The sequence below is a fragment of the Cynocephalus volans genome, chromosome 5 (genome assembly GCF_027409185.1).
Source record: "Cynocephalus volans isolate mCynVol1 chromosome 5, mCynVol1.pri, whole genome shotgun sequence".
In the NCBI taxonomy this organism is placed as follows: Eukaryota; Metazoa; Chordata; class Mammalia; order Dermoptera; family Cynocephalidae; genus Cynocephalus; species Cynocephalus volans.
Window position 1 is genome coordinate 64,066,159 of NC_084464.1, and position 144,179 is coordinate 64,210,337.

General features: G+C 39.2%; 1 protein-coding gene across 1 annotated transcript; it reads left to right on the plus strand.

Annotated features, from left to right (window-relative positions):
* Positions 1 to 1,116: 1,116 nt before the first annotated feature.
* On the plus strand, positions 1,117 to 118,630 carry LRRC1 (leucine rich repeat containing 1). The gene is made up of 14 exons (XM_063097933.1): positions 1,117 to 1,275; positions 45,479 to 45,596; positions 73,558 to 73,636; positions 77,396 to 77,485; positions 88,986 to 89,042; positions 89,327 to 89,390; positions 89,785 to 89,859; positions 92,273 to 92,417; positions 94,568 to 94,686; positions 96,152 to 96,235; positions 105,856 to 105,971; positions 115,239 to 115,411; positions 116,385 to 116,521; positions 118,175 to 118,630. Exons 1-14 carry the CDS (start codon positions 1,117 to 1,119, stop codon positions 118,331 to 118,333), a joined length of 1,575 nt encoding a protein of 524 aa, XP_062954003.1. The 3' UTR covers positions 118,334 to 118,630.
* The last annotated feature ends 25,549 nt before the right edge of the window (positions 118,631 to 144,179 follow it).

The following is a 144,179-nucleotide window of genomic DNA, read 5'->3' on the forward strand; positions in this document are numbered from 1 at the left end:
CCTCCTGGGTCCTCCCCAGCTACTCCTTCTTGGGCTGCAATCTGCCCTTTTTAATAGACGGAGTGTTGTTGCCCTCCCTTCCCTCACTCCTCTCTCCGCACCAGCCTGGGCTAGTCCCCAGGGGCCAACATCTGGCCGTGCTGGAACCGGCTCCGAAACTCACCTTTGCCAGCTCGTTTCCGCAAAACATCTGTGAGAGTCTCGGACTCTCAGATTCCTATGCTTTTGGTGGTACGGGGAGGGGATGTCCTATTACTATGTATATGAACAATGGTTACTGAAGATGTGCTCCCAGGTTATAAAGCCTGCAGGCGGTGCCCAGGGATCAGAGGGCGCTGCAGGGGCCGGGGGCGACCTGCTCACATTTCTGGGATTGCTGCGAGCACAGAGCACACAAATGGCCAATGAAGCAGCAGCGAAGGCGGTGGAGACTCCTCAAAACCGCACCAAATCTGGTCGCTCGCGGCGCCCACGGCGCACAAGGTACGCTTCGGGGCGGTCCTGCCTGACCCCGGAAGAGAAAGTTGTTTTGGGGAAGGGGAGCAAGGAGTGGAAAACGAGTTAAGTAAAACTAAAAATCAAAGTTTGTTCTGCTCCCCTCAGGCCGCTTCTCCCCTGCCTCATCTTTGTCTTAAACCCCTTCAGAGTTTGCCTTCTTCAGTGGGCCCGACGCTCACTCGTCCCAGCCAGAGTTGGGGGACAGTGAGCAGCCATCCCCCAGGTTTCTCGACCCTCTCCCTATCCAGGTCGCCAGGAAAACCCGGAGCGGAGAATCCCCCGAGCCGGGAAACGCCCCCGGCGCGCGCTCACTGGCGCGCATGCTCAGTGCGTGCGGCGGCAGCGAGTAGGAAGCTCTGCGGAGCAGCGACGACGGCGGCGGCGACTGGAGGGTGGGAGGGGACACACCGGCTAGCGGGCGGGGGCGCTGGGACGCGGCAGAGGCTCCCGCCCGAGGTTCCTCTGGACGTTTCGGACCGCGAAGCCCGGCGCGAGGAGCCGAGCGAGATCGGAGCCAACAACGAGCGCGGGGCGGGCAGCTGGCGGAGCGGAGCCGCCAGGCACAGTGGGCTCGGAGCCCGGGTCTCCGAGGCTCGGGACCCGGCTCCTGCGGCGGCGATGTTCCACTGCATCCCCCTGTGGCGGTGCAACCGTCATGTGGAGATCATCGACAAGCGCCACTGCTCGCTGGTCTACGTTCCCGAGGAGATCTACCGCTATGCCCGTAGCCTGGAGGAGCTTCTGCTGGACGCCAATCAGCTCCGCGAGCTGCCTGAGGTAAGTGTCCGGCCTCACCTGCGCCCTGGCCCTCGCCCACTCCTCTCTCTCCCTGCCCCTTCCTGCTTGTCCCCTCTTCTACCTCCAGACCGCTGCCAGCCGGCAGATCCGGCAGGAACCACCTCTTCCTGCGTTCACCTGCTGCTTTCTCCCCTTGCCTCTCTCTACCCCCGTCCCTTTCCAAGAAAAGTTTATTTTATTTTATATAAAGCGACTTGATGTTTTTCAGGTAGTCACTAGAGCTTGTACGATTGGAGAAACGTTCTGAGCTAATAAGTAGCTTAGGTTCATGTTTAGGTATTAACACTTGGCACTTGTGCCCGGGCAGGTGAGGAGCCAGGTGGCTCGGGCCGTTCCCAGCTGGAGGCTACTGAGCGCCACATCCCGCCCCCGGGGCCGTTCCTTTCGCCCAGCGTTCCTCGACCACTAGCTGAGGCGTGTCTCCCCGTTGGCCAAGGCAGGTCCCGGAAGACTTTGGGACCTGGGTAGTGTGCAAGTGACCGCACTATCTCGGCATCTTGGGAGGAATGTGCTCCTGGCCTTATCGCAGGTGGGCTGTGCTGGGAAAAGCCGTAGCGTGGCTGGCCTGCCGTGGCCCTGGGGGCGGCCGCGAGGTGGGGAGCAGGGCGAAGCGGGTCGTGGGGAGCCGGGGCGGGTTCCCAGATGCCCGCCACTCGGACCCTTCCTGCGTGGACCTGTTGCTTGGTAGGAGCCGCGATGGACGTCAGCAGAGGCTCTGCCGCGAGCCAGACTTGCAAGCCGCCTTTCCTCGAGCGGCCACATTCAGCCTGCTGACTTGTGTCCTTGCAGGGATGCGTTACCTCTTCAGAGTTGTTTACGTAAATTAATCACGCCGATGCTGCGGCCGAACTTGTCAAGCGACGTATGCTGATTGTGCTTTAATGGAGGGTCGGGGGACTGCGAACTTCTAACCTTCGAGCTTGCCTTGGGAACTTAGTTGGAGTAACCCTTAAAGGTATCCCAAACCCAGGTGTGTGCAGGAAGTCAGTGTGTAATAATCCAAAGGTGTGCAGGAAGTAGGGAGACTGCTGGGAATCAGGGAGAGGACTTGAAGGCCTGAGCGTCGGAGCTCAAATATTTTGTGCTTATCCTTTATTTAATGCAAGCCAAGTCATTATCACAGAAACACTATTCAAATGTTCTGGCTTGTTAGAATGACTTGATAAATTCTCTAGCGCTGACAGAGTGTTTTAAAAATCAGAACTGTGGTTTTCTCAACATTTCAAGTGTTGTTATTATTCTTGGATTAACTTTCCTTGGTTCTTGTGGAATTGATTGGATGGTTTGCTCTGTGTAATCACAGAGATTATCCTCACTAGGATCTTTGCAAAGCCCCCCAAGCTTTATTTAGCTTAGAGGCAGAAAAGCTGTACAGTTCCCTCGGCATTTATTATTTTTAAGACATTTTCAAACATGGTTTTGTTTGGCCTTTAGCTTCCTTAAATTTGATTTAACAGTTGTAAGCTCACTCACTGCTGTAAATTGTATCATTTTAGGCATCGATATCACCAGAAATATAGAATATGCAATTTTATACTTTTCAAGGGCTTCGGAATGAAGTTATTAAAGATTGGGTGAGAAAAGTTATTCAACTAGAAATGTTTCAGTGCTGTTTGTGGTATTTGTTTGTTTTCTTTTGTAGAACTGGAAGGTTTCCTTTGACTAGATTGGCTTTTCACTCCCTTCTGCAGAGTTTGTGGGTTTTCCTGAAATGTTGGGGAATTCAGCTTGGCCTGGGATATTATGGGTTTTAGAAGTATCAGGTATTTCTACTGATTCTAAATGGGAACTTCTCAGAAACTCAAAATGCAGTCTGATGGTACTGTGTAAATACAGTAAATAAACAAACTTTTCAAAGGCTAGAGGTAATCTTGCTTGTGGGTAATTATTGCTCTCACAGCTCTTAAATTATTATTAAAGTTTTTAGGTTGTGTAAAATCTGTTTTTCCCTCATGATACCTGAGTGTGTACATGACACACCCAGACACAACCATCTTGAAATCACAGATGTCTGTTCCATTCACTGTCTTTCCATGGGCTATGTGTTATTTCATCTCTGAGATCTGTGTAACTCATCATGGCTATCCCTGTCCCCTTCCCCTATCTCCTTACCATATTACCTGCTGACAAACCTCAAAGGTCCTTATTGTGGTGGCCATACCACCTGTATATTCTCTCTTTTATAATTTGTTTAAAACACAGCCAAAGGAGAAGGCTGTAGCCCTTACTCCAATAGCAAAAATACATTCTCTCTCTAGGCTTCAGATGATGACAAACACATTCTCTCCACTGAAAGGCTTGCAACCTCTGATTTGCTCTAACATCCTTATCTTCCAAATTGAGACTCAGAATTGAAGTGATCTTCTCAGGGCTATCCAGCTGGATAGATGCAGTTGCTGGTCACCCCTTTTCATTCGGGGTCAGCCACTACACAAATCTACAGCCGCTTTGGACACCTAACAGGAGCTTGTGCTATTCCATTTCTCACATCCATCCAACCCTCAGTTATTTAGTCCCTCCTATTTTACTCATGTCATTAAAACTTGGCCTCAGTTAAACATTTATTGAGCCTCCATTATTTGCAAGTTAATGGGAATATGGAGATTAAAGGTGGAATGATTCCTCTGAGCTGTTCCCAGCTTTGTGAGGAGGCAGATGACCTTAATACAGATGTGGTGAGTGCGAGGTGGAAAGGGCACCACGGTTAATCAAACTCCTCATCAGCTGTGGACTCGATGGTTACCTAATCCTCTAACCTTTTGCTGAACCTGTACCCCCATCCTCAGTGGAACTTCACCCTTGTGATGGCCTCTTAATGATGCACTATTCTGCAGAGAAGTCTTCCAAACCCTCGTCTTTAACTTGGCCCCAGTTGGGTGATAGGCTTACTATCCCTTTCCCTTCACCAACTCCTCCCCCAACTCCCTATCCCGCTCTTTGCAGATCTTTTTGGGATATGATATCTGTACTAACAGAGACAACCTCACTTTAACTTTCTTGAAGTGCCTGCTTGTTTTTGCTCAGTCCTGTGAGTGCAGAGCCTGACCTTTATGGCACCCAGCAGGTCTTGCTCAATAAACAGTTATTTGTTTAATGAATGTTACAAGAATGAGTCTTTTAAAAATCTTCCTCTTCTGCCTTTTTGTTTTCCCTTAAGCATATCACACTGCTGTGTCTATCCTTCTCTATTATAGTGAGAATATTCAAGTTGGAAGCAGCTTCAGAAATAAAGATCATCCATGTGGTGAAGATATTTTGTCTTGCCTGCCCTGCAATATCCTTGGCTTCTCCTCTGCACTTCCTCAGTATTTCAGATACCATTGGCTATGTGTGTTTTACTGTGATCTCTCTAGCACCAGTACAGGGCTTAGTGTAGTAGGCAGCAAATATTTTGAATGAATGTGCTCAGCCTTCACAGCTTAAAGAATTGAGTTTCATCTTGTCTCCCCTCTTAGAGTTCAGTTGATCTTTCATTGATTGCCAGATGACATTATCTCAAATACCTGCCCCCTCCTATCATTCTTGTTTATATCTGGCTTTAATTTTTTCCCAGCTCTTAGAGCACTTATAACCACCTAACTCCAGACTGTATACTTGCTTACTTATTCTTTGTTTGTCTCCTCAACTAGAGCATAAGCTTCATGAGGGTGGGGATGTTCATGGCTGAGCCTAGGATGTATCTTGTAAATAGTGGGCACTCAGATATTTGTTATATGAATGAGTCCTCCCATGTGTTGTTGTGAATAGGCTGACCCTGTTTTTTAATCATCATTACCCACTTCCCATGGTCTGACTTTTGTGTACCAAACTGTTGAAACCAGTGATGACACAAAGTCTTCAGTGGCCTTGCCTTGCTAGTCTTTGTTGTCCATCTCTTTTATGCTGGACACCTTTGACCGCCTTAACTTTCAGATATTTTTTATGCACTGTAAACATATTTTCTGTGAATATGACTTCAAGTTCAACATCTCCAGCTGTGATCTGTTAAGGGGATATCCAGCCCCACTTGGAACAAATCCCTTTTGCCTTAACCCAACCATGTTTCAATTTAGACCTTGTCTTTCGAACTGGCTTCCTTCCCAGCAGTTCATTTCTGAGGGGTGAGACAGACACTCTTTTTGTCTCAGAGGTCCATGGAGTCACCTTTGATCCTTCCTTCTCCCCTTCTTCCATCTCGTCATTAAGTCCTGTCATTTTTTCCTTCAAAATGCCATCTTGCCTCTGTCTCACACTCCCACCTCATTGGTTTTCCCTCGATTCCTGTTGTCTGTTGCTGGTTGTCTTCTGTTGAGGCTCTTTAGGGCTTGTCTTGAAGAGACAGAGAGCAGACGTGCTGGATTCTGATATTCAAGATGCTGCTCCATCACTTGGATACTCTCTTCAAGCCTCAGTTTCCCTGGGTGTTAGAGTAGTACCCATCTTATAGGGTTATTCTGGGGATTAAAGAGTTAATGTGTGTAAAGCACTTAGAAGTGTCAACACAGAGTTAGATCTGAGATATTTAAGACCTTTCTGGATATTGTGGCAATACCTTTTATTTATAAAACAATGCTTCTTAAACTGAAGTTTGAAGACATTTTCCTGGGAGTTTGTAAGTTATTTTTTTAATGTTCTTTTAAATAATAATTAAAAAACCCCCCACAGATTCTGTAATATTTAGATGACCTTATAAGTGAGTTGTGCCATAAGATTTTATTGCCTATGTTGGACTGAGCACTTCTTTAACTGTCTCTAGCTAATGGGAGAAGAATGGATGTGGACTTATTACAGAAATGATGTGCTAGGGTCAGATAATGGCTGGTAGTTAGTTGTATGAACAAAGGTTTCATGTCAGCTTGTTAGAGAAAAGCGAGAGGTACCTGAAGGGGTTACAGAGCCCACGGTGGTGTAGGCTTGCAGAATGCAAGGAACTTGTGCCTTGTTTATATTGTGTTAAATACATTGTGAGCAGCCATTCAGTGTCTGCAAAATTGCATCATTGTTATTTGTGATGTTAAATTAATGTAGAGTTTTCTTTTATTGATTTTTATCAGATTTTTAAATTGTTTTATAAGATCTAAAGCATAGGGAAGTAAACTAGGTAGTTTTATGCTTGGACATACTTAAATAACCTTATAATAATTTAACTCAATGCTTAGGTGAAAGGCGGTCCAAGGGAGTATTTTCCCTGTATAGTGCTGATTCACGCATTTCTCAAGGTAGGGAAACAGTTCTCATTCCTCAGATATCCTGTTGTTATTACACAGTTTAACACTTAATTGTTTTACTTGTTTTCTGTGTTGGTCCAATCCCCCCTTCACCCTCCTCCCACCTCTCCCCACGCACAATATACCCGTCCTCACTCCCTACAGTTAGAGGTGAGAAAACTGAGACCTAGAGAGGTTGTAATTTGCTATGGGTTAGTGGACATTAGAGTCTCTTTGACTCTAAGAAACATCGAGTATCTGTGACATATTAATAATTATAATAGCCACCATTTATTGAGATTTTACTGAGCTTCAGACATTGTATTAAGTGTTCTGTATAAATCACTTCTCTTAAACTGAATAACAACCCACTTTAGCCATTGTAATTTTGGTTTTGCAAATGCAGAAACAGACTTATTTAACAAAGTTTCTTAAGAGGCTTGTTTAAGAGACTTAAACAGATTAACAGGTCCAGATTAGTTCTGGCATGAGCATTTGACTCGCGCCGCATGTGTGCATTTGCCACTGTGTTATACCGGCCACCTGGGAGCGAGGAGGCCTGGCCAGTGAGGGTCTTGGGAGGGAGCCTTTGCAGAATGCTGTGACAGCTCTGGGGAGTCTTACACTCTCCAGGGAGGTGAGGGAAAGCTTTAGAGGTAGCAATTTCAAACTAGACTGGAAGGAGAGAAAAAGCATCTCATTGTTGCCTAAATCAGCCATTTCTAGGTGGGGAGATTGAAGGGCCTTTGAGTGGTAGTGGCCTGGGGCCGGGTCATAAAGGGGCCTTGTTGGTTTTGCCAAGGAGATGAATTCTGTCCTGTAGGCAGAGGATGCTGGTGGAAGGTGTCTAAGCAGAGGTGCAGTACAGCTAGATATTTGTTTTAGAAGGTAATTCTGGGGCAGAGGAGAGGATCGAATTGGCGAGACTAGTCAGGAGCCCGATGCAGTGGTCTGGGCCAGAGGGAATGGTAGAGTACCTGTGGGATGAGTGGAGAGATGGCTTCATCAAAGGTTTTAACACTGAGAGCTTCCCGTCCAGTGCTCTTCCTACTATACCACCTTCTGTGTTGTGCTGACCCATCTGAGACACTTCATACTTGTGGGACACCAAGTACAAAGCGTTTTGCTCTTTTCTGTGGACGTATTTTGCATGACTGTGAGGTGTTCCTGTGTTCTACTTGTTAATTGCTCACTAAAACATGCCAAGTTTTGTATGTAGGCATTGTCTTGGGAGAAAGATGGACAGCCAGATGCGTTATGGTTGGGAAGAGCTTGTCGGTTTTTAGTTTTGTTCAGATAAATGTGATCAAGTTTATAAAAATGCAACCTTGGTGACACTGGTAACCATGTGGGTTCTATTTTTCTGAGTACCATGACTGTATACTCACCTGTGTACCATACCACAAACTTTAGTTTCATCATCCTCTGCTAATGCTTTAAAAGACTAATACTTAGAGAATTTGGTGTGTTCTTTTCGGTGAGGACCCAGTGAGTGCTGCAGGCTTCTCACTGTACTCAAAGAAGTCTAGGGAGAGTTAGCCTATCTTAGGACACTACCTAGAACACAGGGCTAGAAACGTTTTGTCTTCTACTTCATAAGATAGTTATGAGGGGTAATGAGATCATGGGCCAGATCCTGGTGAATGCATAGAAGAAACTTCTGGATATCCATTAACTTTCTCTTGGGTGTTATTTAGTGGACAGGAATGGTAATTTGCTATTGCTTTTGGTATTTTGGAAGATATAACTGTGTGTGTGTGTGTGTGTGTGTGTGTGTGTGTGTGTGTGTGTGTGTGTAGTGTAAAATACTTCAGATTCCTAGAAATAAGATGTAATATTTAAATTCCACCCTCTTCATTATTTTGAAGAGTTTCCTTATCTATATTATAACTTCTAGATTCCAGGGAATTTAGCTCAGTTGAAAGTAATTTGGTTCTTACTATGTTTGTTTCTAAGAACACCAAGGAATGGATTTGTCATGTGGTGGGCAGGAGGAGGTGCTACACCTAATTACAGTGTGTCCTTAACTGATTCCTTGATTGTGTGGCCAAATGGGGAGGACTGTGTCTATCCTGACCACTGTTCCACCTTTCTTTCCACAGTCCACACCCACTTCTTGGGAAAAGAAAAGTAGGGGCTGTCTGTTGGCTTGTGGTGAGAACTAGGGGCCTGAGACAGATGAACAGTTGTAAGGGCCAGAGAGAGGCTTCCAGACCTCTCAGGGTGTGATGTGGGTTCTGACTGCTTGACTTGATTTGGAAGATGCTAAATAAATACCTCTGAGGCCCATGCTATTAGTGCAAATGGCCTGACCTTGGGCCATGGTGTTGCCTTGCTTATATCTGATAGCAGGAGTAATATGTGTTGGATGCTCAAAAGAATTCAAAGAACAAAAAAGAAAAAAGACATTTCCCTTGATTCCCTCAAAGTTATATCAGTCATTAACAATTTTATTTTATTTTTTAAAAAATTATTTTTAATTGAAAATAATTGTATGTATTTATGGGGTATAGTGTGATTTTTTGATACATATATACATTGTGGAATGATCAAATCAGGCTAATTAACATATTCATACCTCACATACTTACCATTTCTTTGTGGTGAGAACATTTAAAATCCACTCTTTTTTAAGAATGTATTCTTACAGATTTTTTTTCTTTTTATTCATTGCCGTATATTTACTATTGGTAATACAAAAAGAGGACTCCTATCTAGATTGCCTTGCTGCTTTCTCTTTTTACTTAACACTGTATCTTGGACATCTTCCATATAGGTTTGTATAGATGTATTATAGCACTGATGCTAGTGCTGTAGTATTCTGTTGTGTTGGATATACCACTATCATGTATTTAACTATTCTCCTATTGCCGGATATTTAAATTGCTTCTAATTCTCGCAATAATGAGCTATGCTGGATTAAATATTCTTGTTTGTATTACTTTGTACACCTGTGCAAATGTTTCTTTAAGTTAAATTTCAAGAAACATAATTGCTGGATGAAAGGGTATTGCCCTTTAATAATTTTAGTAGATATTGCTAGATGGTTAAAGATTTTTTTTTTCTAATCAGAATTAGATGGAGGCTTAGAGATTGTAGAAATCTATTCAATTTGTAGCTAAGGAAACAACGTCTAGAGAGGTAAAGTGATGTGTCAAAGGAGGATGAAGATATGGGCTGCACATCCCTTGAGTCCATGTTCTGTGATCTGTGTGTGGGCTGAAAAAATAGGCCTACAGGTAGGCTCTGTCATCTCTGCTCTCTTTATTCTTGACTGCAGTTTTTTCTCATATGCCTGGAATACCCCTCAGGTAGGCTTTAGTCAAAGATTTGTGTCAGGTTTTTGGAAGACTAACATCTAATTCTTGCCTTCAAGTAATCTGCAGTCTTCAGCTGTAGAGAGAAATTTAGCATCCTGGAAGTTCTCATGTAGCTAAGTGCCACATGGATGTGCAAACCAAGAGTTGCTGTGGGCCCTTGAAGGAGGCTCATTGCATTTGAGGTATTGAAAAGCAGGATGTTTGGGGACACAAAGCTTGGGCATTAACTTGGTGTGATGACTACAGAGTCAGCCCCTCCTTCTGTCCTTTTACTGAAGGTCTGAATCTCTTACTTGAGGAGAAAGTATGTGTGGTTGTTAGGAGATTGTCCTCTTAGTTGTGACACCTTGGTAAGTAACTTAGCCTTCACTGTCTCAATTTGCTCATTTGTAAAAAAAAAAAAAAAAAAAAAAATGTAATAAATAGTTCCTATCTCATGAAGTTGTGTGAAGATTAAATATGTTAATATGAATACAGTGCTGAGAACAGTGTCTGGCAGATAGAAAGTGCCCAATACAATTTGATCATTAATGTTATCAATATTGACTGTTTCATGGCAGAGGGCCAAAAAAGTGCCCAATACAATTCGATCATTGTTGTTATCAGTATTGACTATTTTGTGGCAGAGGCGCAAACTCCTTCATTCCTGCTTCCTTCAAGTCCTTTCTCAGTACTTGGTCCAAGTGATCTTTCAGAGACATGAATGTGCTGAGTGATCGCCTGCTGCAGTAGCTTCCCCACACCTGCAGGATACTGTCTGGCAACACTCTTGTTCTCTGCCTACCTTTTCCACCTCATTTCCCTTCTCTTTCCAACTTGAACCTTGTATTTCAGCAACAGTTAGCTGCCCGTAGATCTTGTTTTTGTGATTCCGTCTCTAGTGATGTACTCTTCCCCGCTTCTTTGCCTGGCTCACTGCTCCTCATCCCGTTGGACAGAGCTCAGGAGATAGCATTCCTCTGGGGAAGCTGGGAGTCCCGTCCCTTTGCTGTGGTCTCTGGGGACACCTCCAACATTACTCTTGCCTCTTTGTAGTTATCTTTGTCCCCCTCCAAAGCGAGTTCCTTAAAGCTATACACCTTTCCTTCTTTGTGTTTCTGCTGCCTAATAGGATGTTTGGCCCAGAGCAGACATTGCACACATATTTGAATAGCATTCTTGGGGGCACTTTTCAGCCCTTTTTGGGGAGTGGATTTAGAAATGGGTTTGGACCAGACCTATATGTTAGAGCTTGAAGATTAAACAAACAAACAAAAAAAGCTGGGCTGTCTGCAGTCCTTGTATGTATAACAGATCACATACTCTCTTGAGCTTCAGTTTCCTTATCTGAGAGATGAAGGAAGGGTATGAGTGATGTCCAAGGCCTCTTTGAGTTCTGACCTTCTCGGATGCTGGTTTTATGACTTACTGCCCCAGCGTGAACCTTAGGAGAGTGGAGCCACATTTGTGCACATGCTCCACAAGGTTGCTTAGAGAGGTTGAGTAGAACCACAAGTCTAGGCTTAATCACTATAATCAAGGATTTGATAATAAGGAGAAGCTGTTCCAAACACTTACCCTCTTGTGGTCAGTTGTTGATTCCCAGAACCAATTAAGGGAAAAAGATCAGCAGATTTCTTTGAGAAAACTCTCTCTCTCTCTCTCTCTCTCTCTCATTCACTCTTCCTCTCTCCCTCTGTCTCCCTCCCACTCACTCCCTCTCATCTCTCTGTCTGTCTTTTTCACTTTGAACACTGAATTTTTTCCTCCTATGTCAGTTGTATTTTTCCAGCTTTTCGAAGTGAGGTGAAATGGGCAATTTAGCCGGGAACGTTTGTGTTCTTATTAAATGAACTCAAGCAATTCAGAGACTGTTCTTTGAAACTTCCCTTTGGGTTGACTTGAGTACCTGAGAGACTGTGTTTTGGGAAACTGAGTTTAGGGACTGACCATTAAGAATGTCTAGGGGTCAGTGTCAGACTGAGGTGTCTTTGCAAGGAGTATGTTAGGATCAAAGGCTACAGTTCTCTACTCCCCTGCTGAATAGCTGGCTTCTTTGATAGGATGTTGGTGTCAGACTGAAGAGGCAGCACAATTCAGTAATGCGGACAGGAACAGGTTTCTGCTGGATCCTGGCAGGTCTTCCCTCCTCCTTCCCTCATTCATTCCACACATTATTGAGTGCTGGCTGTGCTTCAGGCATTATTCTATTTAGAAAGGCAGATATGATCTCTGTCCTTATGGAGCTTCCATTCTAGGTAAGAGAAATAGACAGTAAACTGTAAGCAAATGAGAATTTCAGATAGTGATAAAGGAAATAAAGGAAACAAAGTAGGGAAATGCTGTGGCAGAAGTTTCTATTTAAGCCTGAGAAGGACTTTCCAAGGAGGTGATATTTGCACCAATGGGACTGAGGCAGCCATGTGAACATGGCAGAGGTTCCTGCAAAGGCTTGGGATGAGTTGGGCAAGTTTGTGGGCAGAAAGAAGGCCAGTGTGGCTAGAGTACTTGGCATAATGAGGGAGGGCAGTAGGAAATCGAGGTGAAGGCATTGTCAGGGCTTGAAGACCCTGGTAAGGAGTTTGGATGGTTTTTTGTTTGTTGAAGTATGGCAGATCATAAAACCATAAGATACCTGATTTATGTTAGAGAGTTCACTCTGTTTGCTAGTTAGAGATTAGACTGTAGGGAAGAAGAGAAGCACCAGGGAGACTGGGAGAAGAGGCTTTTGCTGAAAGGTCCCAGAGAAGGATGGTGACTCGGACTAGGGTGATAGCAGTAAGTAGTGAGATATACAGGGGCACTTCAACGAGTTCATGGAAAATGGAATTAAAAGATAATATGAATCTTTCCATGAACTTTTTGAAGTACCCTCATATCTTGGGGGTAAAAATCTGCAGGTTGCAGATTTTATCAACTAAGGGGGGGTGGGTTTGGCAGAACCATTTACTGATTTAGGGAGGACTGGAAAAGGGAATATAGTAGTATAGGAACTGTTAAGTACTTGAGTTGGGTTGTGGTGGAAGTTTTTATGAGACTTAGAATTTAGAAGAGGCCTGAGTAATGAGAATTATAATAAAGATAGCGAAGATTTTTTGAGCAACATAAACCACTGTTCTAACACTTTCTGTTCTAACCACTTTCCATGTTTAACTGATTAAATCCTCACAACAACCAGAGCCTCATTCTACATAAACAGCTTTATTTTACAGATGAGGCCACTGGGGCACAGAGACGTTAAATGACTTTCCAAGGCCACACAGCTACTAAGTAGTAGGGCTGGGATTTGAGCTGATGCATTCTGGCTCTAGAGCCAGCCCTACTAACCACCTGGGCATTCCTTCCTTCAGGTCAAACATGGGCAGATGGTGTTGTCTGCACCAAAGAGCCAAGAGTTAATTTGTTCTGTGAAGGGAAACAGAGATGCCCATGATCCCTGGATTATTTTTGCATCATTAAGGAAAAAAGCACTGAACTGAAATATCATTTTAAGAATCAGGCCACCAGATATTAATGTTCTCATTCAAGCACCATCTTTGAAAGATTAGTGGAACCGTTCTTTGGTGCTGGATTTCTTACTTTCAGGAAGGTAACTTACAGTTGAATCCTTACACATTCTTAGAATAAAAGCACATATGTTTGGGAAAGTGATAGGAATCTTTAGAATATCACGAACACTGGTTTTATCATAGCAGTACCCCCATTATAATTGTACTCATAATTATTCAGTAATTATACTGTTTATCCCTGTTCTCATAGTGTGATATCTAGTGATTAGCTTGAAGCAGTTTTTAGTCTTGACTGTAAAGGTCAGTATTATAAAGAGATTCTAATGTACTTTCTGGAGCTATCCACATTTCAGTACCGCTATACAAATGGATGTTAATAAGATTAGGTTAATAGAAAATACACATTTTACAATAGACCTCCATTTTCTAATAGCATGTTACAGTTAGTTATTCGCATACCTTTATTTATTTATTTTTATTATTATTTTTTTGTTGAGGGGGGCTGGCCAATACCGCATACCTTGGTTTTTGATAATTTCATTCTAAAATGGCAAGCAGAGGGAGGGGGAGATGCTGTGCTCCACATCACTCTGTAAGTGATGCACTGAAGTTACATAGGGGCTGGGAGTGAAGCTAATTAGACCCCTAATCTTCAACCTTACCCCATCCCCACCCTCCTTAGTAGCCTACTGTTTAAAAAGAAAATGTGTGTAAAGATGTTTTTGTAAGGTAAATATAGTAGAGGATATTTACTTGTGATATGTACATTATATAGTGTTTAAAAAATTATATATTCTAAAATGTTTTATTTTAATTTTCAGGTTTAGGGCCAAGGTAAATCAGGTCCAAGAGAAGTGTTAAGTAACTTCTGTGGTTTCAGTTCACTGGTAGTTTTCCCTTGTTAGAGAGTTCAGTCCGGAGAAACAGGAGTTTATTTGGAGTATTCTGGCCTGCAAATAGCAAAATCTCAACCTAAAATGCCGTCAGTGAAAGAAGCATATTGTTATCTCACATATCAGGAAGCCTAATGGTAGATGTTTTAGGGTTGGTTCAGCAGATCGGTAGTGCTGGGCACTGGTGGGACTTCTCAGTGACTTGTTAGGCCCTTTCTCTCTTGCTACAGCTGCTCTTGCTTGGTGGCATCCCAAGCAGAAAGGAAAAGCATAGATAGAATCACAGGGCCATAGGGCCAGCCCTAGTGACAAGAGAGCCTGAGAATGACTGTGTCTGGCTTTCCCCGCCCCCCTTCCTCTGTAGTGGCAGGCAGGTAGGCAAGGAATAGGAACAAGGGAGTGGGTGTGGGGTGGCCCTCTGCAGTGTCTTCTGCAAGAGGCAAGGAAGACAGACAGACCTGAGAGCCTGCTTGGTTCTTGCAGACACCTTTCTTTCCCATCAGCGAGTAGTAGATAGTTATGTCTCTCGTTTAACCCTATGTCTTCTGCCAAAAACATAGGGACCATCTGCTCAGGAAAAATCTTTAGCAGGGATGAATTCTGTTTCAAAGTATTCTTTAAGGAAAAAAAAAAAAAGCTTGTACATGCAGACATTTTCCCTCGACTTTATTTTCACTGTGTGTGAGAGAAATTTTGTAAAAGGATGAAAACATAACTAAATAGGTTATTATAAAAATTAAAGTGCCCAATACACTTATTTTCTAACTTGTTAAATTTCTTTGACTCAGTAGTCTTAGTTTTGGAGGCCTCTTTGCCTTTGTTGGTGCTGTCTGCCCTGCTTGGGATACTCTTCTCCAATGCAGATGCCACCTCCTCTGTGAAGCCCTCCCCAGGTGTGCAGTCTGTCCACATCTCTGTGCTCCCCCAGGCACCTGAGGCTCACTTCTCTCATGATGTTTATCGGGGTCAGACTTAGCTGTACATCTGTTTGTCTCCTATTAGTTTGTCATCAGGGACTTAATTTATGTGTCTCTTCCCAGGCATTGGGAAATTCAGTACCTTAATCACAAGAAATGCTCAAAAAAAGTCTGTTGCATTAAAAAAATATATTGTGTTTTGTGAACTAGTTTAGATACATAAGCCTTCAGATATTTCCTCCTTCTCATTATGCTAACCACTCCCTCTCAGTGCCTTGGTGTGGCTAGTTATGCTAAGGGGCTGGTGATGCCATCTCCGTCTGAGTCTGAGTTGGGGTCCATCTCTGGGAAGAACTCTGTGTGGCCGCAGCCCAGCCCCAGCTCAGTGTGTTCATATCTGTTTGCTGTCCACCTGAGAGGGAGGAATGGTGGGAGCTTAGTAGGTCCCGCCGGCAGAGGGTCAACAGTAGCATAGAAAGATAACACAGCATTAGTCATATTGACAGAAGGATAGTTCCTCTCCCTGTTGCCTGTTAGTAGAGGCATTAATGAGGAGTAAAATGGCCAAAAGGTAGGAAGTGTCTTTGAAGCCCAGGGCGCGAGCTCCCCCACACTGGATAATCTACTCCTGCTCTGGGAAGAGTTGAATGAAACCTGTTACAATTTTTAAAATACCCATAGCAGTTCTTTATTAACTGCCTGCAGTATTCCAAATGCACAATCAAGCACTTAAATAGATTTTGTTTGGTCCTCATGTCAGCCATATGTGGGAGGGTTTTTTTAAAGTCATATTTTACAGATGGAAAAAATGAGGCTGAGCACTTGCCTAACGACACTTAATGGGAAAAGACTGGGCTGGGGTTAAGTACAGGTCTTTTTTATGCTATGTACTAATTTGGTGGACCCAGCCAGTGGGGCCTTGAAATCTTTACACATTGCTGGCCACAGTGTGCCTTGAACAATTAGGCATTGGGGGTGCAAAACAGAGTGCACAGTCCCTGCCTTGAGTTGTCGGAGTTTAGTGATGGCATCAGACACCTGAGCAGATTGATCGTGGTGAGGCTTAGATTGTGGAGCTAGCAACAACGTCTTCCTGGAGGTAGCAGCAGCCTGTGCCCAGGCAGGGGGCAAAGAGAGCAAAGTGTTGTTGGGGGCATGGGGTTTAAGGAGAGGGAGTCAAGAGATGAGGCGGGAGCCCCATCATGGGCGTCCTTGAAAGCCAGGTAATGGAGCGTGGCTTTTATTTTCTAGGTGAAATGTCTTATCAGGTGTTTTTAGAGAGCTCAGCCTGACAGTAGCTTGTGGATGGATTTGAGGGAACCAAGACTGGAGGCAAGGGTAGTGTTTAGAAGGCATACAGGGACAGAATTTTGTGACTGACTTGATTTCAAATGGGGAATCTGATGGTTGGGGGAGCCAGGGATAATAGTTGGATTTTCAGTTTGAATGACTAGGTACTACCCTAAGAATTTGAGGAAGGAGGGGAAGGATGATCAAGCCTGGTGGCTTTAGTTTCCGCCATTCAGGATGAGATAGAGTAGTCTACTAGGCAAGGAAGGTGGAGGTTGAGCGCAGGGTGCTTCTGGGGTGGTGAAGGTGGAGGATAAAGAACTGGAGAGGGAGCTAATGGGGCATTGCTGGGGTTGGCATGAAGTTTTGGTGGTGCCAGGCTTCATTTTTTTTTATTTTATTTTTTCTCTAGATTGCTCAACTATACAGGCATAGGATAGAGAAGGGTGGATTGTTGGTGCCAGTTCCACCTACAGAATAGGGGGTGGCAGGATAAGAGGGTATGAGGCCATTGAAGATTCTGATGCAAAGGTATTTGGGATGCTCTTTAGGCTGGACAGAGAAAAGAGGGAGTTCGAGCCAGAGGTGCATGGTCGGAGAGAAAATGGAATAGCTGACATAGTGGGAGTGAGGCCATGGGAGAGGTCATGGCCAGATGAGGGATACTAGGGTTGAAGATACATGATAGGAAGCAGCTCTGGGTGAGGCCAGTATTCCAGGGTGTGACTCAGGACTGGATGGTGAGGAGCAGTGGGGTGTGGTCGTCACTGGCCTCAAGAAAGCTCAGGAGTTGCTGTGCTTGCTTGTTGGGTGGATCAGCTCTATCAGGAGTCACAGAATCAAATACCTGTGGCAGGGCCAAGTGGGCATACTATAGGATGGGAAGGTCTAGCTGTAGACAAAACTGTGGCAAAACAAAGAGTGCATGCCCCATGTACAGGTGGGAACGTGTGCCTGCGGTTACTACCTCCTTTGGTGCTTCCCCGTGCTGCCCCCCCCACCCTTGGAAATCAATTTTTATATGAAGTCTCCTGATTTTTCAGTGTTCAACAATTAAAAATTTATAATCATTCAGCAGTTTGAAAAATGCACCGCAGGCTATATGAGTCAAGTGTATAGTTGGGTTTGGCTGTGTGGGCTGCCTGTGGACACCGTCTGATCTGCAGACACCTTGACAGTTCCTAGGAGGAGGAGAGGGGAGGTGATGGTGACTCAGATCCCAGAGTCTTGGAGCTCCTTACCTTCTTGGTCATCCCATCTGGCTTGGAGCCTTTAAAGATAAAGGACTAATAAGTAGCTAATTAGTTTTCCAGTGGGAGCAAATAGGTAGTGATAGTAATCTGAAGCTTGTGGCTCAAGGGAAACTGCATGTTGCGATGAAACACTTGCCAGCTCCTGAATCCCTTGCATCCCTACTCCTTTCCCATACAGAGTGCCCCTCTTTGGCTCTCACAGTTTTTTTTTTTTTTTTGATTTGTACTTCCTCTTTCACTTATTCACAGCATTTTCTTTCCTATGCTTTTTTCTCTTCTCTTCTTTCTTCATTTACTTATCTATCTCTGATTCATTTTCTTACATGGTTCAGCTCAAGTTAGCTGGCTAAAGTTACATGTAGGTCAAGTACTTTTTGTATTGATTTAGTAAAATTTTATATTCTATTTTCTTAATTTTTAAACTCAGTGAATTAACTATGTGAATTGTGATTACTTAGTAGTGAAACTTGTTATTTTTAATGAGCAGATAAAATGGTACACATCCAAATGCATGTTTTATCCTTCATATTAATCACTTTGCAGGTTTTACTCTAATTTCAAAACACCTTTGAACCCCACATCGCCTACATGTATTTTTACTCTTTATAGGTGTTTGCAAATCTTTGTCCCTTTGCAGGTACATTTGATGTTTGGGATAGACTAAGAGCTAAGTATGAAGAATAAGGGTTTGGGTCAAACTGGTAAATATTGTAATTTTGTGTAAGTATGAGATGTGACTATGAAGTACTGACGAGTGTCTGTTGTTCTGCTCAGCAGTGAGTCCACAAGGTTGTTGCAAGCAAGGAGGTGCACAGTTATTTGAACAGTGCAGCCTGGTTGGAGCAGGTGCCATTTATTCCTTACATTTTCAGCATGGCTTTAAAAAGTTTGCTTCCCGACATGTTATATTTATTAAGGGGTTAACAGCTAAATTTTTCCATTTCCAAAGACATTTAGTAGTCTTTTGGAGATAAATGTGCAATTTCTATTAGCCTTTGAAATTCTAAAATAAACTTTGAAACCTGCATTACTTTCATTCTGGGCCTGTTGAGCTCTGGAAGCTCTAGATGAGAAGCCAGTGGGCTACGGGTCCCCTAAGTGATGATTTTAAAGAAAGATGTGCATATGGCTGCATGGCAGCATGATTGTTGACCAACACATGCATATAAATCAGGCTCATTGCCAGACCTTTTGTATATCTGTTAAATAAAGAACCAGGCTGCCTTTCTCTGGCTGGTCACTGGTGGGGGCACCAGAGTGGCTTGACTTAGTTTTTCTCAGAAGCTCGTGGAGAGTTCTTTTAAAAAATATGGATTCTGGAGTCCAGTGATTCTGATCCATTACATTGGGGGTGGGGGTGGTGGGCGCGATCAGAAATCTGTGCTTTTAGCAAGTACCCCAGGAGACTGATGCTAATTGTCCTGAAGCCACGCTATGGGAAACAGTGGTGTAGTGGGATTTGGGGTTGAATGGACTTAGGTTCATGTCCTACCTCCACACCCTAATGGTTATACGATCTTGCAAAGTTACTTACCATTTCTGAGTTTTCTCATCCTTTAAGGGAGAATGATGATTCCATCAAGGGCATTGTGAGGAGTGCAGTGAATATACATAAAGCACTCAGCTCTATTTGACACATGTTATTATGTTAGTTACCTGTGATTGGAAGTAAGGGGTCCCCATCCCTATTCTGAATTTTTGACATATTTGTTGGAGGGAGTATGAAGGTCATTCAAAAAGTTCACGGAAAGATTCGTATTATCTTTCAATTCTATTTTTCCACAAACTTTTTTTTTTTTTTATTGAAACGTAATTGAATGTACCTATCTGTGGAGTACAGCTTTGAGTATCAGTACCTGTGTGCAATATGTGATGCTTAAATGAGGATAATTTGTATTTTTAACATTATACAATGCAGTCATTTTTTGTGGCTCATTACCAGTTTCTTGCTAACACCCCATCCACTTCCCCCTTTCCTACCTCTGGTAACCTCAGTTCTGTTCTCTTTGAAAGTTCAATGTATTATTGTGATTGTTGTATCTTTCTTGCTGCTTGCTTGCTTTTTTATTTTTATTTATTTTTTAACTCTCACTTATGAGTGAGAACATGTGGTATTTCTCTTTCTGTGCCTGGCTTATTTTACTTAACATAATTTTCTCTGAGTTCATCCATGTTGCTGTGAATGGCAGGATTTTATTCTTTTTTTATGGCAGAGTAGTATTCCATTGAGTATATATACCACATTTTCCTTACCCAGTTGTTGATGGACATTTAGGTTTGTTCCATCTCTTGGCTATTGTAAATAGAGCTGCGATAAACATGGGAGTGCTGGTATCCCTTCAACATGATGATTTCCATGCCTTTGGGTATATACCCAGCAGTGGGATTGCTGAATCATATGGCAGTTCTATCTGTAGTTGTTTGTTGAACCTCCATACTGTTTTCCATAATGGCTGCACTAATTTAAAGTCCCACCAACAGTGTGGGAGGATTCCCCTTTCTCAGCATCCTTGCCAGCATTTGTTATTCTCTTGTTTTTTGATAATAGTCAGTCTAACTGGGGTAAGATGATATCTCAGTGTGATTTTGATTTGCATTTCCCTGATGCTGAGTGATTTTGAGCATTTCTTCATATGTTTTTTTGGCCCTTCTATATCTTTGAGAAATGCCTGTTCAGCTCCTTTGTCCATTTTTCAGTCAGGTTACTTTTTTTTTTTTTTTTTTTTTTTTTTACTGTTAAATTGTTTGAGTTCCTTGTATATTCTGAATGTTAATCTCTTCTTGGATGCATAGTTTGAGGATATTTTCTCCCATTCTATAGGTTGTCTTTTTGCTTTGCTTCTTTCGTTTGTTCTTTTATTTTTTGTCTTTTTGCTCTGTTGTTTCTTTTGAAGATTTTTAGTTTGATGTAATCTCATTTGTTTATTTTTCTTTTGTTGCTTGTACTTTTGAGGTCACATTCATAAAGTCTTTGCCCAGTCCTACATCCTGAGGTGTTTTCCTTATGTTTTCTTTTAGGACTTTTATAGTTTCAGGTCTTATATTTAAGTCTTTAATTCATTTTGAGTTGATATTGGCATATGTTGAGAGGTATGGGTTGAGTTTCATTCTTCCACATATGGATGTCCAGCTTTCCCAGCACCATTTATTGAAGAGGGAATCTTTTCCCCAATGTATGTTCTTGGTGCCTTTTTTGAATATCAGTTGGCTGTAAGTATGTGGGCTGATTTCTGGGTTCTGTATTCTGTTCCATTTGTCTGTGTGTCTGTTTCTATGCCAGTTCCATGCTGTTTTGCTTACTGTAGCTTTGCAGTATAATTTGAAGTCAGGTAGTGTAATGCCTCTGGCTTTATTATTATTATTATTTTTGCTCAGGATTACTTTGGCTATTTGGGGTCTTTTGTTCTATATGTATGTTAGGTTTGTTTTTTCGATTTCCATGAACAATGTCATTAGTGTTTTGATGGGGAACACATAGAATCTGTAGATCGCTTGGGGTAGTATGGAAATTTTCACAATGTTCATTCTTCCAATCCATGAACATGGAATGTCTTTACATCTTTTTGTGTCCTCTTTAATTTCTTCCAGCAGTGATTTGTAGTTCTTTTTGTAGAGTTCTTTCACCTTCTTGGTTAAATTTATTCCTAGGTATTTTATTTTTTTTTTGGTAACTATTGTAAGTGGGCTTGCTTTCTTGATTTCTTTTTCTGCTGGTTTGTTGTTGGAGTATAAAAACACTACAAACTTCTGAAGTACCCTCATTCATAACATCTCCAAGGGTAAGGATCACCTTTTACACTTTTTTTTGGTATGTTCCACATTTTCTAGTACTATGTGGGGCACTTGGATGATGGGATCCCTTTTGTTCAATTTAACACAGGTGTTTAAAATGGCATGGCATGTAGTTCCCAGTCAGAGTCTACTAGGGGCCCCTTAATGGGCCACTACTTGAGATTTGCCTTTCTCTTATTCTCTTTTCTATTCTACCTTAGGGCCTCTTCCTCCACAAGTTACTTGCATGTGCACATGCACACACTCATGCTAGCACACATACAGACATGCGCACACGTACACACATGTGCACACAGCTGAGCTTGTCCCAAGGAGCAGGTGCTGAGGCCTAGCTCAGGTCCAATCCTCTCCTCCTAGGTTATTGAAATGTGGTGACAATTGTTTATAATCTTGGCCTGCCAATGCCCAGGGACTCTCCAAACCGTAAGATTTGGCCTTTGCTTGTTGTGCCTGTGGGGAAATTAAGGCACCCGTTTTCAGTGGACAAACTTAGGTAAGTTCTCCTTTCTCCTGTTTCAGATAGTCATCCCTGTGAAATTTTTCATCTTGGCCAATATGATCTTAATCTTCCTGGAAGACAGGCCAGTTTTTAAAAAATGTCTTATTTTTATTTGTTTTTAATGCTAGCACTGAGAAATAATTCTTTGGTTTTGGCCCATGGTGCTTTCAAAACAAAATGCTTCCTGTATCCAGGATATAAGCAGGTTTAACTAGGACCCAAACACGTTGCTGCTTTTGGTTTTCATCTACCCTTTATAACTTTTGAAGTGGAATAACTCTGCATTCTTTTCTTGCTAATCATTTAACATTTTAATTGAAAGTTTTGCTTTTATAACGTGAGCTCTTTTGGCAAATGCATGAAGGTGTGTCTAATGTAATTCCAGTTTCAGAAGCAGTTTTTAAGCAAAAGAGGCTTTACTCTCCAATGCCTTTGATGCTTGGCTGTTTACAAGTATTAGATATTTTTAGCATATAGATTATGGTGGGCATGATATCAAAGAGCACATTTTTTCCTTGTTTGGTATGTTTCCTCATTCTTGGCTTGGTAATTATATTTAGGATAATTTAGTCTTGGATTACAAACTAGATGTCGGATCTGTGTTCTTTATTTACTGTACAATAATAATTCTGTGTTTATTACCTGACAGAATACATAGGTATATTTAGGATTGGAATCTATCCCTTTGGTACCTCTCCCAACAGCCTCTTGAATCTTGTACGAAAGAAACATGTGGGGAAAGAGAAATCACTGAGATGGAAATGCTAAGTGCCTGGTGACCATAGAAATCAGTAAAAAGGCTTTCTGTGTCCATTTTAAGTTACGAAAATATAAATAGAGCTAAATTTCTAGTTATTGCCTTTGAATATAACTTTATTACAATTAGAATATAAAATGGTATATTAAAGTTCCTTATTCAAGATTTTAAGTATTTTCTAGGATACTTTGTAAACTAAGTATTTCTTTGAAAGTGACCCCATGAGGAACAGAGGGAAGGAGAAAGACATGGATAACACCTCTTTTTTCCTGTTCTTTCTTATTCCTCTACTACTTCTTGTGAACGCTTTCATATATCTGAAACAAACAATCTGAAATAGTCTGAGCTTCCTCTCAAAATCTAGCTCTCTTTCCCTTTAAAAACATTTCAACACATTAGCTTCATTTAAGACAAATGGGATAGCCAGAATTCTAATTAGTGTTTCAATTTATGAGCTAAACAAATTCATTTGGGTTGATATTTTTGAAGGTTCCCACCAATAATGGAAATGATATTGATTCCCTTTTTAAAAACCTTGACAAATACAGAAATGTTTAAAGAGGCAGAAGAAAAAATTACCCATAATCTCCACCTAAGATTCCAGACTCTAATTTCAGTGGGAGGGACTGATTGTCTAATGTCTCACCTGCATACTAACTAGCCAGCTTCTTGAAGCCCAGGGGACATCCTTCACCTGGAGCATCAAGCTGCCATCTGGCATTGTGCATGTCTTCTGGCCCACAAGTCTTTTTCTCTACTGGACTCTGAGCTCCTTGAGAGAAGGGACTGCATTGATGTTTATTTTTATATTTTTAAATTTTATTTATTTAGTTTTATTATACACTAACAAATTATAGTTGTATATATTTGTGGGTTACAAAGTAATGTTATGATTTTTGAATACTGTGTGGAATGATTAAATCAAACTAATTAACATCACCTCAAATATTTAACATTTTTTTTGTGATGAGAACATTTGAAATTTACTGTCCTGGTGATAATGGAATGTCTGGTGCTCAATTGTTAGTTCTGTTCACCATGCTGTGCATTTGATCTAAGAAAATATCCAACTTATTCCTCCATCTGACTGAAGCTTTGTACCATGTTGACTGTTATCTCCCCATTCTTCCCACCTCTCCAGCTTCTGGTAACCACCATTCTACTCCGTTTATGAGTTCAGTTGTTTTAGGTTCCACATATAAGTGAGAACGTGTGGTATTTATCTTTCTGTATTTGACTTATTTCACTGAGCATAATGTTCTTCAGTTTCATCCATGTTCTTGCAGATTGCCTTAATTTTGTATCCCCAGAATCTAGTATAATGTAGATACTCAAAAAATGATGATTAAGTTTAAGCTATATTCTATTTAAGTTCATATCATTTAATTGCATAAAGCCAATGTTGTATGGACTGAATGATCAGTACTTTTTTTTTTTTTGAGATGTCTACAAATATTTTATAGAGCGTTTTTATGTTGAATGTGTTATGTGTACTTGCAGACATGGTAAAACGTGAATACAGCACAAAAGGTCTCTGTACAGTGGAAAATGGGTGTCCCATCCATCTTCCAGGCCTGAGCTTCCCTTCTAAGAAGAAAGCCACTCTTTTATTACTTTGTATCTTTCTAGAGATAGTCAGTTTGTATACAAACATTAATAAAAATTATCTTTTTAAAAATATCTGCCTTTGGGATGTAGGGCAATGGCAGACATGTGAGTGATATGGCCCTTTGGAAGTCATTCTAGCAGTATCTACTAAAATTGAAAATCTAGTCCAGTAATTCCAGTTGTGTCATTCTGTTTTAAAAATAGAAAAACTAGTGTATCAGGATATGTACTGAAGTATTTTTATCAGTGCATTTTTGTGGTGGCAAGGAAGAAAAAAGAAAAGAAAAAAAAATAAAGTGAATGCCTGTCAGTGAAATTGTTGAATAAATTGTGATGCATACATACCATGGTTATGGTGCAGTCCTTACTAAGATGAGGTGGAACTTCATTAATTAGTTTCAGGGAGAAACTTTCTTGATGTATTTTTATGTAAGAAAAGAAAGATGCAGATAAATTATCCTATTTTTTACAAAACAGTGATAAACTCTGTATGTGTCTGTGTGTCTGTACATTTACGTATGATGTTATGAGCATGGAGAAAGATATGGGAGGGAGGAGTTAAGTAAAAAATGCATTCTAAATTAAAATTTTTAAAAGTGCGCTTGAATTTTTCCTAGAATAAGCATCAAGGTCATTGAAGTGATTTGCCAAATCTACTTCCTTTCACTTCTAGGAAATGGCAATGGGTACCTAAATCCTCATTTAGTCTTATTTCGTAAATGCTTTTATCTTTTAGGCTATGAGTCATCCAAAGCAGAGCATAGGAACTCATGTAGATGCTTTGGTACAACAAGTGTATCTTAGGTTTCAAGTTGTCAAGGGGTACCGACCCTTGTAGTAGCTAAGAGTGCAGGATCATGGAGGACTTGGCAGGTAACTGCACTGCAGGCTGAGAGACTGGGGAGGTGGGAACAGGGACCCATGTGGAGGATGATCAGCGCCTGGATTAAAGCTCTGTAGGATCCTCAACAAGGAATAAAAGAACTGTGGAAGAGAGAGAGGAAATGAAGGGTCAGATAGTAACTGGAGTGTCTTGCCAGAAAGGTGAGTTAAGTGGCAGAGTGATACGATGGTGAACGTTAAAAATCGAAAGGCATTTTGGAGAAATGATGTTGGGTTAACATCTCAACACAGCCCTTTTTTGCCCATCACATTTATCTTATTTCCCTTCCTTGGATTTATACTTCTGGCAGGTAGAACTAGGAAAAAGGAGGAGTAGATGTCACTCAAAGGGGCTTGAAAAGTGCTTGAAGAAGACATGTTCCTACCTCTCTTCACAGAAGTGCCTAAACATTTACTAAGTGAATAGTAAACTCCGGGGGAAACATCTCAATTGCCATTAACAGAATCCTAGATTATTTAGTATTGGATTGAAGAGATACTTTGTCTGCTTGGACCTCTGTAAAGGAGTAGGAAACCTCTACTCTGTGGCCTAAAGAAATATAAAGCCTAATGGGAAGGAAGAGGGTGTACTGGGGGCTCTATGTGTATTTGAAGGAATGTATGTCACCATCCTGTTTGCAGTTGAACCCACCCTAACCCCCTTCTATGTAAGCTTATCTTTAGTTAAAGACTTTTCTGGATCATTTATCTTGCCTGGTATTCTCCTGTAGAGATGTTATGTTTCACTGAAGTCCTTCTTAAAATGTGCTACTCTAAATTTGATTTATCAGTCAGGACAGAGGACCATCACCTCATTTGTCCTGGGTACAATACGTTTATGAATGCAGTCTTAGTGCATATAAAATGCTTATATAACTATTGGATTTGTACTGAGTTTATAGTTTAGTTAGTATGAATAGTTTGGGTATATAACTCTTGGGATCCACGTTGAGCTTATAGTTAAATCTATCCCCCAGTCTGTTCATGCATGGCACCTGTGAGCCAGGTCTCCACTCTTCTGTACTGAATTTTAATTTTTTGGATCTAAATGCAAGGCTTCACATATCTTGGGGCTAAATTTAATCTCATTAGATTAGCCCATTAGTTTTACCACAGCTGCCTTTAAAGACATCTTTTTCCACCTGATTTTTATACAACTTACTGGCTAGTTTCAGGAACTCTGAAAGTGAAATAAATGCCGTCATCAAGCAGAAAGATAGTAGGAGTAGGAGACTGAATTTAGACTTCTGTTCTGCTCTTTGCTAGTTGTATGACATTCAGCAAATTACTTAACCTCTTTGAGCTTCCATCCCAATACTATGTCCTAGGTATGAAATGGAAAAATCTCACAAGCTTGATTCATAAAGGTAAGATGAGTCAGTGTGTGTAAACACCTAGTACTATGCTTTGCACATGGTAGACACACTGCTGATCAATATCACCATCTTAAATTCATCAGTTAAAATATTGAACAGTGTGAAACGCCATGTCACACCCCCACTGTGCTTCCAACGAGCAGATAATGAGCCTACTGATGAGCACCCTTTGAATTGATTTTGATTGTTAACCAATTTTGAATCCCCCTTCCCCTTTTTATCCTTCAGTCCATGTTTCTCCATTTTGTCCAGGATTCCGTTAAGAGGTGTTATCACATACCTTAGTGAATTCCAGATGTTCTTTTTAAAGACACAGGAAATTTTGTGATGTAATATTATATGAAAAAGTAAGACACTGAAGTATATATGTAATCAAATCAAAATTTGGTAATATTTTCTAAAAAGTGAAGTAGATGTGACCAGGGGAGAAAAGAACAAGGTGACATATTAGAATGTCAACACTTATTACAGGGGTACTATGGGGTACCAGTCCTTTGTATGCCACAGTGCCAACTGCATAGAGGGAGTCTTCTTAAGGACCTGTTAACTTACTTGTTCTTTCTTCAGGTACCAGAACTTGTTATTATTTCAGAAACCCCTATGAATCTGTGATCTGTACCAAGCATTCTCTGAACAATTGAAAGCAAATTTAATTTTTTTCCTTTATTTTATGCCTATTGTAATATGCAGAGTTCACTGTTTAGCTTTCACTTCAGAAAAGCATTTGTGTTAGTGCTGAAAATCATTTGAATGCCCTGTGGGTCCCAGGAGTAACTTGCCTTGCTAGTGTCTGTTTTTTCTCTAAGGATAGAGCTGCGTTAAGACTTTTCTGGGCCCTGGCATAGGCATTTTGCCTTTACAGGCCCCTTCCTCCATTAAAAAAATGTATATATTGAAAGTTATATTTTATGACTGCACTAGACAAATATAATCCAGTTTGGGTTCATTATTATATATTCATTGTTATTACTCATATGTTCATTTTTTTCTTGATTTTATGAGAAGTTAAAACATTTTTGAGGATCCTTGAAAGTATCATGGGCCCTTGGCATTGTGCTTCTTACGCCTAGTGGCTAAGTCACCTGGCCCAGGGACTTAATAGTACCTGTCACCGAGAGTCCACTCTGCACGTTGAGGTGCATGTGATTTGTGCTTCTCTCTACTTTGTATTTTCATTTGCTCAGAATATTGGATGGTCACGATTATTATCTGAGAAGCAATCATTTGCTTTTCTCTTCTTAATACATTCTCCCTCTGCTCCTTCCCAGGTGATTGTTCCGTGGTAGCCTTTCTCAGATTCTTGGAACTCCTGCACTATTAAAGATAGCTGTAAGGGGATGTTTTTTCAGTAACTGCTTTGGACCATGTTATTGATGCTACATTGCAAGGCTGACTTTGGAAAGAGATGATGGTTAATACTTTGCTTTATAATGCTAGTAATGCTAGCGTTGTTGTTGTTGTTGTTGTTGTTGTTGTTGTTGTTGTTGTTCTTCTTCTTCTTCTTCTTCTTCTTCTTCTTCCTCCTCCTCCTCCTCCTCCTCCTCCTTCCTCCTTCCTCCTTCCTCCTTCCTCCTTCTTCCTTCTTCCTTCTTCCTTCTTCTTCTTTACTGTTATGAGATGGCTGTGTTCTTTTGCTCTTTGAATGGGCCACTCAAAAGTATTTAGGTTTTTGTCAGTGATGATTTTGAAATAAAACTTGTTAAAGAAAATATAATTACTGCGCTTGTCATGTATTGAGAGACCGTTTCTTTTTGTTCTTATCCCAGCTATGTTTTTCTAGGTCCTGTAAGAACAGCTCATCCACTGTTAAAGTGTCAGGTGGCTAATAAGGAGTACAAATCCTTGACAAGAAGAACATAGCAATCGAGAGAGGAAAATTGCAGAGGAGTTGGTGAGGATATAGCAATAGCAAAGGCTCATATGCCAGAGAGAGGACAAGGAACGTGGTTTAAATTTGCCTCTTTAGTGTTTAAACAGATGGGTACCTCTAAAGTAAAGGCCCACATGAAGCCAGAGAAAGTACATTTTAATGAAGCACAGCCTTGGCATGGAGGCGGTCAGGGAGAAATAAGATGAGGTTATTCCATCAGTGTTGCTGTAGCTTAACCCAGGAAGGCAGCTTTAGTACTTTGAGAGCCAGGAAAGTTGTTGGCATTTCCATCATCTTCTTAAGTAAGTGACTTGGAGCAGTGAAAGCATGTCTTCTGAAGGTTGCTGGGGAGGGCAAGTTTCCAGGGCTCATGGAACTTTGGGGCAATAGTCCAGGTCCCACTGCACGCATGGACAGTGAAGTGCTTGGTTCACATTTTGACTGTGGCTCACTCAGGATTACCAGACAAATGGCCACTTCATCTGTCACTGGCCAAGTACTGAAATCTCCTTGACTATAACAAAATTCCCTCTTACTCAATTTTTTCCATTCTGGATCCTGGTGGAATATGCTTCTTCATAATTTGGGGGAAAGAAGGGCCACACAAAGAATCCCTTCTGTGTGATTGCTTGCAGACATGCAACCCATGCACTATGGTAGATGGAAGGCTGAGCCCAGTTAAGGTGTGAGCCTTCATGTATGTCCTTCCTTTTAGAGTAAATGTTGCCCTGGGATGCTGTCATTCTGGCTCTTCTGGCTTAGCCATCACATATACACAAAATAGCTTGGGTGCTCGGACACATCTCCTAAATTTAAACGTTAAAGGTTTTCCAAATTCTCCACTTCCCCTGATCCTTGCTGTGACTCCACAGTTTAAGCTTTGGCTAGCCTGCTTCTGGTCTGAGGCATCACAGCCCTTCATTTGGACATGACATTCCCGCTCATAGTGCTGTTCTCATCTATGAGACTTATTTTTTAAATTTTAAAATGAAATAAGCTTGTATTAACGTGGAAAATATTGATAGGAATCAATTAAAATTCTGTATTTAAAAGTTCTTTGTAACTTATGAGGGGAGGATATTTATTCTTTCATAAAGAACTTAATATATTGTAGTATGTATCCCTGTGAAAAAGACATATTGATGATAATTGTCTTGCAAAATCTTTCTTTTCTTCTTCCTTCCAATACTCACAAAAAACAGAATTATGTTTTTGTTACCTGGCTTGGCCACTGCTTCCTTTATTTTTCTTCTAATTTACTGTCTTAGTCCATTTTGTGCTGCTGCAGCAAAATACCATAGACTGGGTGATATATAATGAAAAGAAATTTATTTCTTACAGTTCTGGAGGCTGAAAAGTCCAAGGTTGAGGAGCCTGCGTCTGGAGAGAGCCTTCTTGCTGCATCATCCCATGGTGGGAAGTGGAAGGACAAGAGAGCTCAGAGAGCAAGAGGGGGCCACTCACTTTTATAACAAGTTCACTCTTTTGATAACTGACCCACTTTCATGATAATGGCCTTAATCCATTCATGAGGGCAGAGACCTCATGACCTAATCACCTCTTATTAGATCCCACCTCCCAATGCTGTTGCACTGGGGATTGAGTTTTCAACACATGAACTTTGAGGGACACATTCAAATTATAGCACCAGGGTATGTGACATTATGTATGTATTAGTCCATTTCTGTTGCTTATAATAGAATACCTGAAACTGGATGATTTATAAAGAAATGAAATTTATTTCTTAGAGTTTTGGAACCTGGAAAGTCCAAAGTTCAGGGAATTCATCTGTTGAGGGCCTTTTTCTTGGCGATTTTTGTCCACATCAATGCAGGGTGTCACATGGCAAGAATGGGCTAAACAAGAGAGTGCTAAGAGTCTCCCTCACTTTTATAAAGCCATCATAACCACACCCACGACCACTTATGAAACTATCAATGGATTAATCCATTCTCAAGGGTACAGTCCCCACAATCTTAATACCTTTTAAAGCCTCCACCTTTCAGTTACCATGGTAGGATTTCCCACCCACTTAACACTGTTATAATGTATATTAAGTTTCCAGTACATGAGCTTCTGGGGGAAATATTTGATGCATAATACTGTCCTAACCTGAATTTGGATGCTGTCTTGTCACCCCAGATAAACTGTAGATTGCTTTGATACTTCCTGCAAATACTGTACTTGGTGCTAGTTAACTATAGGCCAAAGTGCATTTCTCATGCTGTTATGTAAGAACCATGGTAAATTTTGAGTGGGAGGAGGAGAATGTGCATGGAAATTGACTTTGCACAATCCTAGGGACAAGACAGCACTTTCTAGATCAACCATCCATCTGATTCTTCAGTTCTTTTCCTAAAACCATACTAAGTGGCCACCTGACCAGAGAATTCACTGTATCCCCAGAAGACCTGTCACATTTTAGCTCAGTATATAAGGGAACATTTTTCTTCCTTTAGTGTCCCCACTATTGGGCAGTATAAAGCAAACCTAATGCTTTTACTATATGACAGGTATTCAGATATTCATAGGCTATTTGATGTTCCCTACAAATCTTTTCTAGCCCCCTTTTGGTTCTTCATGGGACATGAACAAATCTCATCAATAGCCTTGCTGTTTTGGTTACTGTGTACTGCGTGTCTTCCTGTGTCCTGTGTGCTACTCATTGTTGCCTATAAACCATACATAGGGAAAGAGCATTAATTTTTTTTTTTTTTTGAAATTTGGTTTATGTGGTTCTTAGGTACCAAATCTTGACTATATAATGGGGGAGTAATGCACTTTGGAAGTTGAGTTTTGTGAGTCTGTGTAGAGGAAGAAATATTTAAAAAGTGACCAGGTTCTAAATTTTGTCTGCCTTAGTTTAAAAATGTAATCGAATAGGAGTCTGCTAATTTGGGCAGCTAGTCAGTCCTCTTAGGCCGAGGGACTTGGATGCCATGTTAGCCTCTCCCGGTTGCCCCAGTAATTTTTAAAATCTCGCAGATTTGGTTCTCTCTCTTCTGACACAAAAGCTGCTCCCTTCCACCATTTCCTGACTAGAGGTTGTGGGAGTGGGGATTGAATTGCTTACAAAGCCATAGATGTGCTCTAAATATCCTGAGTTGGAACTTAGATTGCATTTTCTAATAACTATTTTAATAAAAAACAGTCAAAATAATGTCACATTACTGGACAACTGGATATCAAGTATCTATTGAGCAGCAGAATGGTGGTAGGTGTTCTGAGGGACACGTGGTGTGTATGATATGGTTTATTACCACAAGGGGCTTATTAATCTAGTGAAAGAGGAGAGAGAAAACGCTTTGGAGAGGCAGCTTTAATTTTGCCCAGGAAATTGGGTATGAACTTCAGAGAGGTTGTGGCATTTGAGGATGCTGATAACAGGAGAAAGGTTGCTGGGAATGATAAGGTGTAATGGACAGGAATGATTCCTTGAGGCTGAACGTGGGGCGAAAGGATCTGTGAGTGTGGGAGCTGAAGTTAGAAAGGCTGGCGGGGCAGAAGTTAGGAGGGTATTGGACTCACAACCAGAGAGGCTTGTTTAAGGTGTGGCTCTGATGCTTTATAAGCCATGTTGTCTTTCTAAAGTAATATTTAGAAATTACAGGTAATGTAGAATTACAAATTCAATTTGTAATAACTGATTGCTCACTGGAAAGTTGTTAGTGGCATGAGATATGAGCAAGCACTTTATAAGCTCTCAAAACCTATGAAAATGTTGATGATGTTATTAGAATGTGCCAGGATAGGAGAGCCCTGAATACGAAGCTGAGGAGTTTATACTTTGTTCTGTAACTAGTGGACCACCACTGGAAAGCTTTGAGAAGACGTGTTTATACTGCATTAGGGGTCAAGTAGACTTGTATAAGCTTCCTTGAAGACTTAATCACAATATGTAATGTTCCTATGCATGCGGAAATACATTCTGAGGTTCTAACTCTGACCTACAAATGAATGGAATAGAACCCGTTTGAGAGTTGGAGACTCTTAGTTCAAAGGCCAAGAAAAAGAAATGTGGGTAATTTGTCTTACCTGCTTTCCTTCCTTTTCATAATTAGAATCACAGGCTATTGGTGCTGGAAGGGAGCCCAGAGGTCTAGTTGAGTCCGTTTGCCATGTTCAGTGCTCAAGGCTTTGCTGCTAATTATTTGCAGGGCCAGGACTAGGGCAGAGGAGTCCTGTCATGGCACCCATCTGGTTCTGAGCCAGGCAGGCTGTCACCTGAGGGGCCAGGCTAACCAGAACCGTCCCTGTCTTATAATTTTCACAGCCCTTCTCCTGGGCAGGCTCCCAGGCCACCCCTCACACCCTATGTCTCTTCTGTGCCCAGTTTAGGTCCACTTTCATTCAGTCTCGACTGACTTTGCACTCTCTAGGTTATTGAGTCTTCCCTGGAATCCTTCTGTTCCTTTTGTGTATGTTTTAGTTCAATTTTTGCTTTGTTTTGTTTTTGATGATTTGGTTAGTATGAAAATCCTTTTTTTTTTTTTGAGTTCACTTGCTGTTTGAATGGTAGCTTGATTGGGTTACTGGGCTTGTTAACTAGTCTTGAGACCCTTTAAACATTTGGTCCCAGAAGTCTGATGATTTCTGTGTATAATGTCTTTTTGTTTGTGGTCCTTTTTCTCCTTTTGAAAATGAAAGAAGTCTTAAAATGTATTGGCATGATTCTTTTTTATCCCTTAGCCACATTCCTAACAGTATACTCCAAGGACAGCGAGATGTTATAATTGGATCTAAGTTTCTTACACTTGAGAAGTTTTAGTAACTTGTATATACAGGAGGGTGTGGTATGTGGTGTTATAATAGCAATAATTATAGTAACATTTATTAAGCATTTCTCATATGACACACATTCTTTTGAATACTTTGCCTGTATTCACTCATATCGTTGCTCTGCAATTCTGTGAGGGATAGGTACTATTATCATCCTATTTTTTTTATAAAAAAACTAAGGCACAGAGAGTTTAAGTAACTTGTATGAAGTCACACAGTCATCCAGTAAATTGGAGAATTGGGGTTACAGTCTTCACACTCCTCTATGCATCTTCTTTGCCCTGCTGTTTATAGTAGGCAGGCAGGTAGTGAGTCCTGGTGCTGACATACCTTTGTAATCTAGGCCGTGCGTGCAACCTCTCTCTGCTTCAGTTTCCTCATTTGTGAGATCACAGTAACTGCCTGGCCCAGGGTTGGTTTAGGGTTAAATGAGATTATATATGCAGAGCCACTAGCCTAGTGCTTGGTACAATAGAGGCATTTCTCATTGTTTTAGTTTGCTTTTTGTAAAAAGTAGCATTGTAAAGTTTTTGAAATTAGACTTTCAAAGTCTAGTAATAAGCATTTCAATTTTAAATTGTTTAACCCCTGTGTATGAGATGTTCTTCCTTAAAAGAAGTCTTTGATGAGTCATGGGCCTGTGGCAGATGCTTTCTGGAGAGAAAAGGGGTCAGTGGTACCAGGACAGGGTCAGTTCCCAACTGATGCTGATGGTATGATATAGTGAGCCACATGGGTGATCTTGTCTCCTTTTACTGTACACATCTGGGTAAAAAGTCAGACTTTTGGCTAAGAGTAGGAGGCTGAGGAAATGGTAGCAGAGAGGCCATTGGGACCACTGAGCTACCTCAGAAAATTGCCCTGAGAATTTATGGAGAATGGATCATGTCATTTCATTTGTATGCATGGGAGCTGGTGCTTGTTCCCCGGAAGTCCAGGAGCTGAAGAAATGCTGTTGTCACTCATACTTTATTTTAGGATTATGTGTGGGAGTATCCTGTAGAATTCCTGTTCTCTTTTTCTTGAATATTCTTTTGGTCACACATCACAAAGAGAGATTTCCAGCTCTGAGAACTCTTGAGGTCAGGTACTGAATAAGGTACTTACTATGAAGTGTTTGTACAGAGGAACCAGCTGGTTAGCAAGTACAAGAACACTGGCAGAACCAATTTAAAGAGCTTAGTCACAGTGCAAGAGCTGTGTCCTTAGATGCTGTGGTAGTGGGGTGGCTCATTGTGTGGCCTACCGGCCACATCCAGCATTTCTGCCATTCTTATATTAAACAAATGCTAGGAATGTTAGTTTTTCCTCTTACCAGGTTGCTGGTAAACAGTAAACATAAAACTTAAAGAATATTGAAAAGAGCAGCTTTTAGTGAAGTGGCTCTGAGAGAGTTTTGCCTTATTATCTCCTCACAAAGAAAACAGACTTGTTAGACTTTAGCATTTAATCAGATGTAACTGCAGAACAGGGAGTTGAGCAGAATCTATTGGATACTGATGATTTCTCTTGTTCCTTAAACAGTAGGGCAATTCAAAAAGTTTTCAGTTAGGCCTTGTGTTTGTGGTTCTCCATCTGGATTAATATTAGAATTTAATATTTAGGTCAGTTTGGTAGCTAAAATGTGATCAGCATGAAATCTGTTTTGTTTTTGCCTAACTGAGTTGCTAGGGAATATACTCTCAGTTTTTTCCATCTTGCTTTTTTACTTAACTGTTTTGGTCAATCAGTAGGAAACTGTGAATTTTGTATGTGTGATACGTTTAAATATAAGAGAGGATTTATTTTGAAGATTCAAGGCTGCCTCTTTCGGGAGCTATAAGCACTTTGGAATGCAAGCCTGTCTGGGTGGAGAGAAATCCTTATACTTAAATTACACAATTTAAATATTAAATTGTGATAATAGAAATACCACAATACATGTTGTAGCTCATGTGTATTTAGAATATGTTAGAAAGTATTTTGGAGCAAGTTAGGCCATTCTCTACTATTAAATATTTCTAAATGCCTGAAATCTGGCTAGGACCTAACAATCTGAACTCATAGCACTGTACAATTAATTCAGTTGATGTGACTTGTTAGTAAATGCAGAAACCAAGTTGCATATTTAAATTGTTTGGTATTTTGTGGGACTTCAGTATGTAGGCATCTGATGCTCAGATTATTTGTTTTTTAAAGTTTGCTATATATTCTATTGCTTGATGATACCCTCCCTCTTTTGGAAAAGTACTTTGGCAATTCCTTGAAACAAATTTTCCAAAATTAATATAGCAACATCAGGGCTTAATCCGTTTTGCAGTTTAAGAGACAAATTCTTGGCTGCAATATGTTGTATTAACTGGTTAGTCAGGTCCCTCCCCACCCCTTCAAGATCTCTTGATAATGGTTTAGAACAGTTTGATCGTCTTCAGCATTATTGAGAATAAGAGACAAAGTTCTTTTCTTTCCCATTTACTTATAATTTGTATGCACTAAAAGTGCCAATAAATGTTGCCTTGGAAGATGGTGGGCCATTACTGAGTGATCATAATGTGTTAACTCTGATTAATTTTTTTAAGTACTGTGTCAGTGACCTAGTCCTCCCTTTCTTACTTGCTATCCAGAATGGTCAGACTCTGGCTGGGGACCTATTAGTTAATGAAAAACAACTAAGAGTTGGTCCTGGGGTATTCTATTCATGCAAAGTAAGGACTCATTTGATTTTTTCTTTGCTGAGTCTGTTAGTTCGGAAGACACTCACAGTGCTGATCCAAATGCTGGTGTTTTTAATGAGAAAATTCAGAAAGAATCTTCCTAACTCAATTTCTCCAAATAATTCATTCTTATGTGGTGCTTCATAGGAATCTTTGATCCTCTTGGTGTGGTGTGACTGACCACAAAACAGCCTAATTAGCCTAATTGACCTTTTTTTTCCTCTCCCTGATGAAACATAACAAGAGACATTTATTATGCTTTCATAGCAGTTTGTACCTCATTTATTACGATTTTCATTTTTTACTGTGTATTTTAATTACTGGTCCACCTGTCTTGTGTCAGCTCCTGAATGTCCCTAAGGATTGAGGACTATTTCTTATTTGAACATCTTCTCCTCCACTTCTCATAAATATGTAGTGCTTTTTATTGCTATTAGCTTGGAAACCCTGAATACTCTTCACATAGAACTCTTCACATTGAATCCATGACACGTGCCCACTAGACAAAATTTTATCCCATTTGAGTCATGTAATGCTTTCCCGAGAACAATTTGGGGCATTTATATCTTTGTTAAGGATCATTAATGGTGACAGCTTGATAATGTGTGAAAGCACCTTGAAAACATTAAAATGTACCAGCAAATTGAAGATAAAATTTCAATTTGGAGGCCAGAATACAGAAAAATTAGAGAAATATTTTGAGCAAAGTAAGTGTAAGAATCTTTATTATAAGTGCTCAAGTACACACATGCTAACACTCAGCAGGAAACTAATTTATTTCTCCGAAATTTGGTTTACCATTGATATTTTATGGCCATGTAAGGAAAGGAGTCAGCACCCTTTTCTAGGTTGCCTATGCCACTGAAACATGAACCTATTAAAAATTGTATTTTAGCTAGCTGGCTGGTTAGTTCAGTTGGTTAGAACACAGCCTTATAACACTGAGGTCATGAGTTCTGATCTCTGTTCCAGCCAGCTGCAAAAAAACAAACAAACAAACAAACAAAAAAACCAAAAAACCAAACCAAACCAAACCAAACAAGAAAAATTGTATTTTAGAGCAGCAATAGCTTTTTCTTGTGATCTTTTTCATTTATTTGTCTTCTGGGCAAATGAATGGGCAGGGGAAAATATCTTTCTGTTTCAGGTTATAGAGAAAGTGTTTAGTTTCTTTGAGAGACTAAATCCTTCATCTCATTTCATGTTTATTATCTATTACCTGGCCCCATCATACATGGATGTAAGCCTTCTAATTTGTGAATCAGTATTTCAAATTCTTAAGTGATTTTCTTTTGAATTCCATTCTGTGTCTCTGAAAATTGTTCAACATTATCAAAAAATCCTAACTCCCAGTAGTCAGTGTCATCTTTTTCCAGTTTTACCAGGTCTACCCTGCTGCTCAGTGACACAGCCTCCTTTGCCTCCAAAATCTAGACCCAGCCTTTTTTCTTTATATGTCCTTTTGCTATATCTTATTATAAACTTGTATCAAATTCTGCCTTCTGTGTTTCCTGTCTCAGCCTTCCCTTGCCCAGGGCTTTATCTGTGTGTTGTTACACCTTTACGCCCCAATCTTCTAGAAGTTGATTCATTTGCTTATCTGTTTATGTTTCTTGACTTTCACATTTACTCTCTGCCTGCCTTGGACTGGCAGCAATGCCTCTTATGTGTTCTCACATGCGGGTTTCATTAGCATGCTCTTTTCTTGCCCTCGCATCATGATGGAATACAGCATTAGCATAATTTTAGTCATTATTCCTTTCCTTGCTTAAAATTTTCCCCCAGATGACTTTGTTTTACTTAGCTAATTGCAATATATTTTCAGAAATGTTTTTTGTTTGCCAGAGGATTTGTACTCTGTGATCCTCCAACATGATTCTGTTTTGGAATTTTTCTTAAAGAATGTTATTAACTGTTGTTTAGTGTCAGGGAAACCTCTAAATGTTATTGGACCTCAGTTTCCTTATCTGTTAACTGGAGATAAAAGAACTTTACCTCACTGATCGTTATAGGGATTCAATTAAGTAAAGTATTTGTGTATTCCTAGCTTTGTTTTTTGTTGCTAAAAGAGGTTCCTTCTTCACTGATGTCTACCAGTTCTGTGCATTTTTTGACATCTTTATTGAGAGATAATTCATACACCATACAATTTACCCATTTAAAACACACAGTTCAGTGGTTTTTAATACAGTCACAGTTGTGCAGCTATTACCACAATCAATTTTCGAACATTTTCATCACCCCACAAGAAACTCCATACCCATTAGCAGTCATTTTCTATTTCCTAGGCAACCTCTAATCTACTTTCTGTAATTTTATGTATTTTAACTCTGTGCTTAATACTATATTGTGTGCTAGCAGGATTTTCATTTTTCTTATGGTACATTGAAGGTATTTTAAAACTCTATCCTATAATTTTTAGAACTAAAAAGAGCCCTTTGATCATTTAATGCTTATTTTTTACACAAGGAAACAGTGGATCAGAGAAGTAAGTGATTCATTCACCTAGGGACATTCCTATTTCACACCTTTTTAATGAAAACACACCGAAAATAAGTGTCTTATTAACTTATTTAATCAATAGTCTTTATTTTTGAGTGCTTGCCAAAACCCTTTCAAATTCAAATTCTGGATGTGAGATATTATTTAAATTCTCTGCTTTGACCAAACTGGTTCTTTCACTGTTCTATGAATATTTCTTGGGCTTTTGCCCTTGTCTGTAACCTTTTCATGTATAAAAACTTTTATTTTAGCCAAGACTTTCAGTATATTATTTTCTCTTTTAATTTCCTTTAGAAAAAGTCATTATTTTGTGATCAACCATAGAATTCGTAGGATTATCTACCGAGTTTTTATGTGTTCTTCAGTGGCATATCTGAGGCTTCTACATCATGTTCTGGTAGATTGTTTAATCAACCAAGTTTTTCCCACCCCATGCCTCTTTTTAACGTGATTTCTGCCATTCCTTCCATGCACAAATGGAAACTATTTCCCTACTGCCCTGAATATGGGCTGACTTTGTGACTTGCTTTGACCAATAGAATGTAGCAGAAATGACATGGTACAAATTTCAAGGCCTATGCCCCAAGCTTGCATCCTTCTGCCTTTACCCTTTTTGAATGCTGCTCTGAGATCTTTACGTAGTAAAGGGAGGAGGATAGAGGCCTTGTGTAGAACAGAGGAACTCCAGCTGACTGTTGGCAGTAACTGTAGACCTAAGAGTGGGGCCAGCATGGATCTTCCAGCCTTTTTGATACTCTAGCAGAATGTAATTATGTGAGTGAGTCCAGGTGAAAGCAGCAGAAGTACTGCTAGCCAACTCACAGAAATGTGAGAAATTAAAAAAAATTCATGTTGTTTTGAGCCACTAAATTTGGGCCGGTTTGTTTTGCAGCAAAGGCTAACTGATAGAAGTAGGATCATTACTGTAGCAACTTTGAGAGGATTAAAAGAATGTAATCCATGTAAAGTCCTTAGCTCACTGCCAAGCACAGAGAATTTCCCAATAGAGGTTAACTGCTGTATTGTTACTATTACTGATGTCATTGCTGTTTTGATTATAATGGCCACTTTACTTCTCCTTTTCTTCTTCCTTCTCTAGATATAATGCTATTGCTTTTTATGGTCATTAACTCTGATGAATTAAAGAATTTGATGTTCTTGGTACTGCTTGGTATTTTCTCTATTGATTAGTAAGTAGTTTAAAATTTAAAAAAAATTAAAAACACATACGTAGAAAAGTGCTTAAAGTGTAAATATACAGTTTATAGCAAATTATAAAGTGAGCACTTGTAACTACCACTCAGGTTAAGAAATTGAACATTGCCAGGACTCCAAAAGCCCTTTGCATGCTCTTCCTGATTATAATCCTTCCCTTACACCTTAGAGGTAGCCACTTACCTGATTTTATAGTAATCACTTCTTTGCTTTTCCTTATAGGTTTTACCATCTCTTTATGTATCTGTAAACAAAATAGGTGATTTTTTTCAACATTATATAAACGGAATAATATAATGTATTCTTTTCTGTATAGTGCATTCTTTTCTGTTTAGCTTCATTTGCTGAACATTCCCTCTAAGATTCATCCATATTGTGACTAACAGTAAGTTTTCATTTTCATTGCTGTGTAGAACTTCATTGTGAGTATATACTTCTGTCAGATGTACTGTTGATGAGTGTTTGGGTTATTTACAGTTTTGCGCTCTTACAAATGATTTTATCAAACACATTCTTATATATGTATTCTGGAAAAATATATGTGAGTTTTTTTTTTTTTTTAATGGTATATACCTTGGAGTAGAATTTCTGGGTAATAAAGTCACAGTCACTTTTTGTAAGTCTCACAGAAAAGAGCAGTACCAGATGATACAAATTATCCACACTGTATTAAGTGTTACTCTTATCTTAAGATTAGAATAATTGGTTAACCATATTTTTGTGGGTTGACCAAAAAGGCAGTCTAGGTGGATGGGGACCCAGGTAGTAGGGGTATAATGAGAGTTGTGTAGGGTGTAAAGGGATCAAGATTTGGGTCAAGAGTTAGAATGCCTCCAGAAGGGGAATCTGTGAGTAAATTTGGTGTCGTTATAGTTTGGAGTCACACAGTTTTTCAGTTTGTAACATTCTTTACTCTGTTGTCTCCCACATGCATCTGTAACAATGGTTTATGTTTTCTCTACATTAGGGAATAGAAGTTTGGGTAACTAGGGGACAATTGACTGATCCTTGGTCATATAGTAACAGCAAAGGACACAGCTCTTTTACGACTAAGATTTCTTTTGTCCCTTTTCTAAAAAGCAGACACTCTACCAAAAGAGAAGGAAAAAAAAATCTTGTCAGAAATGTAGAAAGGGAAAAAGAAACATTTTGTATAGCCAAATTAAAGACTGTGTATCGACTAAAAACTATGGTGGCTGTAAGAAGACTGGTGTAGCATAACAACCCAAGGCAATTTGGGCTTCTTTTGCATATAATTGTACAGAATGTGCTCTAAGTGGGTCAGGGAGCTATAATCAAACATGATAGAGCTGAAGAATGGTGTCTGTGTGTTCCATCACATGATTGCTCTGTGCTGAGGCACCCTGCCAAGACAGCTACAGGATTGCTCTTCATGTGCCCTGGCTGATCTCAACAGCAAGGTGGGAGGGTTTATCTTATTGAGTTCTGTTCCCCAACTATCTGAGGAAGTTGAAGATTTAAGGATTTAATATCATTTTGGTGTCATTGTGTCCATCTTATAAGAAAGCAGTTAAAGTATTTGGATACCATCCTAAGATCACATCAGGATAATGAAAGAAGGATTGAGGAATTACTGGTTTCATTTTGGTATCATGTCAGATAGGGTTGTTGTAACATGTGGTGTGTTCTTCCCAAGTTGAATAAAGTAGTATTTGTGACAGGCTCTAGATGAGGTTGCTTTTAACATGTGGAAAAGAACTTTAAATTTGCTTGCTGTTATGACTTCTATTGGTTGTGGGGATTTGCAGGCTATCATTTCCACAGACATAAAGCTAATTTATTATTCACTGTAGATCTAAGTACCTTATTGACTTGGTTTCTTGTATTATTTCTGAATGGCTCCTGAATGTATGGAATTGGTGATGGTTTTTGTACTTTTGCTATTATGCGTTTCCCGGAAAACAAAGTGAGCTCTTCATGCTTGAGTAAACACATTGATGTATTATGAAACTGTCAGACTCTGAATAATTGGCATAAGCTCAATTATTCAAATATGTGACTCTTTTGAATGGCTTTTGTGTTAGCTAATGCGTTAGTACAAGTAGCATGAGGAAATTTCAATACCTTTCCTTAAGATATTAAATCTCAACTGTATGATTAAAGAAACCCAAAGGATTAGTCCTTTTGTTGATCACTTCATTATCATATATAGCTAATTGGTAGCATTCATTTGCTGAGATTCCTAGTTCATTTTACTTTAAAATATCTGTCTTTTTCATTAAATTTTTTTTAAAAGTGGTTCATGCATTATCTTTGTCACCTAACATAACGTTTTTTCCCCTCCATATTCCCTTTCTTTCAGTCCACCTGTACACATGCTTTTTTTTTACATAGTATACCTGCAATTTTGTTTTCTTTTTAAATTGTATTTTCATTGTAAATCTTTTTCAAGTTCTGTGGTCTTTATAGTAATCATTTTTATTATTTCCATAATACCGAATTATTTAATAACATGCTAATCATTCTCTTATTTGAAATGTATGTTTTCTAGTTTTTTGTTCTTATTGATAATAATGCAGAGATATGTTTATGCATTATAGTTTACTTTTCTTATTTTCAATTACATTCCAAGGATAGATGCCCAGAAGGATGTCAGTGAATTTGAAAACTTTTAATTTTTTCCCAATTCTTTACAAAAGGCAGTGCCTTCTCTTATGATTAAAAATATATAATCACTTTAACCAAAAAAAAAAAAAAAAAGCAAAAACAAAACAAAACAAAACAAAAAAAGGAGCCTATTAAATGTTAGCTTTCTACAAAATTAACATTTGGAGCATCCTGTAATCTTAGTAGAGATGTTTTCCTTTGTAAACTCAATTTCTGTTTTTAGCAAACTAATATATGCAAGTAACTTTAAAAAAAATCCAATAAGCTGTATACTGTGACAATGAAGAGCAACAGTCTCCTCCTGCCTTCTCCTTCCCTACTCCAGATTATAACTTTTGAGAACCCCCAGCTCTTGGCTGTTTCCACCAGTGTTTGCCTCCATATTGCTAAATGGCTTGCTTTTGCAGCTTGATTTTTTTTTTTTCAACTTTAAAGTTATCTATTCATTTTCTTTTTTGGAGGATGAGGCTTTAGCACTAACAGTTTCTTTCCCATCCTCTCAATATAGACATAAAATACATTTTGTTTTTACCAATATAGATATTATAATATTATGACTGTAAGTGTACATAATCAAATCTTATATTTATACTATGATTATATCTTCTTAAACTTTATATTTTTCCTGGAATTAATAAGTTCCTCCCTTTTTTGCTTGTTTTATTTTTCTCTTTTTCAGTTTCTAATTCATCTCCAAACATTTTGACAGAGTTGTAAATCTCCTCTAGATACTTCCAAACACATCAGACAATCCTCAGATGTGTTTTTTTTATTTACTGATTTCAAAACTTCATGTTTTGCTTCGGTTTGAGCAGGTTGCTCTCATGGCCTATGGCTCAGTTGACATCTTAGAATTCCCTTCATGATTTCATCCTGGGAATTTTCTTTGTCTTTCTCTGTTTTGTTGATTGTTTCCTGCATCTCAGATCCTTTCTTTTAAATTTACTTCCACATTTTGATGGATTCCTGAGAAGAGTGCAAGGAAGATAAATTTTTTCATACCGTCCATGTCTGAAAATGTCTTTATTCTGTCATCATACTTGATTGGTAGTTTGGCTGGGTATGTAATTTTAGGTTGAGAGTAATGAGTGCTTGGAATTTGGAAGGTCTTGCTTCATTGCCTTTTACTTTCAAGGTTGCTGTTGAGTCCAATGCCATTCTGTGGCCCAGTTCTTTGTTATGACCTTTTTTCTTTATTTCTTCCTGTCTCTGGAATTTTTAGAATGTTTTTATTTCTGGAGTTCTGATATTTTATAGTACTGTTTGGTATGTGTCTTTTTTGTTCATTTTACTGGCCATGTGGTGGTCCCTTTTGAACTAGAAAAGCATGTTCTGTAGCCCCCTGTGCTTTCTGTCTTTGAACTACATATTAGTGGGTTGTGGTACCTTGTGAACTGGTCTTTTTGTTTCCTGTCTCTTTTTCTTTCATTTCCCTATCTCATAGTCCTTTTATTCCACCTTCTGAGGGATTTTATTAACTTTATTTTTCACCTCTTTTATTGGGTTATTTTATTGTTGCTACAATATTTTTTAATTTCTAAGAGCTTATTTCTAATTCTTCAAATCTTGCTTTTCATGGCATCATGCTGCTGCTTCTCTGATTTCTCTTGAGGATATTAATTCTTTGGTAGATGAAGTTTTCTGAGAGATGTATGTGTGTACACTCTCTTTCTTGTCTGCGTATGGGCTTTCCTCAAGTCTCTAGAGAACCTTATTTTTGTTTAAATTAAAAATCCAGGCACTGGGCTTAGGGGGTGAGGTGGGCATGTTTGGAAGCTCTGTGTGCATGTTTGGGGTTTATAACCTGGAGCTTCTTTATAGGACAATTGATGTCTGTAGGTCTATTTTCATACCTGGAGGGCCTGCCATGGAGGAAAGGGAGGGTGGGATCTCACTGATCAAGCTTTGACTTGTTCCTCCTGTTCTTAGTAGGGTTACTTTACCCCTGCCCTTAGCTATGACAAACTGTATTTGGAGTCAGCTCTTCTAGAGAGGAAACTTCAGTCTCTTGCCTGGTTATGCAGGGTAGAGAAGAGACGATGGCGACTTAGCTGTTCTTTACATAAATTTTCAACCACTTGTCTTTCTTTCAAAAGTACCTGGACCAGGGCTGGCCAGTTAGCTCAGTTGGTTTGACCACTGCCTTGTGACACCAAGGTCAAGGATTCAGATCCTGATATTGGCCAGCTGCCAAGAAAAGTCAAGAAACAAAAGTACCTGGACCTAATTTCTTATTGGTCCACTCACTCCAAAGGCTAAATTTCAGTTTTATTTTGATTTTTCTATTAGTTAACATTTGTCCATCTGTTTTTTAGCTTCAAGGATTTTGTTGCATATCTAGTTTGCTTCTTGTCCTCTCTCATTTTTAACTGTCTTCATGGGTTCATTCCATATTTTTATATTTATGTCCATCTCTATAAAAATTCCCTTTAGTATCATTTTAGTACCTTTCTTAAAGGGTGTGGAGAAAAAAGCCATAGGCTCAGTCTGCCATGGTTGGTGGAAGTTGCCAGTGCAGACTTCCAAATATGTACAAGTGAAAAAAATTTTTTTGACCAATCAAAAAAAGAATTTTTGACCAATCAAAAATATTTTTTTCACTTGCACACATTTGTAGATTATTTATTATAGTTTCTTATGTACCATAATTCCTTTTAAAAATGTCTTTTACAATATTTTAATTTTCACATATATTTATTTAATATTGTAGATTTAACATCAATTTTCATAAGTAGAAGATGTGACCATCTACTGGGCAGTTTAGAGTGACTACTATTCTCATTAAGTTGTTCATTAATTTTTAAGAACTTTTTATTTCGAAATAATTTTAGACTGATAAGAAGTTGCAAAAATAGTATGGAGAGGTCCTTTGTTTATCCCAATGATAAAACACCTTCACATGACTACAGTGCACTTTCAAAATCAGGAGATTGACATTGGTACATTCTTTTATTTTTTTTAAAAGATGACCGGTAAGGGGATCTTAACCCTTGACTTGGTGTTGTCAGCACCACACTCACCCAGTGAGCAAACCGGCCATCCCTATATGGGATCCGAACCCGTGGCCTTGGTGTTATCAGCACCGCATTCTCCCGAGTGAGCCACAGGCCGGCCGCAACATTGGTACATTCTTCATCAATTTTTAAAAGACATATTGTTCTAAATTTCTTATTAACTGCAGAATTTAGGATGCAAATATATGTGAAATCTTTGTGAAATTATTTTGTCTTTCAGCAATTTTTCCAGCTAGTCAAATTACGAAAGCTTGGACTTAGTGATAATGAAATTCAGCGACTCCCTCCAGAAATAGCAAACTTCATGCAGCTGGTGGAACTTGACGTGTCTCGAAATGGTAAGAAAAAGATTTCCCTTTGGTTACCCGTTTGTCTCTTCTGATGCCTGGGTTGTTTTTAGTAAATATAGCTGGATAAATGTTATTGGAGTTGCTTTTCCTGATAGTTATAGGAAAGCTATATGTAAATTTAGGGGTGAAATTAATGCCACTTTTTTAAATAGTTCAGTCAATTTATAGATATTTACCAAAAACATTTCATAACAGAATTTCGTGAAGACACCTTTCTCAAAGTAGGCTCAGTCTGATTTGTAGAGCTAGAGAGCTGACTGGGAAATTGTGTAACCTAGTCCCTCAATTTGCTGAACATGACACTGAGGGCTGGTAGCCTGGTTATCTGTCCTTTGTGTGGGTTTCCTACCAAAATCTTTAAGTTTCTTCTCAATGAACCTTAGGTTTATTATATTTTGATCTGATCTATTGGACAGAAACCCTAGGGCCCATATATTATTCTGTGGATCATTGTTACAGTGTAGCAATGATAATTGGTACTTAATTGAAAACGTGGTGAAAAAAAATTGAATTCCCCCCCACAACGCCCTAATTTTTGACAGCTCTCAAATTGCTGTCATTTATTAGATCCCATAAATTAGAAACTGTCTTTTGGCCAAGCCATATGTTTTTGACATAGTGACTACTTTTATTTTTCATGAAAATTATTTCTTAAAGATACTGGAAAAAGGGAAAAAACTTTTTTTTCCCCTTTGGCTTGTTTTAGAGTGGCTTATTTAGTTCCAGGGAATCCAGATCTGCATAGGTAAAGTGGATTTGATTATAAAGGTGGGGGCCGGGGTGGAACTAACATTACAAAAGCATTTGCACCAAGCTCAAATTTGATACCGTCTTGGGGGGTTCATGGCCTTTGTCACCTGATAAAGGTGTCTGCTTCTGTTTGTGGGTGCTGTGTTCTTCTCTCCTCATTGACCTGCTCTCTGGGAACTGGCTTGTAAGGTCCTCTCCATACCCAACTTGTTGTGGCCTCTTTCCATGCACTTTTTGTCTTCTGCCCCTGGTATAGCATATAATTTCTAACTGAGGAATGGTTGACCCAGCTTATCTTTTTATGCCAACCATAAGACATAGGCTACAGGTCACTGGCCACCCTAAAGATTGGATGCCCTGGGAGGGGGGTGGCAAGCAGTGCAAAGCATGGCCCTGCCCCTCGGCACAGAAGTTGTTGATGAGCAGCTTCCTTTACATTGGAGTGTGGGGCAGCGCAGGCATTTGAGGCCTGGCCTGGCCAGAATTGCCTCTAAGACTATTCTGGATAGTACTTATCTAAGGTATACATGACTGAAACAACTCTCTTGTCTTAGCAGTGATCTCAGTTGCAAAGAATGACTGGCTAGTAACTCTGCAAGGAAGCAGTGACTTTGTAAAATGCACACTGAAATGACAAAGTTTGAAGAAATAAAATAACAATTTTGAAATTTCCATTAGAAAGGGAAAATAAGCAGGGGTCCAGCAATACCTGAGAAAGAAGAGAAGTATTGGCTTTAACTATTTGGGAGGAGGGAAAACCTAAAGTTCCTAGTCCCGTTGTTAATTCTAATGGGATGCTCTGTGGGAAGTCAGTGCTGGTCAGCCACCAGTTGTACCGGTTCCCACACAGCTCTTTCTTTTCATACATTCACAGCTAGAAAAAAGGGGTACATGCCTCTTTCCGTGTGTCCATTTTTACCTTCCAGCCTGTCTGTAAGAGAAGCTAAGCTTTCACTGAAGTCAGTGTCAGAGAACACAAATGTTTTCTCTCCTTGGGATAACTACTCTGCTCTTTTTTTTTTTTTTTTTTCCCTTCCTCATTTCAGCCTTTCCTTCTGCAAGTGCTGGAGTTTTGTGAAGGATCCTGCGGATCTTTCCCTTTCTTCTCAGGCTCTTTTAGAAATGCTGAGGGGGAGATAGCTGTTCCCTTCCCCTTTTGGCAGAGCCTGGATCTGGCTCAGTAGTGTGAAGGGATGTGGGTGGGGGGAGTAGAGGGGAAGACAACATGGAGGATGGCTGGTTCAGGGCTTTTTTATTTAGGTTGCAAAAAAACCACACAGATGACAGCAGAACAAGATCACCATTTACTATAACCAAAAGGAATAGGGGTCTTGGGCCATTTTCAGGTCAGGCAAATCTCACAGTTTCCTCTCTCATTTTTTTTTTTTCCTTTTGGCAGATAAAATTACATTAATATGAATTTCTTAGGCAACTGAGTAGGTAAATAAAACTCACAAAGCAGGCAGCCGGAGAACCCTACTTTGTCCCGATGCCGGCATTTGTAAGGATTTGGGACTGGTGTCTGAGGCTGTATAGGCCTCTGGACTTCTGGTGCCCCACAGAGGCTGCCCACTCCCTGATCAGAGGTGGTACCTTTGAGTCCCTGCCCAGCCTCTGGGTTGTAGCAGGGCCATAGCCGTGGCTGGCCACCGTCACGGTAGGACCTTCATTGGCTTTCTCAATTTCTTATTATCCGAAAAGCAGATTCTGATGCATTAGGTCTGGAGTGGGTCTTGAGATGCTGCATTGCTAAGAAGCTCCCAGGAGATACCAGCCCTGCTGGTCCACCGACCACATTGAGTAGCACGATCTTAGACATCACCACTGCAAGCCCACTGCTAACTTTCCTTCAACAACTTCTTGTGGTTACAAGCCCAAGTTCGCTCTGCCTCTGGCAGCCCTGCACCTTCCCATGTGGAAGGTGGGAAAACTTCAGGATATTCCTGGTTAAAGGGTAAGATGCTAGAGCTGATCTAAGCTCAAGTTTGCTTTGATTCCAGGAGCAAAATTAGATTTTTCCTAATGTTTTCTTGTTCAAGTGAAGGAGAAAAGACCAGTTTTGTATTTCTCTCCAAAAAAGTCTATAAATGAGCAGGAGGAGAGAAGTTTTTACAGGCTCACTTCCTGGGCCAAGAAGAACTGCCAAGACCTCAAAGCTCTGGCTTTTGTGGTTTTGTTTTCTGATATTTCAGGAACACAGTCAAGGGACTTGTTCACTGTGTTAAGAGAGCAGAGAGCAGTGAGTTTAGGGAGAAAGAGGGCAGTGCTTATGTATTATCTAGTCTGAGGATTTTTTCTGAGGTATGAATGGAGAGGCTTGGGATGTGTGCAGTGCATATGGTTTCATCCCCAGAATGACCAGATGTGCTTGGCAGAGAGGCCCTGGGCTGGAACCCTGTCCCTGCCATCAGCTCCGGGTCACCTTGGGGCAGGCACCTTCCGATGCTGCCGGGCCTTGCTTTGTGAAGGAATTGGGACAAGGCCCTGCTTACTGTACAAACCCAGTGAGGGTTGAGGGAAGTGAGACACTTCTCATGTCCTAACTTGGTGGATTTCTTATTTAACAGGCAAATGGCTAAAATACATGTGGGGAAAAAGAACTAGATTTCCCTGAACGTAGATTAAAGCACAATTGGGGTATATAACATTGATATGTGAATAGGCTGTTAAAGTTTTGTCTACCTAAAGCATTCGTGCTTAGAATTAAAGTTTGAAACAGTTTTCTGTAGTGAAATGCATTTGCTTCGATGCTCGGGCCTTATGTCTGTATTCTCTGCTCACTGATTCTTACCTATTCAAGGAAAACAGCCTCTGATTGTTAGAAGAGGTATTACCCCATAGTAGCATCTTGCTATCCAAGAATATAGGACAGACTTCCTTAATGTATCATGAATCCTGCCCCAAGGGTTAGTAATTTGAATTTTATAGTCTATGCTGTAATTTGACTTACATCACAGTACTATATCATTATCCATTTTGTTCAGTTTTCCCAAAAGTGTAAGACATACACGTAAACACTGGCACTGCTAGAGATGATTTTAAGCGGCTCTGCAAAACAGCAGTTTTTAATGTGGAATCATGGTGAGAAAGTTACGCCTTCCCCCCCAGTTTTATTCCTTTTGAATTGCCTTCTATAAAATTGGGTAACACTATATTGTATTTATTTTACATTTATCTTCTGTCTCCGGTGGTGATAATAGTTTCATGTTCATGTTAGTGATTTAAAACAATCTACTTTCCTTAAGAATAAATCTGACTAAACTTTAAAAAGTCAGTGTAAAAGGATGAGGCAAATAATAAAGAATACAGGGGCTATGCCAGTATGGCAATACTTGTGCCGGTGGAATAGGCATGGCGGAAGTTAAGGAAACACTGGTTAGTATAAGCGTACTATACCAAAGAGGTCATGAGTTTATTTCTGTTATGGGGCAAATAGTACTGCATATAGAAAAACGTGGCCAGAGACTGCATACCTTGGCTAATTATTTTGCAAACTTGGGTTAACAAGAACTTAAATGTAAGATAGTGTTCGTATAAATCATCACTAGCACCAGGACAACACTTCAGAGTAAGTGGACCGACTGCCGGCAGTGTCATCACCCCTCTCCTAAAGGCAAGACTTTGATTCACTGCTTGGATTAGTTGTCTTCTGTCCAACCACAGGATGCTGATCAGTGTTTGTGGCCTGTAGCTGTGGGTTTGTTTAATGAAATCTAAAACTAATTTTCAAGCCTGCTGAAATGACCTTGTGTAGCATCAAATCTTGGTTCTTCTGAGTATGCCCTGAAAAAAGCTTTTTGGCAAGCAATAAATCTAGTGTGTTTAGAAGTCCACCTCCTTAGTTATGAACAATTAGCCTTTTTTTTTTTTTTTTGTAATAACTACATACACCCACAGGAGAAGTGTGGCAGAAGCCAGTTTTATGCATGCAGACCCGGCACAGTTTAGCCATTGCTCTCCCTTTTCTTGCTGCCTATTATTGGGCCTAAGTTTGGCACTCTGTTTAGCACACTGCCCCAGTGGCTAGACTTAATATATATTACAGTAGGAGAGTTTCCTTGTCACCGTTGCTGTTAAAATACTACAGGAGACATCCAGCAAAGGAAAGCAGGCACTGTGCTCACTCTTCCTTATGGCTGGACTGCTAGACAGTGTCCAGCCCATAGCTTGCTGTCTTGTCTTAGCAAGTACTTCTGCTATCCTATCTTGAGCCTGCTCTCTGCCTTAACTTCTATCTTCTCTTTTGTTAGGAAGAGAGGTTAATGTAGAAAATATAATCGCCTTCTACTCACATTTTAGTTCCAGATTATAGTGATTATTTTTCAAGTGGAGCTGGAAAGGAATTGGGCTTCTGTGATGTTTTCCAGTCACCTTTCTGCTACAGTTTTTTTTAGGGAGCATTGTTTTAATGTGCAGATGTATAGAAACCATTTTAAAAACTGAAAACTTCATGATAAACTTTCCAAATAGATCCCTTTGGATGAGGGATTTTATACATTTTGCTTGTTTTTTCTTGCCATCTAGAAGGCTCTCTCTGGGTTGCTGGCCTTCCACTTGCTTTGCCAGAACTTTGTGGAAGAGTAAATAAACTATTGTTACTCTTAATTTTGTTAATATGGTTAATATTCCATTATCAGAAAAGTTGTGATTGTACTGAATAAGTTGTAGGTTTATATAACTCTCTCTCTCGCTTTTTTTTCCCCTTTCTCTTGTTTAAATTGGTGGGCCTGTAATAGAGAGATCTGAGTTTGAGAACAACACCTCTGAATATATTTTATATTTTTTAGGTCAACAAGCTCTTCATTTAGTTGCATGTTCTCTAAGTGTTTTGTCTATTTTAAGTAGCTCCTTAACTTCCTTCCTAACTCATTCATTCGCTCAGTGTTTACATGCTGTGCTGTGTGTTAGGTCTGGAATTTTCCAAAACAATGGTGGATTTACACACAACAGGCTAAGTTACAGAAGCAAAAGTAATTGCAGTGGTTTCTCCTGAAATAAAGCCACAACATATGGGATGATATTTCTGCTCACTTTTTTATTAGGCAATTTCTGTAGGTAATGGGTTGGTAGTTTCCAGCTCTAAAAGTGATTGAGAATGGGTTCCACATTGCTTGCTTCATTATGATTTTGAGGTCACCTATTTTGTCATGTGAATCTGGCTTGAGCCAAGTGGTGCTAAGCCTCCAGGCAGCTGAAGGCTGGATGGCATTTCTTTGTCAGGATGGTGACAACAACATATTCCCACCCCTGTAAAGTGTTCTCCACTTATTCAAAGCTAGAAAAGGCAAATCTTGCAAAGGGACTAAGGAACTGAGAGGGAATGAAAAGCGGTACTAAGAACTGCATCTTGAGGATTATATATAGAAATGATTTGATTTTTAAGTTAGCTTCATAAGTGTTGAATAAGTCCCCAATCTAACTAATACAAGGGTACTTCAGAAAGTTTGTAGAAAATAGGATTGAAAGATAATGCAAATCTTTCTGTGAACTTTTTTTTATTGTTATACATACATGTGGGGTACAACGTTGATTTGCAATAATTAGATCAGTATAGTTTTTCTATGAACTTTTTGATGTAACCTCATATGTCTGTTCAAAGCCAATAATGAAAACAATTCTGGATTCTTTTCAGTTAAAAACAAAACAAACAAACAAACAAAAAAACAGAGTCTAAATCTTTTTCAGTGCTTACAGTGAACAACTATAGCTCATAATTATCCTTTTTTACTTCAAGCAACATTTATTGAGCACTTACTAAGTGTAAGACTCTATGCTAAATTCTTCTATCCCTTAAGAGAGTAAATCTACAAGCACAACAGACAGATGTAAGGAATTACACATTAATGACTGTTATGCTACAGTATAAGTAAAGTGCTCACAACACACAGAAAGGTGTGTTAGTTACTGGTGTCCAAGACGTCAGCAACTGATTTGAAAGAGGCTTGAAAAGAATAGGGCATTTTTGGTTTGATGGTGAAATCAGGCAGTCTTTAACAGTTCTTATACTTTAGTTGCAAATTTGGAGGGAGTCAGTGAGTAGATTTCTCAGCTGGGTTGTCATTGTTATTTGTCAAATTTATTTCAAGTGTTTGTTGTAGCTTTATAGAGTTAACAATATCATTGGAAATGCAATTCACTGAAAATCTTAAGATTTGCCAAATATTAAAGAGGCACCCAATGTTAATCATAAGAACTAACACTATGTACATTGTGATGGGATTCTTTCTCTTTTTATTGTATAGCTGACTACTGTGTTGCAAAGGGTTTGCTCTGCCAAGGCTAAGGTCTGCGCATTAGGCAGGATAGACTGACTATTGATAAAAAATCTCAGTGGCTCAACACTATGAGAAAATTCATTACTGCTTAACTTACAGGTCAGTGTGTGTGTGGGATGGGGAATAGTACGGGGAGGTTATTGGTGAGAGCCTGTGCTCCATATAGTTATTCAGGAATCCAGGCTTCTTCCTTCAACTAGTGGCCTTCAAGGTCCTTGTGGGAGGGGGTGAAAATGGAGGATTGTGTATAAGTACTGTTTATGGTCTGTACCAGGAAATGTATATGTCATTTCTATTCACATTCTATTGGCTGATTTTATGTCCCTAACTTCACTGAAAGGAGCTGGGAAATTCAGGTAGGTAAAAGAAGAGGAGAAACATGGCTGTTGGTGAGCACTAGAGATTGTGCCACACCTGGCATTTAATTGAATGCTGGAATTATATGGTGTTATGCCATGATCACACTCAGGCTTAGTGTGTTAGGGTTCTTCAGGGAAACAGAACCAATAGGATACACACACACATACAGACATACAAGGGTACTTCAAAAAGTTTGTGGAAAAATAGAATTAAAAGGTAATACAGATCTTTCCATGAACTTTTTGAAGACCCCTTGTTTGTGTGTTTGTGTGTGTGTGGCTCATGCAGTAATGGAGGTTAAGTCCCACAGTCTACCCTCTGCAGGCTGGATACCCAGGAGAGCTACTGCTATAATTCCAGTCTGAGTCTGAAGGCCTAAAAACCAGGGAAACAAATGGCATAAATCTCACTTCAAGGACAAGAGAAGACCAAGTTCAAGCAGGTGTGCAGGAAGCAAAAAGGTGCAATTTTTCTCTTCCTAGAGAAGGAGATTGGGGAGGGCAATCTACTTTACTGAGTCTACCAATTCAAATGTTTACCTCATCTGGAAACACCCTCACAGACATAGTCAGAAATAACATTTAATTTGGCACCCCATGGCACAGTCAAGATAACACATAAAATCAACCATCACACCTAGTAAACAAACACATGCACAAATACACAACACAATCCCCTTGCACTGTCACAACCTCCCAGTGAGTAACACATTTATAGGAAATTTGGATGCATGCCCAAGGAGGACAGGGTAGCCTTCCTTCCCACATCTACACAAAAATGCGTAAACCCAGGCATAGGTTAACATGATTGACCACTGATTAGTTAATAGTTAGCATAAAACCTATGCAAATGTGTGACTTTTGAGTGTTTAAAAACTACTTTAAAAATGTATTTTAAAAATTAGAGTTTTATGTTTGAGGAATACTTGAAGCACTTGCTGTAGGCAATATGGGATTATTCAAAGCTTTTGAGCTGGGGATCACTACCTTGGACAAGTTACTTAAATTCTCTGCTTCAATTTCTTCATTTTTTAAATGAAGATTATAATAGCACCTTCTTTACAGCGGTATTCTGGCTCTTAAAAGAGGCTATGTATATAAAGTGGTTAGAACCATGCCTCATATGGAATGAACACTCAGCATTTGCTGTAATTCATCCTATCCTCTTTCATTTTGGATAATGAAGATAGGAACTAGGACTGTGAGAGTTTAAGAATGCAGGCTGGGGGTGAGAACACAAGCAGGTCCGGGAGATGCAGTGAGGCAGGCGAGGGCGGTTTCTGTCTAAGGTGACTTCTAGATACTGTGCCCATATGCCAGCCATTGTGCTGCTTTATATCATGTCATTTTATCTAACCCACAAGCTAATCCTGTGAGGTATGGGTCTTAGCATCTCAGGATGACTGATGAGGAAACTGAGCCTTGAAGAAGTTGTGATGTACCCCAAGTCATACTCCTAGTTAGAGGTGGAGCTGAAATAAGGAACCCAGGAAAACTGGTACTTTTCATTATTTTTGGAGCACATTGGAGATAATAAAGGCAGGGTTGATAGTTTTATTCTGTTTTGAGAGAAAGGATGTAGACAATATTTAGACTAGGTACCTTCTGACTTTGGAAATAAAAACAGAAAAAAAAGTCATTCTAAGACTTTTAAACTTGCACAAATTTACCTAGTAAATGAATTCAACCACCTATAGAAATGGCCCACCCTAAGAGGTGTGGTGTCTTAGTATAACAAAGTACCTTAGACTGGGTAACTTATAAACAGCAGAAATTCACTGGTTACAGCTCTGGAGGCTGGACAGTCCAAGATCCAGGTGCTAGCAGATTCAATATCGGATGAAAACTTGCTCTCTGCTTCAAAGATGGGGCCTTGCTGCTGGGTCCTCACATGGCGGAAGGGGTGAGGGAGCTCCCTTGAGCCTCTTTTATAAGCGCACTAATCCCATTCATGAAGGTAGAGTCCTCGTGACTTACTTCCCAAAGGCTCGTCCTCTTAATACTATCATGTTGGGTATTAGGTACCAGCATGTGCATTTTGGGGGACACCAACATTCAGACCATAGCAGTTGGTTTGTAAACCTTTTGTGGCCAGTAATGAGGCATCATCCAAAAAAAGTAGCAGGGCTTTCTCAGAAAGATCTGACATAACACTTCTGAGGTAAGCATTGTGCTGTCTTGGCAAAAGATTGGTGCAAAGAAGTGTGGAACCAGGAAAGCTAAAAACAAAGAATGTATGGGGTTTTACCTTTGAAGGAAAAGTAAAGAGAGTAGACAAGATGAATGTCCCAGTCCCCTTGGATGCAGGTGTAGGAGAGAGCATACTATATAATTTGTATGTATCTTATGTATTTACTTTGCTTTGCATTACCTATTTCACGAAATTAGGATCATTCAGCAAATATCTAATTCTATCTTGCTTTTATTCATCTAACATAGGTCATAAACATTTCCCATGCTGTTATTTGCACTTACTGCTAAACACTTAAGTTTTTAAAAAAGGCAGATTAATCAGTATTGCTTGCTTTCCATCTTTCTAGAGAAATATGAACATATCTCTGACTTTAACACTAACAGGAGACTGACTTATAGGTTTAAAAGGTAAGGTTGGTGTAGGATAGATAACTGGCAAGCTAGGGGAATTTCCAGATAGATATGATAAGTTAAAAGCCAACAGACAGAGTGAAGAAATAGGTGAGTAAGCATTTAGAAGTTCTACCTGATATGTGATTCTTGTGTTGAAATAAGTCAGGGAGGCACAATTACCCCCTAGGGCCACATAGGTACTGAAGTACAGAGGGAAGTAATGTGGGCAGCAGCAGACCGAACATAACCGTGCAACTCGTTTTAAGGTACTGTGAAGCAATCAGTTCAGTATTTACCTAACACACATTTTGTTTGAGAAGGTGCTTGGTGAAAGAACCATATACATTAATAGTTATGTCTTGAAGTATTTAACCTTGTTGTTCAGTCTTTGTCTGATGGCTTTACAAAATGTTTAAGAACAGGCATTCCATCTAGCAAGCTGAGTGCTGGGATAAGATGAACAAGTGGGTCTCAACAAATTAGACAAAATTGGGAGGAATGAGTGTCAATAACACACCTCCAACACAGAAGGCAGCCAGTGGGAAAACCCCAGCACCCCAGAGGGCGAGGGGGACTGAGGTCTGTCCCTGGAGGCCTAAACTAAGTCGGCAAGGCAGGCACCTAAGGGAACTGAGTGAGTCACTGGCATCCTCGCTTCCTTTTCTAACAGGGAATGTGCTACCTGTCTCCTTAACTGACAGGACACAGCTCGGCAAGGAACTGTGTCAATTTGAAGTTAACCATAAGTTGACTCAAGTGCAACAGAAATTTGCTTTGTCACAATCACAGGGCGCATCCTTGTTTTAAGAAGTCCCTCCTTACCCCATCTCCACACCCCACTCCCACGTTTTAGTTCCTTGCTCTATTCAGGAGCTTTGCATGTTGGTCATTAAAGAGAAGAGATAACCATTCTGCTCTTCCTCTAGACCAGGTCCCTTCCTTTGGCCCTTGTCACAGACTGGTCAACCTTCAGCCTTCCGGGTTTGACCACATGGAGCGTGGTGGAGAGCTCCCCTCCTTGCCGCTCATTGGCATGTTCTGGCAGATGCTTCGGTGTTCCAGAGCCCTTTCCCACTGCCAGTCAAGTTTATTCTCATCTCAAAAAACCCTCTTTTCAGTGCTAGCAACTGTTCTGTCCTTCCTTAGAGATCCAAATAGAAAGAGATCAACTGAAAGAAATGTTCTAAATAAAGGCAGCACATTTTATTACAATTAGCACAACAAAGCACTAGTGAAAGTCTTGGCTAGAGTGTATGTTTCACTGAGGTAAGGGACATAGGGGCAGAAACACATTTTCAGAATGAGTTTAATTCCTGCCTTGGATTGAATGTTCCCCCCAAACTTAATCCCAAGCGTTAACTGTTGAGGGTAGGAAATCCTGTTATGGTAATTGAAAGATGGGCCTTGAAAAGGGATTAGATTATGAGGACCCTGTCATAGTGAATGGTTTAATGGTTGTCATGGGAGTGGTTCTGAGGGCTTTAAAAGGAGAGCACATGAGGAGCCCTCTTTCTCTCTGCTCCACCACTCTACCAGGTGAGACCCCTGTGTCACTGTCACTACCAAGGCCTTTACCAGATGTGTTCTCTGGACTTCCCAGCTCTGAAACTGAAGCAATAAATTTCATTTTCTTCTAAATTACCCAGTTCCAGGTATTTTGTTATAAGCAGCAGAAAAGGATAATACAATTCCTTTCTTGAATATTTAACCAGATATTTTGGTTCTGTGCCAGGAGCTAGAGCTAAGTCAATTTAGCCATGTCTCTTGAGGGATTTAGAGCAGAAGAGTGGAGTCCATCCCTGATGACAGGATGGTGGGGAAAGTCCTGTCTCAGAGGCGTATCTGAAGGAGACTGGAGGGCGAGGCTCTATCATTTTGGGGGAAGGAAGGTGTATCAAGAAGACTTCTTGGGAAAGTTGACTCTCAGGCTCTGAGGAACAAGTAGCAGGTGAAGACCAAGAAGTGTGGGAAGGATGTTTCTGGGCAGATGAAATAGCATGAACATGTGTCCAAAGGTCTGAAATAGCGTGATGAATCTGAATAGCGGAAATGCATGATGTCACTGATGGCAAGAGATGAAGCTAGAGAGATAGAAGGCAGCAGGATCACGAAAGGCCTGTGATGGCCAAGGAATGTTTCCTGGAAAGCTGTGGTGAGCTGTGGAAGGGTTTCAAACAGAGAAGTGGCTTGCCCTGGCACTAGCAGGAAGCATGAAATTGATTAATGACAGCCTGGGTGTAGGAGGCCAGGCATCCATGTCAGGGTGCAGAGATAGGAGAGAGAACAGAACAGGAGATGCTGGACCAGGCATGAGGGCAACAGCTGGTGACTTGTTGGGGGGTGGGGATGGACAAATGAGACATCTGGTCTAGGATACATTCTCACTTTTCACCCAGGAGAGATGGGAGACCCTGAAGAAGTAGTCAGGCCTGAGGGGAGCAGATGAGTTTATTTGTGGGCGTGTGGAGGGTGAGATGCCTTTGGGAGATCTAAATGGAGATGCTTGATTGGCAGCTGAAGATAAAGGCTGAAGCTTAGGAGAAGTTGTAGCAGGAGATACAGGTTTGACAATCATCCTTCTGTAGGTGATAGTTATGGCCAAGGATGAAGTCACTCAGGGAGAGGACATAGAGTTAGAAAAGCAGATGAGCATGCAGAATATCACTGTCTTAAGGGTAAGCAGAGGAGGAGGAGCCCCTGTAAGATTCTGAGAAGAAACAGCAGGAAGACTGGTCAATGATGATTGGGACCTTAGGTAAAGCAAGAGAATGACAGAGCAGTGGCTGTCCCGTTAGACATTAAAAATGTGATGAGTCTCATGGGCTGAAGCTAAAGTGTGCAAATTAATGTGCAAAGCTGTTGTCATGGATCAAAGAGACTGGGAAGGAACAGGCAGAGAAACAGGAGAATAGCAAGGGTTTAACTCACGTGGAACTAAAGGAAGGGAAGCACATCCAGAAGGCTGCAGCGTAAACTGGGGCGGAATGGTCAGTAAGCGTGTACTGAAGTTTCCATTGCATTTGGCATTCGAGAGGTCATCTGTGACAGAAAAAGCAATGTCAAAAGTGTCTTACAGCACACACGGCTTGTTGTTTCATGCTTTTTCCCTTGACTCTTTCTGGGAGATCAGAGGAAGGCTTGAAAAACACCAGCAATCACTATTTCCTGGAGGAAATAGCATCAATTGCTGTTTCCTGCTGGATCTGCCAGTTCTAAGGGATGTGAGCAATTATGATGTGTGTCTTGGATAGCTAATGATAATATAATTAATGGAGGAATTTCATAACACTCTGCTCATAATGTGTGCTTGTTTGATCAGTGTCTGGCGTGGGAGTGAGCTGTCCAGACATTGCTGCCAAGGCAGACCCAGTAGGCAGGAGTTGGGAAAATGAGTCTCCAGTATTCTTTTCTGGAGTCTGGTCATTGGCTTTGGTTGGGACCAGAGTGGGCTCTGGTCATTTCAGGCCTGTTATTTCATGTTAAGTGTTGAGATAAGTGATAGATAAGTAATGGTCCTTCCTTCTAAGACCTTTTGATAATTTCATTTATGCCATTGCATTTCCAAGTTTATTTCACTTTGGGATTTGTTAAAATTATAAAAGCAGTATAAGGTCATTATAAAAAGTCAATGGAGCCAAGTAAAGGAAAAGTCAACAACCTGTCCTTCCCACTTCCAGACTCTCCCTGCCCTGGCTGAAGTTGCCAGTGTTGGGTGTCACACTATATTGGGCTTATTTTTGTGATAACCCTCTCCCCCACTGTGCTATGAGATCACAGTGGGCAAAGACTGTGCCTCTCTTATCACTTTTGCCTCCTTACTCTCTGCCACATGGCCTGATATAAATAATCAGGGCCCTTTAAGTTTTAGTCGCTTAAATATTGGATAAGTGAAGAAATGAGCGAATGGGATGATTTCTTAGACTTTTCCTTTGGGAACATTGTTTCTATCCGTTCCTTTGTGATTTCAGAGAGAAACTGGACACAAGAGGAGAGCACCCTTTTAATCACTTTTTGATTTGTAGGTGCGCTTTTTGGATGGCACAGTGTAACAAGGAGTAGGGTCTACAGCCCCTTTATCCAGCCTAGACGTAGAGATTGTTGAATTCTGTAAATAGAGTTAAACTGTTCAGAAACTGGTGATGACCGGCAAAGAATAAATCAGTGATGACAGGCTTAGCACTTGTGTGGAATTATAAGGTGTGAGATTTATGATGCATTTTAAGTTCTAAAAAAGAAGCACATCAGGACTTCTACATTAAGTTCTGACAGTCTAGAAACTTGTACGGTGTACTCTGCATATCAGGCACTTGGGTGTTATATCACAAGTATAGAAAAAGGAAGAGTCCTGGCCAAGAGAGGACAAGATACAATCTACCCCCAGGGAATTTCAAAACACGTGGGGAAAATCGTATTTGTAGGTTTGAAAGAGAAGATTGAGAAAAATACTCAAAAATAAGCAAATCAGAATGCCCTGATGATCCTAAGACCCCAGACAGGGGCTTTCAGGAATGATGGGAGCAAGAATTCTTTCTAAAGTCTAGAAATTTAGACTTTGGATTATGGTCTGTGTTCCTTCACTTGGAGCAGTTGTTTCTCCAGGTGGGCTCTGGGACCACCTACATAGAATCCTCTTTAAAACTCCATATTTCCACCTCACCCGAGGAGTATGCAATCAGAATTTCCAGGGCAGGACTTTATTTGAATCTCCAAGAAAATTTAAGCAACTTTAAATTGAAACGGGGAGCCATTCTTATAAGAATCTAACAGAACCTAAACAGTTCTTGACTGGGTCAAGATCATAAATAGCATTCAGGCGGGAAGGATTCTTTACAATCTGCCATTTTTCATCTTCAGCTAAGTCCATGGAACACTAGCTTAACTAAGTACAGAAAATGATTATTGCCCAACCCAAAGTTAGAGCATTTGTAGGAAAAGTGAAGGAAAATGGTCAGGGCCCCTCAGATGTTCAGAATCTTGCTGTGCCCAGGTATTCCTTGGTTATTGTCCAATGTTATTGCGCATGTGCATCCGGGTGTCCTGGGTTATGGACTTAAGTATAAAGGACAAGTGGCTCTGATCCATGCCCCCCTCCCGCCTGGGATGCCCCGAGAGGACCATGAGGAGGCCACTACCACTGCTGGAGACTGTTGCTGCCAGGGGCCCCAGGACCCTCTGGGAGGCCACCACCGCTGCTGCTGGATCTGCTGCTGCTGGATCTGCTGCTGCTGAGGACTGAGCTCATGTTGTCTGCCAACGGCTCCTGGGATCTTTCCCAATTACCTAGCTTATGGACCTGTGTGAGAAGGGTCTGGTGACCCAGTCTGTACAACGGGTTTGAAGGGTCTGAGCCCTAACCCTGACAATACAAATGGAAAACTTAGTATACCTAAAACAATGAAACATTTTGGCTTTAGTTATGAATTGCTTTAACGATACAATTGGTGTAGCTGTACAATTGGCATGGTTCCCAACTCAACAAGTGGCTAAGTCGGCAGGGGTCCGACAACTGCCTAACTATACAATTGGCGTAGTCACTAAATCCAACAGTGTCTATTATAATACCCTAGATTACCCCTTAGCAAAAGCAAACATTTTACTTTCTCTCTCCCTTTTTGCCCTAAATTTGGATGAGAGTGCCTGTGAGGATTGCTTTAGGACACGGAAATTGATCCATGTCAATATATCATCTTTAGGATAAAATTTAGCCGAAACACACTATATTCTAGTTTGATGCCTAGTCTTGAATTTTTTGTACTTCATAGAGATAGGACTGCTTCTGCAAAACTTTAAGTAATGAGAAATACTCATTGTAATTCTACAAAAGGCCTCCAAAGCATTCATCCAATGGCAACACCAGAAGAATATATGTGCATGTCTTATATGATGAATACTTTGAAGGGGATAATACCAGTTTTAGTGTATAAGTTCTGATATGTTTCTTTTTAAGAATTTTAAATGTATTATAAATATCTTACCTTTTCATCTGTCAGTTGACAACTTACGATTTTAAGCTCTTCTCTTTACGGTATTTCTTTGAATAACGTAAGCATGTGTCTGAGTTTTTAGAATGCCTTTTCACTTTGTTTTCTGTTTAGCCTTTTTTTTTCTGTGTTAATTTTGAAAAAGTGTACTTGTATAATAGGTAGAGGGATTTAAAAAAGATCTATTTTATTTAAAGTGAGGGGAGGCAGTTAAATTAGATCCAAAGAATTTTCCTTTCCATCCTTTTTTCACCTCCTTTCCCCACTTCATGCATGCTCCATCCTCAACTGAACAACAAAACAGCTTTCCCTGTTACATGGCTGTTCACCTGTCATTGGAGGAAGTCTGGTAAAAGTTGGATCTGCTTCAGTATAAGAGCAGAAAGAGCTTTATTTCGTAGTGAATTGTGATGGGAGCCATGAGTAGCTGTCAGATGCCGCACTAAACTGGCCAAGGCCTCCTGACAGTGGTGCTTAACCTGGCTGCAGATTAGAGTCACCTGAGATAGGTTTTGTTGCGGTGATGGTGGTTGTTTTTAACAATGCCCAAATCCTATCCCAGGCTGAGATTTTGAACTCTCAGGCGATGGTGACTCCAGGTGATTCTGATCTGCAGCTAGGACTGAGAACCACTAAAGTTAAATACCTCAGTGTTTCTCAGAGGTTACCTTAAGACCCCCTTTATCTAAATCTCCAGGAATGCTGGGGCAAAGTGCAGATTCCTTCCCTGGACCCTAGATCTGCTGAATGAATAACTTGCTAGGAGTAGGACCAGGCCTTTCTGTAAGTTGCCAGGTGATTCTTCTGTGCTCTGAAGTTTGATTATCTCCAGCCTCTGGGATACTCAACAGTTAGGGATGTGCTTTGGAAAAACTGGTAAAACTATTGAAAATCAGTGTTCTGGCTAGTTTCTCTGGGCCAAATGGTTTCTCCCCCGCACTTCTGGAGAACTGTGTTCACTCCTGGCCCTGCACCCTCTCACCTACTCTGTGTGTTACTTGGAGAATATTTTTAGGATCTGAAGGACTCATTCAGCTGGTGGTTGAATCTCTTATTGAGAAACACTGTGCATGGTGCCACAACATGAGAGGTGAACACAGATTTGAGTAGGATGTTTTTCCCAGCTGACAAAAATCACAGATCCTAATTGGAAAGATAAGTGGTACTTGAAAAGGTAACCCAAGAGAGCAAGGCCACTGGCAACATGAAATTCATGCCAAAAAAGTGGGCCTGACCACAGGAGCTTATTTGCAGTTTAGAGGAGAAAAAGATTGTTGAGGCCTACGGAAGATGGAAAAGCCTTGGGGAAAGTTGAAGACTTCATTTCTGGATGAAAGCATTCATCCACAGTAAGACTTCATTTCTGTAGAGAATTTTGATATATAAGTACCAGCAGTTGTAACTTTGTTCATATTAAATGGGAATAAGTAAAATGAGTTCTAATTTTGAGTGAAAGGTGAAGTATCTGACGAATACAATAGTTTTTGATACTTGGTTGCTGTTCCCTTGGAGTATAAGTAGCCATTAATTGGAATCATATGTGAGGGTCTTTGACAAGTTCTTGAAGATTTGTATTATCTTTTAATTCCATTTTATCAAACTTTTTGAAATATCCTTGTATATATATATGTTTTTATTTTGGAAGGAGGGTAAATGAAAATGCCGAACTGTTCACATTTTTTTCTTCATGTTATTCCATATGAAATCTAACCGTTAATATTCTGAAATTCTTTTTTACTTTTTTTTTTTTGTGAATCAACATCTTGTACCTTAAGACATGTTTGTGTTTATTTAAGCCAACTCTGCGGGGGAGGAAAGCTGAGGTATAAAGATTATTTTGGTAATTGTAGCTGGAATTAGGTGAAAACTTTCCAAGCTGAGAAAATTTTTTGCCAGCACAAGTACCAAGACTTGTGCAAAATAAAATTTTCCAAAGGGCTCCTCTCTGTCCTGCCTTCCTCTTGCACCATGCAGAGACCCATGCCGGGTCAGCCTCCATGCCGTCCGGAAGGCTGCTTGGAATTATGGCTTTGTCCTCAAGACTGCCTGCCTCCTGGGCAAATCTGTGGTGGTTGGAATAATATGATAAATGGGACGTATTCGAAAAAATTCTCTATTTAGCTTTTTTTTCCTGTACACCCAGTAGAACAGCTGTGGCAGCAAATGCAGACTTGGATTATGCGTTCATATTTAGTCTTGTTTGACAATCCCAGATATTTTTAAGCAGGATTGAGTCAGGCAGCCCGCAGCACAGCATTCAAACTGTCTTAATCAGCAAGCCTATTTGGCACACAAGGACTTTGTTTTATCCTAGTAGTAAATAACTCTAAATGAAGCAATATGATGTACTGAATGTACCCAGAGTCACAGCATTCAGTATTTTACTACAGCCTGTCAGCATGTCTTTTTACATGATTGTTCTGTTCACTGCTGGTTGTTTTATTCTTTGTAGCTTTTGAGTTCTGTCTTTGGCCAGGTCTTGATTCATGGTTTTTCTGCATAATTGGATCCTACGTTCTGTGCCAGTGTGGCCTTCCCTTCCATTCAGCATTGCCAAGTAGATGTGGTGTTTGTTTTTGCCCAGAAGTGTTTCATATTGTGGCAACTCATTTCCTTCATAAGATCATGGGATTTTGTCATTCACCTCTCTTGTGGATTGGTGGATCTCAACGTATGTTGTTTTCTGACACTGTTCCCAGGCCTTCTGCTCCCAGGCTCCTCTTTCGTCTCTCCTCTCACATGTGTGGCTACCCTCCTTGCTTCTTTCTGACCGTCCACTGCTCTCAAATCAAATCCAAACACATTAAAATGAACTTTCCCATGACCTTGTTGTGCTCCTCAAGCTATACCCCCTTCTCTCTCCTCCTAATTGCCAGGCTTTTTGAAGGCATACTCGACCCCAGGTTCTCAGACTTGGAGGTTTAATGGAGCAGTGCAATTTTTTAAATGGGATCTGACACAGGATTGCCAACTCTTTATTTTGAGAAGAAAAGCTATCACTGTCATTTACTAAAAGAGATTTTAACCCGCCAGTCAGGATATAATCTCAGATTAAACAATAGTCCTTTTAAATAAATAAATTCAGCTTCATGATTAGAAAACCTTATCACATGCTCCCCATGTTTCTCCTTTTGCCAACCACGAATACTGTGTCTGAGGCTAGAACTTGGCAGCTACTATTTTACACTCACTGCATTTACCACCTCTTCATCCATGGGCTTCCCTTCAGACCACTCTGCTCTCCCTCTCACAGGTGACCACAAATTCCAAGCAGCCACATCTTTCTTGCTTGTTGCCTTGCTGCACTCATCAACCCTGTGGGTGACACTCTTTGCTCTCCTAACTTCTATGCCTGCTCCTGCGGTTCTCTTCCCCTCGGCCTATTGGTGCTTCATGGAGGCCTGTGCTGGTTCCCCGTTGTAACAGCAGGTTCCCTCTCCTGCTCTCCTGCTTCCTCTTTCTGCAGTCTGCTCGCATGAAATGACTGCCGAGTGGTATCTTGGCTTGTGTTTCTAGCTAGTTACTCTGTCTCTCCGTATACATTCCTCTGGCATCTCTGATTTCTGCAGCATGTCTGGAGCTGATCAACTCGGACTCTCCAGACCCTCAACTGCTACTTTGCAGTCTGCCTCGGCTGTGAGGCAGATGGACTGGAATTTCAAAGCCCTGCTCTTCCACATGTCTGCGGAGTGACTTTGGAAAATTCTTTAATGTTTTTGAGCCTACTTCTGCATCTTTCAGTGGATCTCCTACTATCTGTCTACTATCTAATTTGTTGCAGGGATTAGAGATGATGCATGCCAAATGCCAGTTTGGTATAAATACATGGTACATAACAGGCCCTCCAAAATCGCAGCTTTTCTTATTTGGAGTCACATAGTCAAGTTGGCTTGGAGGGAAGTAGTTCCTCTTTTCAGAGTCACATCTGTCACTTTACCTGATCTGTGTCTATCCCCCGCTATCTCCCAGGGCCTAGGACTTACCACTTGTGTCTAAGGTGGCAGTGACAAGAGCTGTCAGGTGACTAATTTCACTGGACACTTCTCTGAGCAATAAGTGGTTGGGTAGCAACTTCAAATTTTCATCTGAAATAGAAGTATTGTGCTAAGAAGATATAAAATGTCTGTATGGCTGGAAGGAGGTAATTGTGTGCGCGCTCTTCATACTGTGGTGGCCAGCTGGATGAGAAGTGTCAGCTCAGCGTTGGCTGGGATGAGCCACAGTGCACATCTTCTTAGCAGGAGTTAATTCACTCTGTTCATCCCTCTCCTCTCATAGGAGGGGGCAGTATTGGATGGGAAAGAAGATCAAGTTCTTCATAATCTTGTATTTTGCTCTTGCATTATCCATAACGTTTTAATGTTAAATATGGAAGGTGCTCAGTACAAATGTTAGTAGTTTCTATGAGAAGGAAAACCCAAGTAGTCTTACCCATAGGTCACATCTTACACATTTTTTCTCTATAGAGTAAAAACACAAATGTAAGTAACTCTAAAAGGGAAACTGTTCATCTTGAACAAGTCTTGAGGTGATTTAAAGAATATGGATGTGGAAGGTTGGCAGCCAGTGATATCCATGTGCTGGCTTGTGCATTGCTGATCCCTGTTAGGCTGGCTTCTGCCCCCGGGCCACACTGTGGGGCAGGTCATGAGGTAGCTTTATTTGTGATGCTACCATTTGTTTATGCTGCATTATTTTTGGTCTCTGATTTCGTTTAACGTCAGTGATGTGGCATTGAGGTACTGTCTTCAAATTCTTCACTGCTTATGTAGTTACACATTTTGTATTGCTAGGGCAATTGTTGGAATCCTGCTGAGGTAGCCAATTGTCTTGTTAAGGGTTAGGGCTAACCATTGTACAGGCTGGGTCACCAGACCCCTCACATACCAGGCTGGGTCACCAGATCCCTCACACGCAGGTCCATAGGCTAGGTCATTGGGAAAGATCCCAGGAGCTGTTGGCAGATGACATGAGCTCAGTCCTCAGCTTCCTCAGCAGCAGTGGTGGCCTCTCGAAGCATCCCAGGAGCTCTGGTAGCAACAGCTTCCAGCAGCAGTAGCAGCTTCCCTGTGGCTGTCTCCCCCCTCCCCCCGGGGGGTGGGGGCACTGCAGATCAGAGCCATTTGTCCTTTATACTTAAGTCTGATAACCCAGGACACCTGGTTGTGAGTCAGACAACCCAGGAACACCTGGCTGCACATGTGCAATTACATTAGACGATAACCAAGGAACACCTGGGCACATGTGCATATATACATCAAATGCTCAGCAAGATTCTGAACATCTGACGGACCCTGACCATTTATCTTCACTTTTCCTACACATTTCTTTACCTAAGATTGGACACTGAAGACAAAATATTTAAAGGCTTAGTTATTTCTATATTGACAGACTTTTGGATATTTTTTTCTTCTGGTCTAAGTGTGTCCAGTGGGAGAGGAGTGCAAGAAAACATAGGCCTCAGGCCCCACCAGTTGATATAAAAAGTGACACATACTTAAAACCAACCTGGGTCACTGAGCAGGTGCCTCCATCTCCCACTCTTTGAGTCTTTTGTATTTGTGTATTTTACCAAGGTTACTTACATTATGCACTTTATCAAGTTATCATATTATCTCATTTTACCTCTCAATAGACTTGTGAGAGGACAGAGATGCCAAGATTCCTTTTTGCCAGTAGACAGAGGCCCAGGGTGGATGAGGTTTACCTGCATTAAATGAGGATGCTGGCTGTGGAATCTGCTTTCTGATTCCAGACCCAGTGGGGCAAAGGCAGGGGCACAGGAAAGAACAATATAGGTCTGGTCCCTGACCTAGCAGAGGATACATCTAGTGGGAAAGTTACTGAATAAATTTTTATAGATAATCACTGTTGAGTAAATGCTTCAAACAAAAAGTATTGGGAACTATGTGAGGCATAATCTATTTGGGAGGATCTATGGAAGATTTCATTGAAATTTTAAGAGGCTGTATTGCCTTTTTGTTAACAGTGCTACATTAAGCAAGAGCTATGGAACATTTTAATATATTATATACTTAATCAAAAACTATTTAATTTTAACACTATATCATCATCAAAAGTTGATAAAGCTTAACCATACCAAAGAATTAGAATAGGGCTAGAATTTTCATTTTAAGGTTTCTTCTCTGTTACTTTGATACTTTTATTGTATGTATCTTGAAAATGAATTTTAGTTTGGTTTGTTTAATCTGACAAATTAGGTAAAGAAAAAATTTAAACCTGCCTTAAGTCAGGTCAGATGATGTGTGTGCTTCTGCTCTATAAGACTGAACTGCTGAAGATTTGGCAATGATGCATCCTTGGCTTTCACAAGTGGCACATGTCTCTTGAACCTCACTCATTCTTTTTAGAGACAATATAGGTTCAGTGTGAGGATCGTGGGCTCTGGAGTGAGCTGCCCCAAGGTTAAGCCCTGCCCTCCCACTTACTAGCTGTGTAAACGTGGGCAAGACCCTTACCTTTTTGGTTTCTCTGTTTCCTCTTGAGAGAATTGAGATAACAGTACGTTCTTTAGGGTTGCTGTGAAGATTTAAATGAGTTCACTTGTGCAAAGTGTTTAGAATTGTGCCTGACACTTAGTAAGCACTTAATAAGTTTCTTCTGCTGCTGTTTTATGATTACAAGTTTTTAGGTAAAGGGCCCTCTGAGTGCAGTGAAGCTGGAAACGAGAAAGAAACTGGTATATGCTTGGACTGAATCCAGGACCCTGGCCTTGTTAGCACCTTTTGCTAATTAAGCTAATACAGTCACCTTACTGTGGGGATAAGAATGATGATGCAATAAATGCAGATAGTAACATAAGTAACGTAGCTCTTGCCCCATTTTTAATGATACAATCTCAACTCACTAACTTTTCATATAATATGTTCTCTGGTTTAAAATGTTATTTGTGATTTTTACAAAAAAGACAAATTAATTGATGGAGGTAATAATTTGACTTCTTTAAGCAGTTTTAGTCTCCTTTAACTTTCTATTTTCAAACGCCATCAACATGAATTAGACGATCTTAGAGAATAGCCACAAAAATATTTAAGATTTAAGTTTTGTTTTGCTTCACATTTCATGGTATTATTAGTGGAAAGAATCTAGTATTATAACTTAGTAACGTCAGATAGTTCTTGAACCCAGGAGGAGAAGGGAGACTATTCGTGTTGAACAAGAAGAAATGCCAAGGAGCAATTAATTTATTCAAAAAGAATTTATTGTGCTATCTTAGACAAAACAGGCTGTCTGCCCACAGTCCTCCATGAAAGGAGATGCCTGGAGTTTCTAAACTCACTTACACTTACAGAAGGAACCTGAGAAGTCACTTGGTTCAATCTGTCTGTGTCACAAGAGGGGCCCTAAATGGTGATGGCTTTTCAGGAAAGATCGTGGTCCACCAAGAGGATTCTGGGGATATGAGGAGAAAGCCCTGATTTCTTACAGAAGAATATAGACTAAGTTTATACATTAATTTGGGGGTGGGATCTCAGCTTCATGTGTTAAAAATGGATGCTGAGAAAAGAATATGAGTGCTAGGAAGGGCAGTGAGTGTCCTTTTAAATCACTTTTTAAATGACAGAATCTGCTGTGAAAGCTGTATTCTGTCTCAGAAGCCCTCTGGCAAATGGTGACAGAATTGTTGTCTGCCTGGTGGAGTTGAAGGAGACTTTTTGCACTGACAGAACTTAGAGCTGATTATGAATTTCCTGTATACAGGCTGTAGTAATACTTACATTGGTAAAGCACAGGTTTGGCGTTTTTTATTTTTTGAATATAATTAAATTGCACTAATTCAAGGCCATCTCATTTAGAAGTAACAATAGCTTAGAGTGGGTCTGAATTCAAGGTTATCTGAGGAAAGTTGTAAGGAAAAGATTAATTTTATAATCATTCTCAGACATTTTGCACATTTCAGATTTTATGCTTTTATTCTGGGTATTTATGGGGGACAAGGCCAATTTTCATTAATGAAAAGTATGATTAAAAAAATTTTTTTTTGTTTTACAAGTATTTCTGATACTTGTATATAAATAACTGCTTATTCAGGGTTTAATCATTATTGCTTCTCAAATAGTTAAAACAACAGCAAAAACCCTCTAAATCTTCTCTGTTAATGACACTACTCTCCTTCATATTATTGGCCTTGAATGGAAAACAATGGTCATCTCTATTGATCCCCCACCCAGTATTATAGTGTGCCATGTGCTTTTACTTATGTTAACTTCCCCACTTTATCCTTATAACAACCCTAAGTTGGAGGTATGATTGTTCCCTTTTTATAGAAGAGGGAACTCCTTGTCTAGCACATTACTTGTAAACAGCTCAACCTGGCATATGGTAATTTACTGTCAAGAGATCTTTCCAGCCTTCTTTCCAGATACTCCCATTTAGCTATCCTGAGTTTGGGCCAACTGCGCTGTTGTTCCATGGGACCCACTCTCTCCTCACTTTGCATCCAATGTCACGTTCATGCCTGTGCTTCTTCTCTCTTCTTTTTCATCTGGATCAAAGCATAACAGGGCCCTTTTTTGTCTAGTTTCCCCCTTATCAGAACTTCTGCAACACTTACATTATGATACACTGGCATCATTTAAAAATACCTATCAATAATCCATTTTATAGATAAGGAAACTGAGGCACAGATTAAGCAGTTTTCCTGGGGGCACAATCCTAGTAAATGTGGAAAACCAGTGCGGATATTGCTCTTACCCTTGTTTGGATTTGATGGAGGACAAAATGGATCCAGAGAGGGACATTTAAGAGGATATTGTGGTCCTCTAGATATCTGAGGCTTGGACTAGACAGATAGTAGTAGGAGTAGACAGAGAAAGATGGCTAGGAAAAATAATTAGAGAATATAAAACGGACTTGGAAATTGGATGGGAGTGTCTGAGAGAGGGGGTGGGGGTGGTGGGAAGGATTCAAACAACAGTTTTTTCATGAGGTAGGTGGTCAGGCAAGGTCTCATTGAGAAGGTGTTTTTTTTTCTTCCTATACATTTAGTCTTAAACTTCACATTTGTTCCCAGCAGAACATTTGGGAATCAGTTAAAGGCAATTTCAGCTGGGAATAACCTGCAAGCTTAATATGTTTCTTGTAGAAGATCTGGTGCTAAGCAGTTTTCTTGCTGGTAAAATAGAGATGACACCTATCCTATGGGGTGGTTATTCATGACTCAAAGTAAAGAACCATGGTCCTCATACAGGCTTAGTAATGTTAGTTTCTCATACATTCATTCAGTACCTACAGCCTGCTATGATGTGCTTAATATGGCTCTGGGGAAACAACAGCTGACAAGGCCAAAATTGTCTCTCTTTCCAGTGAGCTTAGAGAATAAGGGAGATTGACCATCACCAAAAAATTATTTGATTAAAACTGTAACCAGTCTTACAAAGGTGAAACCCAAGGAACTTGAGAGCAGGGGAACCCAACCTAATCTTGGGGCCCAAGGAAAGTGTCCCCAAGGATGTGACATTTTAGCTGAATATTTCAGAGTGAGTGGATGTTCCCCTTCCTACCTTCAGTTTCCATTCTGATATGTTTTACTAACTTGCTTAAGGCAAATCAGTAATCAGGATTCTTTAAACCACACCATTGCCTTTCTTGTCTAAATCTTTTATTTTTACAGGCAAATATATTCAAAAGGTCAAGTTCTGAACACGCATGTGGTAGAAAGAAATGATGCTTAGAGTCAAGGAGACCTGTGTTCTGCCCACTATCTGCTACTTTCTGCATATAAGCAGTTGAGCTAAAGAGGCCTTCCTATGAACCAAACTTTTAGGTCAGCTCTGTGTGGACTTAGTCTATCTGTGCTCTCTGGCATTTGCTTTTGTTATCCTCTGATCCATGAATTCCAGACCAGCCTCGACCAGAATTTCTTACAGCCACTATTTATGTGACCTCTTGATTGGCCCATCTTCTCAGGCCTCAGTGATGTTTCTGATGTTCCATGTAATATTAAAGACTTTTACCCGACACAGCTTTTTTCTTTACGCTCTGCTTCTTTGAATTTTTTTTCACCCTTGATAGAGTAGCAAGCTGCTGTAGAATTTGTATTTTAATGTCCCTTGATCATCTTCATCAGCACTTATGAGATACCTCTTTTCTCAGCCTTGTAGACTGCCACCCAGTACCTGAAGTAGTGGCAGGAAGAGGGACTGTCATGGAGTGTCCAGGCCAGCCAGCACTTTTCAGACCAAGGCAAGCCCGTGGTGGGTCGCTGCCTCATTTGCCTGAACAGCGGTGCTGATCCTGTAATGGCCTTACATATGCTCACTTCTTCTTAAGCATGGCAATGCCATGACTTCAGCATGGAGAGCCAGCATTCAGTGAAATAGGTTTGTAGTGATGGGCAAGTCACTTCAATTGTCTGAGCCTTAGTGTCCATTCTGTGCAATGGAAGTTAAAATAATTTATTTTTGAGCAGATTAAATAAGGTAATGTATTTAGAAGGGGCTACCACTGTATTTATACCTAAGATCCCACAAATGTTTGTGAGTTTTAAAAATCCACTCGACTCAACTGTGGACAAGCTATATATCTCTGTATATTGCTATTATATTTATGAAACTAGGATCATAGTGTTTGTTCTTCATTGCATTATGTGACCATGAAAGTCAGAAAATAGTGTGAGGAAAATGTTAGCACAAATTCACATGTGTTAGGCTTTTAAATTTGAACTGAAAGCTTTTCTGTAGCAGCTGACTACTTTGAGGTTGGTGGAGCAAGGCATCCGTCCTTTTCTTTATTTTTCCCTTCTCCCCACCACCCCAATTTAGGAAAATTAGGTACGTTTTGGCCCAGCTTGCATTTGTCAATCTGGTGGAAGAAACAGCATGGGACCAGGAAAACTATTTCTATTTTAGCCCTTCTCAATGTTAACATGTCCAAAATAAAAGTATTCTTGAATTAAATGCTATGAACTAACCTCTTAAAACCCTAAACACTATAATCTCAGGTTTTATGCCAAGAGAAAGAGAAATTTAAAATAACAGTTTTAAATTGGTCATTTTAAATTCATAATATTTAGTGGCCAGTATACATGGGGAAAAATATTCAGTCCTATTAATGATAAAAGGAATATAAAATAAAATTTTTTAAATGTAAAAGAAAGAGGAGGAGAGACACAGGCTGTTAGAAGTATAAGTAGAGATAACCTGCCCCCTCTAAAGCAATTTAACAATGTTTATCAAGTGCTGTAGCTATGTCAATGCCTTTAACACAGTAATTCCACTTCTGGGAACTTAGCCTAAGGAAGTAATCAGAAATCAGCATAAATATAATATCAGGAACTTGGAAACAACCTAAATGTCCAACAATAGGGGAGTGATTAAGTGAAGTATTAAAATATATGCAATGTGCTTTTCTGCCATTAAGAATGGCAAACTAGGAAAAAAATGATAGGGAAAAAGTTTATAAAATAATATAAAGTGAAAAAAACCCCTAATTGTCATGAACCTAGTATTTTGAAAGATAATCTACTTATACACACACTGTGTGTGTTGTGCGTGTGTATGTATGTGTATGAGTGAAAACTGAAAAAAAAACGTCAGAGTAAAACGTTATTGGGTGATGCAAGTGTTGGTTTTTAGTTTCTTCTTTGTACTTTTGTATATTTTCCAAATTCCTATGTTTGTAATCAGAAGAAAATCCACAATTTAAAGATGTACTAGTTTAGAATATCTTGTAGTAAAACAACCATATGAAAACATAGTGAGAATTACAATAGAATGCCATCAGTGACTTTTGATAGGATGGTGGGACTTGGTGGTGGTGGTTTTTAGTGTTTTTCTTTAATGTGTTTCTCTTCAGAAGATATCTTGTGTCAGGAAAGCGAATATAAAATAAATGCAGGAAAATACTTTATAAATCCATGCTGTATTTTAATGGAGGTAGTAATTTCTAGATAGTCTCTTGTGACTGTGGTTCATCTTGAGATTGATGAAAACTGTTAACAATGGTGGTAATGACTGACTTTTTTTTATTCTTGCAGATATTCCTGAAATTCCAGAAAGCATCTCATTCTGTAAAGCACTACAGATAGCTGACTTCAGCGGAAACCCACTGACTAGGTAACATTTCTGCTTACTTTTCTATCTATAGTACTAAAGGTAATCTTTTTTGAGAGCCATGCAAATAACACAACCGGGTTATCCATCCTGGGGGTACCTAGATGGATCACTCTCCTTATCAAAGATGGTTGACTTTCACGGATGTTTATTTATACATAGCTCTGTACAATAAAAGACAGAGGGTGCTATTGATAGAAACATTGACAGGATATTGTAGAGGAAAAGGGGAGGCACAGTGGAGTGTACAAAACAGGAGTAAATTGTGCATCTCTGATCTATATGAAGAATTGTAGTAGTTTATAAATCTGCTATTGATCTGTCCTATCTTATGGGATAAGACTGAGTTCTAAGTGCCCAGCGAGCCTACACCATAGTTATCCAATGAGAAGTTCTATTAGTTATTTTTTCTTCTCAAATAATGAAACAGATTTACTATCTCAACTTTCCTCTAACTCACCTTAACAACATCAAAACCCTGTCAGCACCATTTTTTCCTTACTTTAGCAGTAGCTGTGGGGATTTCTTTGAGTTTATCCCTCCAGATAAAGCCACCTGTCACTGTTGTACTACTTATTCCAGATTTGCCCTTTCTGGTATGACATGACACAGCATGCTGCTTGGGCATGGCTGAGGGGCATTGCTGGAGCCTGTCTTTATGGCCCCTGGCTTAGTCGTGAGTCCACTGACCACTGGCTTCCAGGCATCCGTGTTGCCAGGATAACTAAATTGGTGCCCACATGGCAATGCAGAGACAGTTCATAGGAATCTGTTCTAGAGGTCTCTCTAGGCCAGATGGGTCCATTTCTAAGATTTCTCAAGACTCTGTAAACAACTTCAGAAGAAAGGTACTTCTCCCTTCCTTTTCTTTTCTTTCTTTTTTTTTTGAGATTGAACTGAAACTTGGAATTCCTCTTACCCATTTCAGAATTGCTTGGGACTTCTTGGGTATGGAGTGCTGGGGGATCCCCTGTTTCGTTTTGTTTTTCTCATACTTTTTTAAGGAGTAAATGTGTTTTTAAAAATGTTTCTGATTTTCCTCTTTTGTATTTCAGTGATTTAGTTGCTTACATTTATTACTGAAAAATTGTAAGCTAGTAAGCAGTTACCTAACAGCTTCGAAACTCATTTCTGTCTTCATCTTAATCCTCTCCCTAACCATCTTCCATACCATAGTCTCTCTTCTTAAAACCCTCCTGTAGCTTTATCCCTGTAAGATAAAGTCAGAGCTCCTTGATGTGCTGTGTAAGTTTCTGCCAACCCCACATGACCATGGCCTCCTTCTTCACTATCATTGCCCTTGGTGGCCTGCGTCAGACATCACTCTCTGCTGTAATATAGTGCTCATAGTTAGTTCACTTTGTGCCCCTCTCTGCTTGACTATATCCACTCTTTAACCCTCGTTTAAGATGCAATTCAAGCATTACCCATTTTCAGGAAACCTTTTCTGATTACTCCCCATGGGTTCCTCCTCTAGGTTTTCCTAATGCTCTGTATTAGTCCGTTTCTGTTGCTTATAACAAAATACCTGGAACTGGGTGATTTATGCAGAAAATGAAATTTATAGCTTACAGTTTCAGAGGATAGGAAATCCAAAGTCCAGGGAACACATCTGGTGAGTCTTTTTTGGTGGTGGCTTTACAGCAGTGCAGGATCTCATATGGCAGAAAATGGTGGAGCAGAGAGTAACATTCTCGTTTACTTTCCTTTCAAAGCCCTCCAAACCATGCCCCCGACCATCATTTTTAGCCTATTCGCTAAGGCATGGTCCTACAATCTAATCACCTTTTCAAGGCTCCACCTTTCAATTACCATAATAGGATTTCCCACCCTCGACAGTTACAGTGGGGATTTAATCTTCAGTGAGGTTGGGGGGGCAGCCAGTCTACAGCACAGTCTCTGTACTTTTTTCATAATAAATTTACATTTAAGTTATTCTTTTGACCAAGACTCCCCAGTTGGACTGAGAAAGTTGCTTGTGTTCCTTTATTATTTATTATTGTACCTCCAACCCTACTATAATTCCTGGTATGGAGTAAGTGCTGGATAAATGTTTATTGAACTGAATTAAGCTTAAGTCAGCTTATAGGGTTAGGTAAGCCAGGAAGTTCTCATTATGCTGCTGAATTTTTTAAACCACTCAGTTGCTTAATCCCCTTTTCTGTTTCTTTAATTTTCCTTTTCTAATGTCTCCTGACATTTGACTTTACCATTATCTCAAGATTCTCAGCTAGAACACACCCAGATTGTATGAGGCTTTACTTGTTTTTTTAATCTGGGCCTCATCTTTGGCAGGTTTCTTAAAGTAAAGCCATTTTAATTTGGCAGGTGCCCTGTTTTAAAGAATTAAGACGGTATCGGTGAGTTGAAGGAACATTAGAAGTTATTTAGCTTGGCCTACTTATTTTGTGGCTGAAGAAATCAAGGCTCAAATAGGTTAAATGACCTTTCACAATCACATAGCTAGTGGGCGGAAGCTTGCACTACGGTTCATTTCTCCCAACCTTTCGTCTGTGCTTCCTCATCACATCATACTGTTTTGGCTCTTTCTGTCAATAGCCAGTAAAAAAGCAAGTCAGCCATTTAAAAATGCATTTCCCTATGTTTAAAAACATTTTAGCTAGTTTTAAAATTTGAAAATGATATATATTTTCTGGTAAAAACTCAGGCAGAAGAGATAAGTTGCATCTTTTGAATTATAAGTAAAAACCTTTCTTTGTTACTTCGTTAACTATTCTTAAGAATATATTTCAGTGATTTTAAACATTCCAGTTAGTACCCTGATCTTGTGGGCCTGAATTTGTTTTGAAGTTTGGATTTAACCTATATTAAATGTCAAATTGTAATGTAGGATTTGTTTTTTAATAAAAAAGAAACTAGAAAGAGGAAAGTGAAAAATTCTACTCTAGAGACTATCAAAAGTCTCTCCTCCACTGAAAAAAGGAGTTATATGTTCTGTTGTTTATATTAGCAGACTTATGTGTCTGTATTGAATCTTATTTTGGATGCAATGAGATCTTTTTGCTTTTTGGTTAGGCTTTTTTTTCCTCCCTAAATACTGGGAACCGTAGAAATATTGAAACTAACCTTCCTTTGTAAATTTTAAATAATGACTTTATTTTGAAGTCTTGCTATTCTGTAGAGTTTAAGGGATATATTAAGAATTTCTTTTTGTGTAGAACATAGTGAAACATATAATTATCTCAAGCAATTGGCATCTTAAACTGAATTAAAAGAAAAAAGTTAAGGAAGTAGCAATTGGCTGTCAGCAGATCAATTCTAAGTAATCTATAGCTTTGTTCTGGGTATTATAAGCTACGGGAAGAAAAATTATTGAGCAGCTGTCCTGTGTGTCCTGTGTTTTATAATCTCATGGGCTGACAATTTTCTTTATTTTCTGCTAATCAATAAAGTATTTTCACTCTTAGGCACTTTTTTAACAATTTGTTTTCTTTCATAGAGCACCCAGTAGTTCACAATATTTTTTGCCTTTATTCTTAGAGCTTGCATATCTTTCCTCTTTGATTATTTCTGGATCACCCTATCAACAAGTATTTATCATGCCCCTGTATTCCTATTAGATAGACGAAGTCTTTGTTCTTCGCTTACGAGTGTATTACATCTCGGAAGACAAGGCAAACATGCCATCTATAATGTAATTTTTAGGAGGTGACTTCAATTAGCATATAGAAGAAATCATCATATTTATGCTTATAGTATACACTTACTTCTCTTTTTTAATTAACAACATTTTTTTTTTAGGTTGCCAGAAAGCTTTCCTGAATTACAGAATTTAACATGTCTTTCTGTAAATGACATCTCACTGCAGTCTCTGCCTGAAAATATTGGCAAGTAAGTTTTTATGTGAAGTTTGTGTGTATCAGAGTGAAAGGGTGTTAATATCATTAACTCCACCCTCTTCCCTTTTACAGCTCTTGTTTTTCTACTCAGAAAGCTGGTTTACCCATTCTGCAGTATTGTCATAGTCATTCTGCAATAGTGCCATAGCCAGCCTCCTGTGTTTTTGCATCCTATCACCCCTAAATTTTAATGGTTAAAAAGGGTGCTACTGCTTGTTACTAGTAAAAGGTCTAATTTGTTTGCAAGGTGTCTTTAAACTGATGGAATCCAAAGTAGTTAATTTAAGCAAACTAGCATGTGTCATATAGGTGGCTAGTAAATACTTTTAGAAACTACCACTCAGTAATTTTAAACCATATTCAGGAGGAGAGCCAACAAATACTCCACTGAAAACTTAAGTATGTGCCATGAACAATGCTATGTCTGACAGTATTTGTGAACTGTAGACCTGAGGTTAGGGAGTAAGAATGGTTGGTTTGGAGAGCAGGAGAGAGATGGAATGGGATGGGCACATTTCCACATTGTTGGGTTAGAGGTTGTGGAGGACTTAGCCATAGCAAGAAGTAGAATCTTTTGAAGAAAATGTGTGCTGGTGAAATAAATGTTCTGTTAAACATTCCACAGATGAATTAATTGAATTATCTTAGGAGACCTTTTCAGTTCTCCAGGACATGCAGTGGGTTAAATCAGGTTGATGTAGTGGCTCATACTTAATTACTTAAAATGAAAGCCTTCTTGGCTGGCCTAACCTGGTAGACCATTTGCTCCCTAGTGTCATATATGATTTTCCTTGTGTTTACCTGTTGTAAGTTCTAAGATGAAACAGAAACTTGCTCTTTGAGAACTGCAGTAAGTGGCTGAGTGCAGTCTACCTGGCATGTCTGTTCTGCAAAGGTTCTCTTTCCAGAGATGTATAGAAGTTTTCAACACACAACTTTTCCCCCATCCTTTCCCTCCTGTGCAGGTGGAAGACAACTTGCTGATCCCTGTTTCAGGCAGCAAGTTGGCATTTTTCTGAGGAATATACTGATATTTTAACTTTGTGCCAGTAAATTTGCTGATTAAGAATTGTGCCCTTAAATTCTCAAGAGTGGAAGGAGATAGGAAGCCTCTGCTATACCCTGGGTTTATGGTTTCAGTTGCAGAGGAAGCAACAATATTCTGTTGTGGACTTCATGCACTTACACTTCTTTCACTGTATAAAGTTTCACGTATTTATAATTTAAAAATCCTTAAATATAATAGCCATTTAAACTCCTAGACTAACACCGTCTTCCTCTTGCTCCTCAGCGTCTCTGGAATTTTACCCCCTTGGTACCCTCCCTCTCATTCAGTCTCAGCCTACTGCTGCCCAGGTGGTCATCCCTTCTAGCCCCTGATTCTTACCCCTCCCCCCTTTCTTGTTTCATGCCTTTTTAAAAAAGGTTTAATGCTTTGAGAGAAAATATGTTCTTTTTAAACCAAAGTGCCCCTCTCACCCCTACTGTATTGTTTAATGGAAAAGGTCATTTAGTAATCATTTTAGAATAAATTACAGTAGTCCTTATCCCATCTTTTTTGTTAATATTTGTACCTGTTTTTGTCAGTGTTCAGGATTTCTTGTGTATCTGCACTTTCTATTGATAGTAAGATTAGTGTATTTTGTTTTTAGTCTTAATCAGCTTGTGTTACTATTAAAGCATTATGTATACTGATGGTTTCCAAAATAAAGTGCCACTTTGAGCCTGATATTAACTGAGCCTTCTTAGGTCAGTTTGTGAAATTAAATGACAAATAGAGAGTTTTCTATTACCAGTTGTTAATAATTTTATTACCATAGCAAGAAACTGTATGATTTCTTCTCATTGGATTTAAGATTTATGCATGCTCAAGTAGCAGGCTATTCTCCCTTAGTAGAAAGAAACAATCAAATAATTAAACTCCTCCTCGGAGGAAGAAGATTAGGCACCCCTGGTGTCCTAGACCATGCTGAAAAGGCACTTGAAATAGCTGAAATAGTGAATTGTTGAGTAAATCTCAAACATGCATAAGTATACTACATTTTAAGCAGGTCTTTATTTGAAACTTATAAACTTTCCTCATGGAAAGGGTTCTTCAGGTTTTCAAAGGATTCCTAAATGGTTAAAAGCATTTAAAGTGTTTAGTTAACCAAATATTTAGGAACCAGTACAACTTTTTTTCTTTCTTTTTAGTTTCTTATTTTATTTTTTATTGTTACATAGTTGATTATATATATCTGTGGGGTACAGAGTTGAATATCAGTACCTGTGTGTAACACGTGATGCTCAAATCAGCATAATTAGTATATTCAACATTATACAATGTAATTGTTTTTTGTGGCAAGGCAGATGGTATGATCTCCTTAATTCCACTTGCTTTCCAACATGCATAGGTAATCAAATTAGAGTTCTGGAAGCTTTGTGCTAGGACCACATTAGCCTATGCCTACATAGTCACTTTTTTGGCCTAATGCTGTATTTTCAGTTTCTACAAAAAGTTGTTATAAATAAACAACTATGAAAAATACAGCTTCTGTTCTAAAACCTCTTAATGAGGAATAATTATTGTTCATTAATATTGCTTAATTTTTTCGATGTAATGAGACATTAGAGAGAGAAAAAAAATATATTTTGGGAAAAAAATGCCTTACCAAAAGAACTGGTAAGCTTCTTTCTTTTTAATAACAGTTCTGACATTTATCACATTTACTTTTCTGCCTTTGCTGCCAGAAAGCTTAGAGCTAATCGTGGTGCTCATTTCTGTGTGATGATGAGAACTGGGGAATGGGAGAGAGGCATCGATGACCATTGCAATAGGGGGAGTGCTCCGTTAGGCACATACACTGTCTCATTACAACACCCTCACTCTTAAGGCCAGCGTTCACTGCCTTGAACTTCATTAGCTTCCTCTGTCAAATGGGGGTAAGTGGTGTGCCCAGCTTCACATCACTGGTGGTTGGTAGAGCCGGCATTTGAACTTGGTTTCTTCCTTGATGGTGCTGCATTTTCTTACCGCATGCTTCTCATAATGAGCACATTAGTTTCTCCCTCCCTTTCATGGCCCTAACTTTCTATTTCATCAGCCTTTTTACGTATTTGCAATTTTTACAGGCCTCTTTAAATCCTTTTTTAAAAAAGTTGCGGTAAAATTAAGTAAATGACTTCATATATCACTGAATAGGCTGGTTAGCACGAAGGGCAGCAGTGGAGGAGAAGGGAGACGTGCAGTGAGGGCCTTAGAGAGGAGGGCTCCAGGTCTCGGATTGGCCTTAAGAAAACTATCTGAATAAAATATTTGATTTTTTAGATTTGCCCTTGGAAACAGTGCCTAGTGAACAATGGCTTTTTACTTCGCTATCACTAAAAACACTTGGAAGATTTCACTGGTAAAGCAAGGAAGGATAAATTTGCTGTAAGGAGTTCTTAAATGTTAGTACAGTACAGAATGTGAATGAATTTGTATTCTAAGAGAGCAATTTGATACTGAAAATATTTTTCTTAAGTCAGTCATATTAATTTTTATTCCAGTAAGTCACTCACTGCATTTTTCACTTTTCAAAAGTGAGTTACCCAGTGGATGACATGATATTGTGTATGTGAGAGTACTTCAAGAAGTTTATAGGAAAATAGAATTAAAGGAATATGAATCTTTCCATGAGCTTTTTGAAGTATCCTCGTAGAGAATCCTAAGGAATCCACAGGAAAACTGTTAGAGCTAATAAATGAATTCAGCAAGATCGCAGGATACAAGATTAATATATAAAAATCAGTTGTATTTCTGTACACAGCATTAAAAAGTTCTGTTTACGAAGCACCAAAGAATTAAATACATACGAATAAATTTAATAGAAGTGCCACACAAGTACAGTGTAAACTACAAAACATCATTGAAAGAAATTAGAGAAGACCTAAATAAATGAAAAGATATCTGTTCATGGGTTAAAGACAATATGGTTAAGATAGAAGTACTCTTCAAATTGATCTATAGGCTCAACTTAATCCCCACCAAAGTCCTAGCTGGCTTTTTATCAAGAATTGGCAAATTAATCCCAGAATTTATGTGGAAATGTAAGAAACCCAGGATAGCCAAAGTAGTCTTAAAGAAGAAGAGCAGAGTTGGAGTACTCATATTTCCTGATTTCAAAATATATAGTAAAGACTGTGTGGTACTGGCATAAGGATAGACATACAGATCAATGTAATAGAATTGGGAATCCATAAATAAAACCTCACATTTATGGTTAATTGATTTTGACAAAGGTGTCAAAACAATTCAGTGTGGAAAGAATAGTCTTTTCAACAAATATTGCTGGGACAACTGAATATGCACATGCGAAAGAATGAGATTATACCCCTACCTCATACCACATTCAAAAATTAACTCAAAATGGATTGGAGAGCTAAATATAAGAGCTAAAACTATAAAACTCTTATAGGAAAACATGGGATGAGTCTGTGCAACATTGTATTAAATAATAGTTTCTTAGCGATGACACCAAAATTCCATGCAACAAAAGAAAAAATCGATAAATTTGACTTCATCAAAGTTAAAAACTTGTGCATCAAAGGACACTCTCAAAGAAATGGAAAGACAATCCATAGAATGGGAGAAGATTTTTGCAAATCATGTATCTGATGTGGGTCTAGTATCCAGAATATATAAAGAACTCTTACAATTCAACAATAAAAAGACAACCCAACTAAAAGTGGGCAAAGGATTTGAATAGACATTCCTTTCAAGAAGATATAGAAATGGCCAATAAGTATATGAAGTGATGACCACCATTATTAGTCATTAAGGAAATGCAAATGAAAACCACAGTGAGATACCACTTCACATCTACTAGAGTGATTATAACCAAAAAGATAAATGATAATGAGTGTTGTCAAGGTTGTGGAGAAACTGAAATCCTCATATGTTATTGGTGGGTCTATAAAATGGTGCAGCCCCTTTGCAGAGCAGTTTGGGCAGGTCCTCCCTCAAAAAACTGAACATAGTTACCATCTGATACAGCAGTTCTACTCCTAATTATATATACCCAAAAGAATTGAACACAGGTCTGCACAAAAACTTGTACATGAATGTTCATAGCAGCATTATTCGTAATAGTCAAAAGGTGGAAACAACTCAAATTTTCATGACTGAGTAAATGGATAAACAAAATGTGGTATATCCATACAATGGAATAGTATTTGGCCCAAAAAAGGAATGAAGTATCTGCTGTATGCTATAATGTAGATGAACTTTGAAGACATGTTAAGTGAAAGAAGGCAGACACAAAAGGTCACATTGTATGACTCCATTTATATGAAATGTCTAGTACAGTCAAATGCATAGAGACAGAATTTAGATGAATGGTTGCCAGATGCTAAGAATGTGGGGATAGAAAAAAGAATGACTTCTAATGGGTATGAACTTTCTTTTTGGGGTGATGGAAATTTTCTGGAATTAGTGGTGATGTTTGTATACCTTGTGAATAAATATATTAAAAAGCACTGAACTGTACACTTTAAAAAGTTGAATTTTATAGTTTATGAATTATATCTTAAGGAAAAAAAAAGAATGGACCTTAGGCAGACTTCAAGCTGGTACTGCTGAAGGACGATGTTATAGCTGGACATTGCCTAGTTTATTCTAACAGGAAATACTCTGTTAATGTGATCTTCCGAGTAATGTGCTGAGACCATTTTGTCTAGTTACTTGCACCTAGTGGTCAGGCAGTTACACACAGCCAATGTCTCCAAAATGCTCAGGTGACATAGAGCAGGAGTAGAGGTTGGGAGGACACAAAAACCCCAGTGGGAATTGATGGAAAATTTTGAGGATCTGAAAAACCTATGTTTCTGAGAGCATGCTGCTTTGTCTTTAACTCTCTCCATGAGTTTCCACATCCTTTGCCATTAAAGAAACTAATACCCTCAGAAAAGAAGTTAGCCAAATATTTGTAAACATCTGTACTCCCCGTTTAGTTAAAATTTCTCCACAAAAAATAGCATTTAGAGGAGAAAGAATATAAGTAATGAACCACTACAGTACCCCAAACAGTTATCAGTCACTCAGTGGTTATTATCAACATTTAATTACTATATGACAATTTGCTGGTGGAAGTAGAGCAAGTGAGTAGGCCCTAGGTTCTCTGGCAGATTGAACTAGGACATGTGGGTCTGATTTTGTGTCTGCTGACCTTAGGAATGGTGACCTTACTTTGAGAGGGCTTAAACTGAGCGCTAACAAGGCTTGGTGCTAGGCTGCTTACCTGTATTGTGTTAGGAGTGCATGCTGCCTAAGAGGAGTTAAATCTTCTTTTTGAAAACTATTACTATATTTAATGCTCTTTTTGGAGGCCTGGGAATTACTATAAAATATTTATTGTTCCAGAAACAAAGATTTTAAAAAAAAGTTTTCCAGAGCATAAGCACCACATGGAAATTTATAAACAGATTTTTAAAATACTAATTTGGTATTGAAAGAACACAGATACTATGAATGTGTAAGCAACTCCCCCTCTCCCCATCAATATTGTTTTCCCTAATCAAATACTGTTGTGATAATGTTTGTAGATTTTAGTTTTTAATGGTTTTGCATTGCTGTTTGTCTAACTTAATTCTGGCCGCCAAAATGGGAGAAAAAATCCAAGTGGATTAAAAAGGGTTTTTAAAACATAGGGGAGAGCAGATGTAAATTCCTTAAAGTAACCACTCATCCAGTCCCTGAAATAGAATCCTAAAAATACAGTTGTCCTACATTCTGACTTACAAAAGAGCGTAACTTTTGTCCCTGCTATTATGGACTGTGTAAAAATTAAGTATTAGTGTTCTGAGAAGAAATGCTTCATGTACTCTTCCTGTAGGAGCTTGTTAGGTGCTGCCCATCCTCCTCCTTTGGTGGTAAAAAAGTTAGGAGTGACCGGAAGGATAGAAAATGTTTTTTGTAAAAGGAAGATGAGGTCATTTCAGTAGTATTGCAGAGAAATTTTATTTGTCAGAAATTAAAATTGAAGGGCAAAGTGTCTGTTAATAGGAAACTGTTTAAAAAAAATTAAGGTATATATGGAAAGTGAGATACTGTGCAGTTGTTAAAAAAGTATATATCGATAGGAAATAAGACAAAAATCTCTTAAGTGAGGAAAGCAAAGTGCCAGATGTGTATAGGATGCTGCCTTTCTACTGAAAAAAATAAGACTGTATATTCATACCTGCTTGTCTTTGCATAAAAGAAAACTGGATGAGTACATACGAAGTTTTTAAAAAGGTCATTTCCTGTGAAAATGATCTTGGTGGTGGGAAGCTGGATTTATGGGGAACAAAGGTGGGAGGAAAACTTTTTACTCAGTATCTTGTTTTGAATATATGTAAGTGTATTATCTATTCATAAAGTTGACTTACCACCTCAAAAATGAAAGGCAGCAGAACAGAGTGGTTAAAAATGCAGTTTTTCCAGGGAATCCTGGCTTTTCCACTTACCAGTTGTGTGAGAACTTGTTCAAGTTCCCTCTCTGTGCCTCAGTTTTCTCATCCGTAAAGTTAGTTCTTGTAAAGCAGTTACAGCAATAACTGTCATACACTAAGTTACCAGTATCATTATTAGTAGTAGCACTATTCAAGACTAATAATTCTCTTATTGCATCTCAAATGTCTATTTTTTTTAAAAAATCACATTTGTAAAAGTATTGGAAATACCTGATGCTTTCTTATGTCTCTATAATATTCTGTTTTAACTGAAGTAACAGATATATGCATGGGGAGTTTGGGTCTCTTTGTCTCTCTCGGCCTAGTGATTAAGAGCTTGGACTCTGAAGTATGTAGAATTAGGTTCAAATTCTCCACCCAACACTTCTCAGTTGTGTATTCTTTGCTGTAAGAAATGTGAAGATGTTTGAATTGAATTGAATAGGTTGCCTTGATGGGGGCAGGCGCTGTCCTGAAGTCTTGATTGAAGATGCTTTGTTCTAAAAGACCAGGAAAGGAGATTATTCATTTGTTCATTTTTGTATTAACATCTGTGATCCAATTCTGCATTTATGCAGATCCCGTTTTATGTCAGCTGTTACTACAGTAGCCTAGAGAACCACATTCTGGAGTGGGCTGGTGGGGTTCTGCACTTTGGTCTAGGATTATCCGAAGCAAGCTACTGATAAGAACCCACGGTTTCATTCTAGAATCAGTTAATGGTACTCTAAACTGAGAATGACTTGTCCAGATTATGCTGTGAGGTTTGGACTCAGACAGGACTTGTGAGTCTGTAGTCAAAGCTGTTTCTTCACTTTCTATTCCTTCTTGTCCCATGGGTCACCAATTATGGTTAATGTATGGTAAGTTTAAAATCTGGCCAATGCCAGCAGCTCGCCGTCTGTAGGGCCTGTCCTTCGAGGAGGTTTTCGGTAGTTGGGATGACCGCTGTGATTAACAGCATCTTGTAGCAATCTTTCTGAAGACCCTCACTCAAGGCACACGCACTTGTAAGGTACCCAACTGCAAGGGCTGTCTCAAGGAAATAAGGCAAAAAACTGCTTCTGTTAACTTGAAAGGAATATATATTCTGCCCTAGTTGCCATAAGAGATATGGTTATATATTTTTATTTTAGAGGGAATCAAGTAGTGAAGCACCTCAGCCAAACAAATCCAGACAGTTAGTGAGCGGCAGGCCGGAATTCCAGCCCAGGCCTTGGGACTCTCACACTCTGCATGCTCTTTTTAGAGTTGCTTTCATCAGTGGTTCCATGGAGTCTGACTGTAATCTCCAAGTATTTTATTTTAAATAGTTTAAAGTAGTGGGGAAACATTACCTCAGAAAGACTCTTCTATACCTTAAGTTAAATTTAGTTTCAAATGGTTAAAAAAAATATGACCTTTTTTGTTGTCAGTGTAGCACTCTTACATACACTTTTTTCCTACTCTCCCAGAACAATGGAAACTAAGGTTTTGTAGCCAGAACTGTCTTATATAACAGGATATGTTATTTGGGTACTAGCATGAAAGGGGTGGGAACTACACCACAAACAGGTTGGCATTTTAAAAGTATTTTTGCTGAAATGTTATTTGCTTGTAGTAACTGTGGCCTATGCCTTTTATCCTCAAGACAAAATTTAAAGATAATTTTGAGATAACATAAAGCAGCAAAAATTCCAGTGTCCCTTGGTGTGGTTAAAAAGGTAAGACTTATGCATGCACCCAAAATTAAGAGGTGTGTTAAAAATTTAAACTAGGGAATTCCAAGAATGGAGAGCCCTTGGGATGCCTCAGGCATGGGGTGAGGGCAGGAGCTTTGGCATTCATCTAGGTTTGAATTGTGGCTTTGCCTTTTGCTAACCAGTGGACCTGACACAAATCCGCACTCTCCTAACTGTCTCATTGTAGCGTCATCAGTGTAGCATCATCAACATACTGGGTCATTACTGATTGAGTGAGATGAGGTGTGGAAGGCGTCTCCTGCTTTAGCAGAGTCCCCTGCCTGCGGCTCTTCCATGTTTCAGGTGGAAGATGCTCAGACCAAGGCTGCGGAAAGTTGGTGCAACACTCAGCTTGCAGGACTGTGTGAAACTGCTTTTTAATACACTTTTGGTGATGCCCAATGAGTAGCATATTTGAAGCAAAGAAAGTCCTTTTCCTTCTTTTCTTAGCAGATTTCCTTAGTTTGTCAAAATAGGTGTGACAGTAATGGATGTTGAATGAGATAAAAATGACAATCCTAACAGTGATTTTTAAAATCCAAATGTGAAAATAGCCAAGGGATTGCCACTTCCTCAGTAAAACTGGCCAGGGGTTACATGAAAATTTAAAACAGAAAACAAAGCCCTTTGTTTTTGAATTTGTACTTTTACTTTCAGGGTGTTACTTAGCACCATTATAGACAATTGCTTTTGGAAGGAGATACTGGGTGGTGTGTATCTCACTGTCCTTCCCATCCCCTTGTTATTTCTTTTACATAAATACTTGGTCTAGAGAAAGTAGAATTAGATTTCTACAGCTTCCCACTTTGTTACATTTTTTTTTTTTTTTTTTTTGTCTTTTTCATGACTGGTACTCAGCCAGTGAGTGCACCGGCCATTCCTATATAGGATCTGAACCCGCGGTGGGAGCATCACTGCACTCCCAGCGCTGCACTCTCCCGAGTGTGCCACGGGCTCGGCCCCACCTTGTTACATTTATTTGAAGAATGTTTGTATTAATTTATTAGCAGAGATTTTGATTTTTTAAAAAAATATTTGAAAGAATTTTATGTTTGCTTTTGCTTGCTTTAATTATGAAAACTATTATTCAATTTTCTAAAATTGGTGAAGGAGAAACAGAATTCATCCATTTCATAGTACAGTTAAAACATATTTTCTGGCAAACAGGAGTTAACTGTGTATTGCACTGTTTGCTTAAATCAAATTTACATTTTCTGATATTATGAAACCAGTTTTGTTAGTACATGTAATTCTGGCTTTTTTGTTGGAAGGAGGGAGAACAGAGGATTAAGGCAGATTAGAGGGTTGGGATAACATTTGACTCCTTGTGTTCTGTATGCTCAGAAATAAAATTCCTCCAAATCTGGGTGTTACTATGGTGACATTAACAAAACGTGAGTTTTTGGTTGGTATAGAGTTTAGCGTGGTGCCTGTTGGGGTAATAGATGAGTCAGTTATTTTCTGAATCAATAAGTTGTGCAAATGCTGACATAACTAGGGTGTGTGAGGGTTTCTGGTGATGTAAAATTGCCACTGACTGTCAAGATTTGACCCAAATAATCAGTCTCTGGGGAGAACATCTGTCCCATTTTACCATGCTTCTAATAGGCTGGATTACACCTGAGAGGCAGAAGAATCTGCTGAAAAGAGCATCATTCTACAGTTAAATAAGAATGAGAGCAGCAATATTAACAGCTACCATTTATTAAATCAGTCTTGTGTTCTAGGTAATGTGAAAGGTGCATTATTACATTATCCTAATGCATTTAATTGGAAGTTATTCCCCTAGTGCTGTGGCCACTTGCTCTGTAAACTTATGATCTTAAATAGAGCACTTGAGCTTTCTGGACTGAGATGTCCACTATGTTAAAACAGGGATGGTCTCTCACTGATGCTTGGAAGAAGAGTTCTGAACTCCACAAGATTAAAGGCATTACTGTTTTTATGGTAACAGCACATTTTTGAAATTCTAAAGTCTAGAAGCACATGTTTGGCTTCTATCTTGGTCCTGGAAGTGGTTGTGTTTTAATGGCTGTTGAGTTATTTCCACATATCAAATGTGCAAGTATTTGAGTGAGGGTGCCTTGTAGTCATGGCACACTACTCTTATAATTTTATTAATATCTTAATATTCAAATTTGGAAGGTAGAGATTATGTTTTTTAATGGGGGTGGGAGGTGGTGGTGGTAGATATTTTTACTCTAGGAAGTGACATATGAGGTTTTATTAAGAGTTGCTACTTGTTGAGTATTGCATGTGGGAATGGGAGTTAGAAGAATCTGAGGAATTTCCCTTACACTTTTTTCTTCTTTTCATTTCTAGTCTTTATAACCTGGCTTCACTGGAGCTGAGAGAGAATCTTCTCACTTATCTTCCTGAGTGAGTCTCTGGGGTAAATAAGAGGGGATTGTGTACTGAATGAATTTCTTTAAGTATTAAAAAGAAACAAAACAAGACTACAGTATTATGTCAATTCTATATCCTTTGGAAAGTTTGGGAGATGCCAGCCTTCTCTTAATAGTCCTTCCTGTGCAATATTTACTACCATAAATTCCAAATGGGTCTTATTTTTGGAAACTAGTCCAAGTGAGGAATACTATTTTGTTCAGCATTTCTAATTTCTAAGTGCTTTTTTTTGTTGTTGTTGTTGTTTTTTAAAATAGCTCTCTTACCCAGCTACGGAGACTAGAAGAACTTGATTTAGGAAACAATGAAATATACAATTTGGTAAGTCTGTATCAAAGAAAGATTTGAATTTAGCTTTGTCCTTAGTTATAATCACAAAATATTTCGGGGAGATCTATAGGGATTCTTGTAAAGCCAGTATTTCCACAAATGTAGCTTGGGAACATTAGAAAATGTGCTTCAGTTCATGCAGGTTAAGAATTAATTCAAGTAGGGGGAGGTCAGGGCAAGAGATGATGAGTGTAGGTGGAAACAACTGGCATTCTTGGGGAAAATTTGGGGCACTTTTAGGAAAGGGGGTCTTGATGTTAGAGAAATAACAACCACCATCTACTACGTTACCCAATTATTAACTGATCAGTTAGGATTTTTTTACTTAGTGGAAGACTGAAAATTGGATCTTTGTTACAATAACATTATTTTTTCTTTGTTTTAGCCAGAATCAATTGGAGCTCTCTTACATCTAAAGGATCTCTGGTTGGATGGAAATCAACTGTCAGAATTACCTCAGGTAAGTGGTAATTTCACAATGTCTTCCGCCAAACGTAGAACAACAATAATAATAAAGCTTGTGTATTTCCTGCTTCTACATGAGGTTTTCTAAAAAAGGATCCTGAAAACCAAAAGCATTGAAAAAGCACATTTGGAAAAATATATTGTGCATTCATCATTCTACACTGCCATAGAAAAATTGAAAACCTCAACCCACCATTTCTAAGGATAGTAAATATATCCTTTAGTTTGTGAAGTCTGTATTTTATTTCATCTTTGCTACCCATAAAGCGTACTTCAAGCCCAGAAGATTCGTAAATCACGAGGACCCATGATTCTGACAGTATACATTTCTGCCACTCTTTGTGATGTGCCAAGTGTTTGGGATAGTTTTGACCACGTTTTTCCCTGTAATAATAGTTGATATAAAAGCAATGTTAAAAGCTTTTCTTTCATATTTTTCCAAATATTGCTTATAGTTTAGCTGGCATGTCATGCAGTTCAGGTTTTTCCTGCTGTTACCAAATGAAGTAGAGTCTTGTATAGACTTCTGAGTTCATAGTCATCTTGTGGAGTCCTGGCAAACAGGACTTTCTGAGAGAGAAACTGAGAAATCTAAACAAACAAAAAATGGGCATTTCCCCCTTTTATTTTGTTTTTTATTAACAATTACTGAATTTTATTTTTTGGTGTATCTTACAGCCAGTTTTTATAGTCAGAAATATTTCATGATGTCAGTGCTTGTGTTTTATAAAAAGTCTCTGCCCAGCTGTGTGAGCCAGTCTGGTTGGGGCTGTGTACTTTAGGTGGGGAATGCCATATCAACACAGGGAAGTCTGACACTGGAAGGAAGCACTTAAGTAAATTTTTAAATGTGGTAGTTATAGCACTGAAGTTACTGTGTGTCACTTCATGACTAGCAGAACTAAGTAACTAATTTAAGTCTGTTTTTGAGATCTTGGTTATAGTTGGGAGAAAGAGAGATATCAGTAACTTGTGGGTAGGGTTTGATTAATATTTAGATGTCTGTAGGAAATACATGGGAAGTCCTGGTTGAGAGAATGTTAGTTCCTTTAGGAGTTAAAGGAACAGGGAAAAATACCATGAAGTTACCAGGAGAGTAATAAAAATCATCTGTGGGAACTGAAGGGGAAATGTATGCATGTAGAGATATGTGCAAAATGTACATCCTAAACAGAGAGAAATTAAAGCTCCAGTGATCATGTTATTGGTTATTTAGAAGACTCATTTGCTCATTTAGTATAAACTTGTATTAAACCAGGACTAAACACACCAAAAAGCCTCAAATAATCAGAATTTTCTTTTTGTCTTGATTGATGATGGAAAGAACAAGATACAAAAACATTGTTAAAAGGGATTAATGAAAAGCAGAGCAACTTCAGGGTTCTGCCCTGAAATTAGAATGTAGTCTGGTTTTCTAGATAGGAAATATATACATGGGCAGGATCATAAATCGTATAGTAGGTAGGAGTTAGGCTGGAAAGACTAGATTAGACCAAGTTAAATATAGATTGAGCAATTTGTACTTATATAGACATCAGGGAGCCCCTTGTTTTTTGTGTAGAAGGGCAGCATGATTATATGACTAGAGCTAGCTATGTTTTCAGGAAGGACATTAGGAAACACAGTTTGTAGAATGGACTCAGTAAGGGGGAGTCAAGACCAGAATCTAAGAGGTAGAGTTTACAGTCATGGAAAGAGGGTAACGAGGGTAGGAATTTAATGTACACAAAGTGGGAATGGGAATTTAATGTACACAAAGTGGGAATGGAAGAGTGGAAGCACTTATAAAAGAGCATTTTGGGAATGGAGAGTAAGATAACTCTTAAATAGACTGTTAGACTCATTGAGGTAATTTTCCAATCCTGGATTGATTGTTTTCATTAAAAGCAGTATGTTTCTCTTTTTTGTTGATGTTAAAGTATTGATGGGTCTTTATGTTACAATTTTGCCAGGGAGCAATTGCATTGTGGTAACAAGTACTACCTGTCATGGAAGGAAATGTAAAGTAGGTGGTTTCTTACCAGAGAAAATCCCAGGGTCACCCTGCTTACTAATGATTGATTCCCAACTTGGAGAATTAGATTCTAGCCTCCTTTTTTCTCTTTTTTTCCCTAATTGTGTGAGTTTGAAATCATTTGTTCTTTCTTGGTGCCAGTTTCTTCATCTATTAAGTGGGAATGACTCCTTGCCTGTTGGAAGGTGGAAGGCTTGGCATCCCCTCTAGCTCCATACAGCTTCTCATTTTCATTGAAAGGGAGTCTAGGGATTTACTCCTGTGTTTACATTGGGATATATGCTAAAGAAATCCTTAGGACTGGTTTGGGATTTGTAAGAAACCACTATAACAAATTCCTCTGTACTGTGGCAGGTTTAAGCCTGAGTTTCTTTTTGAATGTCATTGATAATAGGAAATAGGAAATCTGAAGAACCTGCTGTGCTTAGATGTCTCTGAAAACAGGTTGGAAAGACTTCCTGAAGAAATCAGCGGCCTGACTTCATTAACGGATTTAGTCATTTCCCAGAACTTATTAGAAATGATTCCAGATGGCATTGGTAAGTAGTGAAAGTAACTAATTTCTAAAGGTGCTGCCTGCTGTTGTCTTGAGCATTTGGAGTACACTCTGATCCTTTGGTCACTACTCTCAGGTGCTGGGGATGTGGCTCCTTAAAGTCACCTTGTTGCTTGTTTTTAAAGAAGGAAAGCAAAGAATTTTAATACAATTTAAGTTTGTCTCTATGCAAGTATTTCTGTTGTCTTGGTTTGGTAGCAGTTATAGGTATTGTCACTTTCAAGTGTTAACTCATACCTACTTTATTGGCATCTTGTCTCAGTGATTACAGTAGATATTAGCCCAAATAATAGAATGTGTTTGGAGCATATGAGTAATCACTAAGAAATTTCTAATTCAGCATCCTAAATGGTTTATGAGAAAATATCCCTGCCCTTTCTGCATGACCTGGGGAAGGTGCTACTAAAGGAAGAGTGGTGTGATTGAGTTGAGCCTTTTCTGGAACATTGAGAGCAATTCTCTAACCATTCAAAGCTACTTCTTTAAAAAAAAAAAAAAAAGTCAATCCAGACATTTCCTTTATTACAGACGAACTCAGTCTGGTATGAGAAATTAAACACAAACAGAGAAGGTATAAACAGACATGGGCTGGCAGCTCCACTGTAGCAAAGCCACTTAGAAATTGTAAGAAACTGTATTTAACTATAGAGTTGTCATAGGATTGCTGTCTTTAACTTTTATTCAAAACATCAAAGGAAGTTTTTGAAAGATTTTCAGTAGTTGGAAAAGCTGTATGACAGAGGACGACTTCATCTCTGGTGTTTTGTCAGGATGAAAATGGTAACCAATAACAGCAGCTCAGTAGGAATACAGACGTTGCCTTTTGGTGAAAGCCGGTTGGAAAATTGATGGGGATTTTGATTCTATGTACAGATGTTTTGTCATATCTGGTGGGACCTGGGCATGTTTTGTAGCTTGGAATAGCAAGATGTAGCAGTCATGAGTTGGCTGACTTCAAGCATTTGAAGAGCTGTCTGTAGAAGAAGTAGATTTATTACATCTTCTAGTTCAAATGGACGAAATGAAAGAATTATAAATCTCAATTTCATTTAAGAAAGAGCATTAAAAAACAAAGATATTGGTTACAAATTAGTTTTAGCTGCTTAGTGAAGAAATGAGTACCCTATCACTAGAAGTATTCAAGAAGAGGCTGCAAGACTACTTGACAAGAATATGGTTAAGGAGACTCCTCTGTTGGGGTGAGATGTTCCTGCGCTTGGGTGTGATGCTAACATGTCTCCTGACAGTGAGGGTAGGTGGAAATCCTCCAGGGACATTGTTAGTAGATTATTGATTATGCTAAATAAAGAGCTTAAGAATTGGTTAGTTCTCCCACCTTGCCCTGTTACTGCATACAAGGCAAGATAATCCTTTAGACTTTTCCCTTTCTCCAGCTTTATGTCTCTGTTAGGATAGAGGCTGTTCTGATGTAAGGGGAAAGTGTCATCATCTTAGCCACACGCAGTAGACAATGAAAGACACCTGCTGTGTAGGCTTAGTCCCTTGACTTGTCCTTGAAAATGAGAAACTGAATGATTTAGGATTTCCTTCTCTCGGTGGGGACTTGTGAGCAGACTGCAGTGTCCATGGCCTGTTGGCATCACCAGTAAGTCAAGTCTTCCTACTCTGAGAGAAATAGACTCAGTCCTTAATATGGCTTTTCAGAGATGACCACGTTATTCTACATATATAGAAATACTTTATTATAGGGGTCTTCACTGAATCATTTTCATTCGTAGGTGATTTAATAAACTGCACTGTATTGTTTTTAGTAGGGATGACTCTTGTAGTAACATAAAAGGCTCCTCCATCCATGAGACATCTCTTGTTCCTAAAGTTCCATCAAGAGGCAACTGTTGGTTTTTCTTTAAATTTTCTGGCTTTGATATGATATTTTTATGCCTTTTAAAATGATTTGTTTCTAATTACTGCCTGTTTTTGATGTTCTGAGTAAATTATTTTAACTCTCAACCTTTAGTATTCTAAATGAGAATGATAGAGTTTCATAATGTGAAAAGCTGGATGAGAACAAACAAGTAACTATTTAAAACAAAAAAGAACAGCAAATAGGAAATATCAAGCAGTGATTAGGAGAACAATTGTAACTAATGAGTTTAAATAACACTTTTACAGGAAAGCTAAAGAAACTGTCAATCTTGAAGGTGGATCAGAACAGACTCACACAGTTGACTGAAGCAGTTGGGGACTGTGAAAGTCTCACTGAGTTAGTTCTTACAGAAAATCGGCTCCTGGTGAGTGTGGTTTGTTTACATTATCATAAAGACTTAGGGTGGATTCTACTTCTTTGTAATTTGAGTGGACTAAATAGAAATTTCCTTATGTTACATCTCAAAAAGGGACTTACAAAGCAAATGCATGACATAAAGAAGATCAGTTTTTAACTTGTTTAAGCACAGAAAATGGTGCTTAGGCTCCCTTGTCAGAGCTTGTGTCCCAGTTGTGGTGCTTACAATGTAGGGACTGAACTGATGCATCCCGGAGGTCCCAGTGAAGTGTGGGGATAAGCCACTGTATGGGATGTGTTGATGCCTCTGCCATGGTTTCTAGAGACTGCCAGCAGAAAAACTGTTTGGGGATTCCTCTGGCTTCTTCCTGAGTTCTTTCAACAAATGGGAAGAGCTGGAGAGAAGGGGAAGAAATAGTGTTTGACCAGGGAAAGCCTTGGTGGGGTTGGGTCTGGGGAGCCAAAGATGGTAGCTGATGGGCTTTGCTCAAGGCTGCTTCTTTCCCTGTCCCAGAAATTGGGGTTGGAGGTGGCTGCAGGTGACCAACACTTGGATCAGGCTTCTTGCCCTACCAAGGGCACAGGCAGAGCATGCACCTCCTGCCAAGAGTAGGTTTGCAGGGGGCAGCAAATCTCAGCTGTCTTCTCTCTTCCTGCTACTTCCTCTGCTTTTGTCCGTCCTTCAGTTGTCACTTCATCTTCTCCTTTTCCCTTTCTTCCCTTTTCTCCTCTCTTTATAAATAGTGTAAGTAATGCTCTTTAGGTGAAAAGAGCAGAAAAAGATCGCAAGAGAGGATGGAGGCCACTGACTTGGTCAGAGGAGCCCAGCAACATCTCTCCTCAAGTCGCTCAAGTAGCCATCGACCAGCAGGTGTGGTGGTGGTCACCAGAGCTTCCTGTTCTGCTTTGTGGTTTTAGGCTTACAAATAGTAATCCTAACAGTTATTCAAATATTATCTACCCCTGATTCCATTGAGGTGTTGAAGACCTACACCAGGCCTGGTTACTTTGCTCCCATCCCATCTGTCCCCCTCTCTTTCCCTGGCCTCACGGTATTCTTTTCTGCTTGGGCTGCCGATTCCCTGCCCCACACTCTGGCTTCCGCAGTCTTCTCAGCCACCTTCCCAGCATGTCCTTGAAGGGACGGGCAGGACAGAGCTGAGTCTTGAGGGTGCAAATTCCCACTTACCTGAGTTGAAGAACATTCATTTCCTGCTTGTTATGTGTTTTCTTGTTCCCAGGACTCTGCCTTTGACTCCATTTCCTTGAAACAAACTGTCATTTCAACAAAAATTCAAAATGTTTACTTCTGCATCACTCCAGTAAACATACAAATATGTGATATTCAGGAAGAACTATTGCTTCTCTTGCTGGATGAGATTATATTCTTCAAGTCCTTGTAAAGATTTGTTTTACTGTGTACCATGTTAAAAATATGTATTAAATTAATAGTAAAAATGTTATTTTAACAGACTTTACCTAAGAGCATTGGAAAACTTAAGAAGTTGAGCAACTTGAATGCAGACAGAAATAAATTAGTGTCTTTACCAAAAGAGGTACGTGCTTTTAGAGAAACAATATGATAATAATTATAAAGAAATAACACTCAAGGGATCAAAAATATCAAATACTTTAAAAAGACTTATGTGGTGTGAAGTCTTGTCTGTGAGTATAAAGCCGATTGGAGGAATTATATCAAAGAATGATCATCAGTAACAAAGAGAGTTAAGAAAGGTGAATTGATAGGATTTTAAATGGGAGAAAGAGATTGCCATTTTGAGCTTGACTTAGAGAATGATGAAACCATTGACAGAAATGCATAATTTATGAGTTTGGCAGAGGAAGTGGATGGCTTTGGATTTGATTGTTGAATTTACTGTGAAATTAAACTCTGTGGGAGAGAAGCTGTGTGGACTTAGAGGTGTTTAAATTCTGGCAAGGGAAGTGGAAATGCTGACAATGAGGAGGAAGCCCATAGTAGATCACATAAGGAGGGATCTAGTGCCTTTTTTTTAAGAAAGCTTACTTTCTATTGGGAACTAGGAGAGCTTGACTAGAGTAGGGCAATACTGACCTTGATTTTTTTAATTAGTAATATAGTCTAAATATATTATATATATTATATATTAATTATATATTAGTAATATAGCCTAAAACTGAATTCAAGCACACTTCCACCCACTGCCCTCATCAAATAAGCTGTTGATGAGTCCTCCCTTTGCTGGGTCCTCACATAAAAACATGTAGTATTTTCTTGTATGATGGGATCACTGGACAGTTTTCTTCATATTTCTGTTTTGAACCTTTCCAGCATCTATCTTGGAATAATTTCAAGGCTGCCATCCAACTGACCAGAATTTGAAGGGTTCTTATTTTCCTAGGGCCCCTTCTCTGAGTGTGTGAACTTGGCCTGGCTTCCCTTTTCCCTTCCTCATCTTGGTGTTCTGCCCACAATGTCTCAGTCTTCTCCCTGGGTTGGATGGCCAACATTCTTGAATGGAAGCATGAAGATATTTATTACTAATGTGCCCATGGTTTGACACACCTTAATATGAATGCTGGCATCTAAATAAGACTGTTTCCACCAGAAAGACTTAAGTCTATATCTCAGCTAAACTGGGACACAACTAAGAGATTCTGCTAATCAAACATTATGGTTCCAGTCTCTGCGTGATAAACCAAAACACAGAGCTGATACTCTGAACATTAATTGTACTCTTGCTGAATTGTACTTGTGAATATGTAATAGATTGGACATGTAGTACACAGAGAACGAGAAGTAGAAAAGATTCATTACTTTCATTTTCAGTGCCATGCACTGTACTAGGTGCTTTCAAGTATGTTGACTCATTAAATCCTCACAACAGCTTTTGAAGTCATGATGATTTCCTCATTTTACAGATGAGGAAACTGAGGCCAGTAAGTTTTTCTTTTCTTTTTTTAAATTAAATTTAATTTTGTCAATATACAATGTGGTCAGTTATTGTAGCCCATTACCGAAACCTCCCTGCCTCTTCTCCCCGCTCCCTCTCAACCATCTCCTTTCTGTTTGCTTGTCGTATCAACTTCAAGGAATTGTAATTGTTGTGTTTTCTCCCCCCCCCCATTTTTTGTGTATTTATTTATTTATTTTTTAGCTCCCACAAATAAGTGAGAACATGTGATATTTCTCTTTCTGTGCCTGACTAGTTTCACTTAATATAATTCTCTCTAGATCCATCCATGTTGTTGCAAATGGCCGTATTTCACTCTTTTTTATAGCAGAGTAGTATTCCGTTATGTAGATGTACCACATTTTCCGTATCCATTCATCGGATGGTGGACATTTGGGCTGGTTCTTATCAGAGTTCACATAGCTAGGAGATGGTAGAACCAGGCTCCAAAGATGTCTCCCAACAGCCAGCCCACTGCCCTTTGACCGGCCAATAAAAACGTGGCAACTCAGATAATGCAGTTTCAACCCAACCTTTGCAACTGTGTAGTCCTGAGGTAATACAAGACTTTGATTCGGTAGAGAAGGGTCAACTTATCTTTAGTTTAGACATTTTAGAAAATTACCATATTGTAGGAATATTTTCAAGGCAAGTGCCAAGGAGAGCGCTTTTAAGTTTAATTTTAATCCTCAGTAAGTTTCACCACCCACCCCCAGCTTTCCTGTCCCTCTCTTTGATTCCATCACAGGAGCATGTTCTAGAAAAGAACTTTAGAGACTTATTTTTATGAAACTATAATCATTTCATTATCAGTCCTTTTTTCACTTTAAAAGAGAGAAACTCATACTCAGCATTTCTGATTAGAGGGTTATACCTAGTAAGTGCTGTGTGTCTGTTTAACTTTACTAGAACAGCTTTTCAAGATGTGAAAAGCTTCAATGCATTTTAGCTATTATGTTTCATTTATTTTCTGGGAAATTATGCTTGGTTTTCTGGCATCTAGAGTTTTATAAAGGAATAAAGTCTGTACCTTTTCTTTCAGCTGCCTGATTAAGCAGAGATTGTTTAGGTTTTTAAGAATTGGATCTTTTCTAGCACATCTTCACTCCTACATCATGCGTGCTCAGCTCCCACAGTAGGAAATATGACCGGCACATCTCCAGTTCTGCTGCAGGTCATGGTTTGGGAACCCAGCAGAAATGGTTGAGTGCTTGCCCTGAATGTTGGGGCTGAGCAGCCAAGCCACCTAGAGCCTCCTGACCTTGTGTTGCATCATGTTGGCCTGGGCAGCACCATCATGTCATGAGTCTCTGTGCAGTGAGTGTGGTGGCCCCGTGACTGTGTGTGTGTGTGTACGAGTGAACGTATGAGCTCTGCCTCCAAGCTTGATGCCATTTGATCAAATCCTGCATTTTCCTGATTGGATTCTTTTCTCAAAAAATTACTACTTTTTCTTGAACAGTTAAGTTGCATATATGACATATCTAAACTGAAATTCAATTTATATGCTGAAAATCCATAGCTGTATTAATTGCCATTGGTCTGGTGCACTGTGTAGTTCTTACTATATTTTGTCCTTTTCTTTTTTAATTTGATAGTGTTGTGTCTAGTCAGTTTTATGGCACAGCTTCTTAGTCTGTAGCAGCATTTATTTGCGTTTTTTCCCCAAATGGTTGAGGGGAAAATGTTTGTACTGTGTGGGTCACAATAATAGATTCTGTTTGTGTTTTGTGGTGTTATTTGTAGTGAACATTTGCAAATCAATGAATGTCTCTTGTTTTCTTAATTGTTAGCTGCTTGGAAATTTAGAAAAGTCAGATAAACTTGTTATCCTGTAAGTATGTTTCAGACCACAGTTTCATCTCCAACTTCTATTTTGCTTCTTAAATGCATGATGATTTGAATCAGCTGACTGTTTCTTCACTGTAAAATATTAAACATTTTCTTCTAAATTCACTTTTTTTTTTTTAATGACTGCATGGCGTGGAACCCTATATTTTTATGTGTTTTTCTGATTTGTTCAGATTATCTCAAAAGAATGCTTCCTGTGAATTACATTTTAAGTTACTCAAATTCTGAAAGGCCTCACTCAGCAGCTCATCTATCTACGATTCTGTCTGTGATGGAGAGACTAGATTTGATTTGTTTGCTGTATGTGGCATGCTTCTCATTTTCTAGCCACTTATTTATGTCTTTTATTTCTCATCCTGTTGCTTAAGTATACTTCTGGGAAAAAGAGATTCCATTAATAACTCTTATATTTGGTGGAGAGAATATCTAAGAAGAAGAGACTGTGTAGTAGTATGATTTGAGGATGGACAGGGAGTTGGTGTATAGATGATCATGGGTATGATGAATAAGAGCCAGTAACTTCATAATATTCCCCGGCCAGATCTTATCTTTGAATAACCTGGACCATACAGAGTTTCTGACTGGCAGAAATTGAGCATATATCCAAGTTTAGAGTCCAGTTTTTTGGTCTCCATTAAGTCAAAATGAAAGCGACCCCAACTGTATTATACCTATCCAGTCAAATGAGACAAGGTAGAATTTGCAGGTCATTCATCAAAGCACTTCTTTATCTGGCAAACTGTAAACATTAATTACCCATAATTATGAATACTATTGTGGTATTCAAAACTATCTATGGTGATAGAGTATTCATTTGTGGATAGCTTTCTGACTTCTTATTACAATTTAAAATTCTTTTAGTGTAAGTTTTCATTACATTCTAAAATGAGTCATTGATAAAAGACATAAAACCTAAAAATATTAGAATAAAATATAGTTGGCTATCAGATTCAAGACAGAGAAGGCATTTCTAAACTTGAAGGGGGAAACACATCATAGAAGAAACAATTGATGGATTTGTCTGCATGAAATTAGATTTCTGATCTTCAAGAAAGTAAAGACAGCCTGGGGGCAGGGAGATATTTGCAACATCTCAAGTGAAGGGGAGACCTCTCCTTATTCTATCAGATTTTGTCAAATCATTGAAAAAAAATGTATGCACTGTAGAAAAGTCAACAAAAACAAAAAAACTTCCGACAAAAATCAATAACCTATTCACAGAAGAAAAAATAGAAATGGCAATTGATGTGAAACAATTTTGTCCTCATCAGTATTCATAAAAATACTAATTAAAACATTTTCGCCTATCAAATTTTCAAAATTCTAAAAATAATAATACTAAACATTGACAAATGTTCAGGGAAGTGCATAATATAATGTATTTTGGCCTGTCTGGAAGGGAATAAGGTAATATTAAAAACTTAAAAAATGCACATACCCTTTTTGCAGTTTACTTCTAGGTTTATCTTAAGAAAGCTTTCATGGATATACACTGAGAATGATGCACCATATTTCTCCCACTATTATAGGAGCAGCTAAAATGTTCTAGGCACCAAGCATGTACAAGTACAACAAGCGTGTGCCAAGTGTTTTCACGCTCACTCTTGTCTATTTTCATAACAGTTCTATGAGTTGTGGGTAAATCATTACCAACATCCAACAGATGGTGAAACTAAGACTAAGAAGAGGTTAAGTAACTTGCCCAAGGTCACACAGCAAAGAAGGGGCAGAACTAACTAGCAATGTCTAACATGGGCAATTTGCTAAATAGTCTGTTATACATCTGTGGAAGGAAACAATTATGTGGTCAATAACAATCCTTCTAGAAACATAGTGACATATGAAAATGTTCTTGATGTCATATGTAAACAGAGGTGTTAAAGATCATAGTATCGGTTCTAATTTTGTTAAATTGTGTATGTATGAGGGTAATTCAAAAAGTTTGTGAAGAAATAGATTTAAAAGATAATGCAAATCTTTCTATGAAGTTTTGACGTACTGTTGTTTTGTTGTATAATCACAAATGCATGGCAATAATATGGAAGATTGTGCCTCAAAATGTTAATACTGATTATCTTTTTGTGATAAGATTTCATATACTTATTTTTATAGTGCTTTTCTGTGTGTGTATGTATGGTTTTTATTTTTCAGTCAACCTAAGTTACTTTTATATAATCAGAAAAAAGGCCGTAGCTATTATTGTATATTTTGATATCAGTGGCCCAACAATTCAGGGAATCCCAAAGCCACATGATTTCCAAAATATTTATGAAGTTGGGAACATTTGAGTAATATGCCAAAGGTGATGCCACAGATAATGATGGGATTCTAAAATTATACATCATATTATTTCTACTCAAATTGTATTTTATCCAGATTTTGCTTACAGTACATTTTACTTTTTTTGCCAGTGAAATGTGGGTTACCTTCTGTTACAAATAATATTGAAAGGAAGATACTGAGGGAAAATGAAGGTTCCTTTACACTTGGGGCAGGCATTTGCAGACAGGAATATAAACAGACAAAGGTGACTAACATAGGCTTTCTCTTTGAATCATTGAATCCGTCTGATTATCTTTCTTAGGGTAACCTGCAGGCAATTATACTTAAAGCTGATCTGAGTAAAGGTTTGCTCAGTGATCTGCTGGTCCTGTCTCCTTGAGGTGGATTAGATTAGTGCCAAACAGTTAAGGACAGTATCATTTTGAATTAAAAGAGACACAAAACAGATAAATACGAATTCTAAGCTACATTCAGTTGTTTTCAGAGAACCCAAGTCCAACCCCTTGGATTCTGGGAAGGTGCTATTATGTGGTTTAAGGGAGGTTTAAAAATACCATCTTCCTACATAACTGGTAATAAGTTATTTAAACAGTGGCTCTGCTTCTCAGAAGTTCTAAGTGATACAGACATTTTATTGTGATGACCACTAAGGAACTTGTAAACTCTGCCCCCTGAGCCAGAAAGAGAAAGCAAAAATTCATATTAATAATATGAACTCATGTCTTCACTATTGTTAATACAAAATGTCACTGTGATACATTGTCAGGGAGACAGTTCTTTAAGACATTCAGGTGAATTTAGGAAAGAGATAGCCAGCATCAGCACGGTTCCAAAACATAGTAGGTATTCAAGTGTCTGGAGTTTTCACTTCTTGGAAAAAAAATAGCTACCACATTTATTTGGCAGTATCAGTAGGCCAGGTTCTATGATAGGTGCTAAATTATATATGTGGTTTCATTTAATTTAATCCGTATTGTTACTTTTAGTTAAAGTAACCTATCCAAACCCACAAAACATGTGATTGAGTCTAAATCCTAACCTGTGTCTCTGATCTCAAAGCATCTGCTGCCTCCATTGCACCTCATACCCTCTGACATCTGTAGTGGACGATGTCTTTTGAGTTATGGTTTTGAATGCTTAATAATCTCTTCTAAAAACCAAAGGTTTGTGCTATCCTTTCTTGGCTGATTTGGAAAGAGGGTTCTGTTGTGTGAATGTTTGCCTGGGACAGCATGTGCCTTTGCTGGTGATTAAGGCATGCCTAGCACACTCTGCAACAACATATGCTCTTTGCTGTCATTGTTTTTGCAAAATCCATAGACAATAGAGATCAGGAGGTCACACTGCCTGCTCTGACAACCCAGAGGGCCGAAGAGGCTCTTGAACACAATTGCTTTCCACCCCTTGACATCTCAAATGGGTGTGAGATTAGAGTAGGAAAGGAAAATGGAAAAAAGAAAAAAAAGCAAAAAAGACTATAAACACAGTAGACAGTTCACACACTCATTGGAAGTTTACACTATTTTCCCCAAATACTCAAGGGACGTTTACTTGCCCAGAACTTTTAGAGCACTCTGACCCACTTTAATTAGTTAATTTTTTTTGACTATGTGATATATGCACATGATACAGATTGAAAATGTTCACATGGTATAGTAATAGGGTCCCAAACAGGTATCTTATAGTTGGCTGGGGCAGTGGACAGCTTCATGACATGACGTCTGGACTCCGTATGCCCTCCAGGATGTCCTGTCAGTATGATCATATGATTAACTGATATTATCATTATCTGCTTTGCCTCCTTGGGGTACACATAGATCCTGATTGTTTGAAGCTAGGCCAAGGTGTCAGGGTCAAAGGGTCGCCAGCTTCAGCCAAGTGCTGGCCTGGAGGACCTCCTTTATGTGACGCAGGCCCACCACTGAACCCAGACCTCATGCAGATGCCTTTCCATGTGGAGCAGAGGTGGGGGAAGGGTGCACCATGGGGACCTTGGGTATTCCTTCCCATGAGTAGATGTTTGTCAGAATTATCTAAATTTATCAGAATCTTATAATATCGATCCTTAAAAGGATCAGAGTTTTGATTTTTTTCCTTTCATGATATTCCTGGGCACCTGAGTAAAACTGGTGATTTCCTTCCTCAAGGGAGGGAAGAAATGCCACGCCATGTGAAAGATCTGGTTGAACATCTCTTCTAGGACACTAGATTGGGGCCCTGTTTTACAAATACAGGCCCCGTATTTGTAAAACCTAAGAGAAGCTGCTCTGGTGATTCTACCAGAACAAAGAGTTTTGTTGTCTCCCTCCATTGCTACACATAGAAGCATATAACCTTTAAGTAGCTATTTTTAACAAGTAAGCAAGTAAATAAATAAAGTGTATGAACATACCTAAACAGGAAATTTGGTAGGTAGATAGGCTATGCATGGTGGGTAGAGAGTATATGAATATAGTATATCCATGGTGGGTAGAGAGTATATGATATAGTATATGGATATTATACTTGCCAAGCACTCTGATTATATGTAAATATGTGCAAATTAGACAGTAACTCAGTCAGATCTTAGAAATCTTCATGAGGTATTTTGTACTCTTAGAGTGCTAGACATAATTACAAAATGAACGCAGAGAGCAATTTATCATATGGACCAGAGGGTTCTGGTAAGACTTTATGGAGGACATTTAGCTAATTTTGAATGATTGGTAAGATTTAAAAAGACAGAAACAAGAAAGACATTTCTATAAGAAACAAGGTGTATTTTAGAGTACGGTGACTAAACCAGTTTTGCTGGGATGGGAAATGTGATTAGGTGAATACTGAGATAAATAAAGGGGACAATCTAAAAGCCTTTCTACATATCTGGGTGCTTTCTACATGACCAAAGACAAATGTTAGCCCACGTTTTCTTATATGTTTATTTTTCTTTTATATCCACTATAGTTAAATACTGTGGTCAAATATATTGTTTTGAAATTTTTATATTAACTCTTAAGGGAAGAAATAAAAAGATGTGTGAAGATAATTATATAGTAGTTTCATAAATAGGCACTCTGCTTTTTAGGATATTATCTACATATATTAAGCACATGTATAAATAGAAAAGGACAGAAGATATATTCAGATATCAATGAAGATTCAAGTCTCATGCTCTTCCTCAAGTGGGAGGCTCTGGAATAGTATTTTTCCATGTGTCAGAAATACATCAATAGGCCCCTTCATGGGCCTTTTCTAGCAATTGCTTTTAGTCAGGATAGAGAGCACCAGAAGAATGTAGTACTTTATGGAGCCCTGCAGAATGTTGTGTCTGGGATTGAGTTATTTTTCCACCTCCTTGGTTCAGCTTTACTGACTGTAAAAACCATAGTCAATTTGCTCAAGAAAATCATTGAACTCTTTTGTGTCTGTATTCTTTATTGAAGGCTAGACTCATATAAACATCAGTTACCTTTGAATTGCTTACTTTAAAAAAGATAGTAATCAAATTTGGTGTGGACACAGATGTTGATTTATGTGCTTTTACCAACAAGCCATAGCTGAGGAAATTAATGTATATATTTACCAAATTCTCTTTTTACTAAAATATTGTTGATTTTACATTTATTGAAGGAAATTAATTTACCAAATTAATCAGATATTCCTTTTTTTTTTTTTTTTTTAATGAACCAATGCCAAAACCACTGAAGTTCATGTAATGGAAAGGTCTTGAACTGTTTGTGTGTGTGGATTGTCCAGTTCCCTCCCATATTACCAAATACTATTTGTCTGGACCTGTGTAGTTTGATTAACATATTTAACAGATGCAATTACATTAAATATCAGCAATGGAAAATGACTTCCTTTTCAGAATGAAATTTTGAACTGTATCAGTATTGTTTATTTTCTTGATTTAATTTAGAACATGTATATTTAACATTTTGCAGAGTTTTTTATGAACCTATGGGACTGTTTGGTGTGATTTAAATTAATCATAGTTGGGGCATCAGTGAGGCTTAAAATTATATGGTATAATTTTATACATCTTTTTCATAATGTTTGAAACAAGTACTCTGGTCCTACTCCATATTCCCCCAAAACTTGAAAACGATATATTTTCTTTTCCACTGTAGATTGGTGGTTGCTGCAGCCTCACTGTGTTCTGCGTGCGTGACAATAGACTTACTCGGATACCTGCAGAGGTGTCGCAGGCGACAGAACTTCACGTCCTGGATGTGGCAGGGAACAGGTAAGCATGTCCTAGTTTGCTTTGCTTGAGAGAAACAAATGTACACACACCTCAGTTATTGCCATGCATCTTGCTGCATCTTACACAATTGGAGGGTCCTTCAAAAAGTTCATGGAAAGATTCATATTATCTTTTAATTCTGTTTTTCCATGAACTTTTTGAAGTACCCTTGTGTAGTACTGATTAGTCGAACATCCCAGTCCCCAGAGAATTTTTTTTTTTTTTTTTTTGGTCTTTTTCGTGACCGCCACTCAGCCAGTGAGTGCACCGGCCATGCCAATATAGGATCCGAACCCGCAGCGGGAGCGTCGCCGCACTCCCAGCGCCACACTCTCCCGAGTGCGCCACGGGCTTGGCCTGCCAGAGAATTTTTAATATGGGAGCTGAAGTGATTGAGCTCTGTGTTGTAGGTCCGGGACAACCTGAGCATGGGATACTTTAAAGTTTAAGTGGACACTTCCATAGAAATGCTTCCCAGAAGTGATGCAGGGGAAAGAGCACTGGCCTGAGAGTGGGAAATCTTGGGTTTTACCTTAGCTATTATCAATAGCTTTTGTAAGTCATCATAGGCCTCAGAGTTTCCTCATCTGTAAAATGAGCTTGAACTCTGTTATAATCAGGGGTCTTGATATACTCTGCTGGTGACTCTGAATGCCATGAAATTGTGAACAAAATTATGTATTCAGATACGTTTTTCTGGTGAGAGGATCCACAGCTAATCTCAGAATCTCCAAATGATTCGTAACTCAAAAAAATTTAAGAGCCACCAGACTGGTATCCCCAAGGTTACAGCAGCACCATTTCACAAGCTCTGGGGCAGAGGTGGTGTTGGACTGCTCACCAGTTTCTGGAATATGCTTGTTCTTCGTGTTTATGGAATATAGATTTGTTTCAGCCATTCTGACCTATGTTCACTACCCCATATATTATATGCACTTTCTTCCCCCTGAGCCTACACAAGCTGTTCTTTCTACCTGGGACCGACCCTCTTCTCTGTCTCCCTGCCTCTCCTCTTCACCACTCATGCTTTATTTTCTCTAGGAAGCCTTCTCCCTGAGTCTGCATTTGGGGAATTTCCCCAGCCATACCACTTATAGCACCATATATTATAATTGCCTGTTTACATGTGTATAACCTCCTAAGCCCAAAGTTACTTACAATATTCAGCTTATGTTTCATTGTACAGTTTGTTACTTCATGGTTCTTGGCACATGAGGGGTCTTGAAAAAGTTCTTTGGCAATTTGTATTATGAAAAAACTGTGCATAGATTTCAATTTTTTTTTGAACAAAAATAAACTCGTACTAACTTGTTATAATATGTCTGAAAAGGATCTAGTTTGAGGCACTGAGAAGGATATGAAATTACATTGAAAAAAGCTCCTATCAGAGCAACCTGAATTCTGCTCAGATTAAAGCAAGAACAAACATCAGATTCATGGCAAAGCTTGGGTGGAAGAAGGGTGAAATTATTAATGCTTTATGAAAAGCTTATGGGGAAAATGCCACAAAGAAATCATCAGTTTACAAACGGAAAACTCATTTTAAGAAGGGATGAGATGATATTGAAGATGAAGCCTGCAGTGGCAGACCATCCACATCGATTTACGAGGAAAACATTGATCTTTTTTGTTCCCTAATTGAAGAGAACTAAGGATTAACAGCAGAAGGAAGAGCCAACACCATAGATATGTCAATTGGTTCAGCTTACACAGTTCTGACTAAAAAATTACAGTTGAGCAAACTTTCTGTTAAATGAGTGCCAAGACTGTTGAGCCCAGATCAGCTGCAGACAAGAACAGAGTTTTTAATGGAAATTTTAAACAAGTGGGATCAAGATCCTGAATCATTTTTTCGAAAAATTGTAACAGAAGATGACACATGGCTTTACCAATATGATCCTGAAGACAAAACACAATAAAAACTTGGCTACCAAGAGGTGGAAGTGGTCCAGTCGAAGCAAAAGCAGACAGTCAAGTGTAAGGCCAAAGAATGATGACATATGCTTTTTATGAGAGTGTTTTGAGAAAGTTAGCCAAAGCTTTAGCAAAATAATGCATGGGAAAGCTTCTCCAGAGAGTCCTCCTCCACCATGACAATGTCCCTGCTCATTCCTCTCATCAAACAAGGGCAATTTCATGAGAGTTGCGATAGGAAATTATTAGGCATCCACCTTATAGACCTGATTTGGCTCCTCCTGACTTTTTGTTTCCTAATCTTATTTTTTATTTTTTTTTAATTGAAAAATAATTGATTATACATATTTGTGGGGTACAGAGTTGAATATCAATACTTGTGTACAATGTGATGATCAAATCAGGATAATCAGCATGTTTATCATTATAAAACATAATCATTCTTTGTGACCACTAAACTATGTCACTAACCCCCTCTCCCTCCACCTTTCCCACCTCTATTAACCACAGTTCTGTTTACTCCTTCTGAAAGATCAACACATTATTGTGTCCTTCCTTCTTTCCTTCCTACCTTCCTGACTCCCTCCCTCCCCTCCCCTTCTCTTCTGTCACTTGGAATGAGGACATGCGGTACTTCTCTTTCTGTGCCTGGCTTATTTCACATAATGTAATTTTCTCCAAGCTCATCTGTGTTGCTGTGAATGGCAGAATTTTATTCCTTGTTATGGCTGAGTGATATTCCATGGTGCATATATACCATGTTTTCCTTATGCAATTATCCATCAATGGACATTTAGGTTGGTTCAAACTCTCGGCTATTGTAAATACAGCTGCAATAAATATGGGAGTGCAGGTATACCTTCAACATGATGATTTCCATTCCTTTGGGTATATATCCTGCAGTGGAATTGCTGGATCATATGGTAGCTCTATCTGTAGTTGTTTGAGAAACCTCCATACTGTACTCCATAATGGCTGCACTAATTTATAGTCCCATCGACAGTGTATGAGGGTTCCTCTTTCTCCTCATCCTACCAGCATTTGTTATTCTCTTGTCTTTTTGATAATAGCCAGTCTAACTGGGGTGAGATGATATCTCATGTAGTTTTGATTTGCATTTCTCTAATGATTAGTGATGTTGAGCATTTTTTCATGTGTCTGGCAGCCATTTTTATTTCTTCTTTAGAGAAATGTCTATTCAGATCCTTTGCCCATTTTTTAGTTGGATTATTATAATTTTTTTTTTTTTTACTGTTTGAATTCCTTGTATATTCTGGATATTAATCCCTTGTTGGATTTATAGTTTGCAAATATTTTCTCAAGTTCTGTAGGTTGTCTTTTCACTGTTGATTGTTTCCTTTGCTGTGCAGAAACTTTAGTTTGATATAATCCTATTTGTTTATTTTTTCTTTCATTGGCTGTGCTTTTGAGGTCTTATTCATAAAGTCTTTGCCCAGTCCTACATCCTGAAGTATTTTCCCTATGTTTTCTAATAGGAGTTTTATAGTTTCAGGTCTTGTAGTCTTTAATCCATTTGAGTTGATTTTGGTACGTAGCAAGAGGTATGGGTCTAGTTTCATTCTTCTACACATGGATGTCCAGTTTTTCTAGCACGATTTGCTGAAGAGGCTGTCCTTTCCCCAGTGTATGTTCTTGGTGTGTTTGTCAAAAATCAGTTGGATGTAAGAACATGAGTTGATTTCTGGGTTCTCTATTCTGGGTTCCATTAGTCTGTGTGTTTGTTTTTATGTCAGTACCATGCTGTTTCGGTTACTATAGCTTTGTAGTATAATTTGAAGTTAGATAGTATAATGACTCCAGTTTTATTTATTTATTTATTTATTTGCTCAGGATTGCTTTGGCTATTTAGAGTTTTTTGTTGTTCCATATGAATTTTAGGAAATTTTTCTATTTCTGTGAAGAATGTCATCGGTATTTTGATGGGGACTGCACTGAATCTGTAAATCAAGAAAGCAAGCTCATTTACAATAGCTACCAAATGATTAAAATACCTAGGAATAAATTTCACCAAGGAGGTGAAAGATCTCTGCAATGAGAACTACAACAAACTGCTGAAAGAAAGAAAAGAGGACACCAAAAAATGGAAAGACATTCCATTTTCATGGTTTGTTAGAATTAATGTAGTGAAAATGTCCATAGTACCCAAAGCCATCTACAGATTCATTGTTCTCTAATCTTAAAAAATCTTTAAAAGGCACCCATTTTTCTTCAGTTAATAATGTAAAAAAGACTGCATTGACATGGTTAAATTTCCAGGACCCTCAGTTCTTTAGAGATGGACTAAATGGCTGGTGTCATTGCTTACAAAAGTGTCTTGAACTTGATAGAGCTTATATTGAGAAATAAAGTTTATATTTTTTGTTTTTATCTTTTATTTACATTTTCCATGAACTTTTTGAAGTTCCCTCATAGATGCCTGGTAAATATTAGTCAACAGAATGGAAATGTTAATTGTTTTGCAGAATGAATAGTAGACCACTGCAAAATGTCATATCACAGGCTTCATTGCCAAAAGGAATTAAAAACTTGCTTTTGAACCTGATATAGTTCGATGGGAAAAAAAGTGTTCAACTTGGAGAAGATCAGTGATTTTAAATGGTAAAGGCCAGCAGTCTGAAGAGTGTTTGGGGACTGTTTCCTAAGTGCTACTTAGCTGGTCACTTAGGTCAGGAACAGACCACCATTGGTCATTCTTGCTAATGGATTATAGACAGCAGGGCTGAATAAATAGCAGTACTCAGCTGGACTCTGGAGGTGAGTTATGGCCTCAGAGAATGCTTTCAAGACATCTTGATAGATTCTTAAGACCACTAACTGGTTGCTGGAAACTCAGGATTAATTTGAGTTGAATGTTGAATTTCTGCTGGAGTCTTAGCTTGAGGAGGGTGGTTCTTTCCTGACTTCTCGCCTCCAACCTCCAGCAGTGGAAGTTCAGTGACTCCAAAAGTCCCCTGGCTCTTACTACACTGGTGAGCATGAATTTGCATCATTAATTCTTGAGCAGAAAGATGGCTTTGATGTCTAAAAACTTTTCAAATGAGTGAAGGCCTCATTCTTCTGTTTTCAAAAGAAGGGAAAGTTAAATTTTTATTATGCTTGGGCTGGGGTGGAGAAAACCCAGTTAAAAAGTCAATTTCCATAGCTGTCATCTGAGTCAGTTAAGTGTGTCATTTAGTCCATGTATATATAGATTCACAACCAAATTTTAAGCCTATTAAAATACTTAATTACTACTTTTAAAGTATTAGTATTGAAACTAATAAAAAATAAATTCATAACCAAATTTTAAGCCTATTAAAATATTTAATCACTACTTATTTGAAGTATCAGTATTGAAACTAATAATAAAAAAAAAGGCTACTGTGTCAGCCTTTTAGCTTGCAGAAATGTCACACCATGGGAAATCATACCAAATACAGCAGAAGTTTCTGCCTCTTTTCTCAAGCGTATAAAAACAGCAAATGGCAGCTGGGAGACTACATTAGTTTCAGGAAACTTTCTTTTACAGGTTTGATAGAAAATTATAGTGAGGGTGACTGTAATGTGGCACTTGGAAACTAAGTATCAAACCCTATTTGTGACAGTAAGGAAGAAGGTGTCTTATATCATCAGCTGCCCGTGGGCACGGAACACAGAATTCCTTAATTCTTAAACTTTCTCACATAGGAATATCCACTAAGTATTTGATGATCTTCCTTGCAGTATTAGAAGTTCCAAATTCTAGAAACAGTGGCTGTCAGTGGGGAGATAGTTTATACCTTTGAGTTTTGCACAATGTATATATGTTATTACTTAATCCAAAAAATTAAATGAAAAAGATATTTACAGACAACAGTATAGCCATACTGTGGAATACTAAGCTGTCAAAGAATGAGATATTTCTGTGTAGTGACATGGAAGGAGACCCATAATGCTGAATGAAAAGAGCACGTTTTGAATGGTATATAGTTATTCATTTTTCTTTTTGCTGTTTCCTTAAAAAAAAACAAAACCCCAAAATAGCTATATACTGTATAACCCACCTTGTCTGTGCAGTACTCCAGAATATTAGGAGTAGTTTCCCCTAGAGGAGGGGTGGAGATTTGAGGGTACGGGGGGCTTTCATTTTAGATATTTTGGTATTGTTTAATTTTTTTTTACTGATTTTGTTCTCAGTTTATATTTTTAAACATTTTTGAAAACTTTGCCTAAAACTAAAAATTCAGGTAGGAGGTAACAGATGAAAAACATTAAATTGTAAGAAGTATTCAACCATAGGTTAAGTTAATGTTACATTAATCAGTAGGCCATGCTTAGTTATTAAGTAAATTTGACAAAGCAACTGCTATGGTAATTTGGAGGCATGAAAGGTCACTTCAGGCTGGGTTGGTCATGGGTATAATTTAGATGAGTAGCCCACAGTGTGGTTATTCATTTGCTTAAGTCCCTGTACCGTTGGTGTAAATAGTAACCACAGGCTTTTTTTTTTTTTTTGGTGGGGGTATGTGGTCTTAAATAGAACATAGAGATGTGTACAAATGGGGCTATGGTTTCTTGTGTTGATTCTGTTTATTCTTTAGTGTACAGAAGGTACCAAAATAAACCAATATTAACTCCTCTGGAAAGCAGGAATATGTTTTTTTATCTGTTTTCTGACTTGTAGCTGGGATGGTTCACCCAAGGGAAACGGAGAAGTGTGTGTGTGTAGGGTCCCCCCCCCCACTGCCCCCCCCGGGCCACAGTGAGTCAGTGAGCAGGTTGGCTCAGCCTGCAGAATCTGTGTGCAGATTGTACAGGGAACAGGACCTTGGTTTCTCCTTGTCACCACTGGTAATACTGTTGTCCACAAGACAGCTCTGAATAAGCTAGTGTGTGGTGTGAACTTGGTCAGCAGCAGTGATATTCAAATTGGCACTTTCTTGGCAAGAAAGCTGGTATTTTAGACAACTCATTAATCTGAGTTGAAATACAATTATAAGATATGTTGTTGTAGAGTCTAGTAATTTATTTTAGCTTTTATCATATGTTTTGTCATCCTTAGGTGCTGTTACTTATTACTGGTGCTCTTTTTAGCCTTTTATTTATAGCTTTACTTCAGCATTCAGCTGGGAAGCCAATTATTACTCTGAGAAGTTACAATGACCATGTTTGAGTATCTGTATTTTGTGCCAGTTTTCAAGTCTTGAGTTTTCCCTTTATCCTCTCATGATTAAGAAAGGTAGAGATGCTGACTACAGGTTTTTTTGTCCAAGTCTTGAAACTTTAAACATTCTGGAGGATGTTAGCTTAACTTCAAAAATAGCAAAAGAAATTATCCTTTATTCAGTAAAATAAGAGAGTTTGATGTACTTTAAGCTTTCACAATGTATAATGGATTTTCTTTAAAAAATAAAAGTCTGTTTACAGTGCCTGGAAGATACAGATCTTTAATTTCCTTGAATCTGAGTGTGTGTGCACCAGCCTTTGGGTGGAGGAAGAAATTATTGTTGCATAAGCACAAGAGATTTCACCTCCTATCCCACTTGAAGAACAAATACCTCAGAGTAAGGAGAGGTGGGCTTGTGAATCTGCTATTCCCTCAGATTCCCATGGGCATCCCTCTTATAGTGTGAGCATCTCACTGCATTAGGTGGATTTAAAAATACACATTTCTCACCGAATTTGCCTCTCATTAGTGAAATACTGCACAGTACAGTGCACAGAGTCTTTTCAAGAGCACTTTAACATATGCAGCTCTCATGGGTGCATTGACTTTAGAACCCAACTCCCACGTAAGTTACAATTCCACTGTGCTTACTCAGTACTGCACCCGGTACATGTGTGTGGGATGGTCTAGCTTTTACTGGACTCATTGTCAAGAAAAAGAAAATATTTTCTCTTCTTTCTAATGCATTAGAAATCTTGGGCAAAATATATTGTGAACAGTTTGTTACTAATGTGTTTGTTGTTAGTACTCTGTGTTCCCTGATATTTTTTTACTTCATTTATTAATTTAATGGGTTTATGCCTACATTTTACTCAGATTAGGCTTATAATATTGAAATACAACTTCTTTTCATATCTCTATATAGAGTTCTAGTTTATTTCCCGTAAGTTCTGTCAATTAAAAATGGTATATATGTCTGATAATGCAATATTAATCTATTGATAAAATGTATGGGTAGATTTCCCACACATGTTAACTGGAGATAAGTGTATATCTCTCTTTAGGAAGACACTTCTGTGATTAATTCATAACTTAACATGGAGTCATCCTTGAGTGAAAATACTTGGTGAAATATAACCTTAAATTCTCTAAACATTAAATTCCTGGTATCCACAGGGAGAGGTTTGGTTGTTCTCTTAAGTGAATTAGTTGACTATATGAAGTGTTGAGTTTTGCTAAAGCTGGGTTTTTACCCTTGGTACTGTGGCATTTTAGGGCAGGTAATTTTGTGTGGTGGGGCACTGTAGGATGTTTAGCAGCATCCCTGGTCTCTGCCTTGCCCACTAGTGCCACTAGTATCCCCACCCCAGTTGTGACAACCAAAAATGTCTCCAGACATTGCTAGATGTCTCCTAGGGGCAAAATCACCCCTGGCTGAGAACCACAGCATTAAAGTAATTTTTAACAAGTACCAAGTACATATGATTTCTGGTGGTGGTCTTTACTCAATAGATTTGACTGGTTGTAGCCAATCTGTCAAATTTTTGTGCAAGCATAAATATGAAAGTAATCTTTAGGTGTCTTGTTACAACTTTTAAAAGTACTTTCATACATACTACCTCGAAACTGAAACAATCATTTAGGAGTCTAAGAAGTGCGAGCTTTGAGAAACTGAAAAATAAAAGTTTAAAATGGAATACCCAAAATAATCTTCCTAGAGAAAGCAAACGGAGTCCATGAAAAATGGTTTTTAGTGTTTTAACTGCGCCTTGAATTCTGGCACCACAGGCATCTCCTTCCTCTCGTCCTGATTTGCCAGGTGCTCCTGGGAACAGGTAAACCCACGGCCTCATACCAGCCCTGTCAGTGAGGCTGTTGCCATTTGATGTAGTAAGAACTCCTGCTTCCTTTTACAATTACGCTGACTTTTTTCTCTCTTTAAATTGAAACCTAGTAGAAGACCTGATCATGTGTCCTATAATTTCTTCATTTTTTTCGCCCTGTGGGCTGAAGGTCCTAATGAGAGAGGTGACAGCAGAATAGAGAAGCACAGAACCTACTGCAGAACCTACATAAACACAACATCTTTTTACATTTTGAACTCAATCTCAGGAAGCTCTTTTTAATTTTTTTTCCTGTTTTTATTGATAGGAATTGATTTAATTACAAAATTTGAGGTTGTGATGTGTCCTTTTGTTTTAAATTAGGTTGTTGCATCTGCCTTTATCTCTGACCACCTTGAAGTTGAAGGCTTTGTGGTTATCTGACAACCAGTCCCAGCCTCTGCTCACGTTCCAGACAGACACAGACCACACCACAGGAGAGAAGATTTTAACCTGTGTCTTACTTCCTCAGCTGCCTTCTGAACCTACTTGCCAAGGTGAATTTAAGGACAATATTCCCATGCCTAGGAGAATGAACAGGAGCTAATGTTTGTCCATCAGGCCTCTTCCCACATGTGATTGTGTTTTGTCTGATCTGCCCCTAGAGTCAGCCCGTGAGATCATTGTGGGAATCCTCTGGGAAGGCTTCCCCACATCCTTGCAGAAAAAGGGCTGCTCACACCTGTTTACCATGTCTGAAATTCCATGAGCAGTCTTTTAGTTTTGAATGATAGCTAAGGCTGAAAATATAATACTCCTAAAAAAAAAATAGTAATAATAGTAATAAGGTAACAGAGTCTCTTATAGTCCAAACTGATAGTTTGGAGGATTAAAAACACCCCTGACATACTGTTTTTAAGCCAGTAAGTTATTTTGAGTCATTGTGTCTTTGTTTTGTAAATTATGTATGGTTATATCACACTAATATCAAAATGCTATTATAAATCCTTTGTTGAGAGATGGAGTGCCTGGGGGAATGGGAGTCCCCTAAGTGGAAGGCCCCAAAGCCAACTTGGCAGTCTCAGCTATATTAGATGAGCTCTTAAGACTCTGAGAGAAAAATGTGGTACAATGTGTTACTGAGGAAAGTACTGGCATCTCAGACGTGCAGCCACATCACTTTCAGAACATGAGAAAGAGAATTAGGAAAAAGGACTCTGTAAATTATTATGACATTCTGTAATGAAATATTAAACATTAACTTAGCAGATTATTTTATATGATCTCAGATAGAATTATACATCATTGAAAAGAAGGGGCAACCCTGTCCCAGGCCTCTTTCTTTTTGTTTTTTATTTTCTTGTTTGTTTTTCGAAGCCAACAGTTAGAGGTTGTGACAGTGGCTTATTTCTGGCATCATAACCCTGTTCTCCTGATAGAGTAGGCCTAGTCAGCCGCAGACTTAGCACACAGCAGTTGCCATTCACATGACCTGGGGGGTCCCTGCTGATGTGATCTTTGTTGCTGCAGAGAATCTGCCTCGCTGTGGTGCGCTGGAGAGCTTGGTAAATGACGTCTCCGATGAAGCCTGGAACGAGCGTGCAGTGAACAGAGTCAGTGCAATCCGATTTTTGGAAGATGAAAAAGAAGAAGAAGACAATGAAACGGTATGGAAATGGAGATTCTGTGCCTCCATGGAAGTTCAAAATTAAAAGCCTTCCAAGATTGAGAATAGCACCTAATAAGGATTTTCCTTATTTTCAAATAGTATATTCTCTATTTTGCCTTCAGCATTTAGGAATTTTTTTAGAAGACAAAAAAGTAGGTTCTTCTAGATACTAAGTCATGAAATGTAAATAAGGCAAATGGAACTTTTGATGTTATTTTGGTTTGAATAACTTATGGTGCTTCTTTTTCTTTATTTGAGATAGTTTCCTTTCTTGCCCCCACTATTTTCTTAAAATTGGGAGTTTTTTCTTTTTTATTGTTCCCAGTGAATGAAGTGTCTTCCTGTCCTCCACCCCCATTTACAGCTGTTCCATGTTGACTCCTTCCTCATGTCATGGTGTGGCTTAGTATCAGACTTCTGTCTCATCTTCATATAACCAGGTCACCTTAAACTCTGTGTACAGTGTTTGGGATCTTATTTGGATAACCTTAACAAGCTTTAGAGAAATCAGGAATAGATTTGAACAAGAAATCAGGAATAGATTTGAAAGCAATACCCATCCTTACTTTCATCTATACTTGAAATGTCTCTCAGGCATCCAACATCTACAGGAGTCGGTGACAACTCCTGACATCTTCCTACCAGTTGACTTTGGCTTCTTAAACTCCTTGCACTAATTTTCATAAGCAGAACTTTAAGGGAGTACTTGCAGCCCCAAAACAAAGGGCAGTTTTAAATTATTGGCTATAGTCATTGTTATTCCTGCTGTCACCAAATGAGATTTTAGGCATTTATAGTAGTAGAGCACAAAAGGGGAATTAGGGATGACAAAATAACTTCAGCATAAATGACTCTTTAATTGCTTACCTCAAGACTTGTTAGAGTGTGATGATTTCATCAGTCACTTTATATCTTCAGTAGTGCTTTTCCAGTATTGTTAACCTAGTTTGGTTCCTCCTGAAACTCTTGGAGAGGCTATTTAAAAGATATAAATGCTGTTTTTTGAGCTAAAGAGCACGTAACATGTTAAGTAATACAATATTTTAAAAATTTCTCATACCCTGTTACTTCCAGTACTGTGGTCTTTATTAGAAGAATGTGAACTTTCATAAGTAGGTCATAAAAATAGCACACATAGCAGCAAAATAAGAAAAGAAATCTTCCTCTCTTTCTTCCATTTTTCTTCAACTCCCATGCCTCAAGGGTTGAAGGAAGCCAGAATCACTTTGGGTAATAGTAGAAAAAACGTTATAATGACTTTAATATACGATTTTTTATTTACTCCTTTATCTTTTTCTTCCTCCACACCCCATAATTATATCTTAAATTAAAAAATTAAAAAAAAAATTTACTCTTTATGGTACCCTATTTTTATTTTATACCAATCTCAAATTTTAAAAAGTATTCTTTTATTCCAAAAGTAATCCTTCTATCGTGACTAGGTAAGTTCCATGAAACACTTTCATCTTACATTAACTACCAGTGAGCAGCTGATAAATGTACATGGCTACAAAAAAAGCTTTCCCACCCACTTTAACTCAAAATTTCTAAGAAGGTAAGATTTGTATAGGAATGCTAACGCCTTGAATCTGCATGTTTTGAAAAAGTAATGGGACAAAACCAAAACACTCACTCCACTGTTTGTTTTTAGAGAACACTTCTAAGGCGAGCCACTCCACACCCAGGGGAATTAAAGAACATGAAAAAGACAGTAGAGAATTTACGGAATGATATGAATGCTGCTAAAGGACTGGATTCAAACAAAAACGAAGTCAATCATGCCATTGACCGAGTGACCACGTCTGTGTAGAGAACCACCTCCGAGTTTTACCTCCCGTGTCTTCCCCTGCTGGCTAGACGACCCCGTCTGCTTCTGAGGAGTCTCACGCAGTCCCTTGTCTTAGCAGCACCCGCGCAGGCGCAGCGTCGTCTCCCGTGGAGCCGGCATGCCGCTCCCGCCCAGGAAGTGCCTTACTCTCATCCTTCAACTAATCACTGCACTAGTGGTCTCCCAGCGTGATTTTTAAAATTTCAGTCGTTTGTACTTAGAATACACTACTGTAAACATCTGACCTTTGTTTTTGTCTTGTGTTGGGGTAAGGAAGAGCAGGAAGGGGAGTTTTTATCCTTCTCCCTTGAAGTGCTGGGACATTTCGAATCCAAGTTCTCTTGGACCTATTGATGAGAAATAGTTTTATGTATGAGGAAAAATTGATACTTTTTTAACCTTTTCTGGCAGCTCAGATGGTGTAAATTTTAAAATTTTGTATAGGTATTTCGTAACAAAAGATATGTATTTCTTTTTTGTTATCTTGAAAATGGTACATATTTTAGTATTTGTGCAGAAAAACAAACCAGTCCTAAAGTATTTGTTTTTATTTGTACCATCCACTTGTGCCTTACTGTATCCTGTGTCCTGTCCAGCCAGTTGTGAGCAGTGGCATCCTTGAGCAGTGAGAAGAGAACAGGAATGTGGTACTTAGCAGTGTTGGATTTTAATCAGTAATCTACCTGGTGGATTTGTTTTTAACCAAAAGGATGAATTACCAACAATTTGTAAATTATGTACGTTGATTTTTAAAAAAAGATGAACCAAAGGATTAGACTGCTATTTCATTTCTTACACTTTAACTTTTTATGAGTCTTTTCTGATGAGTGCAGTGTCAGACTGCACCTACTCTGAAGGTGTGTGCCATTTGTAAAATAAAATAGAGCAGAAAAGCACAAAGAGAGAGAACTGGTTCAGAAATTCAGTGGGTAAATAAATTATGTACTGCAAAAGTATGATTTCTATTAAAGGAAGCTTTAAAAGTTTTATATTGAGATATAAAACCACAATAAAGGAAAATAACCTACTATGCTAATAGGAATGTTGCTATCTTTATAAGTGCAATTTAATTTGTAAATAGAATTTGAATCAAAGTATAACAAAATACTGCAAGATTTAATTTTAAGTCTGCTAATTTAAGGGGTATGGGGTTGTGTTTTGGTGCATTTCTGTTTCCTTTTTGTATGCTGTGATAAAGAGAGAGATGAAAAGTACCAGTCACTGTGTGGTACCTAGGAAAATCATGTTGTTTGTTTTTGTTTTTGTTTTTGTTTTTGTTTTTCCCTCCATGAAATAAACTCACCCTGGATATTGGCCATACACCATTTTAAAATTAATTATTACTTTGCATGTTCAAATGATAGCAGGTAGCCAAACTTTGACAAGGCACTCCCTCCATTAACTATCAAAATTACTGGTCAGTTTTGAGTAACTTCCTGTGGGACTTGCATCCACATGTCATTTTTCCACACAGGACAGAATGCAGAATTCCTTCACCTCTGGCTCATAATTTTGGGTTGTGGCTATCTGACTAATTGGGCTCATTAGAAACCTGTTTTCAGCCAACCAAATGTGATACCTTCTTTTACTTCTACATGTTTACTTATTGGGTTCACTTACCTGTTTAGGTTATGCGTATGTACAATGTATAAGTATGTATTTTTAAAACTATTGAGCTGAAAGTACATGGCATAAGTGGTTTTTGACTAGCCAGTTTCATACCTTGCTCCCTAATCTGGAGGTACCCTTTTTCTTTTCTCCATTTTAAGATTTTGGCATACAGTGTTTTGTTTTAAGCCTATAAAGGATGATGCCACTAACTCATGGGCTGAATAAAGATAAACAAATCGGTTTTATTCAAGGAGAGTTGTCTTGACACTGAAGAACAAATAGAGCTTGTGTGGCGTTTTTTGTTATTTTCATATAAAGCCATCCATTTTTGCTCAGTTATCTCTTATCATGGCTTTAGTGGAATTGAGGTGGACAGAATGGAGTGTGTGTGTGTGTGCGCGCACACGCGCGCACTTAAATTTTTATAGGAAATTTTATGTACCTTATTGTTTATTTCCTCTGGCCTGTCTCATTTATTTTACCTTCACCTAGTTGTTTGCTTTTTGTTTTCAGTTTTGGAGATTTTGTTTGTTTGTTTCCCCCCTTCCTTAGGGAAACATTACTTTCATCTTAATCTTTTATTCTGGATGACACTGTAATGTTTCAGGATGCTGCAACCAAACTTAAGCTTCACAATAGAAATAGCACCAACCAAACAGTCCCAACTTGAGAACATACCAAGCCTTTTTCAAGAAGGCTTGTCATGTAGTTACAAGGAAAACTTAATTATGTGAAAGGGTACCTTTCCCTTGTGAGTCTAATGACAAAAATTTCTTACCTTTTTCTAGGGGAGAGTGTTATATAGCACGATCAGCCACCGCCTGTGGCATGGTCTTTCCTTTAGGAAAGGGAGGAGTACAGTGTGCGGCCTGTTTGTCTTGTGGGAGTGACAGGTAAAAGCAGGAGAGGAGGTTAGTATGACCTGTTCACCCACTTTTTTTTGTAGCCCCTTATTTCCTTGTTTTAGCAAAGACATTTCCTCTCGGGATAAAAGAGCCAGAAAAATGAGAGGGGGTGAAATAATTAAAATTATTGATAAAAAGAGGGACAGTAAGAAATCACAAAATGTTTGTCTGGGTGTTCTTTTATTTTTTACTGTTAAGTTTGAAGGAATGGTCCTGACCAACCCAATCTTTCTGTGTGAAAACTTGTCAGCTGGCTACCTATGAGGTGGGGAAGCAAGGTGGAATCACTCGAACCAGCCTCGAACAGCACCCCTTCTGCCATCTCTTGTGATAGCTACCACACCTGAGAAGACACTTCACGGATGGGGTGGAGGCTGGGAAACATTCTGTGTCAGAAAGTTACTCTGAACAGCAGTCCTACCTACCCTTATCAAAATGACCAACACCCTGCTGTGGGCACACTGGCTGGTGTGTGGTAAGGCTGTGCACACACTTGCTAATGAGGAACTTGCAGTGGGGCTGCTTATTAATAGAAGGTGACTAGGGATATTGCAGCTCAGTGACACCCATGGAGAGTTGAAATCTCACTTTGCCAATTATTGTTGACTTACCTCATCCAGCTCTCCAAAGAGCCAATTTAGAAAAAAAAAAAACAACTTTCTTATTATGGAAAATTCAAAACATGCAAAAGTAGAATCATATAATAGACCCTCATTTACCTGTCACCCATCTTCAACAGTTATTAACACAAGACCAATATTAAGCCATCTTAAAGGAATAAAATTATGTTTTAAAATGCATCCATAAGAAGATGTACAATGAAATAATTTTTTTAAAACTCAGGAAAAGCAGAGCAGTGCACCCTTTAAAAACAGCGTGTTGGAGTTAAAATTTTTGGGAGTCAACATAGCATGCAGTTGGAATCATATGCATATGAATGTGAGTTTGAATAAGCTATTTAACCTCTCTGGACCTCAGGTCCTTTATTTCTAAAAAGGCTCAGATACCTAAAAAGGCCTCTAATACCTCTTACAGGCTTAGAATCAGGATTACATGGGATACATAAAACATGGCTGCTATTAATACAGGTCTTGCTGCTGATATTATAGTAGTGTTCTTAGCAGCTCTGCAGTTCCTGCCACTGAGCCAACAGTATGTGATCAAATGGGTAGATTTTTCAGGAATGAGGGCACATACTAGTTCTGACAGAGAAAATGTTATCTGAAAACTTCTTCACCTATGGTTTTATATATAGACCCCTGTGATAAATAATGGATGAGGGGAATTTTGATTTGTCCTGTGGACTTACTTAATGGTAAATTTATCAATGGTCTTATGCTAATCCCCTCATTTTACTGAACTTAGAAACTACTGATCCTCAAGAAAAAACTAGTTTCTACCAAGAAACCATTGAACACCTAGTGGAGAAAAGGGTCTCTTTTCCTACAAAATGCCCCCTCTTTGCTGTGCCGTCAGTTTCCTGGATTTTAGTCTGTGGTGCTCGTCCTCTGTTTTGTCTGTGTTATCACCCTGGATTTTCATAACTTTCTCCTTTTTCACTTCCTGCTGTGCTCTGTCTCCTTTCAAAAGGATGCCTTTGAGGTTTTGATGTGTCAGGAGGGACAAGTAGATTTAAGACATGGATCATCCCTGGAGAAAAACTTACTGGAAAAAAAGAATCGCAGCCTGGTTTGGGTGTGTAGAGTGCATCCCTGTCTTGCTCGAGTGTTTGGTTTTAAAGACAGACAGCTGACGGGAGAGGGAAACCAACCAGCAGAACCTGATCTGGTTACTTTTGTTCAGCAGCCTGTGTGGAAGGGTGGAGACCAGTGTTTGTGCCTGGCAGTTGGCCAGAAAGACAGTGTGACTTAAACTATGAGAGTGGGTCACTGTGACAAGCATGGGTTTTAGCCAAAGGCTCTTGAGTTCCAACTGGACAAGAATCTGATTGGATTGACAAGAATCTGATGCTTCTGAAGTTCAACATTGAACTTCCAAACAATGAGCTGCCCTTTTGTATACTAAGATGGGAGTTGCGATGGCTGCTGTTCACTGAGCACCTGCTGTGTGCCCCACTGTGAGCTAAGTAAACACAGTCCCAGTTTTCCAGAACACCCCCATGAGGTAAGGTGGTGGCACTTCCATTTTGCAAAGAGAGAATTAAGATTCAAATAGTTTCAGGAACTTGCTCAACATCAAACAGTAAGTGACAAGGTTAACATTCAAATTCCCATCCCCACTGACTCGCCTCTGTGATCTGGATTCCTTTGTTTTGCCCTGCTCCATTCGTCCAGCCAAAATCCTGTGAACCTGTAGTTACATTTAGAGTATTGTGGTGGTGATGGTTCTGTTTGTATTTACTGAGATGGTTTAGGCCTAGGTTATAGACAAAGACGGGCATGGAACTGAGTGAAACTTAGTGAAACGTCTGCAGTGTCAGACCTTCATTTGTGTCTGGCTGTGGTTGCAAATGCTGTGACTTTGCACCCTCTCCTCCCACCACGCCTGCTCCCCATCCCCTTCATCCTATGGTAAGTGCTGTGGAAATGTTCGTGGGTCCTTTGCTCTGTCTCGTCAAACTGTGCATAAATCATAAAAAACATGAGAGATAAATTATTTGGTTAGTGGGTGACCAGAAAAAATTGATCCTATTTTTTTTAACATGAACAGGATTGACAGTTTGGTAACCAGCTCTCTGAGAGAGCTTCAGCATGTTCCAAAAATTGGCAGTTAGCTCAAGAGTGAGCTAATTAGTTAGGAATTATTTTTTATCCTCACTACCTTTAATAGTGTACCCTTGGAGAAAAGACAGATAATGAATACTTGGAAGTCTACAGTGCTATAACTTGAACTTCATGCAGTTTGGGGGAAGTAGGAAAGGTGACTCATGATTTATTATTTAAAATCCTCCTCTTAAAAAATGTTGTTGTGAAAGACTTGACAAATAATGATTGCTCCCATTTAAGAACTATAGTTTAATCAAAGAAGCAGAAAACAGGAAGAACAGAAAACTTGTGTGACTAAGCAGTGTTTAATTTTATTTGAAAATTGTCTTACTTCCCTGGTGGTAGAAAGAGAAGGCCTTTTGCAATCTTCACCTGGTGAGAAACCGGGCTTGTGCCAGGGTATAATAGAGGGGCACCCCACACCTGATATACTGCATAAATGCAGAGTCTACACATACTTCTTTTTAGATGCTTTCTCAAGGTAAGTCTTAAATGAGGGCCTAGGGCATTAAAAAAGCAGCTTGCAAAAGGTTGCCCAAGCACACCATGAGACAGCACTTAACTGAGCACCTAGAGAAAATATTCATTGGAAACAGGCTCTGCTGGGAGACAGTTTGTTCCTGCCTGGGTCCCCAGTGCTCCCATTCACACACCTGGCTGCTGCTTCCGAAGCCTTCTTGGCTGGAGGTGTAAGTGCTTGTTTGTTTAAACCTCACTCAGCACTGGTTGGAAAACAAAACAACACACTTACTTGTCTGGGCATTGACTCTTCTTCCTGAATTTCTGTCCTGCCCATTGGCCCAGAGGCATAATGGGTGGGGTGAGTTTCGGCGTTAGTTTGGGGAGTTTCGAGAATGGGCTGTGGGCTGGGTTGTTAGGTTGGGGTTGATGTTGGTTTTAACCGTATTAGAACATCTGAGGGTCAGGAGCATTGCCATAGATGGGGTGATAGGAGTTGTCATGCTCTGGCTCTGCCTCTTTCTCACAGGTGACAGGAGATGCACCTGGGGAGGCATATTACAAGGCCCTGACAGATGTTAAGTAACCCTCATCTATGTGTTCTCACCTGGACACCTGAAAGGTGTGCAGTATATAAAAATCACCAGTTAGGTTAGATGCATGCTTAATGTGTACTCCCTCCCCAGCCATGGCTACCTATTTTCATTTCCGCCCCTGTGCTGATGCTGCCAGCAGGTGAAGGTAATACACCCCTGGGACCTGGGCAGAAGCAGTTCTTTGGAAACCCAGGGTTTGTCACCTGTGGTAACTTCACCCTGGGTGAATTACCTAACCTTCTATTCCACATTTCAAGTATTGCAAATTCATGTAGTGGATAGGTTGTTAGAAGAAATGATGTCAACAACCCAATATGAAGCTCTTGGTGTGGTGCTTCTCCTCTAGTCAAAGCTGCTCAGGATAGTACTGCTTTGCTCTTTAAAGAACTGGCACAATGTGAGGGGCCAGAAAAATCAGTGCTCCAGAGGGCTGCCCTGTCTCTACCCTTATCTCCTTAGGTTTGTTCAGAGCTGCTCAGTGTGGCTGAGCCCATCTTGCTCAGCATCATACAACCTGGAATCTACTACAGTATCCTCTTTTTCTTGAAGGCAGTATTGTGCAGTAATTCCCAAACTTGAGTGTGTATCATTACCTCCTGGTGGCCATGTTAAAGCAGATTGCTGGGCCCCTCTCAGAGTCTCTGATTCCACAGGTCTGGGGTGGGGCTGAGAATTTGCATTTCTAACAAGTTCCCAGGTGCTGCTGCCAGTGTAGGGAACACACTCAGAGAACCACTACTGTAGTGTGTTGGAAGGAGCAGAAGCTTTGGAGTTAAGCAGACCTGGATAAATCCAGCTGTGGCACTTTCTTAATGCTGTGACCTTGAAATTTTTTTTGATTTCTCCAAGTCTTATTTATCCCATCTGTAAAATGGGAATTATACCTCCAAGACGTTCTTGAAAATTGCATGATAAACATATCACAAAAAGGTTTTCAGTCATCCCAGCTCTTTTTGCTACTCTGAAACGTGTGCATAGTTGCTCCATATAGAGGCCTAAGAGCATTTCGGTCTTGTTGGCTATGTGCTGAACTTTAAGCTCCTCTTAATATATACAAGCTAAAGGGAGTACAGGAAGTGCTAACAGAAGTAGAAACAATGCTTACCTGTGGGTGAGTGCCCAAGGGGAAGGCTAGACATGCTGCTGGCCAGACATGGTCAGACTATATGAACACTTCCTGACTTGCTGAATGGCACATCAGCCCACATGCTGTGGACTTCCAATGTGCAGGAACCTCGTCTTACTCATTTGTGTATCTGTGCCTGACGTTCAGACCCAAAATCTCCAAACCCACAGTCTGCCCTTATACCTGCACTGGTGGAGTTAATCTCCCAACCTCAGGATCCCAAACCTCACCTGTGTTCTTCATGCAACACAACAATCATTTTAGTATCTTTAGGAAACTTCAGTCAAGTTGCCTCATTCAAATGTTCCAAGTTTTCATTACTCTCTCCAAATCCATTATCCACCTCCTTGTCACCCCAAGGATGATCCTCAAAATAGGTAACTGGTTATGGGAATATATGGTAATATATAGATCAATACATAAATTTTAAAAGATATCCCTTTTTATTGTCTAAAGCAAAATTCTATATATCACTAAATTACTTTCTTAGAGATCTGAATACTGGTGCTAATCATTTGTCATATTGTAATTTCCAAATAATTTGTGCATTTTTAGACCTTGTTTAATGTAGTGGTTGCTATCTAAATGATCCCCTTCTCTGAGCCACGATTTGCTTTGGGAACAACATCAAACTTTCTCGATAAAATTCCTATTAAAATACTTAAGTTCATGTGTCCTTAAATTATGGCCCACTGCCTGTTTTTGTAAATAAAGTTTTCTTGGAACATGGCCACAGCCATTTTTTAATGGGCCAAATGGCCCTCAAAGCCTAGAATATTTACTATCTGGCCCTTTATAAAGTTTTCAAGTTTCTGCTTCTCTTCAAGAGATGCAACCTGCTACTTTTTGCCACCAGAGGGCACTGGATGTGCTGCCTGCTTTTCACAAGCCAGATACCTGTCTGGTCTGGACACCCTGGCTTTCCAAACGGGCTGAACTCAGATAGCCTGCCCCTTGATCAATGACAACAGCATAGCCTGCCCCACCACTTGCTCTGCCAACATCGGGTTGCTGTGCAACACATGCCTGGGGTCACCCCCTTCTCAGACTGCTTAGGAGCTGGAGCATGTCCTTGGTGTCTCTCCTGGGTCCCATTACTGTGATAGGTCTGGCTGAGTAACATCGTTGTATGACTTGTAGGCCCCATAACTGAAACTATTTAGCATCCTGTAGGAAGAGATACAATATTTTTTAAATGGTTAAGGCAGCACGTTTAGATACCACCCGAATGTCAGCCTTATTTTATGGAGGAAATTCAGGCTTCCACAAGTGAATCACATTTGCGTTCCCCACTACATCACCCACATTGTGTCTATGCTCTCTCCTTGCCCCAGAACAAGCTTCCTCGTCACAACAAGCTCTTTCAGCCACTCTATGATCCTTTCTCTCTTAGATCTTGCTCCATCAATGATCCATTTTGCCCCATATCTTCAGCCATTTCTATAAACATGTTTAAATCCCATTCAAAAAAAGCAAAAACCTTGATCTCAAGTTCCTTCTATAGCAACCTGTTTTCGTCTTTTTCTATGCCAAAGTTGTTGAAAAAGGCGTCTATTGCTGTCCTCCCCCTTCTAAATTTCCATTCACCCGTCCACCCATGACTGTGGGGACTCTGCCTCCAACATCACGTTGTGGACGCTACACTGGCCATGTCACCAGACCTCTGTGTTGCCATGTCCAATGGATACAGGCTTATCTCTTGCTTTTCTAGACCTGTCTGCTGCATTTGACTCTGTGGACTGCTCATTCCTCCTTGAAACTCCTACCTCAGTGCTTTTCCAACTTTTTTGCCTGCAACTTAAGAAGGTGCCTTTTACATAGCAACCCAATAAACACATACAAGTACACAGCTGAAACAAAAGTTTCCCAACATAGTACTTATCCATAACTGTACATAAGGAACTCTGCTATTTCCAGTTTCATTCTTTTTCAGTGCTGATCACAACCAAGTAAATTGATTTCATGACTTGTTAATGGGTCAGTTCCCATAGCTTGAACCCTAGTGCTATTGCCTTCCATGACACTCCTTCCTCTGCTGCTCCTCACAATCTCTTAACATTCTTCTTGGCTCTTCCCCAGTGTTCTGCTGTCAGCCTTCTGTTCTTCCTGTGTATATTTTCCCAGGTGATCCTATCTACTCTCGTTATGCTGCAGACTCCAAAATTTGTTTCCATCCCTAAATCTCTACACTCTGTTCCTGCAGGAAATGACATTGGCCCCAGGTTCAATTTCAAGGGACCTGCACTGGTCAAGGTCAGGGGAAACTGGTCACCGGGTTGAAACTCATGGGCCTGAGGCCTATCCAGGACAAAGCTGAGAGCAAAATCAAAATAAAAAGCCAATAGGTCATTCTGCAAGGGCCAGACTGAGACAAAACCAGTCTTCTCTACTGCAAAGTTATTATGTTTTTCTTTCCATACTCCCTTCGTTGTAACTGAGTCTGTAAGTCCAGCCCACATCAAGGAAAATCGTATGACTTTATCATCAATCTGGCAAGAAGAGATAATAGCTCTCCTTTTCTGAGTGACAGCTGTTAGGTGTTGGGCTCTCTTTGGGCTGCAGTGCATACACTAGCTCGATTCAGTTTTACTCTCACAACACTGTAAGCTTGGTAACATTATACACATTTGAACTATTAGGAAATTGAGGAATAAATAAGGTAATTGACTAGCTCACAGTTGCAGCTTTTATGCTTGAAGCCAAGTCTGTTTAACTCTTTCAATGACACATCTGGCCCCAGTGTTTGCAAAAATCTTCAGATAAAATGCCAACAGGGGTGGTAATGGCTGGGGGACAGAAAGTGACATAGAAGTATACTTGATTTGTTCCTCCAACTTAGGTGTACAGTCCTGGCCATTGACAGTGGTAGGGAGTAGGGGGAGAGGAGTCAAATTGAATAAAAGTGGCAGAGGAGTAATGAAGACTCCAGGAAGCCTCTTACCAGTTGATTAGCATCTATAGTAAGTTCAACTGGTAAGAAGTTGCTTTGGAGGAAACTCATTAGCTTGGGTGAGAGTGGGAGGAAGAAAGGGAAAAATGAGATGTGGATGTTTGTGGGTCTTGATGGGGTGAAGAAGGGCAGTGATGAGAGGAAGATTGGGTTTGTAAATAGGGCATGGAGGGAGGTAAGCAAGAGGTAAAGAACAATGTGTTTGGAATAGGTTTCTCCATTACATTTGTGCATCACATTGAGTTAATCACTGGAAACCTCTGCATGCTTCTTAGGTTTATAACATTTCAGGCAGAATAGAATCAGCCTAAGAAATTGGGGGTTTTCCAGTACTATTCATGAGATAGACTTTCCTTTTAACTTTATAGACCCTCAGCATCGCCTCTCTTCTGAGGTTTGAACAAGTATATTGGCATTGTTTCTGTCTTTGTGGCTGCTTGTTATTCGACTTTCACTGTCTGAAATATTTTCTTAGCAATCCTTGAATGGCAGATAAGGAAACTGTCTCCTGATTACTATGTGAAAACTTATTCTAAAAAACCGATTTCCTTTTGGTTTTTGCTTTACTGTTGTTGTAAATTGAATCCCTGGGACTGAGATGGAGATTCATGTGTAGGAGGTTTACTGGGGAGTGCTTTCAGCAACATTTGTAAGGAGTGAGGAAAGCAGACTGGGCAGTGGGAAAAGTTGAGCTGCAACGCAATTACAGCGGAGGCTTTGGCTGATCCAACAGGGAGCTCAGGATCCCAGCTGAGGCAAGATGGCAGGCCTTTGTATCCCACAGGCAGTAATCAGATGTGGGCTGCTGCTGGAAAGGAGGTGTAAACTTGGGCAAGGGAGCTTCCTTCTTAGGGATCAGGTCCTGGAGAGGGCCTCAGGAGTGAGCGATCAGCAGCCAGTTCATTCAACAGCTGGGGCACCAAGCACTGACTTCTGAAAGGGGGATCTGGGCTGCAAATTACAGAATCCACTACAGCTGTGTTAGTCTGCTACAGTGATCTTAAACAAATCTAATTATATTCTGAGCATATATTCAATTTAAAATGGTTCTTCTAAGACTTAGTTTTTTAAAAACTCATTTTTTATTTATATTCATTGTGTCTCATGACAAGAGATCAGGAATCATTTTATAAAATTAAACTGTATCCCAATTCCAAATGCCCTAAATTGTCCTGTGAGCCTAAAGACATAGATTATATTTTTTCCTCTATTTCTGGTTGCTACATAGTCTAATTTCTAATACAGTGAAGGCCTTTGCCCTTTCAGGACCAAACCATTGATGATACATTTTGTTATTAATAGTTTTAGTTAATCAAAGGATCAGAGAGGTAGGGTTATTTTACTTTTTTTCCAGATAATTTTTTAAAAAATTAATTTTACAAAATGGCATATAGTTGATTGACGTCATGTTTTGTTGATTTCCTTCACTCTATTCCACCATCATCAAATTCTAAAGATATAATGTGTGCATTTAGCATTGTGCTTAAGATATATCATGGGAAAAAGGGAAATACTCTTTTTCATCCTGCTGTAAAGGCCTAAAAAGTATAACCACTTTGATTTTTATAAAATATATATGCTTACATTTTATGTGCATGTCAAAAAAGTCATATAAAATTAAATTTCACTTTATACACAAAAAATTGAAATAATTCTAATCATTCCTTAGCCCTCTCCCCTCCAGAAAAGCTGGCACGTTGAGTAAATACATTTGTGCTATCTGTATTTTGTGGCAAAAGGTATCTGGTAAACAGAAATAGCTGCTCTCCTCAGCACAATCATGTGAGTCATTAGAATTGATACTTCTGCAAGGAATCCTGACTATTGTCCCTATTAAACAAATTAAAATCTTTTTTTATATCCTATAACAATCCATTGTACAAGCAGTCACTACATGATAATGCTCATGCTAGAAAACGTGTCCCCACATCAAAATTTGGAACAGAAGATGTGATAAGACATTGTGAAGAAGGCCATCAGGATTGAGGAGAAAATTCTCTGCAAAATATTAGAGCTAATGCTTAGAAAACAAAAGTCAGCACTAAAACAACTATGTCTTAAGTTGGCAAAAATTTTTATATAGACAGAAAAGATTGAAACCACATTGTAATATCAATACCATTCTAATGAGGCTCTGAGTTTACAATGTTTGTATATTGCTCTCTGGGAAAATATCACCCCTAATTTAAATTTATTGCTATTGAAAAATGAAACTTGACTAATGTGAGTTTTCAAGTGTATCCATTTTCGTTTTAAAGTCTGACTGTTTTGATGCTTCAGTTTTTTTGTTTGTTTATTTGTTTACTGTGCTAATTCCTTGACTTGTAAATTGTTTTCGGTCATTTGTAAGAGAAGATGTGGTAGATCAAGAAAAGGCTGAAGAACCAAGGAAGAAGGATGAGAAGAAAGGAAGAGAAGCAAAGGAAAGAACAGAGAAACTTGAAGGGGTGTCAATGGTGGGAGACTAACTGGAGGCCAGGAAGAGAAATGGGACAAAAAGAGCAGCAGTCAGGTGCAGCAGTCCAGCTGGGGGAAAGAGCTCTGACCCAGGTTCAAATCAGGGCTTAGTTCCTCATTATGCAGCTCGTTTGTCCATCAGCCAACCAATATTTACTGAGTTCTGGCTTCTTGCTGGGCACTGTGACAATAAATGTGAGACCTACAGAGTGTCCTTCACAAGTTAGTTCAAGGCTCTGGACCTCATTTCTGCATCTGTATCATGGAAATGGTAGTGCTTATTATATAGGGTTCTCAGAAGGATTCAGAATGAAGGATGTATGCTATGTAACACACTTGGACATTAGAGGCATTGCCAGTCTCATTATTGTTTTCAGTTGGCTGACTTTGGCATGCTACTTATATCCAAACTTTAAGGATCTCACCTTTCCTCCATCCATTCCCAACTGATTATTGAATGGTCTTTAGAATGTATAGACAGAGACGATTATAGCTGAGGATGTTTAGGTCCCCTTTTGTTTTCATTTTCTGGCTCCATTTCTTCCTTTTGCTGCTTAATGAACAGTTACCTCAAATTCCAGTATAATCTGTCCCCAAATAATCAAATTTTCTCCACACCCCACTCCCCAAATCTGCTTCTTTGTGTGTTTTTTTCTGTTCCGTTAATAGCACTGCCACACACAGCGTGTCCCAGCCAGAATCCAGGGGCACGGCCATCCCTGCCTGTCCATTCCACTACCTCCCCCCCTGCACTCTCATCTTTCTCTCTCCATCACGACCTCCTGGCTCATGCCCTTATCACTTCCCACTCAAAACCATGCTGAGATATGAGGTCACCATGGGGACCTTTCTAACCGATATTTTTCATTTCTGTTCAATTTGTTTTAGAGTATGGGGGTGTGTGGAAGAAGGGAGGGGAAGAGAGCTGTTGGCATGGCTCTTGTAAGATCTGGAGCAATTTCATGCCACCCCACCCTTCCATACCCCACTTAGGAGAACAACCATCCCACAATGAACTCAGACCACCCCCATACACACCTCTCAGGGATCTTACTACACAGCAGCTCTCAAACATTTGTTCCAACTTCACTTAATCCTCTTGCTGAGAAGATTTTGGGTAAATATTTTGTTGACTCCATCTTGTAAAACTTCTAGTGGATGTTTTAATACCTAGAGCAGACGACTAACCTGCCCCTTAGTAGGCATTCTCCTTCTTTTTTTCTTTTACCACATTACATAAAATCTGAGACACCATCACTGTAAGATGCACCATGTTTTACCACTAAGAAAGAAAAAAACACTCAAGAACAGGGAGTCTAAGAAGAAACCCCCAAACAAAGGTGGGACACTGCAGGGCTGCACCTCCGTGAAGGGGAAATGTGAAGTATGCTCCCCACCCATCAAAAAGGAGGGGCAGGAAGCAAACATGTCTCACACTGTGGAGACAGGAAAAAGAGAAATTTCCCTTGAGAAGCTGAACCAGGAACTGTTATTCACATAAATCGTGGTCTGAATTCATAATAACTGTGGTTTTAAAAGAATTTCAAGCCAAGAATTTAATTTAAAGTAGTCTCATATTGGGAACGCTCCTAGATTACTGGAAGAAACAGATGCAAATAATCTCTGGAAAAATGCAACTGCAATCCAGGCTGACAGTGATTGTAGGATGAATCCTGGTCTCAGAGGTGTCAGAGGGTGAATATGCATGTGTCTTAGAGTAGGTAAGAAGTGATAGTGAGGAGTTTCAGCTGCACTCACGGCCAAGTGGCTGGAGACTGCATTTTCCAGCCTCCTCTGCAGCTAGGCGGTGTTGAATGACTTACCGTGCTGAGAGCAGGCTGAGGTTCTCTCCTACCCCTTTTTCCCGACTGGGAAATTGTTACAATAACCTTCCTGGACCCAGTGTAGAAGGTCCCTGTTGGAGATGACCAGGCTCACTACCCCAGCCTGGGTCTCTGGATGGCCTAGGGCTCAGAGACTTCTATTTTTCCTAGATCGGGGATTAGTTGGATAATAAAGGATGAGACAGAAAATACTTTAGGCTTTTCTGGCCATAAGGCCTCTGTTATACTACTCAACTCGGCGGTTGGAGAGGGAAAGCAAGTATAGACACCCGGGAAATGAATGGACATGGCTGAGTTTCCATAAAACTTTATTTACAAGGCTGCAGTCTGAATTTGGCCCCCATGCTGTCATCTGCTGACCCCTGCCCTAGACACACATGTTTGGAGTAGTATGTGAAAGATGGAAACATCTGTATTATTTAAGCTACTGTATTTTATTTTGGGTCTCCTTGTTATAGCATTTTATCTGTCTGCATCTCAATTAATGCAGTCTTCATCATGGGTTAACTCCCCAAGCAGCTTTTCAACTGGCCCAACTCATAATCTGGCTCTACTCTCACCCAGGCTGGCAGCCATCTTCAGTGGGTCCTGCTTCCAGTCTCAAAATCCAATGTGTCATTCTCTCATCTGCCACCAAGATGGAGCTTTCTAAAACATATATCTTATTTTCCCCTCCTTAAAATGCTCCATGGTTACTTATTGCAGAGGGTGAGATCCAATCTCCCAGAGAGGCATAAGAGACCCTACCCTGATCCAACTGCCCCCAGCCCACCTCTTTGGCATCGTTAACCTTCAGAGAGGTTTTTGTTTGTGCAGCTCACTGGCTGGAACGACCTGTCCAACGTGGTCCTTCTTGTGTACCCCAATCATCTGTTACGACTTATCCAGGCTTTCCTTCTCTTACAAGCCCTTCTAGGTTTTCCCCCTTCTAAGAAATGAACTGTCTGTGAGCAAGAACTGTATCTTGTTGCTTATTTTTCCAGGATCTAGCATGGAGCAACTCTGTACATGCTTAAATGAGTAACTCTTTCCTCCTTTGTCACTACTAGTAATTAAAAGCATCACTTTACCTAGGAAACATATAATACTTACAAATCAGAGAGCAGAACAGACCACTTCATTTAGAGATGATAAAAGAGGACCACAGACTAAGTATATTGCACAAGGTTTATTTATCTTTTCTTTATTCATTTTTATATCTCACCTGTTGTGAAATCCTACTTCTTGCTTTTAATCAACCTACTCCTTCTCCCTACATCTACGATTAAAATCCTTTCCCATGTATTGACATACTTTTGCCTTGACATGTGCACTACTGTTCTTTGAAACACTGTTGCCCAGACCCCCTCCTGCTTGGATAAAATCTCACTCTGTCATTTTTTTTCTCATATTATTTATCCAGTTGCCCTGCACAGACGAAGACCTAGTTTCCTCGCTCTTTACCTGATGGAACAGGATGTTAAGTGAAACTTTTGCCTGAGATCCTTTATCAGAGTAAGTTGTGAGAGAGACCATTCTTTTCTGTGGGATTTGTGAAAGGTTAGTGGGTCAGACCCGGACTGATGTCTTCTACAACTCGCTTGCACACTACAAGTGTGAAATGTTGGGTGGTCAGAGAGTGGGAGGGTGCGTAGAAAGAGCTGAGAGTGCTGGAGTCGCCCCTTCCCCCACCAGCACCCACCAGGGAGGTGGAGTGAGGGGGCGCCTGCCCTGTAAGAGGGGCTTCAACAGACCACCCAGAGAGCTAGGTGTGTGCCTCTTAGAATCATAGGGTCAGCATGGACTGAAGACTGATGCTCTCCTGAGACGTTGAAAGGTCCAGAGACTGGCTGAGCAGTGGAGTGAAGGAGAGCTGCTGTGGGGTTGGGATCAGCCAGACCTCCCTGAGTTTGACACAAGTCTTCCCCTGGATGACATCCAGTGCAAGAGAAAGATGCAGCATGGGGTCACCTCCAATCTTGTCCAAGGGGGCCACCTGGAGGGGCTAAGACAGCTCTGTAGAGAGAAGCTGAAGATGGGACTAGGTTCTTAGGGGCTTCGAGCAAACAGCTAAGATGGAGATGCATATGCCTGGGTCCAGAGAACTGCAGGAGAAAGATGCACATTGAGGAGGGGGATTGCCAAAAAGAATCCACAAACATGCCAGCAACAGAAACATTCAGTTCTATACCATTGCCAGGCCCATAGTGCATGAAGCCAGCTTACGATAGTGCCAACGAGGGGAGAACTTTTCTTCTCCCCTTACCTCCCCTCCCTCTTTCTTCAATACTGGAGGTGTCGTTCCACGCCTGGGAAGCATGCCAGCAGAGGCACAGGAGAAATGCCAGCTCGTCAGAGAGGAGCGATGCTCATCCTGCCCTTTCTGCAGGGCTAGAGTCTTGCCTGGGGCCATACCTCTCTGGAGGCAGGGGAGAAAGCACAACTGTACAGCTTGTGCCAACTTAGAGTCTGGTAGGGGCCTGGAGTTTCAAATTTCTGCATTGATGAGGTTTGCATTAGCTATGAGTGACCAAAAAACCACAGGCACAGCTTGCATTTTCACCAAGGGCCTAGGGGAGCAGAAGACAACACATGTTTTATGATTACATTTCCCCACATCAGGCTTGTTCAATAAATCAATTAAAATTTTCCACCTATATTTTTAACTTGTGAAGGCAGTGACATGTTTATTATTCCCAGCGATTTCTGCCAAAATTAAAGGAAAGTTGGAAGGCAAAATGATGTGCATTTGGAACTGAAGTTGTACTGGAAATTAGGTTATTTGCTAAAAGTGAAAAAATACAACACAAGGAAATTAAGAACTGAGCCTATTTTCTCATTAACTAAATTCTCACATGCTTTAATAGTATTTCATAGTCTTTCACACTTCAGATATCTCAGGATTAGGAATAGGTGCAATTTTCCACTCCTCCTCTGCAGGTTTTTGATGAGGAAAGCGAACAGAATCACAGGGAATCTATTCAGTGAGTGAGGGTCCTGTGGAAATACAGAGGACACCCTAGTTATGATCAGAACCCCTGAGGAGTTTGGCTTTAAATATCTTCAGAAGCAGCGTTAGCTGGGCTGCCGAAAGGAGACCAGTGGGAGAAAACTGGTGATCTGGAATGTTGCAGCTGAGGTCTGCTGGCCCCCACAGGTGTGGGGCGATGATGATGTTGGTGGGGGCATCACCTTCATTTTGCCACAAATCATTTGCAAAATGGCTTCCTTACACAACAAGGTAGGTGTGGAATAAATACTTCTGTTGCTATGGAATTAGAAATGGGCAGCTTGGCATCAGGGACTGAGGTTTTGATTTTAGAGGGGAGGCTCAATAGGCATGAGTCAGAAAGGAACAGCTTTGTGAAGGGCTACTAATTGTCCCATGAGTGGGGCTGCCACCCCCAGTGTCCCCTGATAATGCAGCAGGAGGCTCCTCTGTCTCCAGCATGTTGCTGCTGGAGCCAGCCGACATCTATCCTTTCTAAGGCACACTGCTTAACTCTACATTTGTATATCAGTAAATATGTAAAGCACACAAACAGTTTATATATGTGTATATTTAGAAGAATAATAGAAATAAAATGAGCACCACCTACATATCATCCAACTCAAGAACAAAACATTGCCAATATTTTTGAATGCCTCTGTGTGCCCTAACTGATCACTTTCCCTTCTCTGCCCACGCTTCAGAAGGGACTGCTCTCCAGAAAATTTGTCAGTCCCTTGCTTCTCTTTACAGTTTTATTTTACATGCATATATCATTAATGAAGACATTATTTAGTTTTGCCTGTTTTTGAATTTTACATAATGAAGTTCTTTTGTATCTTGCTTTTTCACACATATCATATTGTTAACATTCATCTGTGCCAGTTTGTTCAGCTGGCCTGGGTTTTCACCTCTCTGTAACATTCCGTAGCATGAAAATATCAGTTTTGATATATTAGTTCTACTCTTGATTAACATCAAGAAATCACAATTTTTTTTCTATTGTGAACAGTGCTACCATGATCATTCTTGAACATGGCTTCTGCAGTGCATCTGTAAGAGTTTCTCTTTGGTGACAATCCTTGGAATAGGTTTACTGAATGGAAGAACATGTGCATGTCCAATTTACTAGGGGACACCAAGACATTTTCCAAAGTAGTTATTCTAGTTTATAATCATGCCAACAGTGTATAAGAGTTCCCATTGCTGCACATCCTTGATTATCATTGGTACTATCAGTCTTTACATTTTTATCAATCTGATGGGTGTGAAATAATATATATGAATATTTCATAATACATATGTCAAATGATATCTGATGTTTCACAATACATAAGTTAAATGATATCTGATATATTGTATTTTCCTGACTAAGGCAGTTCCTTCCTTCATAGTCTTCCCAAGCCAGGTGCAGTTTATCAGTCGGGGGTCATTTTTATCATAAAGCACTGCTGCCTCTCAACACAGCTGACATTCTACCTTTAAGTGTTTTGTTAACCCTTTCTTCACCGTGTGTGTGTGTGTGTGTGTGTGTGTGTGTGTGTGTGTGTGTGTGTGTGTGTGTGTGTGTGTGTGTGTGTGTGTTTGACATGAGTAGGGATCCCCTTTCATTATTTTCTTGGGGGATAACCAGTTCTCCCAGTACCATTTACTGAATAACCCATCTTCTCCTCACTGATCTGCAACGCCAGCTCATTTTTCAGGTTTCACTGTATATATGCAAATCTGTTTGTTAGCTCTCCATTTTGTTTCAGTACCACTCTGAGCTATTCATTACCACATAGACCTAATTACTATAGTGTTATCATTAGCCTTGGTATCTGCAAGGTTAAGTCTGCCTATTTTGGCAGGTATGTCTTGTCTGCTTGTGATGACTTTTTTGATCTGTCACCTTGGCTAGGCTACAGGCCCAGTTATGAAAACATTACTCTAGGTGTTGCTGTAAAAGAATTTTGCAGTTGTAATGAAAGCCTCTAATCAACTGACTTTAAGTAAGGAAGATTATCCTGGATTATCTGGCTGGGCCTGATTGAATCTGCTGGAAGGTCTTAAATGCAGGACTGAGGTTTCCCCAGGAGAGAGAAGAAATTTCACCTGTGGATGACAGCTTCAGCCCATCCCTGTGAAGCTGCATTGTGCTCACGTCTCCCTCTTCTCTGGATTTGGGGCTTGCTTAATCAGCCCCTATGATCATGTAAGTCAATGCTTTGTAGTAAATCTCTGTCTCTTTGTGTCTCTCTGTCTCTCTCTCCATATATATATGTTCCAGTTCTGCTTATCTATTTGAACTTTGACTTACACTCTATTCTACTCTCTTTTATATAAATTGCAAAATCAACTTGTCAAGTTGATTGAATGTAATATAAATCAAAGTCCGAACATGCACATCAGGAATCAGACAAAGATGTCCACTACTAGTCATTTGGATGAAATTGATGTCTTCAGAAAACTGAATCTTTCTATCCATGCTATTATACTTACTTAGGTCCTTTTAATACCTTTCCATAAAGTTATGATTTTCTGCAAAATATCTTATTTTCGTAGTTATTACAAATGCCAATTTTTAACCTTTTATTAAATAAAACACATACATATAAAGTATACAGCTTAATGAATTACTATAAAGTAAATATCTATGTAACACAACTCAGGTCAAGAAATAGAATATTTCTTGAATTTGCAATGTCTTTTTCCTTTCACAACCCCTTCTCTACTTGACATATAATCATCATTCTCACCTTATGGCAATCTCTCCTTTCCTTCTTTCCCCCCTCCCTCCTTTCCACCTTCCTACATTCCTGCCTACCTGACTTCCTGCCTTACTTCCGTGGTTTTGCCACTTCTGTAAGAATTTCTAAATAATATAGTATTGAACTTTATATAAATGGAATCAGGCCATATTATTAGTTAAACTTTTCCCTTCCTGGTAAAATAAATGTTTATCATTATGAAATGTCCCTCTTTACCTCCTAAAGTATTTTTTTGCCTTGATGTCTGCTTTGCTTGTTATTAATACAGCACGCCAACTTTCCCTTGTCTTTTTACGTTCAACCTTTCTGAATTCTTATTCCTGGTGACCTCTATGGTTTTCCTCTTTTCTTATATCTTTGCAAAGAATTCTTTACTATTTTATTGTCCTCCAAGCTATAAAACATTATTTATTTGGTACAGATTTTCTACTTATCCAAAGTAGGATGACTAGTGCAAATTAAATTCACCTTATCTGCTGTTATCAGAAGCAGAGTTTCCAGCTGTATTTCTTTTAAATTGCTTTTTCTTCATGGCTGGCTATAAAATAGTTTTTGTGCATTGATCTTATACCCTGCAGACTTGCTAAACTCATAATTTTTAGCTTTTTATGTATAAATTCTTTTGGATTACTACGTAGATAATCATACTATTAGCAAATAAGGTATTTCATTTTTTCCAATCCTTACACGTTATATTTCTTTTTCTTGTCTTGCCCTTACAGGTATCTCCAATACAATGATGAGAAAACAGTAACAGTGTATATCTTTGTCTGGTTCCTGACTTTAAAGGGAATTTATTTAATGTTTCATCATTAAGCAAGATATTTGTATGGGTTTTTTATAGATAAACTTTATCAGAGTTAGCAGGTTCCTTTCTATTCCTAGTTTGCTAAGAGATTTTAAAAATAAAATCCTATATAATTATTGAATTTTATTAGAGCTTATTGTGCATCTATTAAGATGATCATATGGTTTATCTCTTTGAATCTGTTATTGTGGTGAATTACATTACTGTGTTTTCTAATGTTGAACCAGTTTTGCACCTTTGAATAAATTCAACTTGATCGTGATGCATCATCTTCTTTACACATTTCCTGACTTGGTTTGCTAATGGCTTGTTTAGAACTTTTGCATCTAAGTCCCTAAGTGGCCTGGAATTTAACTTTCTTATTATGTTCACATCTGGTTTTGGAATCAAGTTTACACAAGCCTTATAAAATGAGCCTGGGAGTATTTTCTGTTGTACTTTGAAAGAACTGGTATAAGTTTGGAATTATCTGTTCCTTGAATAATCAGGAGAGCTCACTTCTAAGCCGTCTGGATCATGTGTGTTCTTGTGGGAAGATGGCTACTGATTTGATTTATAGGCTGGATTTACAGTTATCCAAGATTCCTGCCATGGGAGTACCCACTGTGCCAGCACAGCCTGTGATTTCTGACTGATTGCAGGCCCCTACAATTTCTCTCCTGTTTCTCTCAGAAAATCCACAGCTCCCTGAAGTGGCTGCAGAAGGGCAACTCTGAAAGTAAGCTTGTTAGTGATGGGCAGCCACAGCTCCAGGTATAGGCTCTGGGCAACTGCCTGCATTCCAGCACTGTCCAAAGGCTGCCATATTCCCCAACAGGGCTGTAGGCTTGCTCTGATCAGGGGGAAATGAGCAGAGAGGGAGCGACAAGTGGGAGTCAAGGAGGGCTGGCTCGTGGGTGAGAGGTCTGATAGATCCCCAGATGGGGTGTGGGTGGAGGACACAGAGAGGGCTGGGGGGAGGGTAATGCTCCTGGAGCCTCACCCACTGTGCTGCACATTGACATTTAGTTGCTAGATCAGGGGTACCCCAGGAAAGGGGCAGTGGTGGCAGGGCCACGTGGAGGGGTGCCTGAGCTGGAAGTGGGGCTCAGTACAGCAGCTCTTTACCAACAGTAAGGAAGTTTTTCAAAATTTTAATGTCTGTTACAGCTTATCTACTGTGCTCCAGCTCTGATCACTGGATATAGATTTCTGGATTAATAGTTACTTTCTTTCAGCTCTTTGAAGGTATTATATTACAGGATTCTGGCTTCATTATTCTGTGATAAATTAACTATTAGTCAAACTGTAAATCCTTTGAAAATATCATCCCATTCCTTTCTAGCTTTTAGGGTTTGGGATGAAAAGTCTGATGTTAACCTGATTGGGGCTCCCTTATAGGTGATTTGACGCTTCTCTCTTGCAGCTTTTAAGATTCTCTCTTTGTCTCTGAGTTTTGCCAATTTGACTATGACATGTCTTGGAGAAGGCCTTTTTGGGTTGAATACGTTTGGAGATCGTTGAGCTTCCTGGATCTGAAGATCTGTGATTTTTCCTATACCTGGGAAGTTTTCTGCCACTATTTTGTTGAATATGTTTTCAATGGAATCTCCATTTTCCTCCCCTTCTGGAATACCCATGACTCGGATATTTGAGCGCTTGAGGTTGTCTGATATCTCTCTCAGATTTTCTTCCATGTCCTTGATTCTTTTTTCTTTCTTTGCCAGCCAAGAATACTCTACCCTGCAAGGCTATCCTTCCGAAATGAGGGGCAAATAGTATATTTCTCAGACAAACAAAAACTGCGGGAGTTCACTACCACAAGACCACCCTTACAAGAAATCCTCAAGGGAGTACTGGGTTTGGTTCCTGAAAAATAACTACCACTGCCATAAAAAGCTAAGAAAAATCTAAACCCGCTAGTACAATAAAAATGGCATTCATGAAGAGAAAACAAGCTAACAAAAACACTATCTACAACCTAAGGAACCAACAAACAAAGAAACCAAACAGTAAATCAGAAAGCAAGGAACAAAAGACACCTAAGACAACCAAACAACCAATAAAATGCTAGGAATAAATCAACACCTTTCAATAACAACTCTTAATGTTAAAGGCTTAAATTCCCCAATTAAAAGACACAGACTGGCTGACTGGATCAAAAAGCAGGACCCAACTTTATGCTGCCTACAAGAGACCCACCTCACCCATAAAGATTCACACAGACTAAGAGTGAAAGGATGGAAAAAGATTTACCATGCAAACAGAAAAGAAAAACGAGCTGGAGTGGCTATTCTTATATCTGACAAAATAGACTTTAAACTAAAAACCATAAAAAGAGACAATGAGGGACACTACTTAATGATAAAAGGACTGATCCATCAAGAAGACATAACAATCATAAATATGTACGCACCCAATGTTGGAGCAGCCAGATTTATAAAACAAACTCTATTAGACCTAAAGAAGGAAATAGACACTAATACCATAATAGCAGGGGACCTGAACACTCCACTGTCAATATTAGACAGATCATCTAGGCAAAGAATCAGTAGAGAAACACAAGATCTAAACAAGACTCTAGACCAATTGGAATTGGCAGATATCTACAGAACATTCCACCCAACAACCTCAGAATATTCATTCTTCTCATCAGCACATGGATCATTCTCCAGGATAGATCACATATTAGGTCACAAATCAAGTCTCAATAAATTCAAAAAAATTGGAATTATCCCATGTATCTTCTCAGACCACAATGGATTAAAACTAGAAATTAATAACAAACAAAACTCTGGAAACTATACAAACACATGGAAATTAAACAGCATTCTACTTAATGACATATGGGTCCAAGAAGAAATCAAGCAGGAAATCAAAAAGTTTATTGAAACTAATGAAAACAATGATACATCATACCAAAACCTGTGGGATACTGCAAAAGCAGTATTGAGGGGAAAATTTATTGCATTAAATGCTCACTTCAGAAGAATGGAAAGATGGCAAGTGAACAACCTAACACTTCACCTTAAAGAACTAGAAAAAGAAGAACAATCCAATCCTAAAGTTAGCAGACGGAAAGAAATCATTAAGATCAGAGCAGAACTGAATGAAATTGAAAACCAAAAAACAATTCAAAAGATCAACGAATCAAAAAGTTGGTTTTTTGAAAAGATAAATAAAATTGACAAACCATTAGCATGGCTAACAAAAAAAAGAAGAGAGAAGACTCAAATAACAAAAATTAGAAATGAAAAAGGCGATATTACAACTGATTCATCTGAAATACAAGGAATCATTCGAGACTACTATAAACAACTGTACGCCAACAAATTTGAAAATCTGGAGGAAATGGATAAATTTCTGGACACACACAAGCTCCCAAAACTGAACCATGAAGACGTAGAAAATCTGAACAGACCAATAACAATAAAGGAGATTGAAGCTGTTATCAGAAGGCTCCCAACAAAGAAAAGCCCAGGACCAGATGGATTCACAGCAGAATTTTACCAAACATTCAAAGAGGAATTGACACCGATTCTTTACAAACTATTCCAAAAGATTGAAACGGACGCAAATCTCCCAAACTCATTCTATGAAGCAAACATCATCCTGATACCAAAACCAGGTAAAGATATAACCAAAAAAGAAAACTACAGGCCGATATCCTTGATGAATATAGATGCAAAAATCCTCACTAAAATACTAGCAAACAGAATACAGCAACACATACGAAAAATTATTCATCACGATCAAGTGGGATTCATCCCAGGGATGCAAGGTTGGTTCAACATACGCAAATCAATAAATGTGATACACCATATTAATAAACTCAAACACAAGGACCATATGATCATCTCTATAGATGCTGAAAAAGCATTTGATAAAGTTCAGCACTCATTCATGACAAAGACCCTCTATAAGTTAGGTATAGAGGGAAAGTATCTCAACATAATTAAAGCTATATATGACAAACCCACTGCCAATATCATCCTGAATGGGGAAAAGCTGAAAGCTTTTCCTTTAAGAACAGGCACTAGACAAGGATGCCCACTCTCACCACTCCTATTCAACATAGTGTTGGAAGTACTAGCCAGAGCAATCAGAGAAGAGAAGGAAATAAAGGGCATCCAGATTGGAAAAGATGAAGTCAAACTGTCCCTGTTTGCAGATGACATGATCCTATATATCGAACAGCCTAAAACCTCTACAAAAAAACTGTTGGATTTGATAAATGATTTCAGCACAGTAGCAGGATACAAAATCAACACACAAAAATCAGTAGCATTTCTTTTCTCCAATAGTGAACATGCAGAAGGAGAAATCAAGAAAGCCTGCCCATTTACAATAGCCACCAAAAAAATAAAATACTTAGGAATTGAGTTAACCAAGGAGGTGAAAAATCTCTATAATGAGAACTACAAACCACTGCTGAGAGAAATTAGAGAGGATACAAGAAGATGGAAAGATATTCCATGCTCTTGGATTGGAAGAATCAACATAGTGAAAATGTCCATACTACCCAAAGTGATATACAAATTCAATGCAATCCCCATCAAAATTCCAAAGACATTTTTCTCAGAAATGGAAAAAACTATTCAGACATTTATATGGAACAATAAAAGACCACGAATAGCCAAAGCAATGCT

What these genes read in the sequence shown, in the direction of transcription:
- LRRC1 (XM_063097933.1), top strand. Translation starts at nt 1,117, where the DNA reads ATGTTCCACTGCATCCCCCTGTGGCGGTGCAACCGTCATGTGGAGATC. An exon ending in AACTGTCAGAATTACCTCAG is followed by an intron (nt 89,860 to 92,272) that starts GTAAGTGGTAAT and finishes CATTGATAATAG; the next exon opens with GAAATAGGAAATCTGAAGAA. An exon ending in AATGATTCCAGATGGCATTG is followed by an intron (nt 92,418 to 94,567) that starts GTAAGTAGTGAA and finishes ACACTTTTACAG; the next exon opens with GAAAGCTAAAGAAACTGTCA.